At 35.9% G+C, this 144,179-nt stretch overlaps 1 protein-coding gene across 1 annotated transcript; it reads right to left on the bottom strand.

Moving 5' to 3' along the window:
• Window positions 1–274: 274 nt before the first annotated feature.
• On the bottom strand, window positions 275–114,836 carry LOC149780354 (uncharacterized). Its single transcript, XM_089937248.1, has 18 exons — window positions 114,621–114,836; window positions 109,163–109,313; window positions 93,051–93,845; window positions 73,078–73,133; window positions 63,382–63,430; window positions 62,711–62,974; window positions 45,752–46,315; window positions 33,197–33,375; window positions 32,434–32,685; window positions 31,728–31,849; window positions 26,016–26,176; window positions 25,421–25,524; window positions 23,460–24,017; window positions 22,672–22,687; window positions 20,170–20,742; window positions 15,573–15,653; window positions 14,124–14,337; window positions 275–4,085 (listed from the first exon to the last, which is right to left on the bottom strand). The coding sequence occupies exons 2-17, from the start codon at window positions 109,230–109,232 to the stop codon at window positions 14,147–14,149; spliced, it is 4,035 nt and encodes a 1,344-aa protein (XP_089793374.1). The 5' UTR covers window positions 109,233–109,313; window positions 114,621–114,836; the 3' UTR covers window positions 275–4,085; window positions 14,124–14,146.
• Window positions 114,837–144,179: the final 29,343 nt, after the last annotated feature.

Here is a 144,179-nt window from a genome sequence, read left to right on the forward strand (position 1 = left end):
AAGTTTTTAAATATTACCTCTTAACCAAATTCTAATATACATAAAAATTACATATATCAAACGATATTGGTTTTATATCAATGTATTTGATTGAATTTAGGTCTTTATATATATATATATATATATATATATATATATATAAACATATATATATATATATAAACACACACACACACACAGATATATATATATATATATATATATATATATATATATATATATATATATATATATATATATATATATATATATATATATTTATATATCACCAATTCCACAATATGTCTACTGTATAATTTCTTTTATTCATTCTTTCGGACTAATGTAGAACTAAACTGTGTAAATCGTGGCTTCATTCCTTGAGTAACCCAGGTCATCTTTATTGGATGAAGTGATGTCATCAATTTTCAACCTGAATTTGGATTTCAAGACTCGCGTACTGTGACTTTTAACAAAAAACTTGCCAAAGTTTGCAATTGAAAATGACAAAATCTATCAAAATACAGTTGTTGGTACCTCAACAAATAGTGACAGGAAAATGGATAGCAGCCAAACATTATCAATACTGTAGTGTATGAAGCTGATATATCGTCATGTAAGTCACTGATAGTATATCGTAAATGAAATTCCCTAATACACTAGTATTTTAAATAATTTTGTCCACTCCAGTAATATATCTGCAAAAAGTGTTTGCGCACTTGTCAATCTATCACACACAGATAATACATATTTAACAATAGAATCGTATGATCATACAAAAATGATCAATAGTTTTACATCCATAAATTGATATTTGCAGAAAGGCACTTCAACAGCCCTACAGTCTTGTCTGATTTATTAGTGAGTATAATATGGGTGGCGGGACGTTTCAAAAGAGAGGAAACTCTAGGTCTAAACTATTTGTAAAATTTGTAAAGTTAAACAGGGCCAATAACATCATTCTTTTAATAAAATATGTCACCTCTCTGTATATGCAAAAATCTTCTAAACATCATTGATTTTGTTTTAGACAGATTTCATTTCGTTATATATCTATAGATGACGATTTGAAGGGCTCGATTTGATATGAGATGATGTAATTGTGTCAACAATATTACGAATATAATCAGCATATGTCAGAGCACATATATGTTGCCTACTTCTCGTAAATCATTCGTTTTCAAAAAGTGAAATGATTCTTTTCACACAGAGTATGAAATGAGTCTGCCTAAGTCCACTTCCTTGGTGAACACCGAAGATCAGTCGAAGCTGTCTCTACCGATTCTTAATCGGCACACGTAATTCCAAATACATAGGGTGAACATGTATAACACAGAAAGTGTTTCGTTCTAAAGCATTGCCTTCACAAATCATCGACATCTCACCTGTGTCCACGAGGTTCGATTCGCAGGCTCAGTCATTGTGCGTATGTTTGAAAGCTTGCCAGTAGCTTCGCATGTGTCTGAGGTTCATACTATGATTTTCCAGGTCCTTCCTCCACTATATATACTGGAAACCAAGTATATCCTATCATGTACTGAGAAATAGGTGTTAAGTCAAAAAAACAACAGCAGTTTTCTAAAACAGTTTAGGAAATCAAAATCAGATTCTGACCTTCAAGAGGAAGAAGAAAACAAAAACGTAAGAAGAGGTTTTTTCTTCTTCAGGAATAGATTATTACTACCCTATGGAACAATAATAAGTAATATATATTGTAGGATCTCAAGATTTTGTCTGTTATTTGTCCAGAACAATGACTTGCCTATTTTGAGTAATGACTGAAAGTAGTATGTTTAAAATGGAACAGAGGTTGATAAAGGGAAATTTCTAGAAAGTGATACTAATTGTCTCTGAGTACAATCATCAAGGTATTGATAACCCATTTCTTTAGAAGTGACTCAAAAAATCAATTATAAGGTATCACAACCTGATTACATTATCCAACCTGATTTGCTTGCAATGTTTGGTTCAGAGTTCACTATGCTAGTTGACAGAATAGTGTGATTAATAATTCATATTCTAAAAATGTTCTTTTCCTTTTTATCATCATCCTTGATAAGAAAACATACCTCACTGTGAAAACTAGCATCCAGTACATTGTACACTACCACCCACACAATATACATCACTGTATTCTAGCATCCATCACTATGTTAACGATCACTCACAAAACATACATCACCGTGTATGCCATCAACCGGTAGCGTCAAAACAACCACTATACAATTATTAAACTAATCATTAAATTATGTATTGCGCAAAGCATTCTTATTTACTACGAAGTCTTTTTCATGTTTAACTTTTATATACAAGTAGTTATAACATTTTGTGACTTCATTAAAAAATAATCCAGATTTATCATAAACATCAACATTTACGTAGTATATGCAGGTTAAATGAACGTATGAAAATTGATTATAGGAAACTGTACCAGATCAAAGCTACTATTTAAATCACACAATACGTGTCTTCACAAAGTGTCTAAAATACATAGAAGTCCTCATTCAAATGACAATCATATCATTAATTTTGTCATCAAAACGTGCCTAAAATACATACAAGTCCTCATTCAAGTGACAATCATATGATTAATTTTGAAGACTATTCAGATTGAAGTAAATATGATTTATACCGCGAAAGGTTTCTTTAAGATCAAAATGATAAACATTATCAATAATGTAACCTCGGCTACGTCTCTTCTCAGCATCAACGTCCAATCGAGAGAAACAATTTTCTTCAACGCCCGTTTTGCTTGTTACAGCCATTTTATAAGCATTACCATTTCCAGGCTTGTTTTAATACAATTATAGGATATCCATTATGTACTGATATATAAGACAGACACACCCTATTTTAGAACGATGTTGCAATGTTTAAAACAATCCAGCGAAGTAACGCTGATCACTTGCATTTGTCATTCATTCTTTCAATTTCAGTCTCTTTTAGCACGAGAATGTCATTCAATGACTCTAATGGAAAAAACTACATACACAATGTTTGCCAGCGTATTTAACGTATATATTATATTTGATGTGTGGATGAATTTGGTGTTCCATATCCAACTGATAAGCAGAATAGGACTAAAGTCTATAAAATATGATAATTGTTGAGAACTGCTTGGTCTTGCACAGCACTGTCATGATTGATCAAGGATGTGTTTACTCCTTACAAGAGAAAAAAGAGGTCAGTGCACTGTACATTATATAACTGCCTGTGTGTTTCTCTGTCTGCCTATCCACATACCTACCAACCCATCTAAGTTTAATAGTCAGTCAATGAGACCAGACCATATAAATACATGTATAATGCACTTAATTTATAAACAAATTCTACAATACACACACCTGCTTACATTTGTATAAATATAAGCAAAACAAACAATACCAGATGAGGAGTGTATCGTTTACAATTTGCACATGAGTGAGTTAAAGCCATAATAAATTTAAAGAAGAATCAAACTGAGATTACAAGGTATAAATATGCCTGAGGTAATATATTTTGCTTGGTTTGGTATTGTACTACTCAGCAGCACAAAGATGTTTAGTGTTGAGGCATTTTTCCAAGAACACACCACACCTGCCCACAAATGGCTTTCGTACAAAGGTTTTTAAGTTAGCTTGACTCTACATTAACGATATGTTGGATCACAAATGAATGCGGTGACATCGATTGTACTTAGCACAAACGACAATTTGTATAAGAGCCTTCTAGACAGATTCGGCTGTACAATACTTCTAGGGAAATTTGGCTGTACAATAGTTATAGGCAGATTTGACTGTACAATACTTCATGCAGATTTGGCAGTACAATACATCCAGGCAGATTTGGCTGTACAATACTTCTAGGCAGATTTGTCTGTACAATACTAGGCAGATTTGGCTGTACAATACTTCTAGGCAGATTTGTCTGTACAATACTAGGCAGATCTGGCTGTACAATACTTCTAGGCAGATTTGGCTGTACAATACTTCTAGGCAGATTTGGCTGTAACTTCTAGGCAGATTTGGCTGTACAATACTTCTAGGCAGATTTGACTGTACAATAGTTCTAGGCAGATTTGGCTGTACAATTCTTCTAGGCAGACTTGGCTGTACAATAACGAGGGGCTGCATCACAAAGAAATAGAGTCAGGTTAATTGTAGTTGGTACACATGGTCATTTCTACAATGGTCTTGAAAACAGGCTTGATTTTACATTCGAGAATGGATAAGTGAATAATCCATACACATTCACCTGGATCATTGCATATGGAGGTTGATTACTAAGTCTTATGTTAGGAGGACATCCTATCGCCATAGGGAAGTGCATATTTCATACAAAGGTATCTGGAACTCTAACCATACTCCCACTACAGTGGAGAATTTTATAAGAGACCAGAACGCGGGAAACATTCGGTCCAGTTCTACACATTTTGCGGTCCATGACCATGTAGTTAGTCCTTAGAAAAGTATGCATTTCAGTTAATATGAGTGATTAATGAGAGCTTATGCTCATGTGTCCTGCAACCTAAATCATTTAATCTGTTTGACCCCCAGCCAAAATGGTTTGGACGCCCATGATATAAGTCATAAAAATTTCACTGACAATTCTCACCCATCTCCGTTACATATGCATGTGTATTGCCAATACTTAATTTCATAGGACTCCCTAACACATTGAATATAGTATATTTCATACAAACTTTACCAGCACTCCTTGCTATCTCTATTATACATGCAGGTGTATCCACGGGTATAATTCTTAGACAAATTTCCTAGAAATTAAACAAATCTACATTATTGGTGCAAACTGGTTGCCTAGTCTTACACTTATTGTCTTGTGCACAATTCATACACCCACAATTTATTGGAAATTCCACCAATCTCCATTACATGTATAAGCAGTATGAGTTCCCTGCCTTAGGTTGTGAAATACATCATCAACAATAGCAGAAACCGGTCTCGGTAACCAAGTAATCGAACCTAATTATTTTACAACGCAAACAGTTGTCTGGACCAGGCTTGTAATTCCCTACAAGGCATACATACCACGGACTATGTGACATATCAAGGCCTTTGAAATATTGCTTTTGCAGACGTGCAATATATACTGGACGTTTCACTTGTTTCCAAGGGAAAAAAATACCAAATGTGTGCCTACAGAAGACATTTAAGGAGATATTTACAAAATTTAAAACACAGTCAAGATAAGATTGTTTTAGACGAATGTATTCTTTTTCTCTGGAACGTTCTCCTTTTTCATACATACTGTTTTAATATTGATCATTCACAAACTTTGGTGAAAGGAAGGTCAACAAGATCGGCAATGCTTGTACAAAACAGATTTCCTTTTACAGTCAGTGACCTTGACCTTTAGCCCTTAGACCTCAATCTCTACTGACATATTTCTTGCATCAAGAAAACCATACATGGAACGTTTTGTAATGTAAGGCACTGCATAACATAGGTTATCATGCAGAAAAGGATTTGTAATGGAAATACATGCTGACAGCCTGGGTCATAATATACTTCGCCAGTAAGACATGGAATTTAGGAATATATATATATATATATATATATATATATATATATATATATATATATATATATATATATATATATATATATATATATATACTTGATGACATCAAGGGCTTCATGGGCAGATATAAGTCCAACAGTTCTGCCAGTAGCAGCCAGAATCAAGATAATATCGACCGTATTGATGAAGCTAGCAGAAGCAGGAAAGCGAGCATGGATAATATGCCATACTTTTCATGGCAATCAGGGCACTGCCGAAAGATCGATGTTGATACCTCCTTTGCTTTACCAGCATTGTTTAAGGGCCTGGCCTGTACGCCATGAATGAGCCGACTTGAAGTGTAGCGCCTAGTGACCGGCTTGATGCTCATATGAAATTATTTCTGGCAGTCTTTGGTCCGGTCATCAGACGCGTGATGTATTCCAGGTGTGGGTTCAAAGTTTGTGTTCTCCAATGGGCATTGATGACCGTCATCATTCGACTGACTTCTTTGAGCAGTCGTGTATTCTAGAAGAGTATGAAAGCAATGGCTCAGTAGTTGGTCCTTCACCTAGTGGCATGGTCCTCGAAGTATAGGTCCTCAGAAAACTCCATTATCTGATTGAGGTACTCCAGTCTGAAGAGGTATGTCAGGTAGATGTGATGTGGATCAATTAATCTACAGTCTAACATCTTGCAGTTGTGCTGGGTACCACGTACCAGAATAAATGGATGGCAAGTATGTGTCCCCGATAGACAGCCTCCCCATTACTTTTAAGGTATATTCCCAGTGCTGGTTTAGGGACTGCTCGTGGCACAGATCTTCTGTGGATCACCTTGATAATTATCAACAACCCTTTAAAAAGGTGGTCGAGGGTATGTTTCATATCATGCCCAAACACAACATTCATGTCAACATCTTAATAAAATAAAACACTCATTTGTTCTTGTTGTTAGTGGGTGTAGCATTTGTTTGTGCAAAACAACCATTCTTCCATTGTACTGCTGCCTGATCATTCGTACGAGTTCTGTTTGAGTCCAATCTAAGCGCTGATGGTGAACCATAAACCTTTGATAGCACGCTGTATTGCTCTGCTGCTGTGGTCATGAAATGTCAGCTTGAAGATAAGATGTTCTAAAAGGACACAGTGATAATATGGCATGTGATTATTTAGCAGTTTGAAATAGAGAGCCACTAAGAAAACTCGTTCGCAAATGTGAAATGGCTCAGGCTTGTTTGCATATCCAGGTAGGATGTGCTTGCGTAAATTGCAAGAAGAGTTAAGACATTTTCTACCATTAGCAATTTGTCGGTCTGGTTTCATTTCCTGATTTTGTGAGCATACTTAAAGTTTTTAAAATATGGCGGCAGGGTTTTATGACATGAACTATTTAGGTCAAGGAGACATAAAACTACCAGATGAAAGTAAAATCATCGCATTTATCGATTATTATCAAAAGATAGATACATTGGAAAATTTTCGACAAAATTCATAGAGAAGATTGGATAGAAACCTAATATAATTAGGAAAACGAAATTCTGAATACGTGCATTTTAAGGCGTCAGGGTATAAATAAAGGCATGTATATGCCGAGTTTAATTTGAAAATGATATAGTGAGACTCTGGAGGTATGAGGTCTCTCTTGAATATAAGAGGGGATGAGTTTTTAGGCTGTATTTGCTCTCCACACTTAAACGTAGTGAACATAAAGGCATATTTGCAAAACTAGGCATAGACTAAGAACCACAGTGGATCTGCATTATTAGGGAACACAGAGTTCACAGCACAATATGAGGTTCCATTATGAGCTACTTACAACATTGGGATAGTAGATTAAAGCGTTAAAGGAAGTAGCGATACAGAAACACGGCAGCCTCCCAATGTGGAAAAATCTTTAAATCTTCTGAGAATAGTGGTCACATCTTAACTCGTATCGACTTATCATTTCATGTGTAAAACTGATTGTTTCTGTTAATGTCATTTCATAGATTGGAACTAATCTGATTTTTTTCTCCACTTCCTTTCACAAGAATTGAGTTGGTGGATATATCAAAACCATTGTCAAAATGCATTCTACTTGTGATGAGAAATATTGGGGCATGATATCTAATTGAGAATCTTTCTAACCCTCTGAATAAACATGAAATTAGTCATGTGTAGCAGTTCCTCCATACACATGTATGGTCGTTAACACAGAAGCCACAGACTGTGGTAGAACACCAGTTGGTAATGTTAGCTAATTTGGCTAAACCTGCATGGGGTTACTTACCACACGTTCTTTGCATCTTTAGATCTATAATAGCGAAGTATAGATGTTTGGTTATGCTGTTAAATCCTGCACTCAACGAAGCATTATCGTTCACAAGCATTTTTTGTTTAATCAACTCTGTCAGTATTATTTTATAAAGACTGAGGTCTCACCAATCTGGCACAATTGCAAACAAGTACAGATTTTAGTACAAGTGGTTGCAGTGCAAAATATACGCTCGTGTCCTGGTACACATGTATGGCTTTGAGAGATTTCGTTTATTGCGGGATGGTAATATGTTTAAAGTGCAAATGATAATACAAAATATGTAACACTCTAACTAGCCAGCCGTTTAACATTCCTAACTGGTATTACAACATTGATAATTTCAAACAAAATAGAGGTTTCCATTTCTGGTTAACTTTTGGTTAAAATGAGGTGACCAACCAGGCTAACATCACGTAAACAGACCCAGATTATTAGTCCTGTCGCAATCTGCTCGCCTTTATTTTTGGATTTCAAGACTTAAGTTTTGTAAACATACCTACACAAGGTATTCAACACCCAAATATGTATTAACGTTGAGTACCTTTATTCCACTTAAAGCAGCAAACTTGAAGTGTGCATATTGTTGATAAAAAGAAATACCACTGCTACAATTTATATATGTGAGCGGTGAATCGTCTGGGTAGTTGGGTACTATTTCCTGTCGAATGCCACTCCGACGAGGACTGTTTGACGCTGGTATATAACAACAATCAACATGCATCTAAGACGAAATACATTCTCTCGATGTCATGACTATGCTACAACATACCAGTATTACCCACAAAATCTCTTTCGCAAGGTCAATGTTTGAATAAGAACTACTATATTTAGCTTAAAGGCAAAGGAAGCACATTGCATGATGGTGCGACGAGGCATGGGCAGGGAATACTGATCCTTTGTACAGACTGTCAATCCTGAAACAGATATTAAATGAAGCGCTGGTACAGTGCACAGAAAATGAGCTCGGCATGGACGATGATTGCACTCATTTGTTCATATTTGGTCTTTGCATATACTGGCTCAGACTGGGGCGGAGTGTGGATGAAAAACAGATGGTAATCAGGCGTTGCCAATATACATAGAACATACAAAGACGGCCCACAATAACCTAGTGTTGATTATAATTTCTTTTCAAGACCATAAGCGAAACAATTACCTCGCAGGTGCTAATGTAGCAACTATAAAGCAGTATTTAAACGTTTACCTCTGCGATAAGCTTTTATTTCGGTGGTATGTGAGACCGTCTATTAAGTGTCTTGCCAGCAAGAAAAAAACAGAATTATATTCGAAAATCACGTATCCTATAAGATCACATTATTGAGCCAGATAACCTGCGAACAGAGAGTCTTTGTGATTCTTAGGGAGTGTGATGGTGGGGTGTTGAAGTCTGTTATTTTCAGATCAAGTGATATCAATCGAAAGTTGGATTCTTTTGCATCATTGCCGCCTTGATAGTAACTCACGACAGCAGGTTTGATTGATTTGTCAAGAAGGAAGCTAACGTCATGTCCAAACCATTTAAATTTTTCTTACATGCCGCTTATTGAGGAATTAAAATGTCATTGTACACAAACGATTTGCTTGACAAAGAATTGTAAAGGGTGAATAGTTGTTGTTGTAGTTCTAGGGTTTAACGCTATTTTTCAGCACAAGATAGGCTATACATGGCGGCCAGTATAACTGGTGGACGAAGAACCCTGGAAAACCCAGGGAGGAACCACCGACCCACGAGAAGCTACTGGCAGGCTTTCCCACGTTCCCACGCAAGCCCAGCCTTGGAATAGTGGCACACTCTGTACAAAATATACAATCGTGCAGTAAACACTGTGAATGGTTTTGCCCTATTCAATACATTGTGTCAACGAACAACCGTTCCCAGTGAGATGCTACCCGGCACTCGACCCATATATATTTGGTTAAATTTTTGTTGAGGAGTTGCTACAGGTTTAAATATCAGCGTGACACGAATGATCAAGTCACACGGGTAGGAATCTCGTACGGCTTTCACTGTCCCCGTAGAATATCAAATGATGTCAAAGAGTCCTACCTCTATACTACTCTAGTCTGCTGTGATTGTGGAAAGGACAATCCAGCAGAGATTGATGACATTTCTCAGACAGGCAGGCAAAACTCTCTGGTGGCGATCAACATATACACGCTGTCAAGCCTGCTAGAATAATGAATACTGCACTATCGCGGTTCTGCTGTTTAGTGATTGTTTTCCACATCGTTAATATTATACTGGTGAAAGAAGAAGATATAGCCGAGTTGTGAATATTTTTGTATTAAATGCTAGGAGTTGCTTTTATAGAAAATATTCAGTGAGGGTCAGGGATTTGATTGCCAAAGCATTATGGACGAGTTTATTCATGTCGTTAGCAGTGACCTAATCCTGTCAAACTATTGGAAGATCAGAGTTATAGCAGAAAACTGAAATTGGGGTATGGTTTGAATTACTTCACACAGGTTTATAAAAGAGGCGCAAAAAGTGTTGTAGGAAGTTTATGAAAAAATCTAAAGCACATTGATGTAGGGGTGATCTAAAATATAGAATGAAACAAACTTGGGCAGATGTTGAGAGGACTCCTTTGCGCTTGTTGAGGCGGATCCCTTAATCCAAACTGTTTTACCCACCACCGCAATTAAATAAACTCTCGCATGTATGTCTATAGGAAACTTCATAGAATTGGAACGCAGAGGCTTCGTGGTACTGGGACGCAACAAACCATGTGGTAGATCATGAAGAAAAAACCCATGTGGCAGATCATGCCATTACGAGTACTGCATGACACACACAAATATTACGTGAAGACTTGGTGGCAAGATCTTGCCTAAAATAGGAGTCAAATCACGTAACAAACGTTGCTAACCATGTGGATCTGTTTTGGAGTACAATATATTTTGCAGGCAATTGGCATTGGGTACATCGTATATATGTACCAAGTCGTATTAGAAAAGCGGACACACTAGAATTAGTGGGACACTTTTGAGCACATTTCACGATCTTTAACTTCCAACATCACCGGTTGTCACTACCACTGCTACTACGGCAGCAGCCAAAAAGACAACGGTGATACAACTAAGACATTTTGAGAGCGAGCACAATATTCGAATACCCAGAAGCGCAGGAAAAGTCGACATTCTTGCGATAATAGGCTCGTACACAATAACAAAAAGTGTCCGAATTCCTATTGATGATGCGTAGTTGCGAGTTAGAAAAATACGTTGCAATTAGCACGTTCACATACACACCAGGTAAAGACGCTCGCAAACTGCTGACAAATCTGGTTCCCGTAAGTGTAGCGGTGTTACAAACTTTGGTTACGATGTGCCCCAAGCAGACATTGTCCTTAGCGCCCACATAGTTAAACTTGTTAGTCGCGACAAAGATGGATTCATAACTACAACTCCAAGGATTCACATTGGTGCGTGCGGGATCCTGAACAGCAAAGAGAACAGCGCCATTAGTGATGCAAATATTGACGGAGGCACTGAAAATATTCTCGAAACGCTGCAGACATACACAAGCAGGATCGGGAAAGACTCTAGAAATATGTGATCAGGTCGAGTACTATCTCTTGATGTATCACCCGTTTCGTGGACCCAGTTACATAACAATACCAAAATGGGTCCCGCCAAGGTCAGTGATAATTTTTGTTTTGAGTGGGCAATATTGTCGGCGCTATTCGTAGTCAGTGATCACCATAACAGTCCTTGGAAATTCCGGCAACACATGTGCAAACTCGACTTTGGTGATATCGAGTATCCCGTAGCCAAACCCATACCAAAGAAATTTGAAACACTCAACCCAGGTATCGCTGTTAATGTGTTCACATTCGACAAAGACTTTTTTCCGCTGAAACTATCCACTATGAATTGACTGGTCGATCAATCGTTCCTCATTTGCCTGGTCAATATTCATAATGACATGCCTGACCTTCAATCATCATCTTTTACAAATAAACCAAAATGCCGACTACTGTTCAACATAATTGTGAAATGTGTATTTGTATTTGGTACGATTTTATCTACTGTGTAGTAAATAACATAGTGTTCTGCGTAATACTGCATATAAAAAATTCTAATTGTTCATACTTAATTCTCCCTTTTATAGTTTGTACTGTATTGGAGTTCAATATTTGATATGATGACTTATAGACACAATGACTACATTGTTGACAAAATTCAATCACTAGTCATCATTAATATGTAGTTGATGCATTGACCTAGTGACAAGATATTTAGTTTAAAAAAGGATTTTAACCGTCAAAAATCAAAATGTAGTATTCTGATATTATTTTTGCAGCTTGTTATGCCAAATTTTGCCAACATCTGATCATTGGGTTTTCAGAAGACTAATTTGCAATTACTAATTGACACACATTCATGATATATATATATATATATATATATATATATATATATATATATATATATATATATATATATATATATATATATATATATATACACACACACACACACAATACTCTGACAATGAACAGTGCAAAACTAGAATCTAACTAGCCTAGCTAGCCTGAGGCGTTTGACTATTAATAAGTCTTTTTCAAAGGAAAATACAAAACAGAGACAAGGCAAAACAATAAAACAGAAAATTATCTGTGTTTGCAAAACGTTACATAGCTGTTCCTAATATGAATTAAACCTTCACATTTATCTTAAATGTATCTTAATCAATCCCTGACACACTTATCCCTTGCCGGATCAAGTGCAAACGAGATGACTGTTATTTGGTATATGGTTTGTATATATATATATATATATATATATATATATATATATATATATATATATATTGTAATGCAAAATTAATTCGTACTCTACGGAGATTCGAACCCTGGTCCTAGGGTAAACGGCACCGACGATCGCCTTGCCTGCCCATATTCCCTCACGATTAAGTACACACAACCAAAACAATGATGTTACTCAATTGGTGTTGTATGCACTCGCGTGTAGCAGACACCCTCGCATGACGACCTATAGTATGACAATGCAAACTCGTTTGTTTGCACACACACACACACACCCCACCGATTTAAATAATGTAAAACTTGAATGTGATAAAAAAGTGCAAGGAACTTAACTTAGTCAATTCATTCATTGATTTATAGGTTCTTACCTGACTGTGAGTAGAGTGGCCATAAAACCGAGATCTTCTGCGCGTTTCATGCTTAACGGAAGTTTTCAATATAATGGACGGACATCTTCAGAGCCAATTCCAGTTCTTGGACAAGTCCATTTTCAGCAAATGGGTGTGTCACGACTACAGATGTACATAGATAAGTCGTCTGCTTTGAGATATTTACAATGTCGAATCAAGCAAAGGAAAATAATGACAACAACAAATTTGTTTTTCACGTGGATTTAACAAGCGGTTTAATTTCTATGTTGATGTGTGCAAAGGGATATAATTACAACCTCTCAAGGTAATGGTTGCCGAACAAGATGAACTACGTCTTCATGTTGTCTGATGGAAATAAACTTGCCTATAGTGTACGCAATATGGCCCCGTGCTAATAAGGAAAGTCCGTCAAGCACGAAAGGTTGCAAGAGATGCCAGCATTATGCCATTCTGATCACAGTCAGGTTAGAAATTTTAAGTCAATGATTCAATTGGCTTAGTTCTGGGCACTTTTTATCACATTAAACATTTTCGGTATTGAAATTGGTAGAGGGGTACAAACAAACAGAGATGTAGAGTCAGACTATAGTAATTAAGTATCATGTATCTACACAGTCATTATGCATTACTATGAAATAAATCATGGTATATAGAAGTAAGTATAGAGAATTATATATATACTCCAGACAGAACGGTAAGTGCTATCCCTGGATTCCTATAGAATAATCCTTGATAAGAGAAGGCAGAAATAATATTTTGATACAAATAATACAAATTCTCCAACCAGTACGAATATATATATATATATATATATATATATATATATATATATATATATATATATAATGCCTATTACCCGCCGTTCTGACACTCCCCCTACACTTCCTACGGTGATCCAAATGAGATAACGCAAAATCCATTACATTTATAAATTATATATAGTCCTCATACAAATACATGTACTACATCTGGTTTGGAAATTTGTTTAAAAGTTCACAAAAATTGTACATTTTACCTTTTACAACCTACCAGATATCCTAAGTGACGTGCCCCAAAAATATATCCCTCTCAAAAGTGTCACAGTGGGCAAAGTTTATGAATTTTAACCCAGATGATCATGTGTTGTGATCATGGACATATCTTGAATATCTCAATATCCCCCTGGGGTTATCATTTAGAAACATTTGATATGCACTTTACTTACAATCTAACCCATGGAACTTCATTTCAATATGTAGAAAATTCCACTTCATTGTACTTGTTAGCCAGATAATTGTTGTCTATATTCTTTAGCGCCTGAATTATGTTGCTTTTATTTATGCTGCCACTTTGATTCAAACGGTGCAGAAGCTTGTATATCTTCTCCTGCACGTTCCCTTGGTAGTCGATATCAACCCGGACCAACTCATATTCTGGAACTGGAAGTAAACAGAATGAATAATTTTCTTGCACAGCAGGTTTAAGTACATGTACTGTGCTATCTGATGTGACAGTAAATTATCTCGAAGGTAATTCGAAGCAGAAAAACTGTTTTCCTGATGAGTTTCTAAGGTTACATTACAAAACATTTGGACGTTTAATTTGCCTACATACAATTGATGTTATTATATCTTGTAGTATGATGAGGCACATGCTGCAATGCAAACACGGCAAAAAAATTATAATAACAACTCTGTCATATATTTTGTTAAATACACAGTCATGCCAAATAATATAGTAACCTAACAATTTGGTCATTGACTGTTATGTGGTTATAGATAGACGTGCTACAGCGTATGTGCCAAATGACTTGACCATTGATTGTTATATGGTTATACGGCAATATATAAGTATCAGTTTTTAATGAAAACAAGACAAATAACTAAAGAAGCTCACCATGACTTGCTTATCCCTTCAAGCAATTTCGCAACTTCATAATGGATGTTCTTCATGTAAATGTATTCTACTTTGCAAGTATTCTATACTTAAAACAAGGCAATCTACTACGTCAGAGGGGTAATGGAACTAAACAAGGCAATGTACTACATCAGAGGGCTAATAGAACTAAACAAGGCAGTCTACTACATCAGAGGGGTAATAAAACCAAACAAGGCAATGTACTACGTCAGAGGATAATAGAACTAAACATGGTAATGTACTACGTCAGAGGGGAAATATAACTAAATAGGGCAATGGACTACGTCAGAGGGGTAATTGAACTAAACAAGGCATTGTACTACGTCAGAGGAGTACTAGAACTAAACAAGGCAATGTACTACGCCAGAATGGTAATAGAACTAAACAAGGCAATGTACTACGTCAGATGGGAAAAATAACTAAACAAGGGAATGTACTACGTCAGAGGGGTAATAGAACTAAACAAGGCAATGTACTGCGTCAGAGGGTAATAGAACTAAACAAGGCAATTTAGTACGTCAGAGGGGTAACATAATTAAACAAGGCAATATACTACGTCAGAAGGGTAATGGAACGTAACAGGGCAATCTACTACGTCAGAGGGGGAATAGAACTAAACAAGGCAATGTACTACGTCAGGGGGTAATAGAAATAAACAAAGCAATGTAGACATTGAACAGCATATCGGACTAGACAAAAATGGTGCTATGCTGACCATTCAAACCACTCAGTACATTTACATGATACAGATACAGACCTGATAATTCTCGGAAGAAGAATTTCCAATCGGGAAAGATTAGATCTTTGGACAGTTGTATCAATACTGAGACATCAATGCCTGAAATGGGAATAATTTTGTACTTAAAAAAATATGGTTACTTCATTACGTCAAAACATCTTGACAATGTATTTCTTTGGAAATCAAAACAACAGCGACTTCCAAAACTCACCTTTAGTTCCCACGTTTGTATTTTAAATTGTTAATGGCCCTCGCGATATCCAGATGCTACTCACTTAAACCATCAGAGAAAGAAATTAGAGCCAAAAGCACATTTGGCCATTTAGATATGATATGATATGATATGATACGATATATATATATATATATATATATATATATATATATATATATATATTCCCGATTTCATTACAATAAAAAAAACTTGGTTGGCAATATATGGAAAAGCTATCTTATTTGAAATGTGTGTATATCTGACCTTTGACCAGTCCCCCTGTTCCAGAGAGTAGGAGCAATTTACGACACGGGGCTTGAAGATGGGTGGCTTGAGGACAATTTACCTGCTAATGTCAATGAACGTCTACCCAGCACAACAAGAGGAGAGCATGTAACATAAAGGCTGATGGAGAAGAAAACCAATTGCGTGCATTAAAATATCCAATAATGAAGAAACATGGCAAAGGACAGACAGATAGACAATGATACAATACAAAACATTTTATGATAATATCTAAAGTCTGAGGAAAACAAACTAGAAGTATGTGATATTATGCTTCATGAAATTTATAGATTTATATTGTTTGGTAATAATCTTATTTGATGGCTTACCTGCCTCATTTACATAAAACTAAAAGGCCTTCACAATGAGAATCTTTCAAACATGTGGTCAAATTCTGGTCAATGTTGGTTAGAAGGTCTTACATGTTTGCTGTTTGTGACAGGAATCCCCTCACTCAAACTGGTTACAAAAATATTAATCGCCACCATATTTTAATCATTTAGGTACTTCGCATTTTTCAAACAGATCACCACGGATATATGTCAAACGTTGTTGTTTTCATTGACATTGGATGATTAAAATGCAAATCCGTTTAAAATGTGAAACATAAGATACAATTTCTGCAAGAAAGAGGTTGAATTCAACTTGTGTTATCATTGGAGTTTCAAAAGAAGCGAGCGAGAGTGTTACCGGGCTAGTCATTTTTGCAGATCATTTTAGTACTGAATTAAGTGTTAAGGAGTGTTCATACTGGGTGCAAACGCTGTCACACAAACACTTAAAAAGGAAGACCTGTAGAAGTGGCATGGTAACGATGTAAAATATCTCGTTTCAATATGTGCAAAATAAAACATCTGGAAAAATATTGGGATGCGGAAAGTCTAAAAGGAAAAAGTGGGAAATATTTGGGATGATGCTAAAGTATAATATTGACCTTGACGAAACATCGTGGAATGCACGCCTCAGGATGGGAAATTGCACAGTTCATTAGATATGTTTTGTGATTCAACATCACAAGACTTTTCAAAATGCTGCAAAACATGGCAGTTGGAAAATCTCTAGATGTGTGCTATGACAGTACATTTTTTGTGTCGCAACATGGATATAACTGTGTTTCCTATAATGATCACCGATTATGAATAAAGGCTAACACATCACATACGCAACCGGATCTCTATGCAGCCATTACTTTATATTCATTATTAGTGCCCAAGTAAAAAGGCGAGGAATGAAGTTATGAAATTTAGGCACAGCTAAGTTAAATGATAGTTAAAATAACATTAAACGCCAAGATTAGTAAAATTTTAGGGAGAAAAAGTGGCACTAAAATAATTATCTTAGTCATCTCTTTTCTAGACATAAAGTATGAATTTAAATATGAACTACTGCACGAATAATGTCAACTGCGTTTCTTTAATTCACATGGATCGACCGTCCTTTCAGTGATGTCAATTGTGGAAAACATCAGTAATTAGTGAAATAATGAGTGCATAATTCCATCTTAGCTGAAACGTTAGATACTTGGATTATTTAAATTGTCTAGCTTGAGGTAATGGCTTGTCAAGATAGCCATACGGTTTCATAGACAAGAGACCTCAGCTTGTAATAATTTACCAATCGTAATTAAGGTAGATGACCCTTTTATATAAACACTTCACATAAAAACACGTTCTTCCTCACCTCCTGAAACATAAATATACAAGCTTCTATAATTGCCACAAATTCACTCATTACGCGACACGAACTTCATCTTACCTTCTTACTCATCTCCCTTTCCCGCTCTCTCTCTTTATATACACAGACATGATGTCATAATGTAACAGTCATCAAGCCAAAGTCGTATGGATTATGACGAATTAACCTTGAGGGTCTGGGTCTATTGATCAACGCAGATGTCTAAAACATGACCCCTTTCCCAAGATTTCACTTATTTTCTGATTTCCACCACTCAGATATATTCAACTGTCAATGGTGTTTAATATATTTTCCACTTTCTTCCCCCTAACTTGTTGTATCAGTGAAACTTGATATGGTAACTGTTTTCTGTATGACTAATAGTGTCCTATATCGTCAACATTTTATCTCTATAAAGTCACTGTAGCGATGCTTACTAACTCACTCTTCTTCTATGTCTTTTTGTTTTTATGTCCCTTTTAAAATTCATATTCATTTAATGTGTTATTTGTATTTAATCGATATTGTGTGCTTGACATGTGTCACTGGTTGATGGTAGATATTTGACCTACCCACCTATTGTCATGTTTTTATTTTAAAATTTGTTTTCAAGCCATAGCCTTGATTAGGGCCTTAGAATGCTCTAGAAGCGAACTTTGTGGCAAGATTTGATATTAATTTCCATTTGAAATGATACATTTCGTTGGCATTTTGATGTAACATAGGTGAGAGAACAGTCTGTATAGAAGGACTAGGTAAACAATTATTCGTTCCGATCTTAAGTGAATATCTGTGAAATACTAGTTTGTGTTCAGGTATAATTTTAGAGTAAGTATTTACTGAAATTATTCATAGGAATTGCAAAGTGCTCTTGAACAGTTTGAAACAAAACGTCAGAATTAGTGTGAACTCCTTCAAAGACATTATGGATCATACCAGTGTGATACTTCAAGAATATTCGTCCAACAGCACATTCACGACTATTGGCACTTCAACACATTCAATATTACTGGCATTCACTCAGAAGATTCAATATGCTTGGATTTATGATAGGAGATATATAATTATTTGCAATTTAATTTACAGTACTTTATGTTCCCCTTAAATGTTCACTTTATATACTAGAGAAATTAAAGGTGCGTTGAATTTTACATTTAGAACGTACATTTAATCAATGTTCTCATTACTGACAGTCTAAGCTACAATAGTTCAGAGATGTTCGCAATTAATATTAAAACCTTAATGCACTTAGTTATACAATAAAGTGACACGTCTTTGATGGGAGGACACTTCTGAAAATTTTTTCGAATAAAATATCTGTCCATGGAATTAGAGAATCATACATTATATTTTCAAAAGAATTTCTCATTAATTACCTGTCTCATTATACCTTTACTTATCTCTGTCTAGTTGCCTTCAAAATATACAATGTTTATAATGACAAACATGTGTTTTTCATTAGCAAACAAATGTGATTTCTGTCTCAAAATGTTTCAATGTTTCTAATCAAGAATAACTTTTCACATCTAAACAATATTCCATGGAAAGAAAAAACATTTATACAAGCCACAATGTAAAAATTCATTTATTGTATTGTCATTACAGGAACAAGTATATGATTCAATCTTCGGTCTAAAAAATAATATTCGGATGGAATGAATTATTAATTACTTACTAAGGGTTTGTTCAAAACCTTTCTAGCAAATATGTTTTACTCAGTATATTAATCACGTAATGACGTCTTTAGAAAACCTTTTATTGTTCTGAAGAGCCTCATCATCCATCAGATGAATACCGGAAGAATTTTGTTTCTAATATGTTACACGTTTGATAACAGGTGAACACATTAATTATTTGAGATCATTAACACTGTAGAAAGACAAGGAAAACATATTGTTTTTAAAGAAGATCGAGTATCACAAAGTTGCAGGTATGAGCTTCTAATTTCTCTTCCAATGCACACAACTATGTACTAATTCTTACTTGTTGATTGAAGCAATTCAATGCTATACACTGACCTCTGTTAAAGTAAAATTAAATTGACATAAATATCGTAATGTTTTGGAATGGCAGAATATAACAACAGTCTAATATACTATGCAAACAAAGTCTCTCATGGGACTAACACTCGAATGGAAATACGAATGTCCTCGAATCTCTTTTAAATCCAGCTTGTTTTATACCTGAAATAAATCACATATACAATACAAAGCTACATACATATATACATACATACATACATACATACACACATACATACATATACACACACACACATACATACATACATACATACATACATGCATGCATGCATGCATGCACACAAGCACGCACGCACGCATACATACATAAATAGATACATACATACATAAATACACACATATGTATATACACACACACACACACATACATACATACATACATACATACATACATACATACCTGTTCCTGTCTCAATGGCTTCTATCTCTGTAAGGATTGCCCTTTTCTGTGAAAGTATTGTAAACAAATCAGACTGCTGAATATCTTGGATCTCCTTCTGAACTTTGTTATCGAGTATAGGATCTTTACAAAGTTGGCTAAGGTGTTTCAGTGTGGTTTCAATCTTTATCCACTTTCTTTTGAACTCCTGTTCGTTCATCTTAAGGGAGACACATTGAGCTAGTTCAGTTTGCTCGTTGTGCAAGTCTGTTATAATTTGCATCTCTTGCAAAGGGTATATGTATTTTAGAAGAACTGATGCAATAGTAATGTCATAGTCATGTATATCTGACTCTCCACTTTGTGGGAATATGACATCCACTTGAGCTTGAGTTAAGACTTTCTTCTTTTGAAGATCTAGGATAATAGGCTTTTTCATCGTAATGTACTGATCAAGCGTGCAGTGTGAATTATTTGTGTAGTAAATTAACACCTTTCTCAGAACTTCCGATCCAACGCGTAACACCAGTAAAGAAAGGCGTATGAACATCTCTGTTTCATAAGCTGAATGTTGAGGTAACACAGTATCGGGGACTGAAATATTATAAAAGTGGTTTAGATATGATATCTTTATTATCTTATAATGGACAACATGAAACTGATTTCCGTTTGATTCACTCAAGGATATTAATGCTCATTGTAAGGAAAGCCATGTCTGATGAGTTATAATTATATTCAGCGCATATATATATATATATATATATATATATATATATATATATATATATATATATATATATATATATATATAATGTAAGAATAGTATGTACGCTATATCAATGATATGCCACGAGATGTGTAAAGTTTTCATTAAAACGAAACGAGGCTTGCCACGTTTCCATTTAGTAAACATTTATACAAAGATTGGTATATCATTGATACAGCGTACATACTATACATATATTGTATTTATACCACATGCAAATATATATATTTGCCATTTGAACGGAATTAGATTGACGAGAGGAAGCTGTCTATTGACTGGAAGAATGAACTCATATCGCTGCCTAGTGTGTCCGCTACAAAATTTAGTGATGTCCTTTTGTGCCTATTTACAATTATCTATTGATAAGTTGATAGTTTTAATTATTTAGTTTCTGTTTTGTATTCACACGGATCAAATCAATAGAGATTACACTTATGATTTTTACATGAAAGATTGATTTAATTAAAAAAGTAGAGCATTAAGGCTGCAAACACATATATTGAACGCTTATCAACGCATCAACGTACAGGCGCATGGATATTAGCGTGGACTATAATCTGAGCAAATGGACGAACCATCAACTGGTAATTAAAATATTTATATATTTATAGTTGATCTAAGTCATTATTCTGCTTTAATTAACATCACTACCGACTAAAAATGTGTTTCTCTCTGTCTGTCTGTCTGTCTGTCTCTCTTTTCCTCTGGTCGGTTTCACTTAACATTTACCATCATTATTGATACTGTGGTCAACAGAGATAGATACATGGGGGCGGCCTTTGGATATTTTCATATTTAATTAATTATAGTCGAGTTTTAGAACGTTATAGTTCGTTTAAGAAACAACAACAACATCAACAAAGGCTTAAATACCTTGCATATATGTGCCCTGTAACCAAGACATTTACCTTACTGTGTCGTTCGGCAAAAGCAACTTTGCATTATCGATTATATAAACACTTCAGATAGATCCCAAGGGAAGTATAAACATATCGTTATAACCAAAGATATTGTAGGTTATTTGATGCAATGTCAGTTTCAAGCTTTTATTTTAACACAGGCCAATTTCTTTTTCGCTTTCGCTTCATAGTTCTGCGAAAAGTTTCCCTTGTGCATGAGAGGGGAGGTTGAAACAGAAAACGAAAGCATCGCGAATAAATTGTGTACCATGTTAAATTAATTTATAAAACAGGGATTATTATTACTTTTATCCTTATTTTAATATTTTACTAATGATCAATACATGGAAATTCATCATTGATCTATAGGAATCGACACCGCAATAACACACAGTTACAAGAATGGTTATGTACGCGTGTTATTACGCCATGGACAGATCACAAATTGTTTTATAGCAACACTTTAAAAGCCATGTCATCTTTAATATACATATATATATATATATATATATATATATATATATATATATATATATATATATATATATATATATATATATATATATAGTGAGAGACGGGGGGGGGAGAGATATGTTTTATATTTTTCTGTAAAAATATAAAGATTTGGAAGCATACATTATTAGCTTTCAAATGGCCAAAATATATCGGAACATGATGATCTAGTTCAGGATGGCAAAGAACAAGTGACAAACATAACAATTTAGATGAATATTTCATTTAACAGTAAAATATGTCGAAAGAATATAAGTTTTAAAGCTATGCTCATTTCAGAAAAAAAATAATATATATGAAACATCAATTATATGGTTCATTAGAATATGAAATATAAATACTCACTATGTGACTTATCCACCTGATTAAAGAGAACAAATATATGAATTAAAGGCATCAGCATGAATTGGTATATATTAGAATGATACAAAATACCATACAATCAAAGTAATTTGAGTTCAAAAATGCATATTAAAGATATAAGGAACACGGGAACCAATTACTAATATTATATCATTGCCGTGAGGGAAAGATGCAACTAGTCCGCATGGAAACATCACACAAATATTAAGCCGGGAAGCTATATATAATAAAAAAGGGTTAATCAGAGTGAATATAGTGTGATGGATAATACATTAATACATACAACTCGTTCATTAATAATAAATTAATAAAACGAAACAGTTCAGTAATAATATATTTAAACATATAGATCCTTCAACACTCTCAACATTTTAAGTACCTTGGAAATGGGGACGAAATGTATAAACTTGTTCCATCATTATAAATGAATGTAAATCGTTTGATAAATTACATTTAGAATAGATTTGTTTCTTATTGCAGTAGATTCTTAACTTTAATGCAGTAATGACTTATACTTTGTTGAAATGTCTGAAATAATAGAAATGTGAAATGATAAATGATGATAACAAATTATATACAAAACATCCCTGTACTATCTAACCCTTACGTGAAATTATGCTATAAACTATTTTGTTTTTAGTGGGTTGATGTTTTTAAAAATTATTTTTGAATTTGACTATATTTCATATGGAAGAAGTTTATTTTGGCTTGGAATTTTCATTACATAAAGCACTGTAGAATTTTGAACATCGGCAAGGAAGCTCATTTACCTCCCAAAATCCTAAAAGTTCGCTTGACTCCACACAGTGAGCTTCTTTGTGCGTGCTACATCTTAATTCATCCTTAGTCCGTAGAGTACTGACACAATGTAGGCCTTCATTAGTCAATGGCGATGATTCATTGCATTTGATACATATGTCGAGTTCAGAACCTGGGCACAAACAGTCTGAAATTTCAGACAGTTCAGTGTACAGCTCTTTTCTTATACACGTACAGATCGATATGTCAGGGATCCGTCCTTTTCTGGTGAATCGGATCACAGTAGCATGAATAACGAAGGCATTTAATGACAGTAACAATTGATGCTGTTCGTCAATATCAAATACACAAAGTCCTCGAAAGAGAAGATATCTATCTCCGTTCTTGGCTGGTTCCCATTTAGACAAGCATGTAGCAAGAAGGCGGTGGAACACTCCAATATGTATAAAATTCGTCTTGGACCGGAAGCATAGTGTAGACGTCTTGGTTGTATCTTTATTCTGCTGTAGGTTCTTTATGTCATCAGGCGCATTAAGGCTGACCATACATGGTACCCAGTAGTACACCTCCTGAGTTAATAAATACATATTTGAATCTATTGATAAACCGTCTCAAGTCGTATGAACGGACAGTCGTATTTCATATCAAATTATCGTAACTTGGAAAACATTTACTTAAAACAATACATCTTCTTAGAAAGTAAGAATTTTAGAATTAGTGTCCAAATCAACTCGAATCAGGAAGAATGGTAGGACAGTGATAGGATGCTTACTTTGAGTATCATTCGTCTCGAGTTGAATGTAATGATCCGGTATGTGCAAGCGTTGGTAATCATCCATCTTAGCTCAATGATTACATTTGACTGTCTGGTTTCCTCCACCATAAAATGGCAAATTACAATAATACCGAAGCTACCAAGGGTGCACTAGTACAATTTAGAAACATTCGGAACATGTTAATAACGAAACAGCATATGTATAACTAGATCTCATTAAAGTTGAAAACAACAAATCTTGGTTTCATTGCTGGCAAGGGGGCCTATATAAATCATCCTTCAAGCCAGTACAAGTTTTAAGAAAGGCCTAAAATTAAAAAATGCCATATTGTGGAAAAATAAGTTTAAATTTGCTTGGTCAAACTATTATGTGTTTATATTTACTTCTTTCGATTTAATAATATGTACACAGCACTCTAGTGGATCGATAATATGAACCGAAGTAAAAGTAAAACGAGATCAAATCGTCATACATAAGTATGGATTATAGTGTTCTGTGTTTTGATGATGATAGTGGTAGTTGTGATGATGGTGATGATCTGTCTGATTAAGATTATAGCAGATGCTGAATACCAACAACACTATTATCTTCATCATTATTAGCATGAAAAACAATATGAGTAAAGGAATTAATTGCGTTGGCTGCTTAAACGTTTTGTTGTCGATTTCCTTTGAGCGGCGTAGGCTACGTAACATAGCAATGTATATTTTTGTTACAGACGAAATATGATCCCGTTATTTATGCATTCATCTGTACTGAGCAAGGAATAGTATTGTGAAGTATCAGATAATTTGATAAGCATCAACACATAGCCTTCAAACTCTGAAAGAATCTGATGCATAATCTTTAGAAGCTTATTGATACAGGAAATGAGTGCAAGATTAGAAGTTACATTCAAATGTATTGCTAAGCAATTCTTTAAAACGAGACTTAAGGTTTGAAATATAATGATAAGCGTGGAAAGAAATGTTTATTTGCTTTGGTTACAATATAGAACTAGCAACCAATAACTTCTAGTAGGCGTTGGTAAAGTATACCAGGACAACACAGGAAATGAACCGTGTGAGATCGGAATGACATAAGTGATGCATTTTACTAATTTGAACATTTCGCTGCTTACTTTTAGATCGAAATCTATAAGTCATAGTATGTTATATGTGAATTTTGTGCGTGATATGGAAAATGTATTCACTTACTTCTTTCATCTGCAGTGGCTTTGCAATTATGCTCAACATAATCATTATGTCCAAAAGATGTTCTTTATGCGTATTCATTTCACTGTCTGGCGACCAAAGCTTTTCTGAAATAATATTAGTTCCACACGAGCTAATCAGATGCATGACAAAACAAAACACAGCACAAAGTTCTAGTTCTAGTGAGTCTGAAGTCTATCTTGCGTCAGACATTGACTCCAAAGCTAAATGCAATTTAGGCAAAGTAAACTTAAGCAGCTGGTGTTAAACATGAAATTTAGTCAATCACCTAATGGCACCTCTTCAACATCCATCTCTCTGTCAAAAGGATCAGAGATTTTGTATATATATATGACACATATACACAAATATTTCACAATCACATTTGGCCTTCGGATAGCTACGTCATAAATACTGCTTCAAAACATTGTTGCTGTATTTGACTTCATTTACTTGTATCCATCACGAAAAACTAAATGCTAGTACTGAATATCTTTGTAATATATATATGTCTTTCTCGTTACTTAAATTATTATTTGGAATGCACGAGTCTGGAAAAAGCTGCATGACACAATATGTATTGGCTACTATATCATACCTATTAGTGTACTTGTGAGCCGTCCAGTGTTCTTAAAATCAGTCCATTGGGGCAAGAGTTCTGGATGTCTCTGTATGACCTGATCAGATGTTATCCATATTTTCACACCGTGGATGAGCCACTCAGCATCAAGCACTACTTTCCGTCTTAGCCTTTTAGTGCTGAAGGATAATTAACAGTAACATAAACTACATTTAGCTAAGGTGGTCATGGCAATTGTAGAACATTTCCGAAGTTCAAATGTATAAAGTTTCCATTGAGTTCCAGTGGTATTCTAAATAAACCCCGATATTGAAAGTGTTAGCGTTTCAGTAATCGTGAAAATGCTAATGTGCTAATGACTTGGAGTATGAGAATATGTTGCCAGTATTATGATGTGTTTGATGTATCACAATCATCTATTCTAAAATGGTCTTTTCTGAACTCCCTATAATTTGAAACTGAAGTGTTAGTTTAAGAATTTTATTGATCACTTTGCAATTCCAGTTAATAATCATCTGAATAAATAGATCCAACACGAATTAAAAATGAACACACAATAAGAATGATTCGTCTTCAAATATTAACACAAGAATGAATATCTCTTGGGTAAACGAGATTATATACCCCTCTACTTGATCTATGTGACATTTACCATTTATGAAAGGGGTCCCGAGTGGCCGAGTGGTTTAACGCGATCTCCGTTACGGACCACTGCCATCTCACCTCTGTCTGCGTGGGTTCGAGTCTCGGATTCGGCTAATGTGGGTATGTGAGAAAGCTTACCAGTAGCTTCTCGTGGGTCGGTGATTCTTTTTCGGGGTTTTCCCCGGTTCTTCCTCCACCATTGATACTGGCTGCCATGTATAGCCTATCTTGTGCAGAAAAATGGCGTTAAACCCTATAACAGCAACAACAAAAACAACCATTTATGAGAATAGTCTGTTAGTTTAACAGAAATGTACATTCTCGAAGAATCCAAGTTAGAAATCAGGAAAGCATCTTTAACACAAATCGAAAAACACGTCTACTGCGAACGTTCAATATACAATCAAAGAGTACTATTAGCTCTGTATAATGATGTTTACACAGTCAAAGAGTACTATTAGCTCTGTATAATGATGTTAACACACTCAATGTCCATGATCAGGTACACCCTCAACTTGACGTTGGGCACGGTTAAGTACAAAATACAGATATACATAATATAACATCCGTAGTAAAAGCCACCAAAAAGTACAAATTAAATAAACCTCCCTTGATAAAGAAAAGAAAGCTTAGTATAAAAAAAGATTTCGTTAATCTATTAGTACGCCATTTGTGATTTGTGCGATTTGTATTTTTAAAGTAGCTTTAAAAATTGTCAAGTCAAATCGCTTCTATGTCTACAGTGTAACGGGTTATATTAATGTTTAACACGTCGCAGACATATAGCATGGTGTCCCACCCAGTCACATTATCTTAAAACTAGGCCGACCAGCCATAACACCAATCTCTTAATGCTAAATACCTAGCGAGGTAGATGTTAGAACCATTTTTGTAAGTCTCTGGTATGGTATGGCCAGGTTTTAAACCCGCGACCTCAATATCCGAGGCGAACTCACAAACCTCTAGGCCACCAGTGCGGTTTAAAAGCTATTAGTCAAATTTACATGTGATTAAATGCACGTAAGGTAAAGTCCTATGAATGACAAAGCATATACATGGGCAATATAATACTTCTATACTTGTGAAAATGCATTAGCAAATAGATTATATTTCAGCTTCATGTTCCTGATGGCAAGTTCATATTACTAGAACATCAAACTCAACCATAAAAAAGCAAAGCAAAACCAAATAATAGGATTACTTTCTTTCATCTTGCTAATGAATGTAAGGGGCTTTTGATCATTGAATGCAATAATAAGACAAGGAGCTGGAATAATATACAATTCATAATGTTGCAATGCTAATATCAGAGACTTGATTGTGGAATACTTTCCATAGTGCTTATTGAATTGTAAAGGTCATTACTCCTCCAACCACACAACACTTGCAATTTATTAAGTAAAATTTGGAGCTGAAAGAAAATGATTACTCTTAAATATGTAAATTAGCTTATCAAAAATCTCTTGATATTTATCTGAGCGATGACACTTGGATTTCGTACAAAAACAAAAAATGTCAATGGTTCTGCAATTATGGACAAGATGGAACAAAATTATCAATAATGTAGAGCCATATCCAAACATCGCATAAGCCAAAGGGATTTCAATGATGGCCTTGCTCTTGATTTATATAGGTTCAAATTGTCCCTTTACCACCATTTGTCATAGAAATGTAACACAGGCACGGAAAAACTCAAATTCAATTGAATTAGTTGTCAAATTTTCATCACAGAACCCATCACAAAATATCCTCATTGTTTCCAAATGACATATTCAGTTATGGTGCCATTGATGTAAGCGTCACAATTGTCGAGACCAGATGTAATCATATTCCATAAACGTTGGAAAGTACAATGCAAGCCTTTCATCTCAAATATCATCACTTTTTAATGATACAATCCATTTGGAGTTACGAATGCCGACATTTCCTTTTCGCATTTCCATCAGAGTAATTTGGCAGAATCCTTTCAAAACATCAAACATTGTAAGTGCAGTCATCGCTTCTTGCCAAGGAAAATGAAACAGTTTTAATGACACTGTTTACATTTATATTGCATGATCATATATTAGTCGAATTTCTGCACAAGTATGCATGGTTATGTCACTTTTACGTAGATCTACAAAGTCATTCTCCAGCGAGCACTGAATGTCTTGCATCAGACTTTCCTGTCTGAGAGAAATCGTCCTGTAAGTATGCTGTTTCACACGTGTGTAATCTTCAATTTCAACGTCATGGTAGATTTTATTTTTTCGTCTTCGAACATGCGGACACAAATGTTCATATTGATATTAAAGCTAATTTAGTTCACACTATGCTTGGGGATGTGAATGTTTCGGGTTTAAATTATTCAATATTTATTAATTACGAAACTGGTAAGACAAGACGTCACTACAGTTCAATTGCATTTCATTGCTAAAATTCTCCCTGTCTGTTATGGATCACTACCGTCTCACCTCTGTCTGCGTGGGTTCGAGTCACGGATTCAGCCCACGTGGGTATGTGAGAAAGCATGCCAGTAGCTTCTGGTGGGTCGGTGGTTCTTTCCGGGGTTTTCCTGGGTTCTTCCTCTACCATTAATACTGGCCGCCATGGTAAATAAACATTTTTATCCCAGTATTTTTCGGTATCACAACAATATGACCGAATTATATAGTTCGTGAAATCGTTATAAGGCTGGTTTTGTATGGTTTTGTTTACAAAATTTTCTCAAAGTAATTGCCTTTGGAAATTGTATGGGCGCAAACATTATGATCAACATGTATTGTCGCCTGACTTCATCTTAGGAAAGGTACCGAATCAAGTATGCCACTATTCGGCTAAACGGTTATTCAGATGCACCAATATGTTAAGCAACTAAGCATTTGATGCCTACACGACTTAATAAAGAAGAGTTTGATAACATATGAATGATTCGTCAACAGCGAATGCCTCATTTTTTAAACAAATAACAAAAAGGAACTTGTGCTAACAGCCCTCTGAAACAAACAAACTCCAGGACCTTGTTCCTGTTCGACTGTCAGTGATCATATGTTTACCTGATTAGATTACAGATAATGCTTAGTAGAAAGAATATCACCATCTAGGTTATTGTAAAGTTATGCATGAATACCCTCGATGGGTAAAGACATAACTACTCCGATTGTCTCGGGTCCCGAGAATACGTCTGATGACAAATTTACACAATGGAGAGGAACATTAATAAAGCTGGACTCTACTCCCTAAAAATACGAACACTTTCAGTATAGAATGACTTCTCAGAAAGAGAACAAATACATGATAATAAACGACTGAGATGATTATGTATCTCTTAGAATCTAAAAGAAGTGACATAGAACATTTCGACATTAATGGTTCATAATTCACCAAAATAAAATCAGATTGAAGTTTGTTTACTCGAATAAATGTACTGCTTTCAATGCATGATCGTGACCTCTTAGAAAAAGGATCATTTTGAATAGCTCTCTTTTCATTATGTTGCTTATTTTGCAGTCTGATGTAATACAAAATAACGTGCCATTCATTCTAGCAATATGTGCAACCAGGAGGAGTATCAGATTTACCAGAAAATTGTTTCCTTGAGCGTAAATGGGATGAGATTGTGCTACCTAAACACTAGATATTTCTTTGTTCTTGGACCATTAAAACCACATTCAATTCGGTGAGCGATTCCTTCTTTGGAGCTGGAGCAATTCATTCTTTCTCAAAAACCCTTACCATTCCTGGGTAGGATTCAAAATCAATTTGTTAACATAACATTGTGTCAGATTGTTGGTTTCAATACAGAGTTTTTAAGCATGTGTAACAATACCTGGGACTTAGAAAATTCCTAAGCTAAGCACATTTAAATTTCAAAAAACAAGTTGAAGCTTTCTGAAATATCTTAGAGGATTTCGAGTCCTAGGACGAGTTCCTAATTTCTAGTACGGCTCTATGGTCTTCAACAAAGTAATGGAAAAGAGCGAAAACCAACATGTTTAGTAAAGTTCAATAACATTCTTGAAATGGTTTATTTCTCTAGAACATAGAGTGAAAATTTAATATTTTGGTGCCAAACCAGTATTTGTAAATATTTGAGCGAATTTCTTAATTTCTTATTAAAACAACGTGATGAAAAATGATGTTTCATGTATATCTTCTTTCCACATGGCAATATTCTATTTAGGAGGATATCACAATGCATATGCTAATGGAGGCAGTTCCATATGTAGCATATTACGGTGCGAGCTTACTGGAAGTAATAGGGCTGGTACCAAGTGATAAACAATCAACCCTAGTTAAAGGCTTTTGAACGCTGAACAAGTAGATAAACCTGCGATGACATATATAACTTGTTATAACATATATATGATAAGTATACGTTTACTTGGGTTATTATATATCATATTTAAGAAAGTTTAGTAGCTATATCAAGCATTAGATTTCCATAAGTTTTGGACTTCACTATTATGTTCTCACAACATTTTTCATAGTATTATCTGAATAAGTTTGAACCACATTATTATATTTAATGGACTAATGACTTCTTTGGTGGATTAATTACTGCTGTGCTGGGTTATATTAAATTGAGCACTGATTGCTTGGGTTTATTATATTTAATGGAATATTGACTTCTTTGGTGTATTACTGACTGCTGTGCTGGATTATGTGAAATGAAATAGTGACTGATATGTTTGATTATAATAGATGCAATAGTGACTACTGTATCGTGTGATACTAAATTAAGTAGTGTCTACTGTGTTGGAATATTGTAAGTGGAATAGTGCTCACTGAATTGGGTTGTGCTAAAAGTAATGGTGACTAGTGTTTTGAGTTCTTTAAAACTGAGTAAAATTGACATTTTTCTTCCATTACCTCTTGGATAAAAAAATGAGGATTACATGTCCGTAGTCAATTTTTGATTACTAAAGCAAGCTTAACATGCGTGCATAATGAAGCTAATATTTAAATTGCCCAAATTATGTTTTAATTAAGCTTTTTGTTTTTGCATTGTACAGTATTAATTGTTCAAATTTATCACTAATTGTTTAAACACGGTGTTCAGAAAATGTAATTGTTGCGGTTAGTTAGAATAATAACACTACTGACTTGAAGAATACGATGTTTCCCATATCATGTTCAAACTTGAGAAATAGATCAAGCTCATCTCTTCGTTCAACTTTGACTTGAAGGGTTTCGTTGACTACTTCCACATCAGCATAATTCATAACCTGCATATAAAAACAGTAATAAACATCAGCCAAAATGTTGGACTTACTTGAATACATGTCAACACATCATAATAGTTTTGGAGTGCGATGCAGTTGCTGGTAGTGTATTAACATTATGAACAGAAGTCAACGTTTTTGTTTGTTTATCTTACTGAATATGCAGATGTCACTACCATAGGTTTCCTCAGAAAAATCTTCTCTTTACTTCCTTTGATATATTACGTGCTAAATAATTCAAATTGTTTAACATTTGGATAATTTACTCTCATAAATGTCTTAATTTTCTTCTTAAAGATTAATGACCTATTTTCTTAATATGCTTCCTCTGAAGCTTGCTCTAGCCTTTTATTCAAATAGTAATCTATATTTTAAACACTAAGAACTATTTGATACATTTATTGTTTCTTGAAATATGTTAAAATATACGTAGTATAACATCAGTTATTGGTTCAGTACGCACATTGAAAATAAACAAATGTTGGAAATATATGTCCATATATATATATATATATATATATATATATATATATATATATATATATATATATATATATATATATATATATATATATTAAAGTTAATACCTGGATTCCTTTGTTTTTACAATCTATTAGTGCCCTCTCGAGTCTTATCCATCTAGCGGGAATTACCTCTCCCCAGTACACCTGCTTCTGCGCTATCTCAAATATTTTAGACTTCAAGTCATTTATATTGGGATCAGATCCTAAATTGCTGATGGCGAAGTCTTCGTCAACAAGATGAAAAAGTAGTGGACTATTCTGCAGGGTAATCCGGATGGCTTGAAAATATGCCTTCTTTCTTTTGTCTAGTAAATCCTGCAAAATGGACAGATTAAGTTGCCCATAGTATACATCTTGCTAAGAAAGAGTAATACAATTTGCAAGGATGAAATTATTTAACCCATTCTATAGGTAAAATGACACTAAAATTACTAGTGCATTTCAATATTTTGTCAGTTTTTATTACTGTTTGCTTTACTTGACCTAAACATCTCGATACGTTCTGTATAGAGTATTGTATTAATGTATATCTCTATATTCTCTGCATAGTTTATTGCATTGATGTTGACGTTACTTGACCAAAACATCACTATATGCTCCACATGCTATATTGTTTTGGAAAACCGCTTGCTGACGTATATAGCATTAAGATCATTGTATGTGTAGTATAGTGGTCATCGAATTCTTGGTACAGTTGTTCAGCCAAAGAATATTATTCATACACATGTGTCTATTTAAAATAACTTGTTGTTTGAACATAAACGATTAATCGATATGAAGACTGAAAATAAGTGAGTTATAATGCTTATGTAACGAATTCTTATACCTTAGGAATTTTATCAGCGTGCGTTCCTACAAGAATTACAAATGGACGATTGCTTGTACCCCCGTGAACACTTTTGCTTCCGTCTCCTTTTCCGGTTTTCTTTCCTTCCCTTCTCATCCTTTTATACTCAGGTATGAGAACATGAGAGTGAATTGAATTTAGCCAATACGTGACGTATTCTGCAAAAGAAACAAGCGAATTGGCAATAAATCTTACAGATAATAACGATTGCTGTTTTTTTTTTTTTTGTTGTTGTTGGGTTTAACGCCATTTTTCAGCACAATATAGGCTACACATGGTGGCCAGTATTAATGGTGGAGGAAGAACCGGGGAAAGCCCCGGAAATAACCACCGACCCACGAGAAGCTACTGGCAAGCTTTCTCACATACCCACATTTGCCGAACCCGAGACTCGAACCCACGTAGACAGAGGTGAGATGGCAGTGATCGGTGAGTACCCCGATAATAATAATAATAATACCACCAAGTACAACAACAACAACAACAAAAACAATAACAATTAAGTAGTATGGGAAAGGGGGGTCGAACGTTCCGTTACCAATCAGGGTCAGCGCTTCTATACCGGATGACTTTATCTATATTACTCATCACAGTGCAGCGGAAGTGCATTATCATAGATATGAAATCAATGGACCGAGTGCGGTTTTAGCGAGCACCCGTAACGGCCTAGAGATAGAAAAGCGCCGCAATGTCCCTCGCTGGAAGCTACACTTGTCTTACATACCTTGTTCGGTTCAACTGAGACTGTTTTGCGTTGCAGCGATATTTCTAGATAAAAGCACACGCGTTGATGCTATTGTAAAAAATATTTTGGCTAGAACCGCCCTCGACTCCAATTGTTATCGATATAGCTTCGATCACAGTTCAAATCTTTGTACCTTGGATACTTGCTGTAGTCGAAATTACAGTTACAATAAAGTCAGATGTAGTCGTGGCTGTGAATCCGATCAGAGCATCCACAACAACATTTGAGGAGCCTTTATATTTCGCCATTACAAGGGACTTCAGGTCTTGTTACAGTTGTTCTCTTAGATTATATTTTCAATCTTTCTGAGAACCATGACATCCTTGAGAGTTTCGTCCTAGGTCTTCTGTTAATGTTATCACCACGTAGTAAAACCGTTTGACATGCAGGCCTTGCCCAGGTCGGGTTCAAAGTGCACACGCATTTCCAACTAAGCCTATTTCTTTACTGGTACAACTGGGAAATATTTATGCTGCCCTGCGATCGTTTGCACGCTTTTATACTTGGTCAGAATAAACGTTGGTGAAAGTTATCAGGGTAGTTTTGTGGGTGGATGTCACTCCATCGTTGTAGAAAGAAACCCTGGAATGTTTCCCATCCGACGTTGTAATCCGCGTCAAGGTGTTTTCATGTACTAAACATTGTTGCTCCATGCAAACCGAACTCCTTGTTTTACAAACGAATATATATATATTAGAATGTTAGTTTTGTCTTCTTCGAAGGTTAGTGCTTTATATAGTCTTCCATTAAATTTACAATTCGTATTGGTGAAATGAATGCAATCGCACCTAGGCAGCCATTGCATTCACTTATTGTTTCATTTGAACATTGTGTACGTCAACGTAGTATTTGATAACGGTATTCGATATGCTATAGTCATGTTTCTAAGCGGTTTGGGATAGTTTTTTGCGATGAAACATCGTGGCATCAGACCAGCATATCTATGATATTCGCATAATACGCTTGACATTTTCAAGTTCGCTCTTGAAAAACCAGAACAACCGTTGGGTCGTTGCAAATGACAACCCGGCTGATCAACAGAGCTTTAGTCGCTTCACTTTCCAAGCGAAGCTGGCCAAACCCACATCGGCGCTGTGTTGAATCACTGCGCTGGCGTGACTGTAAATGTCAACATACATTGTAGATGTTTCTAAGTAACTTTGTCATCTATAACTCAAAATGGACAAGCCCTTCGTTGGTATGTGAAATGTGATACACGCATATTCTCAACGGCGATATATCCACATATCGAGATGAATTTGCAATAGCAGCGTTAAATAAAACAGCGCGATACGAACTTTTTGCCATATTGTAAATAATTAAGAACGCCACTTTGCCGTTGTAGCCAGTATGAATCAAAGTACAAAAGCTATTGTGCAGTTCTAGTATGTATGCCACCCATTTGGTTCAAGATTTTTTTGACGATGCAAGTTTCGTCCATCCCGAAGACTGCTCGGAAGCGCTTGTTATATTTTGAGTAGTATATGGAGGCGATATAACCTTCATCGATTTCTATGTTCTAGTTGGTCCTTCGGAGTATAGCATCAATATTTAAGGCCTCATGTAGACTTCTACGATGAAAGAGGTGGCTTGCACTTAGGGGAAAATGGGAATTTGACATAGGAATGTCACCTGTAGGTCAATAGGAATTGAACATGAGTGACGTCATGAAGTTTGTAGGGTCAAAACTATTTATATGGTGAAATGTATTTATAGGGACAAAGGGTTTTGTTGCATGTATGGGATCGAATAAACAACAAACGATAGTGAAAACAACAAACTTTGAAAAAGTTAACAAATAATTTATTTCCCTGGAAAAGACCACTGTAAAAATGAAACAATAAGAACTTACGGACATAATAATCAAATCCAAAATTAATCAAAGAATACTCCACAAATACATTTTTAAAAGTCCTAGTAATGAAATGTTCTGATTAATTCAGTTTAAGTCTATATGAAAACCCAAGATGGAAAGCGATGACGTATGCTGTATCCTGCACAGTGCTGTTGTTTACAGTACCTTGTAGAAACACAATAAATATTACTCCGGTAATGGAAATCCGAATAAAAATTTTAAGAAATGCTTTTGTTCAAGAAGTATGCATGAGCACTCAAATACATCAAGAGAAACGAATTAATCTTTTAGAATCCAAATAAGCTGAAGAAAAATTAGCATATAACTCGAAACCCGACTACAACAGAAGAACACCACATGAAATCAAGCATTACAAGTCCAAACGGACTAAATTGTCTATAGACATCGGTATAAAAAATGAATACTGCGCTAAACAGATGCCCGGATGAGGGTCTAGTGATCACATTCAAGAAAGCCTTGGAGGAATCTATATGTATAATGGCACGTAAAGCAGTACAGCCTCGATTCCCCAATTAACATTCACACATTAAAAATAAATAAAAAAGCCGTTGTTTACTTGACCCTCAATCAAGGCCCGGAACTAAGTCAAATAAAGAAAAAGTGTTTCCAATAGTAGGTATTGATGAAAAGATTCAGGTCAAACTGAATTTCTTGGGAATTAAAAAAATTCTTAGTAAACAAAATTACGTGGGAAAAAAATTCCTAGCAAACAAAATTACATTACATTGACATGTAATGAAATAAAAAAAAATGATTTTGAAACTTGCAAAAAGTTGACTTAAGTCAAATATAAATTAAATCAAATATACACAACAGTTGATAAGAAAAACGTAGACATACATAAACGAACAAATGCACATCCAAACACACATACAGGAAGACAGAGAGGTTCCAAAGAACGAATCACAGACACAATAGAGACTCTAAAAAGAAAAGTCTATTGTATGGGTACAAAATATTTACTCAAATATATACATGGTCCTTATGGCCTGTGCTTTGGTCAAAGAACTATCCATTTAATACATAAAATGTTTGTCATGAAACTAACCTATTAAGATGTTATTTATTTCTTGGTTGTTCTAGAAAACTAATTTTGAAAATTAAAGTTCACGCCTTTAAAGAAACATACATCCTATATGCATTTCATAAAAAGTGACATTTTTCATACTACAATTAATGTCCATATTTTAGATAAAGCTAAAAGAAGAAACAAACTATCAAATAGGACAAAGTTTGTTCTAATGTTTTTATCAGTCACTCATGTTATTTAAATCTGGTTAGCTACTACTTATGCCGAAGCGTAGATGTTTCCCATCTGGTGCTGACATTCATCTGTAGATATGTTGTTCGGTATAATTATCGATAAACAGGTCAATAGTGCTTGTTGTCTTCTTCCCATGGAGGTACAACGTATTCCATATGAATGGTCATTTATCCATCGATGATGTCAACTTTTTCTCTCATCGTCTGTACGTCATCAATAGCCCTCAATAGTTTGGAAGAAGTTAATTATGCAGGTGCACTAAACCCCAGACATACAGGAGAGTTCCAAATGTCCTGGATACATAGATTGGCTCAAAAGACCTAGATCTTTGCCTTGCCACTGACGTTTGAGTTCCTGTAACAGTGAATCAAATAAGTCTATAATGAAACCTGTTGCTTCCTCAACTGAAACATCAGAAGCAAAGTCTTTAAATTTCAACGTGTAGGTTTATGTTGTCTACAGTTTGCTCCAAGTCGCTGTCTAGGTCAGTTGAATGCTAAAATACTCCTTTAGTTCTACTGAATCATTTTCCTTGGACGCAGTTTACTGTGACGGTATGGAGGTGAAAGAGGTCAATGATGTTTGTTCCTTCTCTTTTTGCATCGGCATAGAGTGATTCATCTTTATCACCGTTTGTCTTCGCAACGCATTTCTTGTAAGTTGTCCCTTTTTATACCGGTTGATATCAGCGTGTCCATAAGGTGAAGTCTTGTAGTCTGAACGTCCCACTGGTTGCACATAGTTTCCATGACGTTAGTAAATAAACAACTAGGATTTGGTATCACACTGATGATATGATCGTGAGACACATCATCACTCTCGAGTTTTCTCTCGCTTGATTCTTGTTTGTTGAAAGGATACATCTTTCTCGCTTGGCTTTTGTAGTCACAATGAAGTATCGGTCTTGGAAGTTTTCCCCTTTATATGCTGGCCAATATCGGCGTGTCCTTACGATAAGACGAAGTGGTTGAGAAGCTGTACTCGCTTCTGGCACACAATTTGATACAGTTTTTCCAAGGACCGACTGACGATTTTGTGGGTAAACGTACAGTCTTGTGCGGTTCGTAATTGTTCACTCCAAATCCATATCCTCATCAGATTGCAACGCTTCTTTCAGCACGCCAAAGTTCAACACTCGACTGGTGCAATGATTTAAAGTCAATCCTTTGACTCGGTGTGCTCCTCTCCTTGTTTGTTCCGGTCTTCATAGCCGTAATTTTTGGGACCGCCATTATCAAAACTTAGAATCTTGTCGTCAGTGTGAATGTTATTCCAGGTTTGTTAACGGTCTTCGACGATTTTAAGGTAACGATGCTGATCAGGACGTAGAATATAGATGCAGCTGTCGATGTGTAAATACAGCACACGATCTTCTAATTGGTGTAACGCTTTGTAAAATTTAGGCTAGCATGGGATGTCACGTATGCCGCAATGATGACATTATCAAAGTTTTTTCTTCGTAATTTACTAAGATTAAGTCCTCACGAAGGACGTCCACGTGTTTCGTGTATTTATTTTTGTCGTGAATCATCTGGAAGCAGCGGGAAGAATCGGACAGATACTCCGTCTTGGATAGACACGGTCGTTGTGACATTGTGCCCTGCAAGTAATTCAACATCACTTTGGCAAACGATCGCCTTCCTTCGTTTTTCTCGATGTGGTCTAAAGCGATGCCTGCCAGCTCCAAGGATTTATCTGTGAATTTATTTTGGTCTTCAGGAGTGTGGGACCATGAAGGATAGCCTCTGGTGTGTTGTTTCAATTTCGAAACGGCTTCCACTCAGTCCACAAAAATGCCTTACTGAGCCTCGTCGCCCTTGTGGTGTTTTTCTGTCTTGGGGAGTGGTAACTTTTGTACACTTCTAACGACTGGTATCCCAAGTGCAGAGCTTTAAACAATTCCACACTGAGCCACGTTTCCGTAAAAGCACGTTCTTCCTGCGTGTGCTGAAAAGGCCGTTATGGATTGCACGTTTCAGCACAAGTACGACACAAGGGGAAACAACATTTTTTGGCAATGTTGAGGTAAAGCAGGATGGTACAAGTCCATTAGAAGTAAGACTTTGCATTCAGTTCAATCTTCGTATTGTCGAATGTTGTCCACATCAATGTATTCCGCCAGCAATTGCAAGTGCCTTTAGAAAAAGTGAAAATATTTGCACACGTGAGGATACAGCGAACACCCGTCCAAGTATTTGATTTCTTTTACTCTCTCCTCGTCGGATTGGTACAGCAAACATGTGGCATTCGTCTGTCCTCCGTACAAACTGTTGCGAGGGTTCAGTTGCTTGGTATCCTTGCTGTTCTAACTTCAAGGGCGGTTGACAAGTGGTCTCGTACAAATCTTCCATGGTACTTTGTATATAATCATTTTTGGTGTCACATTGAGGCTAACAGGTGAGACATCCGTGAAAATATTCAACCAGGTTTTCGTACACGATCTTGGGATTTTCTAAGTCGCAACCATCCGCCGAATGCATTCCGATGGTTTTTCTGGTCTTCTCCGTTTCGGGCATGTTGGATCCATTTTTCTTCCTTGTCGGACAAGTAATGTAGTCAGCGTAGGGCTTTGATCGAGTATTCACATTTGATAGAGTTCGTCGTTTCAGGACAGATGGCAGCCATGCTCTTTTCGGGCATGAATCGTTTGCGGTACACTAAAGAAGACGCTCTGGCAACAATGCAGGCTTTTTTAAATGTTTGATCTCTCCGTGCTCTATGAATAATTTTCGAAATTTTCTACAGGAACGTCGTAAAATGTCCACGTCAGAACGACAATACTTAACATATCTTCTTAAAAGCAGAAAGGGTCTGAGGAGTGGGAGTGGTAACAAGCGTATAAAGCTTCTCGTTGATCGGTGCACATGTTGTCGGGTCGTAGTAGTGAGCATCAGGCAAATGGGGAAAAACGGCGTGTTGATTGGCATCGGTATTGAAAAATTGCAGAAAATAGCCTTTGGCCACTTCTGTCATTCCAAATGTTTTAGGCATTCAACTCAATGCCATTGCCAAGTAACACATCGAAGTCATAATTCGTACTTGTCCAGCTTGCATGTATATGAGTTTGGCTACGTTCAAGGTGACTTTAGCACGTTCGGTGCCTTGTTCCGTATAGTATTTTAGGAGAAAGTGTCCATCGTATCCCGAGAAATTGTGTGCCATCACCGTGGCATAGAGATAACAATCTCCGTAACGTTAGATGTCCTCTTGACTCCTCGTCTCGTCAATAGGGTTTAAGCTCCATTGGTCGAAATTGGTCAGAGTGTTTGGTCCCACACAAAAATATTTCACGTCCTCCGCGAATCTTCATACATTGAGAGCAATGAATAAAGATGGGTTCTTTGATGCAACACAGACATTTGGAATGTGAATGGCAGTCTCTTGCATGCATTTGAAATAAAAAAAGATGACATTCCCTTTCTTCTTGTGGCCATCTTCGTCCTGTTGGGGTTGGAACTTTTAAATGTAGCATTCGTGTTCTAAGTCCACGACTTGGTGACATACGTGTGCCTTGACATTGTTGGTACGTATGCCTTGTCCACAAGTTGTTCACAATCTCGGCAGTTGAAATACACTGTTCTTTTGTGAACATGGCGTCTTTAGATGTTCTTAGTACCATGCAGGGCCGACAAGCAGGGCAATGGACTCGTTCTTGTCCTTTGTCAAGACAGGGTTTAGAGGCAAAACATTCCTCATATTTCGATCCATAATGCTGGTGTTGCTCTCGATTGTTTTAGCCATATTCAGATTTCTCATAGTAATAACTGTATCCCAAGAATGTGGTGATACTGGTGATGACATCGAAACGATGGACGTGAATACATTTTCCATCTTTAAAATGGCCGCGAGGTCACACAATTGTGCTTGGATTAATTCGACAAAGCCGTGTGATTCTCTGTTTGTCTATTTCAAGATTCATTGTAAAATGGTCGACAAACACATGTCAATGAGAACAACTGCGAATTCTCATCATACTCGGGTTTAGCACAGGTTGGTAATTATCGTCACATTCAGATTTGATGTCGATTGTATACTTGGGTTGTTCGCTCAAATAGTCGAGGTTTTTTTGTTGTCGCGTTTCATATAAAATGTTATAGGCTCGATGAGCATGAGTAACTGCAATACATGCAGTCGCTACTTATTCCGCCCTGACAAGTTCGAATGGCACGTGCGAATCGCAATAGCGCTTTTACATTAGAATCCTTATTGCTGCAGTTGTTTGACAGGTCTCTATTCGGATGACGTTTATTATGAACGCTGTCTCTTAGTTGCTAAAGATCTTTGATATTATTCCAAATAAGATCCTAATTCAGGTCAATGGTCATTTAATTGCAAACACAAGCAGCTATGTAGAATTTAACAAATAACTTAATACTTAAAGTTATAAATGAAAACGTGAGGACCGTACAGTATTATGAAGTGAAACCAAAATGAACCTGATAAGGTTTTATGAAAGACCGAACACAATTGAAAGTTTAAAATAAATTTCTAAATAGGAAATATTCTCGTCCGCCCGAAATGACTATGTCCAAAACCAAACTCAATAATTCTCAACAGTTTTTAATAGTTTTAAATTAAAGAAAGGTCCCCTATTCGTAATAAACAGTGCAAACAAATGTATCTGCTCCGGAATACTATCTAGCAAAAAAACACGTTTGCAGACGTATGAAATAAGCACCAATAAGAATGACACCAACATAAGAATGACTGATTATTCAGTTCTCTCCTTAAATCCACCCTTGATTACATATATATTACACAACATACCCCACGTGACAGATAATACTCAATTGATATTGACATTGCCGATTCATATGACCTAGCCCAACCAATGAGAGAAAAATCAATTCTTCTAGCACCATCCAAACTCGATCAGCCAGTAAGAAATTAACCGAAAAAAGTCATTAAAATATTGTTAATAATTGTCAACACATACATAAACATCGATGTATCAATTCTGTTATGAATATTTAGTCTAATTTAATTATTTGTTTGTTAGTTTTATTTTTGTATTCCATTTTACATGCTATTTTAATGTAACATTATTTAGAGGAATAGAGTTCAATTCTGACTTACCTTTTAATTTTTGACGTAAACAACTTTATGCAGAAATTGTATCTAATGCCGATCTAGTTTCTGACCTTGATTGGTAAATCCGCGACAGATGTAGTAAACAAGATTTTTTGTCTTTCTCAGAGTAAGTTTCATAAAGTGGCATCAAGGGCAAACTGGAAGTACGTGACAAATAACATGTGTGTTTTGTTACAAACGTTTCGTTTTCCCAGAAGGATTAACTCTTGACCTACAACCAAAAATCTGTTTTGCGTTTTAGTTAGACTTATTACTGATGCTTTGAGAATGTGTTTTATGTTGTGTCCAGTTTGGGCTAATTATTTAATTTTTTCACATTATTTTAAAGAAAAGTGATTATTTTCCCTTTAAACACTAGTGCTCTAAATTATTTCTTGGACAAAGACATTTATCGAAACTTGTACAGAATTTAAAAACTGGAAAAATATTTTATGTGATTCATCAAGAGACTGTTGACACTGCAGCACTTAACAGGTTACAAAAGACGTCATCGTTTTCTATTTTGGATTTCATCGGGATTCGAACTAAGTTTCATTTAGTATTTTTTAAAACAGGGCATTTATTTTTATTCTTAAACTAATTTTGGAATTGATTCGTAAAACCTTTAGCGATTTCCTCATATTTTACGGTTTTTCTAGCAAAATAATGTTTTGGGTTAAATTTTGCAAATATTGATGTCTCGCTTTTTCCGTTACGTTTTGTAAGAACCTAAACAGGTAACAATCCTATGAAATGCTACTATGTTGATATTGCTAAGACAGATCATATTCACAAGAGCACAATATAATTAAAGAAAATGCAAAATTAGTACAATTTACAACCATGAATAAAAATTACAAAACTTAGATAAAATCATATACCCGTTTTAATATAAAATATACATGCAAAATAATATGATTCTTGCAGTATTCTTCACAATTCCCTTCAAAAGCTTTGAAAAATTTGGATCAATATCTACCTTAAATGATATAGTGGATTTTTTTTAGCTGTTCAGGCCTGACCTCTGTGTTGCTGGCACATATCTGACCAAAGGCTTGTTAGGATAGTAATCTAAATCTTATAGAATCGATTCAATTGAATCCCGTAGCACTTGGCAATATCAGTGACGCTAGTATTTTTTTCATATTGCTTTCCATATGTCATTGATTTCCTGCTCGGATAAATCATGTCCCTGTACAGGCATAACATGATGGGGGCGTGAAAACATCGATAAACTGTCCACAATTAATACCCTGAAATCGCGAGTTATCCAAACTTATTACGATAAAAATGAAAGTTGCATTATTATTCTTAATCCGATATTATTGACGTTAATGAAAACGACTATCAATAAATCAATTGTAATCATTACTTATCATTATCATGTATGCATTGTGATCATATTTGTTTTCCCAAACGTACGCAATTTTCTCGTTGTGGCAAGCAAGTGCGACACGACACTTATCTTGTAGTGAGTAAAGTTGTACTTATTTCGCTGCTACATGTTGATAGCTAAAATATAAATGACATTTTTGCAGCTATCAAAGTAGTTACGAAACGCGTTCACGAGCTTAAAGGCGATGTGCGTGTTTTCTTCCAAATCGTTCCATCGAGCACAATACAGAGTCGCTATTACCGATCGAATTTTTTCTTTGATTTGTGTTTTGTAACCTTGTTTGATTTGTCCATTTCGGAACATCCATTCATGGTTTCCAATGTTGAATATTTATATGAACCGTAAAGGATTGAATTCATAAGCATAAATTAATTGTTACAACCGTCATAGTCGCACACAGATCTTCTGAGGTGTGGAATACTTCGTCAAAATCACTCAATGTTTCCGGATATATGTTTGAAAAAATATATATCATTTTAAGAAACCGATATGATGCACTCAAGCTTAACAACTTTTCGGTCTTGAGCTCTGATGACAGCAATATACCGTTACGTGGTTAATTGTAGCCCCACTTCGTCTACGTTAGTGACTGCTTCGAAGAAACTGCACGTGCCAAACGATGGAACTTTCGGTATTATATAATACTATCTGCTTGGCCTGGGTGTTAATGCGTCTGCCTCTGATCCGGGAGGTTGCAGGTTCAAAGATTCATACCAAAGAACTGTGGAAATTGTACTAACAGCTGCCTCGCTGGGCGCTCAGTATTAAGAGGGTTGTGTTAAGACTGATGGACCTGGTGTCAGGATAATGTGAATAGGTGAGAGATGATGCTACATGTCTGCGGCTCAATGCCCTGTGCTTGACATCACTACAAACTGCCACACTGCATACATCTTAGTGATATGAGTAATTTTTCTTTTAAAGCTACATTTCAAGTCCAATTCTCTCTCTCTCTCTCTCTCTCTCTCTCTCTCTCTCTCTCTCTCTCTCTCACACACACACACACACACACACACCGGACTAACTGTCAGTGAGTGCATCGTCCATGTTAAATATAGCAATTCACACGGAGCATACGACATCAGATTTGACTTCCATTTTCTTTTGCAGCTCAACCTATGCTAGATGTTTCTTAAACAAATAAGAGTAAAAAATTTTTAGCGAGCATTGTTCGAAGTGGGAATATCCCGATCATGAGAATGACGTGCTATCCATTTAGGACACGAACGTATCTTACACTGTGGAGACAAAAGCTTATTCTTGAACTGGCTAGAATTGTCGTCTTGCCGGTTATTTTGGAAAAGCAACAATTGTTTTCTAGTGCAATAGATCTTTGAGTCTATGGTTCTTTGAGACAGATGACTCTCAAAAATAATTATGGTGATAATTTACCTGCCTATATGTCTACTCATATTCGCGGCTCAATATGACAATTCTGTATCTCAACAGTAATACGTGTCGTTTTCATAACAGCAGTAGCTATGTGTGGCTGCTGGTGACTTTTATCCCATCAAATGTCGATTCAATTTTGAGAATCAGGCCCTCGGAACCAAATAAATTATTGGATTACTCCTTTCTGAGGAGCAGCAACCAAATCTTTTCAGCTGTAGGCAGACTTACAATTGATAGTAGCTTCAAGCAAGTGGAGCCCATTGGGGTTATCTGGCTATAAGCCCACCGCAGGCGTGACTTCGGATCTTGTGTATTTTGTCGCGTGCCAGTATTTATTACGGCATATGTGCGTTGGCCGCTGGGGTAAAGTCTTATGGGATAGAGAACATTAACTCTAATAGGTAACACATATTAACTAACCCATATCAAAATACAGCTGGTGACCATTGCAATACTGCTACCACTGACACTATTACTGCTGCAACAACTACTACAACTATTATTATTATTATTATTATTATTATCATTATTATTATCATTATTATCATTATTATTATTATTATTATCATTATTATCATTATTTTGTCAATACTACTCACACAATTATAATGCATTTTGGATGCTTCATTTGCAGAAAAGAGAATTTGTGAGGATTGTTTAACCAAGGAAAGTAGTTTTATAGTATATATATATATATATATATATATATATATATATATATATATATATATATATCAATCAAATAATATTTAAAAGACTATAAGTTCAATTAATCCTTGACCAGGTCTTACCCTGTATAGTAGAAGTGTTTGTCCCACTAACTTCAATGCTGCATTCCCCATCCTTGGCTACATCTGTCAGTGGCAGGCTCATGTCAGTCACAAGCAGGTATAACGTTCTCCACGACATAAAGGCTTGATGAGTTGTATAGAAAAGGGATTCGCCAGCAAAATCTAATAGTGTAACATCAGATGACCTACTTTTGCGGATTGGTAAGGATTGTGCTCGCTCAACAAAATTCTTAATTTCTTCGGGATAAGTTATTCCAACCGCCTCATCCGGTCCATTTCCACTTTGCGCAGGGTTGCCTAAATGAGAGCTTGGTGCGTCACCTTCTGTAATATGGGGAGCAGCATCGTTTGAATTCAGATTAACTGTACCTTCATCAAGAATGCTTCCTGTATCTCCATCCAAGGGTGATGGTACTGCGGAAGCACCTTGAAGGGAAAGTCTTTGTTTTTTTCTGGGTGACATATCATTTTGAGGGTCAGACTCATTTACATCTTGATTGTTTTGGGGATTTGTATATTTCCGAATTATACTGGCTATTCGTTGATCATTCAAGAAACGTTCATCTGAAAAAAGAAACATATTTTAAGCAAATAAAAATGCGGCCCCCCCCAAAAAAAAAAATAATAAGAAAGAACCACTATACCCTAAATGGAATATCCATTTTTTACATGCCTCTATCTAACTTACTGTTTTGCTCAGAATCGATTTTTCTTATTTCAGTCGGAGTACTTTAGACCTTTAATGTTTTGAGAAAAGGCCTTATCATTAGTGCAAGCTAGCGACGAGTACTGGTTAGAAACATTTAAACAAACCTTCGAAGCAGGGAGCATCCCAAGTCTACCACTGTGGGGATCCCGATTTGTTTCCTTTTTTACATCATCATTGCTTTTCCATTACACCGCAAAACTATAAAAGCTATATTTCGATCCCAAATGTCAATTTGACGCAATGTAAACCCATAAAACCGAGAAGAAAATAAAACTTTAAAACAAGACTGTATTTCAGCTGCAAAATTCTTGATCCATACTAGACCAGATTATTTACGGATGAACAAACAGAACAAAATTTTAATTGATGAATGTAAATCGCAGGCCAACCATAGGTGACGTATGAGACTACTATGACTGCGAGTATTGTATAAGGTGACATCAGAAACCTATAAATATTAAATAACTGATGCTTACAACCAGAGCAAAACTATTAGAAAACATGATATAATATAATAAATATGCTGTAAAAACGGAGTAAAGTAGAAGAAATATTATGTTGTCATGAAGTAAGACAAATTGATATTATTATTGGCAAATTAAGTTTCTAATTTTTCAAAACATGGTTTGCGGTATATAAACGGTTTATAAACTTACGTCTATCGTTTTGATTTTTGAGACAAAGGAATAAATAATGATATTCATTCCCAGTGTAATATTGATCACAAACATTACATTTTTTTTCTCAAAGTAGTGCAGTTTTTCAATAACCGTTTTTAAAGGAATCTCTGATTTTAAGCCCTAAACAACATCATTGGTAAATATTGATTCCTACGTAACAATAATAAGTAGTTTCGTATCCAAATCTTACGTCCAAGAATGTTTGAATTTCCGTTAGAGAATAGAGATACCAAAGATTGCCAATCATGTGTATAACAATCTTTTAAATTTTATCTAATCATGAATTTCCTTCTTGTCGTATTATTAATACATTCATAATATGGTGGGTCTTGTCGTCCAACAGTTGTATAGTTCGTTTCTATTCTAGTTATCCATTGTGATACTTTAATTTCCAGCGCTGCAGAATATTCTGTTGAAATAAATATCTAAAAAGTGTTATTTACAAACAGCAAGTAATATATATAAATTCGTACTACGTATATTGCCGAATGGGGGAGAAGTCCAGTCAACAGGTAGAGTAGTCAAGCGAAGCAAGTCTGCTATCACACTCCATAATGTTTCTGAACAGCCTGGGAGTGGTTGTCACAGAGATAAAACAGCATAAATACGAAAAATAAATAATATATCTAAATTCGTACATGTATATGTAGTCCACAGGTATAAATAGTCAAGCGAAGTAGGTCTATTATCAGAATTTTCCTAAATAGCCTCTGGCGAATAGGTGGTTTGCACAGAGATTATATCAGATATTATATTTATGAACAGACAGATACACAAATATATGAAATTATACTTGCACAATCATTTATACCGTGTAATATATTTAACAAGTATTCTAGTATTTTAAAATTTATTTTTAATGTAACAGGTACAGATACAATAATCTGTTTCTGGCTGAACTGTAAATCTCAGTGAGTAGCGTAGGTATTGTCGCATAAGTATTTTTAACGCAGTCACGTGATCGTAGCAATGTCTAAGGTGTGAGTATAATTTAAATCAGGTAATTCGCCGTTGCTAAACAAATTACGTTACTTTACTGCAATATAGTTAATCTTATATATCTGCTGTGCTAGCGATCCGTAATCAAAAATTTCCTGTAATAATAATAATTTGTAATTCTGCACATACTATGTAATCCTTATACAGTATAATTAGTTCGTCTACGACATAATACAATTAAGAAGAATCTTCCAGTCCGTGTTTCTGTCAAGCAGCAATTACAACAACGCCAGGAAGATCATGTGGAATTTACACAGGGTACAGAACGGTTATTTAAACCAAATGTAGAACCAACCAAAGCAATTGTTACAACGACTGAGACAACACAAAAAATTCTTGAGACATTATCTGCTGATATTGTCAGCCGTCTTCAACTTCCCCACCAGTTCAACTAAATCCACCACCAGTTCAGCCACCACCCGAAGTTCGACCACCACAAATAAAAGCTAAGACAAAGATAATATATAAATTTAACGATGGAGCTATCAGGGATCCAGACCAAGTATTTGACATTGCTGCATTTGGAAATGACCGTAAAGAACGATATTTAAAATCTAAATCTGAATATATTTACACTTTAAAAGCCGCTGATTGGGTCAAAGATATGCATCGCATCGGATATAATATTCAGAAAGTCAAAACTGGCGACACAGATTTTGAACTGTTAAAACATAAACAGTATATAATTATGCAGGAAGAAAAGAATTGATAAATGAACCAGTGAAAAAATGGACGCGTCGATTTGAAAAAGTAGAAGACGAAAGACAAACAAATGGTTTTTGAACAACGAAGAAAGAGGGAAACGCCGCATCAGAGGCACTCAAGCAGCACTCTCTTGAACCAGATCCATATGATGAACCACCTGAAGGGGCACCGAAAGTGGCCTTTCGATTCGCAATAGAAACGCGGTGGTAATACGACAGCTGAATCGCCGGTGATTCAGGATAAACTTTGTCCCAATGACATCCTCGCTGATGTTGATCCAGTAGAAATTCTTATTGGTGGAAGACGAGCCAGCAACAATTCCCATGAAATCATCAATGAAGCAAATGATATTTGTCATAGTTCCTTTACCAGTGGCGTAATGGAATATGGCGTCTATCGGGCTCTGATTGATGAAATTGCCGACGATTACTACAGTGAGTGATCAATTAGATCGGCGATAACAAAATAACATGATTATATACAATGCCCTTCGCAGACATGAAAGCGTCAGGATGATAAATTCACTATTACCTGTTTAAAAAATGATCTACGGAGATGAACTCAGCGATGCTGTTCAAGTTGTTTTTTAGAAGGATGGCCCCAAAAGCTGTTCCGATTGTAAAACAATTAGATATGAAAACCATCGAAGTTGCTTGTTCTGTTAGCAATCTTGCAGACTCGCACGATTAGCATCACGACACATATTTGTGAATTTCAGCGTGCCGCCAGGTATAACGCTGAGACAGCAAACCATTGGTGTTTGATAGATTGGCGGTGTACATGATTTCGCTGAGGATAAATGGACATCAAGAACCACCTGATGACATAATACAATGTTGCTTGGAGGTATTGGTGGACGAATGAGAGTCATTGATGCGCCAGTAGAAAATATGTAATGCTAATTAGATCATTCATGATGTCATAATGTCATAGCATCTCGTCAATGATACCATGACACCTGGTCAGATAAAAAACATTCAGTCCACTTCGAAAAAGAATTCCGGGGTAAAAATAGTTCTGAAATCACCGGCGTTGCAGGGTCCAAATAAATTATTGTTGACTGAATGTCAATTTAAACACTACAATGACGCCAAGAAATCAACTGGTGTCAGTCTTGATCTTTATGCGAATGCGATCAGTGATACAACAAAGACCGATGGTATATTTCTGTTTCTAGCGGAGGTATCAGCGCTAATTGCCTCAGCGGCTCCGGCTGTAGCAAAAGCAGCTGCACTTGGTACAGATGTAACAGCTGCTGCTATGAAGTTGAGAAAAGCAACATGACAGGGTATAAACACCACAACAAAAAAGGGTCGCTGTCTAAAGTTACCAGGAACGCGGTACGGTCAAGGTCTAAGGCTGCAAGGCTAAACCGACCCTTGTCCAATTTCGATTTACTTAGTGCTGCTCGGCAATTTAAACATTAAAAGCGTTGGTTTCACGAGTGATGAATTATCGGAAAAAAACAAATCGTGTTGAAACCGGTATCTTTGATGTAGATTAAAGTTCTCGCTGTGGTAAACTTTGGGTTGATCCACGTGGAGTTGTTTATTTGATTTGTATGCATTGGCACAACCAAGATAATTTTTATGGTATAGTGGCTTATCCGGTGACAGACCAATCTGGTATTCAACATTACCAACACAGACAGCAACGGATCCACCAATATGCACTTTTGGACCAAATATGCAGTCCAGAAGTGCATGTGGTACTTAACGCCGTATCAAGGTCATCAACATCGCCAAACAATGACATACATAGTTTTTTAAAAAAATAATGGTTTATAATGATATATATTTACGAAAGATCTGCTAGCGGGAAGTCCCAGGGTGACATTGATTTATCCAAATATGCAACACGGGATGAACTTACTGACCTTTTGCATCTAGCCGCTATTGACATAAACAAGTTTGTTGTTTTTCAGGATCTCCAAAGACGAGTAAAATCCCGTTGACAGATACTTTTATGCGAGTTCCAGGCGCGACCGGAGATAGCTTAGTCGTGTTTGAAATAAAGGAAATGAGGAATTCAACTCGAACAATCATGGGAGAGATTACTGGCCGTATTAGAAGAATTGGGGACAAAATATATGGCGATCTCAACATCAACAGAAATACAATTATCAATGTGAGAGAACCAAATTCAAGCTATGACGTGGAAGCAAAAATATACGTGGACAACAATAACACCACGATCAGAACTGAGTACGTAAGTACGTTGCTAAAACCGGCTATGTAATGACTGGCGACCTCAACACGAGCGGAAATATCATTGCTTCTTGGAGAGAACCAGTATCAAACGATGACGCTGCAGCGAAACAATACATGAACAACAGCAACATCCCGATGATGACTTCGTTAATAACAATAAATAATGGAATGACTACGTTCAGATCTGAATGCGCTAATCATGTAACAAATTGTTGTAGAATAATTAATTTAACCCTAAATAATTCGTTCGGAAATTCAAAGGTTATTAACACCATGCTCTCTGAAATTCACACACAACCTGTTGATCTTGTCAACGGTAAAACAACAATCGAAATTACTAAGAATGAGCTCACCAAAATAAATTTAAGAATCAATTCGATAAACACTGAAACCGAAAAAAGCGTAAAGATTGCCGGTTGTGTAATTCACACAACACTGCTCATCAATGTGATATTCACATTAGCGTCTAAAAATTCAGTATGGACTCCAGAAAATGGAATTAATTGGCATACCGCTGATGTCACCGGTGTGTACATTTTCTCCAGACTCACCGACGACAAATATAATTTTATTGCGACATATATATTGCGTCATTCCGCCGAAGAACTTTCCGGAGCCATTTTAATTGTGTTAAATAAAGGTGTCAAGGAAGATTTCATACTGGATCCAGTAAACAAAACATTAACCTCAACGACGTATTAAGGGCATTCATGGCGAAGACATCTTAATTGGTAACTCAGTATAACAAATAATGCATCTCACACAGTCCTTTCGGTATAATGAAGCTATACATGGAAGGCATCGCTGGAAGAAATCGTTGACGAACACATTATACAACAAAACAAAAATATTTCGCAGACGAATAATCGTCATCAACAATATTGTATACTGGGTTTTCTCGCTAGTCGCTGAAGCAATGACAACAATCGGTAACTACGTCTGCCAGTACAAACATGCCCAAACACGCGGAAATAACGTATGCTGCGACATATGCATGTACAAATATAAAGTCGATACTGCCAGCGGGGTGAAACGACGAAAATAATTCATTGGTATTTTCACATAAAACCGCAACTGATGCAGCTGTTGTGTAAGCACCAATATGGGAGGTCATTACCATCCCAATAGGATCATATATAATCGAATAAATCATTGATGAACATCAGTGCATTGATGTACATCAGCGCAGAATCAAATCAATAACAGGAAAATAATCAGAAACAGCTATCAAGGTACAAAAGCCAACGTTGAGTGCAGCCATAGAAATATCGACGCCAGATTACGCTGTTGACCTATAGAAGTCGTCGATCAGAGCCGTACTGGGATGGCCGTAGACATCACCACCTGTTGTTAAACTACCACCTCCAGCGTGATCCGATTTTAATATACCCGAAGACCGTCCTTATAAATTGTTATTTAAAGGGTATGAAAATCTAATGAAGAATTTCCAACGTCTTGATAATAAAGATATTCTAGATAAAAATAGCCAGATAGATCACGACGCTTGAAGAGAGAGAGAACAACGAGAACTAAGAGAGACGTTTGAGAAGTATATGCTCGAATATCATAATGCATTTATTGGACCAATTATCGATGTTTTAATGAGACATCTTGCAGATCCGAGTATCGATGCTTCACGTTTAACATTACAAATGTATACGGTGGCCAGACGTGAAAAGGATCCAGATACTCTCCGACATGATAACGATCCAACCGGTGGTGGTCTTCATGTATCGCCGGGTATTGTCAAAACATGTCGAAGATATATGTAAATCTAGTGTGTGACGCAGTCGCCAGTAGCTATCCCGCGTCTGGGCATGCTTTACAAGGGCAAGCCCAGAAGGGATATGTTCTTTACAGCTATCACCGGATGTCCCGCCGGGTCATGTGATTGTGTTGGTTCATGTTAAGCCTGTTTATTTACGAACTCACGAATAGGTTTTCGTCTAACCAATCAAGACGGTAATTTTGTTGACACACGTGAAGAATTAAATGTTAGATTGTATATGCGTGACAGACTAAATTAACGCAACACTGGTGGAAAAAAAATACAAAAAAATTAAACACCCAAAACCAATTTTGGTCTTTGTTTTTTGTTAGTTTGTTTATTTACGCTATTCTTCTCATTCTGTGGGAATCTTAATAAACTCCACCACAAGTCGCTCTTGTTGTCTCGCACTTGCACTTACAGCCACTTGAGTTTCATATTGTCGAGAAAAATCTGTTCGTATTTCTTCAATGGCACTTGCCAATGAAACAAATTAGGCTTTATCATGTCGCTCGTGTAAATCCGCCGACGATAATTACATTTCGCGCTGCAGTAATTTGATAGGTGTTTACTCTGATGCTTGCTGAAAGTCAATCACGTCCATATTGTAATGATATAACATTATTTATAATCATTAGTTTATATTGAGATTGATGCATCACAATACCTAGTACATAATTTCTGAGAGCAACCAAGTTGAGAAATAACATACCGGCACTTACAAGTATATACTCTCTTCACGTCGCTGTTGTATCATCTCTAAATCGTCGTTGAATTTTTAAGTTCGAGTTGAATCGCCAGACCATCTTGCTGCAATTGGTCGATAGAAGAGATAATATCGCTAGCAGTTCCTTGGTTTTTCTTTAATAAAAAAATGTATCAAGACCGATTGGATTACATGTTGTTGGATCGAAAAACCTTATCATGATACATCCATGCTGGGTTTTCTGAGCATCTGAGAAGAAATCTTTGAACTTACCTATATTCGTATCATCCGGACACCACGTCGCATGAATATTTCGAAGCGTATGTGCATAGGCACCGTTAAAAATAACCAGACAAATTACAGTCATTTCTGATCACTTTGGGAATCTGAGTATACCGATGAGTGACGTAAATGACATCTGTGTTTTTATATCTGCCCTGTAAAACTATTCCTCCTGGATTAGCTTGTGTGTCAACGTGACATCATGGTAAACCACTAGATTATTGCTATCTCCGTTCAGATCCTCGATGGGCGGCGCTTCATCGATGTCTGTGATAAATTCAATTGCATCGTCCTCGGCCACTGCTGATTCATTATATTCCTTGAGAACATTATAACATCCTTAGTCATTCTACTGAATGTGTCCCATTAGGGCCAACACATTATAAGGTTGATCAACAAATGAGTTTAACCCGGTCCAGATGGACCAACTATAATAGCTCAAACAAACATTTGGTAACACTAGATGACGCCTGACCGGAGCTTGCTCACGTCTTGCTGAAACGTCAGTCAAGTTCATATTGTATATATATATATATATATATATATATATATATATATATATATATATATGATTTTATTGATAATCATTAGCTTATATAGTGTTTGAAGCAAAACAATACCTGGCATAACATTTCTGAGAGCAACCAATTTGAGAAATAACACACTGGCTCTTACAGGTATATGCGTAAAAAGCGGCACACAAAACATAATTTTGCGAGTATTCCTGTTGCAGAAGGTAGTGATATTGCAAAGGTACTCGGGAAAATACATGCAACACCATGGCCTAAGTATCATGCGGAAAATCATCTTCCAGGATATACGTGTTGTAGTCCTGGAACTCACCTTAATATTAGTCATGACGAAAACATCAACCAAAACATGCGTGCGATTGATCAATCGTGTCATGTTCATGATGTCAAGTGTAAAAATCAAGATCTACAACAACGACATATCGCGGATGTTAAGTTAATTCACACGCTGAATTCGATAAAGAATAAAAACATACGAGAATCACTCGCGAATCGGTTGAGAAGATCGGCGATTAAAGATAAAATAGTGTTAAAAGCGGATAATTAAGCACATACAATTACGTAATTGAGTCGATTTATTATACTCCAATCGGATACTGGAGATGTACAGCAGGAATTAAAAAACTCGCTGTTTCAGCAGGTGTCACTCTAGCTGTAGCCGCAGATTGGTTGTCACGACAGGCCATATTTAAAATCTATCTTCTACGTCCAAAACAGTTAAACATTGACGGTTTGATGTCAGCACACCCAACGAAGTCCATCAGGCAGATATCTTGTTTTTACCCCATGACTTATACAAACGACGCAAATACACATACGCGTTGACTGTCGTAGATGTTGCAAGCAGATACAAAGAGACTGAACTGTTATCATCTAAAACAGCAACTGAGATCGTCGCAGCGTTTGAAGGAATGTATAAGCAAGGACCATTGCGGTGGCCACAATTGATACAGTTGATTATGGCAAAGAATTTATCGGTGCAGTAACGATGCTGATGCATCAACAACACGTTAAGAACAGACATGGACACACCGCGATACATCGTTTTCAGGCAATGACTGAGCGGGTTAATCAAACAAGTACACAGCGACTCTTTGGACATCAATATACCCAAGCATTACTGCACGTTCAGGACAGATCTTGTGAATGGGTCTCGAGACTACCTCATGTGGTGGACGCATTAAAGAACGAGGTCACGAGCGGAATTAACATGATACCTGCTGATGCAAATGCAAAATAAAACACGTACCACGACGAAGTCTGCCGGATAACCTACAACAAGCTGTGTAGAGCAGTCAAGTAACAGTGAGGTGTTTATACTAAAATGGTGAACATGAGGGTCGAGCAGCAAGGGCGACGAATCCTGTTTAGATTGTAATAACACACAAAGGTTTCAGCGTCGTAACCTCTACGACGCAGCCACCAATCTATAAATTCGATTCAACAGTCCCTCAATGTGGATTTGTACTTGAACAATTACAGACAATTCCTGAAAACACACAGTTACCAACATATTAAATACGGCGTCGCAGATGCTAGCATTGGACCCCCCCCCCCCAGGCGCCAACAAATAACGTTGACAAGAGTCCCACGCGTTGAGGAACGATTATCCTCTAAGTATGTTACATTCTAGAGAGACATTTTCGAGTGTGTTGCCAAGACTACTATCGATTCTGTCAACGGTAAATTGTATTACGTCATTAGGGAAATATTGCCACACCATTAATGTGTTAGAGCAGTCGCAATGATTATTTTGTCGTGGTTTCAACGTCGTGACAAATTTCACATCCAGATCAAACTGGCGCAATGTTTGTTTGTCATCTCCCGTATAATTTATCAATTGTTGTACTGCGTTTATAGTTTTTTGGTGACGCTGTTGTTGTTTGATACGTTTTTTGCAGACAACCCTGTGTAACTGATATATTTTTGTTTTTCCAGACACAGCCTGATACACTAAATTTGACCATTTGATGCGTTAATCGACAATCCAGATATTGGTATCCGATATTGTTAATCCCTGAGACGAAAGAATCGTTATTGAATATCCCAGAGTCTAGCATGATTGATTTATCTACTGCGCTTGTTGTACAACCTCTACAGGAACCTCGACACTTTCATTAAGAACAGGTTTGTTGTTTAGTGTCCGTTCCAGGAATGTCAACGAGTATATTTTGTCGGCATACATTTGTTGGTCTATGCCATAATGAAACTAGTTGATCAGGAAATATTTCCATGTGAAGCACAACTTATTTACGCTGAAATGAATCACGGACGTTGCTCCTGGATACAACTATTAGATCATTAGATAACAGAAATCTGACATTGGAGTCTCTGAAATTACGGGACGCAGTGTTTCACACTGAATTTTGTCGGGTTGTAATCTGATTTCGGATTTCGGTTATTGTGGTTGTTCATCATGCGATCGATTGTCGCACAAAACTTCTTCATAGTGGCTAATATGGTTTAACCATTCGTGTAGTGATTCACATGTAAACGACGGTGGCTGTCCATAATCGTCACGCATGATAATTGCAGTAGATTGTGTTGATAACCAATCAAGAAACGTTTGTAAAGCATCTTTGGATACGGTACAAATCTCATCTCAGATAATTATTATATATTTCTCACCCATTCGTTTGGGAGTCCATGCATCACCTTGTTGTCTAAAAATAACAATGATACGTGCATGCGTTGGCATCACGTTGTCTCATCTTTCTGGCAAACCGGTGAGTTGGCATCAACACAATCATGTTAGTTTTTAATATTTCTATCGCACGTGTTGTTTTACCAGAACTATCTGGACCATTCAGAAAGACCGTACTCTCGTGATTCACTGACTGTGATGATAAAATCCGTAAAAATTATCGTTGCGATCATAAATATCTGGTGTTTTAATGTCAGCCGACTCTGAAAGTTTAAGTATTGGTTCGTGTTTTATTCGCCATGAACCCCAGGTGACACCACTGGTGTCTTCTGCGATAAATGTGTTCATAAGATCCATTTTATAACGACTAATATAAAACGAATCTGCTGCTACTCAATAAGCGTCATTGGGAAATATTTTGATCATCAATATGAGGTTTATTGATGAGTATGCCAACATAGATGACCTCAAATATGTAGACTGAGAAGAATGGCCCTCGTAGTAGATACCTATTGTACCTATGTTTTTTACATCTTGCATGATTGCAGTTATCAGTGACACCAAAACTCTTCGCGCCGCCGTGTCCTTGACAAACAAATATAATTATGCTAGATCCATGATTAATCTTGCGCAACGACGTGTCTTATCAGATGATGAACCCTGATTAATCTTACCGATAAATGTTCTACATATATCTTTGTCGTCCTGTGGCAACTAGAACGATATTTGTTGTTTGTACGAAACTATCGCAAAGGTTACAGTCAACGATGTGACGTCTTAGCATCGAGCATGCATCGTAACAGCACTATTGGACCCCAACCATGTTGATTTTGCGCATCCGTCGTTCAGATTGACAATTGCATACGGCTTGGTAAAGTGTCTAGCAAACCAAATTTGCATCACAGGATGAATAATCGCGGAAAGACTCGAATGATTCAATCTCAGCAAATCCAGTGCGATATGAATTACATTTTGTGTTCCGAAGACCGCTGTAGCCAAACGCAAAAAAGGATTGTGATACATCATCGAGAAATACATTTGAATTTGGACGCCATTTTTTTGTTGCTGGGCTATATGAGCCACAACGGACGACGCTGTAAAACCATTAACAAGTAAATCATCCTTGTCACCGTCATATTTTACTGCAGTCCGTTTCATCACACGTTGGAGCGATTCCTTCCGATACAGAACCCCAAATGGCAGAAGAAACTAATCAAATATTGATTCATCCAACTCAGAATCATCTCCGTCATATAGCCTGACTAATACAGAATCACGTTTACTTATGTTGTAGATTTCTTCGTAGTTGAATTTATATATTTTCCCAATTATCTATTGTTTTATTCTTGATTCTGATAATTTGTTACCACGTTTTGAGTCTACAAAATGTTCAATGATACATTATGCAGGGCATTTTCACGAGCCTGTTCTCACCGGAGCAATCGCAGCTAGGTCTGGTTCATTCAAACGATAAAGCGCATAAACAACTGCGGAAACTGGATATACATTGTTGTAGTATGGTTTATCAATTCCGGTGAAAATACATGCTTTAAAATTTGATCTATTATGGCAACATTATCTCGCTGTCATTCCTTAACATGATCTAGTGTCTCACGAATAATCCAAGTCTGATCATGTCCAGTATCATGTTCAGCAATAAATGTTATTCTAAAAATGTATTTGCTGTCATCAGCAAGATTATTAAGAATAGCAGATGCCCATTTAACATTATTGTGGAATCAACAAATATTCCATCGCCACCAATCTTAAATGTTGAAAATACACATGAGACGCACCATCGTTAATAAATTCATTCTTTGCTTGTTTGATAATATCATACAGTTGTAACTCATATCGTATTTGTTTCTGTCACCCGGTAATCTGTCAAAATCTGATTTGATGATGTGCTCTGGCTCAATTAGGGATAACCTTTCAAACTGTTCTTTTGTTGCTTCTAGTAATCTAACGTGTTTTTTGATGAGCCTCAACTCCGGTTTTGATTTTGGTGATGTGATTTCCTTACTGGTGAGATCTTGATATTTTGTCTGCAGTATATCTAGCTTCGTCCCATCGAACCATGCTATACAATTGCTTTACTTTAATATGTATTATACCTTATCCCTAACTGAATTTTCATCTTATTAGACTTTTGCCAATAGTATAATTTTAAATTAGACATATAATAGTTGTAAATGGCTGATGATGGGGTCAGCTATCCTATGTGGACAAAAATATCGCAATGGTTATTGTCCGCTTCATTTACAGAGTGTTCGACGTAGAAGTACCGGCCGAAAACCATATCTACATTTTGGGGAGTCGGCGTTAAGAGAAAAACACAATTATGTGTAGCTCGTGGTGTCAGAAAGTATCGTGCGTTGAAAATATATTTTGAAATAACAAATGCAGATGATGTAAACAACGCCGAGGATTGCAATGAAAGATACATAACAAAAACAAAATTATCAAGTTTGTCAAAAATCTCTTAAACAATTGGAACATTTTCAGCGCAGCTTTTGCTTGCGGAAAAATTATATTCACATGTGTACGTGTTCATTGTTCTTTAGCGTATTTTAACTACGTTCACGACATGTTTCCTATGCGTACTGTTTGGGTTTTAATAGTGTATATTTCTCGCTATATTATATTTTATATGGCCCTTTTGACATTTAGTTCCAAGCCATCGTTTGTTTTTTTTTAGTACAATTTTGATTAAAGTTATTTGTAGCAAAATATTTTGTATCACAATAGTGAAATAATGATGTGACCGATATATATGACTGTTAATGTTGATTAAGTATACATATATTCTACTCTATTATGTGCATCATGAATCTTCTTTATCCTCTCTGCAAGTATGTGGTTATATATGTTTTTCAGAAATTCAGACATTGTAATTTCTTGTTTTCTGGGCAAACATATCAATTTGATTTTAACTTTAAATATCGTAGCAGACTTAGCGTTGAGATAATGTTCCAAGGGCAGGAGTGTTTAAAGTTATAATTGTGATGCACGCCGACATAGATTAGGGCTGATAAAAGATTAATGCGAAGCATTTGTACTAGGCAAAGGAGGCAACTTTAAAAGTTAAGTATTAATAACTAAACGCAGTAATTTAATAAATATTGTTTTCCTCGCTTATTCAATTTCAGTTAAGGATTGGTTTCACAGTTAATTGATAGAGCTATTATTTTTATGTTTTTGTTTAAGTTAATAGCCTGGATTAATAAGAATGATGCGACCTTGATACCATGATGATGTAAAGCGTCATTACATTGTTTAGCATAGTCATTAAATAGATTTTAAATGGAATAAAGCATATATTAGGACAGACATTTTTAGTAAAAGTTATTAGATTGAAACTTTCTCGAAATTGTATTAAAAGTAATTTTTCATTAAATTATATTGAAAGTAACTTTATATTAAAACATATTGAGATTTAATCTATTTATTTCGGTGTTACAATTATATACTATTTAATAAAGATTGCGCCCTCATGAGCAAAAGCCAAAACTCTCCCTTGTATCATAAGTCAGCAAAAACTACACTCGGTAATTTGTGTAGATAGACGAATAAGACATAAAAAGTGTCGATCTGTGACCTTCATTCGTCGGAATCTCAAAGAGGCTTGTGTCGTTACAGGTAAGATTATCGTCTATGTGCAATTTTTTTATATAGTATAAGGATTGTTAGTGTTAAGATGTTAATCCAACATCAGTACGCTGCAACATTGGACTATGATAATATTTCTTTACTATTCTTTAATATGATGTCTTTGAAAGTTTAAGTGTTTGAAGAACTTATATTTACTTGTAATTATATTATTGATTATAGTATAAAAAACAACGTTCGCTACCAACTTCATGCTCATTAATAACTAATTTACTACTAAAATACTCTTGAAATAATAGAGTTAGTACGTTGACATTTTAGATTAAAGTCAGTAAAATATATTTATATTAAATGACTGCGGTATTAGTATGAAACATTGAATTTCAGATTCTTTAGTTATCGTTAATTTATTCATATTTAATTATATACATTAGATTCTAAAAGGCAGAAATTATACAAATGTATGATGTTGGTAAGTGACGGTATATTAACTTTATATAAATTTATATTGGAATGTAATTTTATATGTTGAGTATTTCAATAAAGTTGGTTCATTCGTCGGAATCTCAAAGAGGCTTTTGTCATTACAGCATCCCGTACCTCCCGCATAGCCATTTACCCCAAGAAGTAGTCATATCTACACCGTTATGAGTGACACCCTCTTTTAACAGAGCCCGGAACACACACACACACAATCACTCTCTCTCTCTCTCTCACCATGGGCACATTAATTTCTTAATTGTTGAGTAATTACTTCTCGTACCAAGAAATGAGAAGAAAGTTACGGTACAACTTTTTTTCATAACACATGTATTTAAGTATCCATGATCGTCATTTGTCTTGATACGCAGAGTCAAGGTGTGAGAATAACTACCTAAACAAAGTTGGACTGAACGATCCTTACTGGATAATATTGGTCTAATCAGTGTGAATGAATCTGTGCCTAAACCTATATTGATGCAGGGAAGATATTGTGCCAAAAGAACATAAGGAATTATACATAGTATTACATATAATAGATCATCATTCATAACTTTAAAGGGGCCTATGTTACAGATATGAATGTATCTCGCTCCATCAACGTTATTGAGACGATGTCTATAATAATGTACTATACAGCCTTATTCATTGAAGAGACCAAATTTGGTTTTCGTAACGATCGTTGTTTTTATAAATTGTCATTAAATGATAGAAGAACAACTTTTCAAAATAGTACACTTACATACGCATACACGTGTTCTCTTATAATTACATAATCTCTCTTTCTTTTTCAATAATCTCTCTCTCTCTCTCTTTCTCTCTCGCGTCTTGTGGTATCTTGTCGTCTAAGTTTACCTTTCTTGTTCGTATAATATAATACAATACAATACAATACGGACATTGTAATCACAAACAGAAGAATATCAAGCACGAAATATAAAATAACGTCACGTTATATGTCAAGTTAAACCTATTCATTACAATACCATCATAACACGTTATACTATGTTATGTTATGTTATGTTATGTCATGTTATGTTATATTATGTTATGTTATGTTATGTTATGTTATGTTATGTGATATTAAATTATATTATATTATATTATATTATATTATATTATATTATATTATATTATGTTATGTTATGTTATATTATATTATATTGAATTATAGTATAATATATTATATTACATTATGTTATATTATATGACATTTTATTACATTATATTATATTATATTATATTATATTATATTATATTATATTATATTATATTATATTATATAGTGTTATATCTATTCACAATACGACAATTATAATATACTGCATGACTCAGTGAAACCTGAAATGGTAATGATGTCATGTGGACTATTACGAAGGTAGACAAAGAGATTTAATCTGTTAATTTCAACATCAGTAATAGTGATTTTCCGACACATTGAGTCACTCTAGTGACACTAATTTATTACAGGCTTGATACAAATTTACAAATCGTTTGTTCAGCATTTATAATCATTTGTTTATTATGTATCTCATAATCCTGTATGGTATAGATTTGAAGACGTTTATTAAGAACACACATAGCTGCAGCATTACTTTCAAGTAAGATATAGTTCTCTATGAAAGCTAATTTACAACCTGTCTTTTTCTTTCTTTTCCATTTCCCAGTAGCATGATCTATTTGGCAGCACCTGGCATGCACCTCAATTCCTTCTGTTGAATCCGTCTCAGTTTCCTTGACTTGCTCTCCGAGCAAGCGTTGTGCAAGAGACGTTTTTCCTACGCCTTTATGCCCTACAATCATCACTCTAATATTGTAGAGTTGTTCCTTTCCAGTTGCAAGTACCTCTCTGTAAAGCTTTTGAAAACGTGTATCCATATGGAGGATTTCAGGAGGCAACTCTGACAGCAAGAAAATGAATCGAAATTAAATGGCTCTCATATGTTCAATATTATAATTTTGTTCTAAAGTAGTCAATTGTATTTCATAATATTGTACATATTTCCTATGAGTCAAAACTCGAAACTTTAGATGTATTTTGATATCAGTTTGAATAATTTAAATTAGTTTATGCCATATATATTCTCTGAATATGTAGACCAATTTCATTCCTATAGTTTATGCATTACTACTTCGACAAATGTCTTTTGCAGGGTACGTGCACCTTTATTGAAAACTGTCATGTATCCCATTACAAGGAAATATGCTTTGAGTAATATGGTAAATGGCATGATAATGAAATTCCTATTAACATAATGTTTTTGTCCATAACGATCGTACATTTTACAATAAATTGAACCATGCCTACCTTCTTCTTCAGTTTCTGAACCAGCTTCATTTGTCATCCCTTCAGGTCCCTAAAATCAAACATGGAAACCAAACATGAAACCCATGCAAAGATCCATTTTGTATCTTATATTGCAGTACAAGATATTTATCATCTATAATTACCTTACTTTTTACCTGTTCATTCTGAATTATTGTTTATTGTATAGCAAGAATATAAATATCGTTGTTAGAATTGGTTTATTTTTTTGATTGTCTCACACATATAAAATAATTAACACACAAAAAAGCATTCTCTGTAATTTCACCTGCGAATTAGCAAAAGATTCAAGATTGTTTGGGTGACCAATATCCACGTATAATAACCAACATACCATTTGAGTGACCAAAATCTACTCCTGTATTGACCGGCACGCACACCTACTAACGAAAAAGGCAAGCTAGTTATTCCCTCTCGTATTAGGTATTTACTACATTCGGTAGGAAATTTAGCAGCTGGACAAGACAATAACTGATATCATCACTAATGAATCCATCTTTGCCAAGTGTTTTGTATTTATTTACATCAACCATAAGTACTGAGTGATTCTAACCTCTCTTACAGTGTACAATTACAATGGAAGAAATGACTGGATAGATATATGTTTATACACCGACGCAAAAAAGGAAATTTCTTACAGTCTCATTGTCTCCCTCCGTCCATCTCTATCTCTCTCTCTCTTTCTCCCTCTCTCTCTCTCTCTCTCCGGTCTCGTTACTGGTAAGAAAATTATTACCAAGACATGAGAAAAATCACACCAAAGAGTTTTATACAAACACTGTAGCTTATACTATTTTGTTCTATTATGTGTGCAAATTAAAAGGAAATAAATGCAAATTAAAATATATCAAATGGCATTTCCTAACACAAATACTATATAGCATAATTAAAACAATATAGCATACACATATAACAGACATATCACGTTTAATTGATCCTTGGCCAAGGTCACTAGCATTTAGGGGCTATCATGTAGAAACCAGCAGCAAGACAGTGTCTCAAGCGGTAAGTAAATGTCATAAATATATTCCGGGAAGGAAAACAATGGGACCAGTCCCATAAACCTTGTGAGCATGACCTACCGTAAAATAATGAAAAGCTCTTCTTCTAAATTATGTTTGAAATTTCACAGAACAACAAACTCATTAACGTAGAAACACATAAACATTATTAAAGGTTTCGGTTGGTTGTAGGGGGACACTTCAAATGCTGATAGCTTAACATAGCTAAAGGTCAGAGAAGTGCCCACAAATAAATCAGTATACGTATATGCATTTGTAAAAGAATTCTATAAACAGTCTATTTGTGGTGGAACATGATCAGTGGATTATAGATCGGTATGACTACAAAACACAATGAAAATATAGAACGCAAAGAAAATAAAATACGCAATGGAAAAATTAACACAGTGGAAATAAAATAAGCAACGGAAATACTTTTTGTTTCTTTTAATTTGTTTATTATAAAAACAAACAAGGTTAAAATAATCAAATGCATACATATATGTTTGAAATGCACAAAACAATTAATTTACCAAACTGATACCAATAATTGTACTAAATGAGTGCATTTGAGAAAGTATGCATTCGTCGTATGAAATGGAAATGATCAATCATGAAATAATGTTCATTGTCAAATTATTTGATAGTATCGAACCAAAGTACACAGCGGAAATTATTTTATTTGTATGTGATTTATTTAATGAAAGAAGGTCAACAGAAGGATGTCATCATCACATGCCAATCCTAAGCGTTATCCTTAATATAGAACGTAATCATGAAGGAAAGTTCATAACTAACTTACTTAAATAAAATGCTACTTTCAACATTCAGTTTAACTTTACCTCGAGTTGTTTATTTGTGTTATTGCTGTTGATTGGCCAAGGAATTTTCTCACTATTTTATTATTTCAAAATTATATTATTCGTCCAAATTTAAAACAATACAACTCAAACATAAGTATCTGCACAGGATTTACACCTACCCTTTGATATATCGTTGTGTCCAATGTGCATAACAATTATACCTTAATACTTTATTGTCCGTTTGCTTAGGGCTTTTAATTTGAAATATTGCCCATGACATGACATGTTGCAAACGGTGAATTTTGACCAGCGGCAATAACTACTGGAAATGCTTCAAGTACAATCTCGATATACTTAATGGTTCGGACAGAAAGGCAGATAATGAAATTACAGAAAAAGGGTCCACCGTAGGCTCGAAAACATTAGAGAGTTAGGAGGTTGAAAAGGGAAAATAAGATACAAGTAAATTCCTTATATAAATAAAAGGGTACGAATGCTTAAGCAATCATACTACTGTACACAAATGTAGCGGTGCTTAAAAAACTCTACCAACAAACATACTAATGTACTATTACATTGGGTGGGAATTAATATTTTGTTTAGAAAGCCATTGACAGAAATATGCACAAATATGATACATAAAGATTGTCAATGGTTACGTAGTATATCTTCCCTAAAATAGCTGGGTGGCCCTCAAACAGGTATTGAGTTTGTAAAACGAGAATAGGTAACGAATACAACAGCGTAAAGAGCTACCTCTAATTTCTGCACATTTACTCCCCCCATCTCAATAGGCTCGAATAAATTGTTCTCTGTTGGGTTTCATCTTCTCCGGCATGTATAATCTCAATGAATATTAATAATCTGGCATTGATGAGCACTGTGTCCTCTACTTTAGCTTTTGTAGCTTGTTCTCCTCGATAACACTCCTATTTTTATCTGCCTCATACTGAATTATTTCAAAAATTATTTTTACCCTGTTTTCAAAGAGGTCATTCCGATCTCGAGTTGTTTTGAATAACTATGGTAGCATTGCTCATCTGCACCAAGAGGTGATATATTCTCTCGAACAAGGCTAAAAATGTATACAGTTTTCCTATCAGTTAGTGCTGACTGCTAATTATCCTAAATTTCTGACGACGAGGAATGGCAATACTCTATCTCAGTCGTGGATTATAATCATGTATGGTGACTCCGCCTTGTACGACGTGGTAGTGTCTGCACAACCGACTTTTCAATTGTTTGTCAAGTGGGACAAAAACCAACCGCCTGTCTGTTTTTGATGCATGCACGGCATGAACCGCTGTAGTGGTTAGGGAGTCCATATCGGATACTTGAGGTCGTGGGTTCTATCCCTGACCGACTCATAACAAAGACTTACAAAACTGGTACTAACAGCGGCCTTGATTGGCCTCAGCATTAAGAGGTTAGTGTTAGGGCTGGTCTGCCTGGTGTCAGGAAAATGTGACTGGGTGGGACATCGTGTTACATGTCTGCGGCATGGTGCCACAGTGCGAGACATCATTATAAACTGCCACATTGCAGACATCGTAGCGATATGACTGAAAAATGGTCAGCTCCACTGATCGCCGGACGTAACCACTAATCTAACGGAAGTCATTTCTGGCCTAAGAGGTGTTCTAAGTCGACTAAATTGTCTCAGCACTTCTTAGTCTCAACCCATTAACATTTGTACCACGTATGTTTTGTCGTGCCTATATCGCATGTTGGTTGCCAATCGGTTGCTACAACATCAGATGCTTCTGAGATGAAAGGAGTGTGAGTAGATTTCTACATTGTCATAACATGAGAAAATATTTCTTTCAAATCAGTTTTTGCTGGCATCATCAGCAATTTCAAGGTGAAAAAGAAGAAGAGTAGACGGTCACAAATCTAGATTCACGAGGGCATAAACGCGTTCTACCTGAAGCGAATGTCTTAATTTAAGGTGTCTTTCTATTTTTAGTTTTCTTATTTTATAGGATATGTTGAGGTAGAGTGTGAACACACTGTCCTTTTCTCCTTGTTTGATTGTCTTTCGGGTTTAGAGATTTCATTATTTGCTACGACACAAATTCCATCGTATAAACAAATAAAACGAATAAAAATACCATCTATAAATCATGGTTTTAATACAGTTTACTTTTACTTTGAGAATCGAATCTTGGTTTAGCCAATTGTATCAAAGCTATTCTGAGTTTTATTCCCAAAATTGTCGTGTTTAATGCGAATATGAATAATGCTTTGTAGTAATTACCGTGGTACCTACGTAAGACATAGTGACATTTCTGTAAGGGTGGATTCTAACAAAAAAACGATCCTGTGCATGAAATCTAACATAATATAAAGAAAATGTTTTACATCTTTGTGTAAATTCATAAGTGGCAACGTCGTGATGACTTCATATACATAAATTAGCCTAGGTGTTCGAAGCTGTTTAGCTAAGACGTGAAGTTGGGATGTTTCGCTTTGACTTTTAAACGAGGCTATATAATGAACAATACGATTAGCGATGCTATGTTCTTTACGTTCTCGAAATATATTTAGAACAATGTAAATAATACTGTAATTGGCATTACTCTGCTGTCGATATGCTGTAAACGTTTAGATTATTTCTTCTCTTCTCCTAACATGTCATAGAAGATGACAAGATTCGCTTGACTAGAGTCAAACACGATCCAATCATCTTAGCGATACGCTTCTAATGTTTTACTTGTCCAAATAATGTAATAGCTGATTTACAATCACTGTAACAACACAGGACACCATATTGACGGTCGAACACAAACGTACAGAGGTAGAAAAGTACTGATCAGTGCCTGTTACAGAAAGAGTGTCTCTTGTACAGAGATAGTTTTTGGATTCGTGTCTATATACGCATTGGTAATAAATTTGGGAACGAGAATCAAATGCAAAAAGACAAAGTCACTACCATTCACTCGACAAGCCGTTCAAAAGGGAGGTCAGCAGAAACGATGACATTAACAAACTTTCAGCAATAGCAAGTTCTGTGAATTATTCGTAACTCACCAAAAGCAAATCTTAATGCACAACTTAAAGGGAAAAGTGTACTGTTCAAATATTAGGGTACCTGGCTGGTAATTGAGCATATTTACACACCCAAAGGTATAATGAACACACATATATGTACTTGATTTTTTTCTCATTGAGATTCATCGGATATTTACAGCAAGCGTATTAAACTGGTTGATTCTGTCGCGTGAAATCAAAGGTTCGATGGCCACAGCATCGTAATCATGGGTGATGAATCAAAATGTTGGATCCTTGTCGATCAAAGTCGTGATCACATATTACAATCACTTGACTTTCCAAGCTCTGGTAGTGTTGGGGAATTATTTAAAAAAGTCCCTTCTATGAATGACTCTGACAAAGAAATTGTCATGTCTCTTTCAGAATTAATACTGAGGTGCTATGAAATCAATGTCCATTACATTTGAATATAGTATGTGGATTTTCTGAATACCGTCCATCTGCTTAATACTATTATCTCTTCATTTTACCGCTGTTTCTATGTGGCATGCACTTGTCGTGCGTTTCCTATTAGTAGTGTAATGAACGCGAAAATTTGGCTGAATATCGACATGTTGATAAAATGAGGTTGCATGATGGGTATTTTGTTTTGTGGCATAATCTTATTACACTAAAATAACTGTACATATTGGTAATGGTAGACTTTCATTTAAGGGATATTTACCAGAAGTAACAATCAGAATTTGCCAAAACAATATAGTAAACTTTGCACATCAGATCTACAAAATTTCAAAATATCTTTTGAATGTCAGAAGGATCTAAATACTGTATTTGTTGTTGTTGTTGTGGGGTTTAACGCCATTTTTCAGCACGCGATAGGCTATACATGGCGGCCAGTATTAATGGTGGAGGAAGAACCCGGGAAAACGCCGGAAAGAACCACCGACCCACGAGAAGCTACTGGCAAGCTTTCTCACATACCCACAATACTGTATTTAATACCATTCTCATTTATATGCAAACACTGTTGGCAGTTCGTGGTGACTTTTGAAAAGTTTCGTTCTTATTCAGAAAAATATATCAAAGACATTGTCCGTAGTATCCCGTTAAATTGTGAGCAGTTATTGCAGTGAAATTATAACATTTGTCGTAACGTTCCATCCCCTCTTCTCTCAAGATGTCGTCCATCAGATCTAAAACCCACTTAACAAAATCCAGAAGGAACCACACAATAATTCCGGCAGTGAAACTATAACGCTTCTTAAATACAGTCATTGCAAGCAGAATGAACCACACACAATTGGCAATATAAATTCAAGTCTCATAAGAGAACATTAAAATTCAAAATGTATATAATTTACACGAAGATCCTCGATCTATTTCTGTTCTGTTCATTTAATAACTTGTTGTTGTTGTTCTAGGGCTTAACGCCATTTTTCAGCACAAGATAGGCTATACATGGCGGCCAGTATAACTGGTGGAGAAAGAACCCTGGAAAACCCAGGGAAGAACCACCGACCCACGAGAAGCTACTGGCAGGCTTTCCCACATGCCCACGCTAGCTGAGCCTTGGAGTCGAACTCACGCAGACAGAGGTGAGATGGCAGTGATCCGGAACGGTGAACGCTTTAGACCACTCGGCCACTCGGGGCCCCCCATTTAATAACTAATCAGATTCATTTGTATACATTCGAATATAACATGTATGATCAAACTGATTAGCTTCACCACATAATCTACATCTTTTCTTTCCGGCACAAACGAGAGACATTTAGGAACAGCTACTAATAGGTTGTCCACAAGTGCAATGCCTCGGTCAATACTTTGGAGTAACCTTTCCGTTAGTGGGATTGTTTTATGCGATGTCTCTCACCGATGTATGTTTGTTTGCAGGTAGAGCATTGAATTTTACTTGTCCTTTACCAATACATGGTGAGAACGTTGAATCCTCCTTGTCCTTTACCAATACAAGGTGGGAACGTTGAATCCTCCTTGTCCTTTACCAATACAAGGTGGGAACGTTGACTCCTCCTTATCCTTTACCAATACAAGGTGGGAACGTTAAATCCTCCTTGTCCTTTACCAATACAAGGTGGGAACGTTGAATCCTCCTTGTCCTTTACCAATACAAGGTGGGACGTTGAATCCGTTCTTGTCTGTTACCAGTGCAAGGTCGGAATACTTCAACTGCTTTTACGTATATTGCCGCTATATATATTGCTTCCGATTATTTAAATCTTAGGCACATTTGTCACAAAATAATAAACGTATCCGAAAAATGCCGTGATACTAGTAATATCAAAATAGTTTTTGATACGTTAAATATAAATGTATTTTCGGTCTGAACAATTTGGGAATCAAAATACGAGATTTCCACGAACTTGAGGGTACACATTCAACGTTTAATGAAAGGCCAGGTCATCGGTCCAATTGTGTAATAATTTCAAATACTCGTGTCATTCCCTTGCATATATTTGCTATGAACGAGTCTGAGCTACCAAGACGGTGGCGGCAAAGCTCATCTGACAGTGATCGCAGTTAACCTGAGACAGGAAAGTTGATCCACCAATACAATTTGCGATTTCTTCAAATAGATGAGTCATATGAATAGTGGCTTTCCCATCCATCATGTCATTCGATTGTTGGACGTGTTAAATATCGCAATAATTTTGTATGAGGTTAATTCTATAGATATGCTCAATTAGATCCGAACAGATTTCGGACAATAATGAGTGATAAATAAACTCAAGCTATCGTGATCTTAAGCTTGGCACTGTATATCAACTCCACTGTCTGATGTTGAAGGCTAATATATATTCTTGGCATTTGGATTAAAGACAAAAGCACAGCCCCAAGCAATATCTGTAAATGTTCACACAATGCCAATGTTTATACATATTTACTGGATTTTTTCAGTTAAAAAAGAAATTGACCATAACCTGGAAACGAATGCACATGGTTGGATGAGTTGGATGTCGGTTGAAGTATACTTTTAATAAGTTAGAATCTAAAAAGGAATGTTGGCACCTGAAGGGTAGTGAGTATCTGGAGTTTTTGAAGAAACAAGTAATTAATTCACTCCAGTATAGACGGGGAAACATATTCACCTATATATATTTACCATTTCAAAATATACTAGAGTATTTGATTTAATAAACGTGTTTATATCTAAGGATTGGACTTATTCACACTTCGCATCATAAATATAGTATAGCAAATAATTACACCTCTTCAGATTTTGACTAATACCGGGCAATGCAATATCTGGTATGAGTATAGTGAACACGTTGAAGCTTTTCAAAGAATCGGTACAATTATGACTTTAAAAAAACAGAGCTTACAGATCAGAGTCTCTCATCATAGGGACTGTACCAGTTGCTGCACAACACCGTATCATTATTCATTTCGCAGCCAGGAGCTCGCATTGAACTAGAAGTCCTACGGGTGTGTAGTATAAATAATGCTATAATAATAAACAGATGGGCACCTCTTCTCATTTTATGTAACCTATTTGAAAACTGGCACTCGTATTGCAAGCTAAACGTCACTTCGCTTAACTGTAACACAAATTCATAATATGACTAACATTCGTGTTTCTCGGCTACTAACAAAAAATAAATCAGGACTAAAAGAAGCGTCGTATACTATATGTTGTATTATTTACGGGAAACCCGTTCATTACCGGGTTCAAAAACATTCTATCCTCAAATACATATCACTTATTTTTGGATTACTTATCCAACATATAATACCACAACTATTTCATTTCAGCCTCTATAAAACAGACACTTCTAGCCCGCCAACATTTATTCTGATTGACAATTAGGCACTCATAAAGTTAGCACACCATCATTTGATTGATGCTTAGGGAGGCACAGAATTATTATATCATATTTGCAGGTATTACAATTCAATTTCTAGTAGTGCGTTGTTAATACTTTATCGCGAAAAACTCTGTTCAGAACAACATGAGAGTCACAGTATGCAGTTACAATGACGTTGTTGTTATAGGGTTTTACACCATTTTACAGCACAAGATTGGCTATACATGACACACGAGAAGCTACCGGTAAGCTTTCTGACATATCCACATTGGCCGAGCCCGAGACTGGAACCCACGCAGACAGAGGTGAGATGGCAGTGATCCATGACGGAGAGCACATTAGACCACTCGGCCACTCGGGGCCCCTCTTACAATGACGTAGAAACTGGACGATATCATACGCTCATACGATAGTCATATGTAAAATGTATTGGTTCAGTACCGTAGTTAAAATTTCAGCAGATTCTCAACTTATCGTCATTGGACCCCGAGTGGCCGATTGGTCTAAAGCGCTCTTTGTTATGGATCACTGCCATCTCACCTCTGTCTGTGTGGGTTCGAGTCTCGGATTCAGCCAATGGTGGTATGTGAGAAAGCTTACCAGTAGCTTCTCGTGGGTCGGTGGTTCTTTCCGGGGTTTTCCCGGGTTCTTCCTCTACCATTAATACTGGCCGCCATGAATAGCCTATTGTGTGCTGAAAAATGGCGTTAAACCCTACAACAACAACAACAACTTATTGTCATACATCATGGTTAATAACAAACATTAACCAAGAAAGGAATTGTTTTCCATATGATTCGCAAAATCACACACTATGTATATATTGGTACAGTCAAATGTGTTCCTCGATCCGCAGCAACTGGAAATGCAGTAAAATATATTTTAATGTAGGAAACATGAAGAAAAATTACGAATAAAATGTTTGATTAAATGTATAATATCAATACATACTAAATATCGAACACCGTGTACCAAGACATGCATCGTACCGAAAGCGCGCGGTTAATATAAAGGGTTATAATTTGCATATGGTGCATAAATTTGATGTCGGGTACTTACCAATCCCTGTGTTATCTGTGCATGTGTCTCCTCAATGACAGGTCGTTGATCTCCTGCTAAAAGATAAAGCAATTCCAACTTCAGAAATACAGCAAAGACAATGAATTAAAAATGGAGTTTTACTTAAAATCTCGACAAATTAAAAACCGCACACAGACACGTGATGACTTTCAACTTACGAATCATTAATTTTAGGACTCTGTTCATACTACTCCTTTTCTAATGTTGCCAATGTCTAACATTCCTTTTTGTATTCTACGTTATCGATCTCTTATCGATGCCGCACAGGACAAATACGTGTAAACCAGTGAAGTAATGGAGACAAAATAAACTGAATTTGTGTGAAATCTTAATCTTGAACGTACAGAGAGTAAACTACAAGAACCTGCGTCGTTATATTGTTATATGAATAATTTCCCATAGGATTTGTGCTAGAAGTTAACTTTAAACTTGAATTTGCACTATCTATTGGAGCGAACATCTTTATAAAGGCACGTGTACATTCCCATGTGATTATTACAGTGTAGCACTATACTAATGATACAGGGTTCCAATAGCTTGCGAGAGATTAGACGAGATTAATGTAAATATATTTGACTAGGTGGTACACACATATTAAATTTAGTTATTATATCTTCTGTTCCCTTGTGTTCTTGTGTTCTTAAACATAGGTTAAAGTAGGTCAGCTAAACTATGTATTATATTTTCAAACCCATATAACTATTGCATCATTCAATCATGTTCGTTCATTTTGGCATACAAAATCATCTTCGTTTATCATAAACACAAAATATTAAATCGTGTGTTCTGCTGCAGTTCGGTATTTTTCAGTTTAAATGAAAAGACATATACCACACAGAGGCAGAGCTTGGCAGCATGATGGCAGTAAGAATGACTGAAAAAGTGAAGAACAAGAAAGTATCCCAAATATTCTAAATCTCCATTTTCAGCGACAATTAACTTAGACACCGCTTTCAGCTGTGTAAAATCTCTTCTCCGATGGTAGATGCACCATTACTCCCGTTATTTATAAAATTTCATAAGTGTACGTCTATCGCTTTGTAAAAGTGAATACAATCAGTTTTCGTCATGATTTACTTTGGTCGTTATATGTATCTTGACATCACTGATGTTTTGATGGTTTCACTGACAAACTCGCTCACCTCTTGTGAATATTATATTCACGTGTTAATTATGCATTCTGTGGGATGAAAACTATTTCTCTTAAAATAGTAAAACGAATAAAATCGACGTCAGATATGCCAGTGATGAAATAGCGATATGAACCTCAAGCCACGTAGTACAGCTTATTAAACATATGTTAATACATCAGCATTGTTCAATGAAATAAATATGTTTACTGTTTTTAATCGAATCTCTAATAAGGACTCTTCAAGAGCTATTCTTAAGCATTTTTGGCCCAGTCTCTAAGGTTCGAGCAGTGATCTAGACGTCTTAATTTCCTTATATCGGCAAGGACTTGTAGCTGGTGCTATTGATTACTCCATCTCCCACCCCACTTTCAGCTCCCGTGAATTTCGTCGACAAATAAGAAAAACGTTAATTAATATGTGTGCCTAATGCTGTTTGAAGAATAAATACACTAAAATAACACGCAGATATTTTGTATATGGAGCAACTCAAGAGTGTCAACTAAACTCGCCGATTAAAGAAGACACAAAAAGCATATACATGGTATGATTTAGTTACTAGCATGTGTGATTGTATTAAATACTTGCATTCGTTTGTAAGGCTCTTAGTCACCCTGCGATTGACAGGACAGCAGTTGTTTTATATCTGAATTTACGCAATTTCCAAATTCCACTAAATATTTTCTCGATTTTTATGTTTGTCAATGTTTACTGGACTTCTCTAAAAAAATGTCTTGACAAGGTATTCGTACCCCAATCACGGTTTCCCTACCTACTTTAATAATATTGTACCTAGTAAAGTAGACGCTTCAGTATCAGCTTGACAATATCAGCACAATTTCATTCTCGGTATCATCTATAGTGCAAGCCTAACCATCCCACCTTAGTGTTTACATTATACAGCAATTAATTAAAACATATCACGTTCATCATTATTAAGGTACTGATAATTTAATTTTAGGAAATGGGGTTATGATTTTCTTTTCGAATCGAAATATTTCACCTTGTTTTATCTCAAGAAAATTGATACTTGTCAAGTTATATCATATCTATACTATTGTTTCATCTTGCCTTAGATAAAAACTATTTTTTCCGACAATTTGACATACCTATATTTGAAGAAAAGTGTTTGCCAAAATCTTGTTCTGCCTCCCTAGTGTAATAGAGGTATACCGCGGAAAGCATCGCAGCAAGTTAAAAAATACCGCGGTATATAAGGTACATAAGATGTTCGTGGTACACAGATCTGCAAATTAGGATCAGTGCATTTGTGAATCAGTCATATACATGTGGTGTTTGCCAGAAAAATCACATTGTTTCGTACAGTACCACACGTATGTGTCCAGGCATAAAGTGGTCTAGAGATTTTTGCTCTTCCTGTTGAGATCATATATATGATAGATGATACAATATTTACTATATCGGCGAAGCGTTAAGCATGGTTTCAGCAATCACGCTTTCTTTATCTTATCCTAACACTATTAGATATGGTACGCATGTACAGTTCACTTTAGTATCAACACGAGCAAGTGGTGTAGGCGTGGTGCCCTAATAAGTTTGTCTACAGTTATGATATTTTAGAATTTGTTTGCGCATAGCATTAAATAACAGTCATTCGCTGTATTTAATTTCCTCGTGGATACATAGTCACCGCCAGATAATTTGTAGAATCTCCATGGTAAATTCATGCAATTAGTGTTAATAATAATGATAATAATAATAATAATAATAATAATGATAAAATAATGAGGACTTTGTATAGCGCCTAAACTTTAGAAGCTCTAAGCGCTTTACAACATTAGACAAAACCTATAACATAAAAAAAACATATATATATATGGTTACAAAAACCGAACATCATGAAATTAAAAAACATAAACAACATGATGAAAATATTTAAGACAGGGAACATTATTAGGTCTTTAACTTTGTTCTTGCAGTCGAAATTAGTGAGTTTTAAGAGCATTCTTGAATGGGATCACTGTGTCTTTGTGTCTTAGTTCAGTGGGCAATTTATTCCAGGTTGCTGGGCCCTGGTATGCAAAATAACGTTGTCCATATGACTTCTTTTGCGTAGTGGGAAAAATGAGTATACGATTGTCAGAAGAGGAGCGTAAGTATCTTGATGGTATGTACACATGGGTGAGGTCGGATAGGTATGTTGGACTGGAGTCCATCAGTCAAACGTAGCACAAAGAACAAATTTTGTGTTTGATTCTGGATCTAATGGATAGCCAATGTAGGGTACAGATCAGCAGGGAGGTGTGCTATGACAGTGGTACTCTAAGTGTGATCCTAGCAGCTGTGGTTTGAACATTTAGAAGTTTCTAAAGTAGATATTGAGATTAACCAGACATAACTGAGTTAATATAATCCAGTCTTGAAATTACTAATGAAGATTCAAGCGTTTTAGTGGCAACAACTAAAATATATTTTCGAATGGAGCTGATGCGTCTCAGCTAAAGATATGCAGCCTTGCATATGTTCATAACATGTTGATGCAAAGTGAGAGAACTGTCAGAGTGATAATTAGATTTCGTACTGACTGTGTGAATTTAATGTTGATGTTGCTGATATTTATTGTTTGAGGTAAAGGATGTGAATAAGAAAGTATTTGTGTTGTGATCAGATTGGCCTCAGTTTTATCATCATTCATCTGCAGCTTGTTACATGTCATCCATAATTTCACAACAGAAATGCACCTCTTTACCCCTTGGATGGTAGCATCAACTTTTGTTGGGTGGCTAGATTTGTATATCTGGATATCGTCAGCGTACAATTGTTGAGACAATGGATGATGATCTTGAGAGCGGCTGCTTGTATAGAATGAAGAGAACAGGTCTAATAACAGACCCCTGAGGAACACCACAACATATATTAACTGAGCTGGAGTGTATTCCATTTGCAGACACAATTTGAACCACAGTAAGGCTGTATCATGAATGCCAAATACATGCTGGAGACGGTGCGGTAATATATCATGGTTTATTGTGTCTATTGTCTCAAATGCTGCAGACCAATCAAGGAGGGTGAGGAGTTATATTTCCGCTATCCAAAGCAGTGAGAATGTAATTAACTACTTTTAGAAGAGTAGTTTCAACACTGTGGCACGGACGATATGCAGATTGTACGTGGCTAAAAGGACCGTTCGAATTCCGATTTTTCTAAGATATTTTATATGAATGAGAGATTAGAAACTGGGCGGTAGTTCTTGAAATCGTTATGGTCGAGTGTTGGTTTTTTCAGCAGAGGCTTTACAATAGCAGTTTTGAAATATGATGTGAATTCCCGGGATGGGAGAGAAGTATTAATAACATCAATTAGTGAAGGCAATACTGGATTTAAGCACTTAAGCAGCAGTGATGTTGGAATTGGATCAAGTTCATATGACTTTGGTGCACTCTTCATCTCGATTGTACGTACTAAATCCATAAAGACAGGTTCAAATGATGCTAATGGTTGCCTCTGAAAATCTGTATCTCATCTATGTGTGAAGACGAGTCAAATTAAATTATGTTGACAGCCTTATCTCTAATGGGTTGTAGTTTGTCACGGAAGAAATCACAAACAGGTCCGGAAGGTCGACGAGAGTGAAGGTAGCTGGAAGTGGTGTACATTTGTTCCTTGACATTAGATTGTTAGTAATCTCGTAGAGCTCTTTGGAGCTGAAACTTTCCGTGATATTTGTACTGTAGTGGACTGATTTCACTGCATGGACTATGTTTGTGACGTTCTGCTTAGCGGCTTCATAGATTTGCTTATGAATAGTGAGTCTTGGGGAAAGCCAAAGTCTCTCAGCTTTACGGCGGCCTCTTTTAGCAGTGCGAAACTGGTCCCTAACACTGCTATGCCATGGAGAACATCTTTGAACTGATACTTTGCACTTGGTGGCTGGAGCATGTTTGTCGAGCAATGAACGCAGGCAGTTATCAAGTTGTTCTGCTGTAGGAGGTAGGGAAGTTGTGCATGGTTATGTTGACCCAGCCTACAAAGATGTGTAATCTATTGTAAACCGGATTACAAGTCACGATCGACATTGTACCAATAGAAACATAGTAGGTCTAAGAAACACTTTTAACAAATTATTGACTCTGTCATGGTCAGGAAATGAGAATGTATTACCTTTTGCAAGGACGTACCAAAGTAGCTGTCCTGGATGACCCTTGTTAGGTATCAAATCCATTCGATTATTAGTCCAATGCTCTACAACTGATATAAATTTAAGTGCATTCGAGGACTTTATAGAGATCACATACATTAAATTATCATGATAATTATGTTATTACGTGATAAGCATGTTTTATATTCCACACTGTGCTACAAAAGTTAATGATTCAACTACAAATGCACATATTTAAAAACACTTTGTTTATATAGAATATCATTAGCTAATATTAATAGATTTAACCCTTTCATTACAGGCTGAAATAATTACCTGATGAAACACATATGCGATGACGCAGGACATTGCACCATTGTGAGTACATGGGACAGGTAATTTATATTCGTTTCCAGCATATACTAGCTGTTACAAATATTTTAAAATATATCACGATGAAGGACTTAATCACAGAAGCATATACTGATAATCATATATATATATATACATACATACATACATATATATATATATATATATATATATATATATATATATATATATATATATATATATATATATATATATATATATCTTTCAGTTATTCTAAAGATTCGTAGTGATTTTTAATAATGCAGATTTTTGTTCTAGTGAAGACAGAGACAAGTATTTGCTTTTAAAACATCTGTGCTTCAACTCGAAAATTGTGGCCATTGTCAACGTTAAGTATTCATACATGTAAGGCTTCTTATCTATCAAGCGAGCGAAACAAACATCTGCTTCTACGTGAGTCTATCTTTGACAATACCATGCTTCCTTACTTCCATGGACTAAAAGTCAACCCTCGTCGACAAATGAATGTTTCCCAAAAGCGACAACATTACAAATAATGTATTCTAATTAACTGATGGCCACTCATCACAACCATCTAATAATATAACACTTATCTGATTTTTTTTCAAACTGTTATGATTCACCAGAAAGACTATACCTGTCGAATATAAATACCACACGTCGTATAATACAAAACCCAATCAACAAATGACTCTTAAGTAAAAATATTTAATCATGTCTACTTAAAATACCCAATAATTGCCTATCTTATGACATTATGGCTTATCCATTGCATGGAACTAGTCCATACCATCAGAAAGACTCGTCAGTTTTGTACATTATAACATCAACACCTATAAACTGGCTAATTACATGTTTTCAGAAATACGCCCCCACCACTGACTCAACGTAATCAGCAAAGAATACATAAGTTCTAGCCAAGCAATAACTGATGCATTGCACAACATGGCACGGATATGGCATAGCTATGTTTGGTCAATGAATTTGATACCAGCTTGAATCTGAAAGAACCTCAGTTTTTTTACTAACGTCATTATAATGGTTGTTAGTACGTTCAAATATAAATACTCCGCCAAACCAGCAGAAGAGTATGTGCCATTGAGACCTAAAATATACTTCATTATAGTCGGAAAGAGAGCATATAATGATTATCACGCGTAATTATGAAGAATGGTCTCAAATGGACGGCAAATATCATATGGTGTGAAAAACATCCCATTGGTGGTTACCAATGCAGTACATTTTATTTGTTCCCGCTCGATACCTTCTCATGGATACTCACTGATGGAATCACCACCCTTTAACTTGACAATTATGACATATCACTAGTTGATAAGATGGTAACACAAAACTTGGTGACAGGTCTCTATTCGCAGGAACTACTTGCAATTCCTCTCGTACAAATTTTCGGTAATGAGTTTTTGAATCCCCTTGTGTTGGTACCCTGGAGAGGATCCCAAACGGTAACTGGCTGGTTGTCAAGAAGTATCAATCAGTCCCGAAATCGTAAGCAAATTGACGAAACTTAATGGGTCAGTTGAACAACGTTGCCCACCTTCTAGCACTCCTGATGTATACAGATACCGAACAAACCCGTCTCCGAGTAGGTGCAACGTTTTCGTCCGTGAAACCCTTTTTTGAGCAATTAAACGGTCTTTTTCGAATATGATTTAACGGGTTTAATCTAATCGTACATGTGACTTCACTGTGTAGTGTTGCTGTTAATAACTGAAGACGAGCTATCCATTAGTAATATCAGGTACCTGAGAAGCTAGCACTCTGAAACCACATCAACAATTCCTACGCGTAATGATGACCGAATAACTGGTATGCAAAAATGCGATTAAATCGTTCCACAACGGTTTGGATAAGACAAATATAGATATAGCCAACACGAAATCGCAATCAATCTTTGGTAGGCAACGCACAAACACATCGGGAAATTCTTTATCAGGATCGACTTTTAACAGTCCTGGCCATGTGAATGTTTTAAAATTCGTTCGAGTGTATCAGCGACACTCTGAAAATGTGTTCGCTGTTGAAGGCTCTGCTATTTGTATTTGTCAGCAACATCGACACTGCTAAAAGCGTACTTGTATGTGTCCAATTGGCCTTGTCGCTCAAGGACACGATGGTGTGGAAGAAACAACAAATCGGCCGGACGAACCTCATTTGGTATTTGGATATTAAACAAACTGCATGGAATGTTTTGGGCACTGGTAGGTAAATTTGCCACAACGCGTGTTTCACAAACCATGTTCCAGCAAACCCTTGAATGATCTTCGCCACGCCCGCTAAAGTTTCAACAGCGTCGTTTCCTCTACAATATCAGTTTGGACTGTATAATATCTTTAATGATGTCCTGGAATTTGTATCCATTATTTGTATTAATATTATTCACTTTTAGTGAGTGGCACCAAGTGTTACCTTCGTTTCATACCTCCTTTGACTAACCAACTTGCGATTATTTTTCATCACATGTGCCGCAATCACATTTAAGTCATGGATATGATCCACGTCAGCGCGTTGATGTGCACGGATATCAGTTGATGCCTTAAACGCAGTGTCATGTCGCTAATACGCAGCATCAACACAATTCACAGGTGCTTCACCAGGCTTTGGTTGGTTGTTAAAATCGAGTAGTACATGTAGCCTTCTAGAAGGCATATAGTAATAGTATCCAGAAAAATATATTTCAGCAGGATATATACTGCACAGAGTTCCTGCTACCATTGTTAATGCAGCCGCTATGTCATAGCCGATTTTGTTAAACCGGACCCTACTTGTGACAAACGTTCGCTTTTGGTCCACTGATGGAATTGGAAGGTCTAATAAATGTCAACTGTATTGCTCCTTAAAGAGATCACTGCTCGTAAGTTACGTGATTGAACTCGGGTTGGATTTTCAGAACGTGTGTTTGGGTGAAATCGCACACAATATGAAAACATGATTGTATTGTACGTTGAATTATTCAATATTATTGCTCAACATGAAATTCTCCAATGCTTTCAGAGATTGTTCTTTTATTGTCTTCACACCTAAACTGTCGACACGTGGCTAATGAACAGAAAGGTTTCTAGTTCATAACTGAGTATGTCCTCTAATCATTGGCCTCGTAGGATCAGCAGAAATGCCGCCGTTGTTGTTGAACATGATATTACAATGGCTGAACTGGAATTGGTTGTACGTTATTGCGCCATTGACTGGTGACCAGCCGTGTTGTGATGTTTGAAAACATTTTAAAAAAGCGTTGAGTAACAAGAGTGACAATTCAATACAACCGTTCATTTCGTTTTCCGCCAGAGATGAAAAATCTACTATTAACTATTTGAATGCAACCAAACACAATCTTGTCAGTGTTCCAGTGATATGTGGACTCATTTTGCAGAAACGAATAGGCAGACTGTGAAGAAATTGAAGCAAAAAGAACATTTACGGAAAGGAGATGCATACCCCAAGCAATGATTCAATTACTATCAGAATGGCCAATACATCACGTGGTAGAAGAGAGCTCGCTCGCAAATATTTAGACCAGTCACTTTAACACCTGAATATCATGAACAACAGGAAGATGCACAGGAACAATGTAAATATCAGAAACATCCGCACATGCACAACCTTAACGCGTATCACCACATTCTAAAAGACAAAATTGAACTACAACGAGAAAGAGAACAAAAACAAATGTGAAAAATTGATTAGGCCACCTTAAGCCCAAATTGTGCTCACATAAAAATATGATGAATGGGCAAACGGTGACAGCGACAACAAAACAAAAGACCTGTTGAACATACACCAGAACAAAAATCTAAACAAGGTGAACTCCTTAGTGGAATGTGTGACCCTAAATACCTCGCTGATTGATTGGAAACCTATTTGGGATCGGTTATTGTGGGCAACAATGCTCCGAAATAATCGAGGAGGCCATATCGATTTGTCATCGACTGGTCGCCAATGACACAGTACACATAAATACATGTCGCGAGCTGATGTAAGAACTTGCTGATGATTTCAATGATGAATACGACGAAAGAAGCTTATTTACCGGTGCTGAGTTCTGAAGCGATTGACATGCTGCCTGTGCTACACGAAATATATGCTTCAATATACAACGGGTCGATTACCATCTCATCAACAAACCATAATCAAGTTACGAGAACAAATTATTTAGATTATCAGCAGACATTGTTGCCGCCTGGAATACTATTGAAATTCCTGCCGGCGAGTACGACTTGAAATGGGTCAATTAAGAAATTCGACGAATAATCACACTTGTGACTGGCAAAGACTCTAACATTTCTATACATTTCGATGAGCCCAAACTCAGTGCTCTCACTGAAATATAATTTCAAACGTATGTGGTTGGCATTGCACTGTCGTCAGTAAGATCAGTTTTAGGTTGGCCTGACAACATTTCAGATGATAAACGATTTTTACATGTGGAATATTATGATGCGTCTGAAAGAGTAAGCCTTAACTCAACAACGCATATAAATGTAACTTGTGACGCTGTCAGTGGTAATTATGAAATCAGAACTGAAAAGACAAGCGTAGGAATTGTATGTTATATAATGATAATCGGTTGACATTTTTTCGTTTTACCCTTGTGGACCAACACGGGCACCCCGTTGACCTTCCCTGTGAAGCACTGACAATACAGCTTTATACTGGATATAAACTTTACATTTAATATAATAATAACATTCGTGCGTGGGTATGTGAGACACGTGCGCGTTATTAACTCGAGACAACCTGTTACACTGCCTATTGCGGAACTGGCACTGGTGATGTTTATCGTGGATTCTTCACAAGTGCAGCAAAGGTGCTTGGGGCTCAGGCACCACGTGTTGCATCATTAGCTAAACAAGACTAAATGCGAGTCGTTGATAGTATCAAAGATTTTAGTCTCGATGGATGAAAAAACTGTGATTGGAGGAGGCTAAATCGATTCGATCTCTACTAGAACTATCACTAACTCGAGCACTATATTTATATTATCATTAATAGCGACAATACCGGCTACGGTTGGTAAAATTAGTAATCAATCCACTCATCAACGATAATATTGAAGTGGTATAATATTGAACTTCCTGCCGGCGCGTACGACTTGTTATTGGGTCAATTAAGAAATTCATTGATTGAAATCAGGCGATGGAAAGTTGATTATGGTTTATTGACGCAACAGCCATCACACAAAAGGTATTTGACTTGTTACGTGTTTAGGGTCGAATAAACAGTATGCTGTAGTCAGCACTGTGCTTATCTACAGTTCCTTGTATAAATACAAAAATGACACTCCGGTGTTGGAAATCGAACTTAAATTTGTAAGCAATGTCTTTCCAAATGTGTGTGAGCACTCCTCAAAATATTTCCAGAGAATAAAGAACTAATCCTTTTGAAACCAACTGTTCTGAAGAAAATTATAACTTAAAATCTGGTACAACAAACTAACTTGACATTATTGTAAAAAGCCCAAAAACTGAGAAATATCTCTCAAAACAAAAATTATAATGTATCATAAGACGCAGTTTCGAAATTCCCCCAACATGCGAATTCGCGGGGTGAGGGTTCACATGATCATGTTTATATCACGTACACATGATATGCCTTGATTAGACCAATGATTCTATTCCCAGAATAAAAATTTTAAAAAGTGTTTACTTCTTAACCCACATAGTCCCATCCTGACCTTGACAACAACCAATCATTTTAAAATGAAATAGAACTTTGTTTACTAATTTTGAATCCAGGTCAGAATTTAGATCAACACCTGTTGTTTATAAACTAACAGTCAATGTCAAACAATTTCATGGTAAAGTATGATCTCTAGTAAAAATATTTACATTATAAGTAAAAAAATTGAAACCAACAAATTAATTAAATTAAAAATAAACATCATTAAATAAGATCTACTTTACACCTTCCTCCATAAAAAAAATATTTATATGATAATGCATTCATTTTCTCATAGATTAATACATGCGTTCTAAGAAAAACATAACTAATACTCTTATGAATTACAAAAAGTGTATATGAAATAATACATTTCTATACACGGGAAAGTGCATCTGTCATAAAATTATCTTTTCCCTTGATGTACCTGATGTCAAGATTATGTTCCTGTAACAACAAACTCCATCATAGAAGTCTTTGATTTTTATTTTTCATCATGCCGATGAAAGTAATGGGATTGTGGTCACTAAATACAACACTCGAGGAAGGAGCTGAACTAAGGTGAACCTCAAAATGTTGTAATGCCAATATCAAAGCCAAACATTCTTTATCGATTGTTGAATAATTCCTTTGGTGCTTATTTAATTTCTTGATTCTGATGCTTTTTTTCAATTTGTAGCAATTAGAAATAACGTGTCCTTTTCTCCTGCAATAAGTACACGTAGGAAGAGACAAGGATCTTGAATCAAGCCTCTCCGAAGTTTGATTTTTAGAAGTTGTGCCATTTTTAGTTTTAGAAGGGCTTGTATTAGGCTGAAATACGTTTCTGCCAAAAACTGTCGAGTAGAAGTCGTATTTACAGAAGAAACTTTATGGGCCAAAGCATAACTGTCAGCGGCACGAGCAGCATTTTCCAAGGTTTCGATCTTATGCTTGTCATGATAGACTCTAATGTCACTATGAACACAGTTCTTTAACTCTTCAACCAAGATGAGTTGTCTAAGATGTTCGTACTCTTAACTAACCTTTCTAGAAGAGCACCACCTATCAAATGGTCGTACTTTTTGCCGTGAAAATTCGACATAGGTCTGGTCAGTTTCTTTTTTATAGTTTCTAAATTTTGCCGATAAGCTTCAGTGACTAACTTGTAACCCATCAATATATGTCCTTAACTAGATCATAGTCTGCGCTCTGCTTTAGTGACAGTGAAATGTAAATATCACGAGCTCTACCAGTGAGTACACATTGTGATAACAGAGTCTAGTACCCTCTTGGCCAATTAAAACTCTCGGCAAATTCTTTCAGAACCAAAAAAAAATTATCTGTCTACTTCTTTTTCCAAAAAGAGAGGTATTAACTTGATATTTTTTAAAACATCAAAAGCACGGGAGTGTTTTCCTTTTGCCAGCTTTAATTCTTTTACTTTAATTTGAAATTCCATTTGTCTTACTTCCATCTCTTTCTGAAAGTGTAAATGCATTTGTTCTTTCTTTTCCTCAAATTGCAACTGCATTTGTTTTTTCTTGTAACTCCGTTTGTCTTTCTCTCTCCTCATTCTCTTTTTGCAACTAAATTCGTCTTATTTCAGTCTGTCTTTCCATTTGTATATTTTCTATCTGAAACGGAACCTGTCTTATCTCTAATTCCAACTGTTCAACTGTATTTCCTTTTCAAAATCTCCAACCACTTCTGGGTAAATTTAAAAGAAAAGTTTCTACTTTCGATGATATTTTAGTAAAGTCTTGTCGATCTTACCAAAGATTTCAAAAACTAAAGGAATTCAGATTTCAAAAAACACAGTTTTGTGAAATATTTTAACCAAAATTCAAATATCCAAGGACGAGCGTCCAATTTCTATTCACGTACTAGGTTCCAATAAACAGTAGCACAAAAAGAGTGAAAACAACATGCCTTTTAAAATTTAACAAATAATTTATGTTCCTGGAAAATTCTGTAAAAAATGAAAAAAGGAAAACTTACTGTTTCAAGAATCAAATCCAAAAATAATCTAAGAATAATCCACTAATTAAATTGCAAACGTCCTAGCAATAAACGCTCTAATATTTTCAAGTTCGAATCCCAATGGAAAATCCAAGATGGATGACGTTGACGTAATGTTGTAGTCAGTACTGTGCTTATATACAGTTCTTTGTACAAATACAAATAATGGCACTCCAGTGTTGGAAATCCAAATTAAATTTTAAGCAATGTCTTTCCAAAATTTATGTGTGAGCACTCCTCAAAAATATTTCCAGAGAATAAAGAATTAATCGTTTTGAACTCCAACTGTTCTGAAGAAAATTATCACTTAAAATCTGGCTACAACAAACTAACTTGACATCAGTGTAAAAAGCCCAAAAACTGAGAAATCTCTCTCAAAACAAAGATTATATTGTATCATAAGACGCAGTTTCGAAATTCCCCCAACATGCGAAATCCGAGGGGGTCACATGATCATGTTTATAGCACGTACACAGAATATGGCCTGGATTAGACCAATGATTTTTTCCCAGAATAAAAATAAAAAATGTGTTTACTTCTTCACCCACCTAGCCCCATCATGACCTTGACAACAACCAATCATTTTAAAATAAAATAGAACTTTGTTTACTAATTTTGAATCCAAGACAGATCAACACCTGTTGTTTATAAACTAACAGTCAAGGTCAAACAATTTTCTGGTAAAGTATCATCTCTAGTGAAACAATTTACATTATACTAGAATAAAAAATTTAAAATTGACAAACAATTAAATTAAAAATAAACATGATTAAATCAGATATACGTTGCATACGAAACTGATAATTTATAAATAATGCATCGTTTAGCCTGAGCGCGCATGTGTTGGTGGGTCGGAGCAAACTGAGATCATCAGTATTACTAATACCCAGCCGGATTCCGTAATGAAATAAAAATAGCATTACAAGCTCAGGATACAGCTGTTTTTCCTTCCACATGAGGAATTCTTGGAAGTTGAGGAAGAACCAGGATTTTGGCTACAATGGGAACAATTACAATGCAAATATCCAACATGAATGCCAACAATGAAATCATGGCGCTGTTTAACAGTACCCATTATTCCGTCGATGGAAAGGAAATCAGCTCTCCGCAACATCGACGTAGCCATTACATTTTTTGGACTCATCAGATACTGCAATAGTTAAGCGAGAACAGCTGGCCCTTCGACGATGCTGGTCAAAGATACAAATACTAACACAGATAATAGACCGTGTACTTTTGTATTAGATGCGCAACCGCCTGCTGTAATCTACGCCAGTGCTAATTTCATTCTTGGATTTACACAACATTTACCACAGACTCAATGAAGGTTTCGTGTGTTTGTTCCTTTAGTGGCATATTTGAGTTTTGTAGATACGTCTGCAAGGTTAGTTTTTGGAGACTTTGGCGTACATGTGGTGCTGCTGGGAAAGCCGTGTTGTCAATAATGACTTTGCTGATGACTGCGCCAACCCTTCACTGGCTACAGAATCACGTTTGTTGTCGTTTATGCAGTATTGAACCTCTTCAACGCTAATGTTTATCGCACATATCACAGATTCACACGCACAACGTGATATAATTCGGGGACATTTTACGAGGCAAATAAGTAACCAACATGGTCATATTCCATCAAAAAACAATAAACCGTGCTTGTGGCGTTGCAACATATGATGCGAGATGCTGGTAAAAAGCAGAATAAAATGACACTTCACAAACCAGGTGTGACTGATGTTTCCCTGTGGTTAAACAGTTATCAGGAACCGTCTGAATAAATTCGGATTGACTATGCAGAAAATTTGTTGTCATATATTGACCGGTATCAAACGTTGGCACAGGTCTGCCAACCTTTTAACATTATATTCGTACGTTGTACCCGATCTATTATTTTTTATTAGAACATTTGGAGTTGTTTAGCTCATCCGTTGTCGACGTGTATTTTCGTGATGCTGTAATATTTTCCGACATGACTCTGTTGCTGAAAATGCTGGTGGTGGAAAAAAAGTCATCGATTCATCTGTGGAAAAGTCTAAGAATTTTCACGTGTTACTTCTTTATATAACGTCCTATAATGACGCGAATGTTGGTCTTAATGCAAATTATCTTTAAAAAGACTCAAGTAAAATAGATTGTTTCACCGATAATATATCAATGTAGTCAGTCCAAACAAAACTCACTCAGTGTAAAGCGGACAAACAAAACAATACATCAGTGACCTTAAAATTATTCACGTCAGAGGTTACACAAACGCAAAACCGCGGTGGAAATTGTCCATTCCTTGCAGCGATTCAGATTACCAGGAATAATTCCACGTATACCATCGGGCAGAGATCATTGATTGTCGATCGCAAAAGACAACCCCGTTGACCACTCTTTATTTACATGCAATGGTGAAATGAATACAATATTTTGTTGGTGTCCTTTTGCGATATGAACTTGCAATGATGATGATGAAATCGGTATCATCATCTTGGATGGGTCATGCAGTCATTGGGTAGCATACCTGGTGACACCGAAAGACATTTGTATTTTGATTTATATGGAGTTACACCACCAGTTTTGTTAATAATATTGAGCATGTTTTATTTGCATCTTTTTGTTTGAATTTTTGTACTCATTATATACTGTGGGGTATGAAAAATGTATATTGTAGGTGACTTTCTCCAAAATCAAGTTCATTCATTATCTGACCAGAATCATTGAATTTTGATTGTTTAAACAACTAATATATATTTAATATTTTCTCTGTGAGCATGGGTTTAATATTTGGATCATTATCAATAAAAATAAACATATTTGTCTTGGAGTGAGTCAATAAAATTGTGTTTACCATGCTCTTTAAATAATTTTAGTAACATACCTTCTAATTAAAACTAAGATCTTTCTAGATGTGAACTGTTGGCCCTCATCCGGGTTATTTTTGTGTCTGTTTTAGTACATATTGTTTTTTTTTACTGGAAACATTAGTTATTTGTGCGATAACAGCAGAATGAAGTTATATTATTGTTGTGCAGTATCCTGATTTGAGTGAAATTGTTTATTAAAACTATTCTTCTCTGGAAACACAAAGTGCTCTAAAATAATATTCTTGGACCGAGAAACTTGGATTTATAGTCAGATTCAAACAAAGATATATTGTTGGATTGTATTGATAAGGTCCAACAAAAGACTGTTTGTACATCTCCACGACACAGGTCATCAGAGGCACATCAACACTTCCAGCGTTTGGTTGATCTTAAATACAGCTAAAGTATATTCAGAACTATAATCGTTAGGACTTGAGTTAGAAATTCTATAATCATTTGGGATTTAATATTCGCAATCCCACGATTTATTTTTATAGTTTCACTTTATATTCGAGGGTAATAAATTATTTGTGGCTTTCGATCTTTTATGTTACTTTGTTTAAAACTTACAATCTAAACAATTTTGTAACAAGCACAATAAATTGCCATTGTTTTTCGACTGTTATAGTGTACAATATTGTATCATTATATGCCCATATGCGGTCATCTTATTTTGAAAGTATTTGTTTTAATCGACTATAATGGTCAATGCACGGTTGTATGGTTTCATATGCCGTCAAGTTATTATGAAAGCGTTGTGTACCCTTGAGCGTTCACCAACCCCACAATCACTTATTGATTTCAAACTAAAGTATGTTTGACAGTATACAAATGTTTATTAACATTTACTGACGTCTCTTTTTCGGACGACAAGGTACTTACGCATATCTGAGTAGATTCGCGACCGAAACGGATTTGTCTGATTTTCTAGTCCTGTTGTGGTTGGCGTTAATGCAAGTGAGTCAATGATATGTTTTGAAGATCAAATTGGAAACCTTAAAACGTATAATGAGTTTCAATACACTATTGCCAAGCTCAAAAACGCTATCACAATCAACTTGGTCAATGTCACTGAAAACCAGCTAATCAGTGACACTGGAGTGTCAGTTGCGTGTATAAAAAATATAGTGATGTAGCTTAGATTACGATAAAACAACACATGCATACAAAGAGTTGCCAGCGCTACCAAGCACAATAATTTCATGTACGGTATGCAAGGAATATCTTCTAATCGGTTATAAACCTATTGAAGATAAAATCTTAGGACATTTCACATCCGATGCAACTTGCTTTGATAGACCTAAACCTCACATTTTAATTTTGCGCGAGTCTGGATCATACTCGCTTATCATACCTGGATCATACTCGCTTATGCGAGTCTGGATCATACTCGCTTATGCGAGTCTGGATCATACTCGCTTATCATACCTGGATCATACTCGCTTATGCGAGTCTGGATCATACTCGCTTATGCGAGTCTGGATCATACTCGCTTATCATACCTGGATCATACTCGCTTATCATACCTGGATCATACTCGCTTATCATACCTGGATCATACTCGCTTATGCGAGTCTGGATCATACTCGCTTATCATACCTGGATCATACTCGCTTATCATACCTGGATCATACTCGCTTATCATACCTGGATCATACTCGCTTATCATACCTGAAACTAAAGGTGCTTCGGGTCGAACGAAAATGTTGAATAAATCATAAGCGACGTCTTGGTTTTAGTTTTGAACCATTGATATCAACAATTAATAGACTGAGCGGTATTGCTATATACATTTTCAGTTATCAGCATTGTTAGTGGCTTGCGATGAAATTCAGTTTGAAGAACACTGCATTTATCCCATGTGTCCTTAACAGTCTTTCATTAATATATAATGATGGGATTCTGACCGCGGCAACGTGGTCGTGAAATATACGTACGATGTGTTGGGTCAACTTATAGCCGATACTAACATCGATAATAATTTGATTCCATTTCTCAATGAATATATGCTTCAAAGTGATATTATGAAACCCTCGTATGAACTAGCATATACTATTGTTACGGGTTAAGGAGAAATTGGTCGTTGAAATTACTCTAATTTACTACTACTATCATGATGTCTGGTTGGAATCATCGCGCACCCACCTCAAGAAGCTCAAGCGTTAGTGAAATCAACAGGTGGAAAGGCACCCCGGCTTTTATCTAAAATGGCGAGGTTGTATTCACCTGTGTCTACACCCAGGTTATGCTCACCAGTGAATATGTTACGCAACACTGAATCATCTCAAAACAAATTTCTGAAATGTTATTCATCAGGGACGCAATTGCTCGGGTGACAGTTACAAGACAAAGACAATCGGAAGAGGTTCAAGGTGCATGCTAAATCGGTATGTTTGTAAATCAAAATGGCGCTGAACCCCCAGAACACACAATCGTGGGTCGCAAATTTAATTATTCGCAAGAGGATTTCCATACTTATATATTTATAGGACAATTGTGACTGTAGAAATTATTAATTGGCAGGAAGTGCGTGTGCGTATTGCAAATGGACGTGAAGAACCCTAAGTTGAAAAAAATTATCGGTACCGAGCAACAGCAGCGAGATGAAATTATATAGTGAACCGTGTTGGTTGTGAGGTATAACACATGTGTTTGGTGGTAAATACTAAATGTGGTCTTCACGCGGCACCAACTATTGGTCTCGGTGTGGCTGTAATCACAGGACCGAAAACAGCATAGGTGCACCATTCGGAATTGCACTTGCATAAATCATTATCAACACGATACGTTAATTCTCTTCGGTGGTAATGGGAGATAAAATAATTAGCATGGTAGAATTCTAAACTGTGCTGGCTGAGATGGAAAGTCAAAAACAATCATCCTCTGGTTGCACATTGAATGTCGTTTGTTTGTCAAGTCAGGGTGGATATAGTCTGTGTTGACTGGTCAGGGTCCAAAGGAACAAATTAGGCAAAACTCCCAATCTGATACTAATTTCGTGGTATTTTGTGTATATGATAAGTTCTCGTTTTCTTGTTTAGGTATATGTAACAAGTCCATATCAAATTTTAATTACTTGTGATACATACTCACGCGATTGTCCAACCAAACAAACTCGAGCGAATAATGATGTTGTGTAAGCTTACGATACAGCAATCACAGAATAAATCAAAATGAAAATATGCTAAATTTATGACTTATTTATTACTGTTGAACTACCCGTAACTCTCCCAACGATTGATTCGCCCTGTTCCTATTTGCTTTATTATTTCAGTGAAGGGGATCACGAATGTTGTGAAAAGTAACGTCTAGGTCTAAAATACCCAGAAAACTTTAATTTATATCAGCAGATCATAAATCTTATGTATTCCTTATAATAATTGAAAAACACAAATATCCCAGATAGAACGACGATCTCAGTCATTCACAATCCACATGCCTGAAAGTAAAACTACTCGCTCTGACTGCGACGCGTGTCAGAATCAATGTATTCTACCATGCAACTGTAATGGCTTCTTGACCAAGCTATTTTAGTACAGTTCATAACGATTGTCGGTTTCTGTCTGCAAGTGTTATAATGAAACCTTAGATGCAGATTAGATTACTTAACGATAAGGAAATGTTCACAGGTAGATAATCTTTGTTAATACTAAATTTTAAAGCGACATATAATATTTGACTTTCACTTTAATATAATACATGGGGCTAAAATGACAGTGGTGTCATCATACTTGAGATCTGCTTTTCAAATGTGTATTAAAATTCTTGAGAATTGTTAATCGAGGAGGTATGGAATTTTGTTTGTCCCGGTATGGAAACTTTCATATCCATACATTGGGATTTAACAATTACCTTTTTCGTCAGAATATACAGGTTTGTATCGAGTGATGCCTTTACTCCTCCAGCTGGTGAGGTATAGATGTTCCTGATGGCGGTCCCAGCATACGGCCCAAATAAGAGATGGTATACCCTCCCGGTATATGCTGACTATTTCACATCTAGCTGTAAGATGATGTATGCAATGAGGGGCGTAGTTGCTTACAAATATAAATCCACGTGTATCCACTGTTAAACCACTAGGATCATTCAGTTGATTATGTTTGTATATAAATTTACGCGTATCCGAATTCTGAATGTCATATGCATATACACCAGCATCGCTTGAATCAAAATCATCAGCAGGACTCGATATATAGATCATATTATCTTTTGCGGCCAAGTAACTATCAAGATTTCCTTTGCAGATATGGTGCAATGAGACAACGTGTCCATCAACTGGAGACACTATACACCAGCATATTGTGTCCTCTTTTACACCTAACACAACAAACTTATCCATGAATGTCGCTACTCCATGACAGCCATTAAGTGCTGGTTTTATAGGTAATGTCCTTACCTTTGTTACGACACCTGTATCACCTGTACACTGTACTGACAATATTTCTATCTTACTGTTGTCAAGAATGACGCCGATTTCCGTGTCATTAATAAGACAGATACCAAAGGGCCGTGCCTCCATTCTGTCTGTTAAAACCAGCAACTTTCCATCCAGGCGTCTGTGAATCCGGACATTACACCCCTTCCAGTCTGTGACCATTATCATGTCTCGAGATACCACAATACCGCAATACTCGGTGGGAAGCTCAGCTGTGGAATAAAGATATATAAACGTCAATACATACATGCATGCATACATACATACATACATACACACATACATACACTCATATTAAAATACAAACAAAAACTTAAATACATCCACATATAATGCTTTTTATTATCTTTATGACCTTAAGCAATAATGTACTGTGATAACATTTACTCCCATCACACTCATCTTAGTCATCATCATTGTCTTAAATTTATTTTCTAATTTGTATTATTATTTTTATTAAAATTATTAATATTATTATTATTATTAGAGGAATGTATATTGATGTCACATTGATCTAATAAGGACACTATTCAAGTCCTGTAAAGTATGTTATATATCTGAAGATATCAAATAAACTTTACATTGCGTTACTAGTTTTACTGTGGTCATTATATCTGTGCTGCATGTTGTCAATACTAAGTAATGATAACGTATTAACCAGTTCTGTTTCGTAACCAGTTTTGTTCCTGTATTAGTTTCAAGGAATTAAGTAGGTTCGGTTGTACGTGTGTGATAATCTAGAACTGTGATGAAACCATTTCAGTTAGATACAGATGACTTGGGTCAGTGATAATCCTATCAGTAAAGATTATGCAGACATGTTTAGAGTTTGCATTGTGCAGATGGTGGAAGGGGTGTTTTCACAACACTTTCAAATACGTCCTGAGTATGATGTCTCATGTGTCGAAGAAGTTTGATTTGTTATGAATGAGGCAACTGTTGAAACATATCAAACACCCTGAGTATGTACCAAGCAACCAATAATGTAGACTTGAGCCATATAAATGAATAAAATGTCCATTCATGTACACAATTACTAAGCATAAAAATACAATTTTATATATCTAACTAACAGTGACTCTGTAGTACATCCTACTCCTGGGGCTTAATTCATGGGTAATAACTTGGAAACTAGTGAGTTCCCCATATTACAACCATGTATACATTTGCTGATCAGTAAGATACAAGTTTAGTCATCCCTGATTCCTCTTGGCCATACGTTAGAAACTGTCGAGATAGATTCCCACCCATAAATATCGTAACAGTTAGTAAGAATGCCAAGGCAAATTAGGAAATGCGACTCGCTTGGACTTCGGCTGCTATTCAGTCGACGATGACGTAGCACCCGTATCGTAACTTGGAAGCTGTTTAAATTACTTCGCTGCAACCGGTGATATATTGAAAGTCTTTCTGCCATGTAGGCATTTTCGAAAGTGCCGTCCATGAAGGATAAATAGCAAAGCGGTATTGGGCGCAGGAAGAAAAGGTAGCTAATTGCGAATATTATATTATCTTCTACAACTAATTATTACTGCTGTTTTCAGTATAACTTGTGTTCGTTTGAGTGGGGCTTTCTCTTTTAAAAACACTTTGGCCACCTTTACACGTTACCACCATATATATGGGCATAATTGCCCTGTGAGGTTGCACCATTATATACAACTACTGCATATGCTTATTGAGCATGACGTGAAAAATGTATGCAAACTTTAGAAGCATCGAGGTCCATTCTTACGCCTAGAAACTCTTCCCCTGCATCATTGCTCGAAACCTATTGAGGCAACGACCATAAAGTCATGTATATCTGACATATGTTGGGTACAAAATACCCTAACACTCATTTGTCTCTGGGAAAATCATTACCAAGTCGGATGTGGACATACTCAAATTAGACAAGAGAATTAGCAGGTAATGTTTGGCAAACATCGTATATTGAATTGTGCAATTAAACAAGACGCTCAATTTAAATTAGGTTTTATACAAAACAAAACGACACTAGATCTTTATACAACATAACTGCATGTAGAAGAAGTAACAATGTGGGTTTTATTTTACGTTGTTGGATATTTCAAAAATGTCACACAGTCAATAGTAGCGAAATGCGTCTTAACCTCTTAAACAATTGGTATATCAGTGATAGTGTTAAACAATTTTTAATTTTTATATTGTAACATCAAATCTGCAGATGATGTTATCTTGTGTTTTGATAGTATTTGACTAAAATATTATGCTTGGACTATGGTACCATATTCTAACGAATTCTGGATAATGCCATTTTGAACCATCGGTATTGTTAGCTGATTAGCAAATTTGAGGTTCCTTTTTGAGGAATATTTTCGATTGAATTTATAATAATATAATTTCCCCTTTAATTTACATTTAATTAACTTTGATAATTAAATTGACTAAAGTGCATGAAACCTGTTGGTTCTGCTTTATTTTCTTATTTAGTTTTAAACCATAACAATATTGTATGCTACATTTTCATGGTTTATAATAACACCATAGCTACAAACTCTGGCAGGAAGATTAAAGAATTAACATACGTAGACTTTAAGAACGATTCTAATGACTATACGCTATACGAAAGTTCACAATATTATTTTATTATTCTATTGAAAAATGTGAAATTTCTGCGATAAACATTCAATGAAACTGTACATATATGTTTGTCCTTGCGACGCAGGAACACAAACATGATGATGGTGCATGGCAGCACATGGCAGGTATCGTAGTAGATCGATGAAGCCAAGATAAAGGGCGTGAGTCTTGTTCTTAAAACTGTGTATGTTTTGTTTTTCAATCTGTCAAAAGAATAGAAGCGGTCCAGTCAACAAAGTGTTATACAAATCCCTATAGCCTTTGCATTAATGGTTTCGATTAACCTGGAATCAAACAAGCCTGACTGTAGTGATATATTACGAAACGAGTTTAATTTCTGAGAAATAAGCGCCTCTATCTGTGGCACACAAGCCCATCTATTGTAGTAATTTCTGGGACAATGTTATAGACAAGACACCAAACTAAGAAAACGTAGAAAAGATTATAAATGTAACGTTATGTTTTACTATTTGCCTTTAATGGCAAATCAGACTGCTCTGTAATATGAAAAGCATCGTCAGCTTTGAAGTATTGAGGAAAAACTGAGAACCGACGTTGAACTAACTTGCTCAAATTATTCATGACTTTTTCAACATTTATTTCCGTTAATACGTACTAACATCATTATCAGCAAATAGTTCATCAACAACTGGACCAGTGGTAATACTGCAATCACTGTCATCGATTGATTATCTTCGTCGCTGTTGTTAAGGTTATTTAAAAACTCTTTACGAACGACACAAACGCCAAATTATTAGCTTTCCACAGACGTATAAGTTAAATACGGGACTAAAACTGTGATATCGTGAACAAGTGTCAATATTTATACATTACCGTTTCATGCTGTAGGACTTTCTATTTAGCATAACAAACTTTAATACAATAAGGTAGTCGACTCTACATACATATCATAAATACATACGTTCATTTGTTAATTTACCAGATTTTCTTCCGCGTGAATTTTTTAACAAGCTTGAAATCCAGAACTCGATCTATATACTCTATATACGCGTGAATGAAATAAGTGGAGTTTTATGTCCGTAGAAAGGAAATGTTTTCATAATTTTAATGGCAGTGCATAGTAAAGATTCCACGAGACTAACATCGTACATGTTATTACGATAGTGAACTTTTAGAATGAAACGTGTCTATCTCATTTAAGGTGCAAATTGACTGTCATTTTTCATCTTAATAATGTGTATCTTGGTAGATTATGCACAATAACAAGGATTTTCCATAAATAAATCTGTTAGGATGAATCGTATTTATTATTGTAATAAAGACTTATTGGGATTTAGTTCAATCGTGATGCACTGAAGCTCATTTTTGGGTGAATTACGCAGTTTTTAAGATATCACCTTTTTCTTAAGAACTTAAAACTTCTCGTGGCAACTCAGAATCAATGTTTATGGGCACTTCTTCATGAAAAATAAATTCTTTACATACACGTTTCAGGTGAAAAGGGCATTTGTTCTTCAAATGTTATTATCAAAATGTTTAAGTTACATTTACATAAACATGGGAAATGTTTTGTGAAGACTGAGGATTTTTTCTGTCTTAAGTTACAATCTTTGATACCTAGTAATTTTTCAGAAACAATGTCAAATTATCTGCATAGATGAAGTGAAGAAAATGTCAGAAAGGAGAAAGGTTTGCCAAACTTCTTCTAGCACAGTTATCCTAACAAGAAATCGGAAACTAAACAGTGACCGACACATATTTTTTATATACTAAACGCATATATTTAGTCATATGAAAAAACGTTTTTAAATATATGGTAGATTGGATCCAGGGGAAGTAACTGAACCGTCATATATTCCATTAGACGAAGTACGCCTATGAATCTCAGTTTAAGTCACCTGAATTGTGTGGGCGGGGACTTTCTAACAAAACCACATACGATGTTCGGTGTTTACGTACTTCACTGCAACTCTTTGGTAAGTGGAAGGTACAGCTTAAAAGTGCTCATTGAGATTTCGAAGAAGCTAATGCCAACGATTATATGCACACCAATTACAACTATCTTCTCACCGGTTGACTTTCCGGACCTGTTTTGTAAATTTTTGCGTGACAGTGTTCAGTCCATTAGAGATAAGTTTCGTAATATAATTACAGTTGATTCATTGTCACCATACAGTTGTGGTACAGAATATACACGGCAACCGCTAATAGCATTTGAACCAGTCTCTACGGATTTAGTACATATAATTATAATGAAGACCTCCCCACGATCGAATGACAGATCCATTTCCGACATCGTTGCTGCTTGAGGGCTTAGATTCAGTATTGCCTTCAATAACAAATGTTATCAATACTTAAATATCATCCCATCATTGCTAAAATGCCTTTGTAATGCCTCTGCTAAAATGACCGACATTTGACACACACGATATGAAGAACAAGCGCCCTGTTTCTAACCTAGCATTCGTTTACATAGTCTTATAACAATTTGTTTATCCCAACTTGTATCTCATCCAATTAGTTGCATGCATGCCAACAACAATTGCCCGATATCCATACGAAACCAAGGTGACACTCTCAACAGTACGATATCATTACACCAACATGTAATGAACATATGCGAAAACTGCATTTCCATAATTAGATGAGTATTTATTCGCCAATGGTGAACGACAGTTTAATATAGCATCGTTATTGGTACGTGGCTTGTTTACCCATCTACCTGCAAAAGTGTCTATTTTTATATATAGTGCATTTGTTCTGCATACAATTGGTTAATATAACCCACAAATTAAAATTGACAAATCTGCCAATAATTTGCAAAACACACACACACACACACACACACACGTTATACTGAATTAGACATGAAGCTGATTCTGAGTAAAAAAGACAAGTTTATATGCATGTTGCCATACCTTTAAAACTTCTGAGTGAGCTCGTAATTTTGAAACTAAAATTAAATTAAATGGATTCAGTTCGAGTCTCGGGTTCGGCAAATTTGGGTACGCAAGAAAGCTTGGCAGTAGCTTCTCGTGGGTCGGTGGTTCTTTCAGGGTTTTTCAAGGTTCTTCCTCCACCGTTTTATACTAGTCGCCATGTATAGTCTATCTTGTGCTGAAAAATAGCCTTACACTCTATAACAACAACAACAACCAAATGAATCTACCTCAGCAAAAGTTGACCCATAATTATAACCACAACTGCCAAACGCAAATACGAACTTTCAGAAACGTTCGAAAGATAGCTTGCACCCACAAGGTGCAGTTTAAAGGGTACAAGTCCAAGTCGTAGCACGATATAGTAGACGGTTTAATCCGAGTTTTTGAATTACTTGTTAGAGACACTGAAATGATAATGCATATCGAAAGAAGACGACGCTTGTGACTTTCCATTAAACAATTCTCATTGATGTCTTCCATCGGGATTGATATCAGCAACCTAGCAAAATTGATACCCTTCCCCTCCTAAATGGAGTGGACGCAGAATGTAGTATTGGTGGACGACATTCGCAGCCCCAAACATAGCATCATCCAGATTAACGACTTCCACGACCATATGCATTTAACCGAAGCGATAGGTATGGGTCGAATGAATGCCGACAAGAACGAAAACGCAGAATGTTCAAGATCCTAGGAAAGTATTGCGGAATTGGACATAGCCTTAGAAAAGAAGCAGAACTCTTGTTGCAACCGGCAAGCATATCGAAATATACCACGTGTGACATTCCTGAAATAAAAAAGCATCACAATGTCTCCTCGCTATCAGTTGAGTGTGTATCGACAAGCAGTTTGGATACGTCAGTTCATGCTAGGAACCGATTTCGCAGACTGAAAATACAGTCATCAATTTGACAATTGCTTCTAGATGTATCAGTTCTTTGAAGAAAACGTCTAACGTCGCCAACGCGTGTTTATTAGTGTACTATAACAAATCTAATAGCCATTCATGCGTCTTCAAACTTCCCAGTTTGTTCATCAGTATATATTTCGCAATAGCTCTGAGCTGGTTGGTTACTTTACTTATGCACAAGGAACGTCAAATTGACGCAACATGCCAGAAAAAGGGGAGGAACAGAAATTTGGAGGTCATTACGTAGATGGATGGGATTTAGAAGAATCCACGATCATCTAAGAGCTTCATGTATGTCCTACCTGATACCCTCAACGACATATGAAACAGTCACCCCAAAGTGTAGACCATGGAAGAATTGTAGAACAAATCTATCAACGATAATGACGGACATTAGGACAAGGAAAACGAGTGTTAGAAATGAGGGTCCTCGAGTACAATCGACGCTTCAAAACCCGAGTTTATGTGCACTGCTGAAATAAACGACTTGGTGTACCTCTTAATCTACGGGTCAATTTTTTATAGAGGTCGAATGAGTGCTACACGGCTACTCTATGACCTGGACAAATCTCAAGGAGAGGAAATCAAGTACATACATGTATGTTCATTGTATCCTCGTGTGTGAAAAGATTGTCGGTTTCCAATAGGATGCCTCGAAATGCAAACAGAATACAACAACGTAGATCATATTCGTCAATATCATTGTTTGCTCCAATGTAAAGTCTTACCTACCTCCAAATTGTAATTGTAATTACCACACTATTGCCATGAAATGGTGTTACTTTGTGTCGTACATGTGCAGATATTAAGATAAACCATGAATTCACACCGAGGAAGAATGCGCTTTGACAGAAATGTGGGTAAGCGTGTAATTATTTGATATTTTATATATGAAATACTACTCGTTAAAGTCTACGAAATTGACCATGTTCTATACATAGGACTTTACCAAAGAGGACGATGACTCTCAGATAGGAGCTTTCTCGAGCTAAGTCAGCAAATTTCTCAAACTTAACAAAGGGCCTGTCAACTATCCCTTATGGTGAAAGACTCTAGAAAACCCAACTGCATTCAACAAGCAGTACCGTTCCATCGTAGGCATCACCTTAGACCACGTGGAAAAAAAAACAACAAAGGAAGACGCCCGGTTGCAACAATCATCCTCATATATTTGAAACGTCCTGTTACTTTTTAGATCCATACTGCTACTTTGAACTGTTGGTTGACATAGGAACACGAACGAAACTCACTGAGATCTTACGTAAATATTTGATCCTGGTCAATTACGAAGAAGAGTCAGAGTTTGCACTTCCATGTAAGTTGGCTATGCTATTATTGCAGCCAACGCGACGGCACATGCTCACTTAAAATTGGACAAAGACTTATCATTTTTAGGACATCGTGTTCTGTACATTGACACTGACAGTTGCATATACCTTTATCGTCGTGATGGCCTTAAGCAAACAAAAGAACGGAACCGTTTATGTCCATGAACGGACGAGTACCCAGAAGGCATGATTCTGAGCTTTGCTGGTGGCAGTATAAATCTAACTGCTACCAATACCACGACCGACAAAATAAATGCATGCCAACTGCACAGTCAAAACATTGACACTGAATTATCGAGCAATTCAAGTGGTGAACTTTGGTATTTTGAAAGATTCTCAATAATCCGGAGAGGATCGATACTTTTGCGTGACCACCATCGATCAGCACAAAATAATAGTTGTAAACCCACCAAATCGTCAATCGCTCAATATAAACGATCTACCTGACTGCTTGCCCGGGTCGAGTGCGACTTATAGATAGCAACACTATACCTTTCGGACACGCCGATCTCCATTTTCAAAGGGAACAATTCACATTTGCCGACGCTTCATTACGACTACAAACACAGAGCAAGAAAGATAACTTGAGGGACTGAAGTTTAGTGATAAACATGAGTGTACCCTACAATGTTATCGACGTCATAACCTGAGACATTAGCGAAGCAGCATTTCCGATCCATTCCAAGATTGTCATCAGTGAAATCGATTTCGGGCATGTACCGTCCAGCGCATGCGAACGTGATGTAATTCATTACCATTCTTGTCTATTTTCTAGTCGAAAAGATACAACACAGCCACTCGTTTTTACTGCCCAAAATGGTACTGTGTATGTATTATTCATGCATGTGCAAGCTGATTGAGATACCACCACCGCTTCCATGCAAGGCAACCGTTAAAAGAAGAATACACGTCTTCTTGGACTCTGCCGGGTAATGACTTTCAAAGTCGAGTCCAAGCATTTCATGGGAAATAGCTTAAATGTTTGAATGGACATATTCGTAAGCAATTAGCTAGAGCAAAATGTTTCTACTTCGGAGAAAGGATAAAGTTACGTGTTTCATCTGTAGTGTGTAACTTCTCGAGTGGGGATATAAAGATTCGGCTTTCCTGGAACTTGTAATTCTGTCACTACCTCTTTTGGTTCGACCAAACTTTTATCACCAACATGTAAAATGTAAAAGAGAGAAGTTGCTGTTTACCTTTGGAACTGAGATTACACATTTACAGAGAGTTTGTCAACACACAAAAAAGACCAACTGATACATGTACACATCATTTGTTTCCCCATTGGTGTCTGAGTGCTATTAGAGCGTTCATTCGATTTTAAAGTTTCCAACAGACATACATTGATCAACCTCCCTCATATCCGAAGACTTTGGATGCCAAGAATATATACTTACAAGTTAAAGTGGTACAAGCAATTCCAGAATAGACACCACACTTGGACAACTTCTTCACGGCATGTGGTGCAGGAGGTAGCGGTTAATCTGATTTTACTAAAATTTAGCACTTATTACCGTTTGGCAAATAAGCAATTTCATCGAAGAGAACGACATTCCTGTAAATGAATAATTACCTTCAGAATCTGCCTGATGTGGGCATAACAACACATTTCTTTGTCACGACCTTTATTTCATAGAACGACCTTTATCAGCAGTGATGCAACACATTTCGTAGAAGGAAGTCATTGACAGTATTTAGACTTTGGAGGCTTATCAAAACCCTTTCCAATATTTGTTTCCAATGTGTTTGGGACGACAGGTCGTGTTTGCGTTAGTTACTATGTTTCATGGATATACTTTACAATCATATTCTTTCTGAACTATTTTGGAACAATACGTGCCAAGACATAATCGTCGCTATTCTAACTTGAAACGTGCAAGAGACTCATTATATTAAACGCTTTGCGATTTGTAATCAATGCTTCACATCCCCTGTGTGAAAGAAACATTTGTGGTACTCTATCGAAATGTAATGCTTACCAAGACGTGTGTGAAATTTGCGACGTACATGAACAATGGAAATATGTGAGTGACTGAAAACGTTTTGACTTCAAAGCAAGAGATGGCTAACTAAAACGTGAATGTTTAAAGTTTTCTGGATTTATTCAAACAAGAACTGTTATCATTTCGTCTGTTGAAAATACCTCAGTGTAGAGTGGTGACTGTCATGAAGTTGATACGACTGACTGAAAATCAGTGAAGATGAATTTTAAAATAACAAACGACTTTGGCGAGTTATTCAACTCAGTGTTGTTTGCTCTTGAAAGACAAAGATACTCTAACGAAAACAGAGCACACAACCACTGTCATTTAAATACAGCCAAAAAGGATTGTCGGTACTGTGGAAGTCAAATTCCCTGATGCGAGAAGATATCGTAAAAAACAGCCCTTAAGGAAATCATCAATACCGTGTATGAATGTTCTTTGAATGTCTTGAAAGGAACGGTACCGTTGTCATTACTAACGAAACAACGCTTAAGAGAACATTTAAACATTATTCGCCAAATAGTCCAAAACTGTATATCAGTCAAAAGGAAAAGATTCTGTCTCGACGCGGAAGAAATGTACCCATGTCGATATGACCTTTACTGAAAGGTACGAGAATATCACAAGTTTGGACAAAAATAAGATGCCCTCGACACCTTCCTCTACAGAAGAAAACGAAATCAAACAAGGAAGACTTAGATAAAATAAACATAAAAAGTGACCCATTCGCAGCCACCTTTGTGTTTACTCCAGTGACTCATTGGTCATGTAATGTAATTCAGCTTCTAACCCAAACGGCAGCATTGTTGAACAATAAATGAATTACATGTCGTGTGATCTACGATCAGGATACACATGAAAAAATAAAGATTAGTATAATTCCAGTTATAATATAATAACTGAACTGAACAATAGAAAAAATGTTAAATAATATGACTGAACGTAGTTTGTGTTGATCTTATTATTTCATTACTCATTACATTATCATCAGAAGAGGTAATGCTTGCGGGAATGTGTACGTGTTTGCAATAGTAGTGTTATATGTTAATAATTTTTTTATTCGATTAGTGTGAACTATTATCTTTTTCTTCATTTGTTGACTGCTTGTTGCCCGTCTTATGTATCCCCCCCCCGCGTATCTCTATCTGACTAAGGACTGAGTGTAGTACAGTTCCTGTCACCTTCTAACGCAAGAATGACTGACCTGGTGGCCTTGTTGGTTTAAACGTCCGCCTCGGATGCGTCAGGTTTCAGGTTCGAACCCTAGCCTAGTCAGAGCAAGACTTATAGGAATGATAATAGTAGCGGCCTCGGCTGGAGATCAGCATTAAGAGATTAGTGTTAGGACTTGTCTGATTGGAGTCTGTATAATATGGTGTCTGTATAATATGGTGCCTGTATAATATGACTAGGTGGAATATGATGTCATGTGCCTGACCCAGTACTTGTCCTCACTAAAAATGTCAACACAAATATCATAACGATATGACTCTACTTGTCCTCACTAAAAATGTCAACACAAATATCATAACGATATTACTCTACTTGTCCTCACTAAAAATGTCAACACAAATATCATAACAATATGACTCTACTTGTCCTCACTAAAAATGTCAACACAAATATCATAACGATATGACTCTACTTGTCCTCACTAAAAATGTCAACACAGACATCATAACGATATGACTCAAATTGTTCACGCTACCTTCAAAATCCAAAAACACGAACGCGCACAGTTTATACATTGCTCCATTAAATACGGTTGTGTGTGCTAAAGATGCGCTTCCTCATCGAAAACGTAAATACATTTAATTCTACGTCATCAATATGGACACAGTCGTCCACCATGAACCCGTTATGTAGCAATTGACTTTCCCAACGATCAAGTGTGGACTATTTTTTTCTTTTCATGGATTACCAGCTTTAGAAGAAAATATCATTGACTTTAAAATACGAAATTGCCTTTGGAGCTGATTCAATAATATTAGACTACAAGGGACAGATTCCATGTTGTGTTGACAATATTGTGTGTTTTGCTTCATCGACGCTGTCTTGTGTATCCCTAAGAACATTTAATATCATTGTTTGACAGTGAGAATCCCATAAATGATCTTAAAGTAACGAAAAAACTATTATGTAAACATTATGGCTATATTTTGTCTTTAGCTAGGACAGGTAGTGAGCTACGATCGCAATATGACATACATTACTGGAAGCTGAGTTAGACTTCACAAGTTGTTTACCTTGTAAATGTATTCATGTTTAAAATTCTTACATTGAAGCTTTGTTTTTGTTTTTGAGGAACTTCAACTTGTGATCAAAGATATTGATTTGTTTTAAAAGTGGTTGGTGTTGTTTTTATTGAAACATTATGAATATTTTCTTTCCCATTTCTCTCTATTACTCTGGGTCAATGTTTGCTTCACATCATTTCACAAGCGTCTGAGAGCTCCGATGCCGCTAGACTGAACTTGGCATTGTATTCGATAACGTTTTCAGTAATAATGGAACTGCCAAGGAATAATTCTGGCGTTCATATTCTAATTTTTTTCGAATTAATGTCATGCATAAAATGGGAAGAGTGCCCTGATCCGCCCTGAATTAGCTCAATTGAGAATCCTTTTAGATTCATGAAAAGGTTAGTGTCCTGTCCGCAACTTATCACTAAAACAGCTGTATATTCGATCTATGTGATGTACTCATCAAATATCAAACCTAGGACATCTTTTAAAATAAAGGTCTGTCTCTACTAAAATATTTGTTTGTGTGGATTATAGTGAATATGCTTGTATTTGTGCGTTTGAAATTCAAATGAAAAGATAAATTATTATTAGGACCGCTCAAGTTTTGTTTCTGATTCTTCGGTCTCTATGCCGTATATATATATATATTGTTTAAGGGATGTTTACATTCACGTACGTGCATGAGGCAAAAGATCGACGTACGTATAAGTCGTACAATTGGTCCTCATCCAAAATAAATATGGATTATCCTGAGTCGAGTAAAGTGGGCACTGTGAATGAAGTACTATATGTAATGGTGACGTAGAGCAGATTATACAAGAATTGGATGGTCAAAGGTAAACCCTGTCATGTTCGCGGGGAAGTGCACTTCAGAAAGCTAAGGGTCTCACGACGGAAGTCGTAGCAGAAGAAGCTCCGAAGATAATGGCTATATGGGCTAAGGGGAGAAAGGGAAAGTAGAAAGGAAGATAAACGACTTCCATCGTCTGAATGCACATCGGAACAAGGTCTTTGTGAAAATCAAGAAAATGTGTCATCCCAACTGGATCCCTAATGAAGAAAAAAAAATGAAACCGAAAGTGAAATTCATAAACTTGGTGGTAGAGTTGGTGGAAGATATGGATATCAGAGAGGATATACTAGAATAAATAAAACAACCTTTATTTTTCAGGGCCATTCGTATCTCAGTAAAAGAGTTATACATTGTTCAGGGCCATTCGTATCTCAATAAAAGAGTTATGCTATTCCAGTACTGTCATATGTGCTTTGTTTGTGTTTTGTGATTGTGCTTGTTTGTAAGATTACCATTATCTTTGTTGTCCCTATAAACTCTTTTGACTCTATGAATCTTTCGTTCTAATAAATATTATGTCCTGTTACATTTTTGTCCCTAGAAACACTTAAACCCTCTAAATATTTCGTCCCTATAATTAATTTGTCCGTATAATCCCTTTAGAGCACATAATTTGTTGTTTCTTTAACCATTCAGCCCTTGAAGCGGCCTGGCATTCTAGCTGAATGGACCCATTTAACATATTTCTCATTGTCCCCCAAGTGTCAATTGGTTTTCCTCAAGTGGTACGACATGTTAACTCCAGGGACCGGTTTAAAAACATAGGATTTTCCATTGTCTAGCAAGAGTCATATTTGTCCCTATTGTGGTAGAAATAACTTCAAACACTGTATCACTTCTTATAAAATAAAACCTATTATTAAGTTACAATGTTCAAAGTAAAACTATATTGTAAATTTGACAATTAATATCTAGGGAACCGACACATATTTTGGAAAAATAAAACAAACCATATTGCTCTTCAATCCATACATATAATAAAACAACAGATACATAAATATAAATGAATACATTATATATCTGCTTACCAATCTAAAACTAGAAGTTGAGAACAATTGCCTATCGAAATCAAGAATATTTGATAACCGTGAAATAAGTCTCGCTATCACACACATTCATTCTGAATTTATGTAGAGAAACACACCGCAGCCTCTTTTCATTCCTAAATCAAAAACATGAAATGTGTTTGTTTCACCTTCTATATATCCATATATTATTCCGTATTTAATGACGGTACAATCCATCTCGTTACATTGCAAAGAGTATAGATGTATATTTGAATTAATTGACCATATATACATGTATAATAAGGAGATTTGTAAATGACCTTGAGCATTAATTTAACTTGTGATATCGATACCATATATAGTGTTATAATTATATTTTACTTCACATGCATAGAGACGCTCACAATGTGCACTGTGATGACTTGGATTGCATTGAAATACACAGTTTTCGTTTCCATTTTAAACTTCAGTTGAAGTTGAAGATTTCAGATGTTTTGCTATGCTTTATTGAAATCTGACAACATTTTAATGTACAGAAGGTGGCCACTAATTACATATATTATCGTAATATATTTCATTATTCTAAGTTAGCTTTAGATTTGTCTCTCTCATAAAGTGAAAGTATAAATTGATGTCTTTATTTAGCATATTTAGCATTTGATTTTTTTCAATGATGCTTTGTATCGTTATATTTGTCATTGTATAATTTTGATTTTTTTAGGTGACCATAGTTCTTTTACATACTGACTGTACATTGTTTCAATTACAATTTTATGAGTTACCATTGCCTTGGTGATAGGGGGCGGACTAAAGTCACCGTATCAAACAGTATTATGATAATTATTGCTAATATTATTAATATTGGCGGGATAAGGACAATTTATATATAAAGCAGTGATATAATCACTACGTGAATAACGAAATTACAAATGTTCCACGAAGAGTGCACATAAAAATCTGTAGTGTAGAATGCAATAATATTTTATTCTATATTTTCTTCTTCTCCATATTCTTCAGCACACACATATCAGTGGCTCTTTTAAAACCTTGTATTTTTCAAATATTTGATTGGTTAATACGAGAAGTCATATATGTATTATGATTTCCTTACTCTCTTCTTTGTTTTTTTACACCTGCATGTGTAGGTAGGAAATATATGTTTCACTGCTGTGCAGTTTTACTTAATCAAAACATAATGTGTGACATTTATTTCACCTTCTCATATTAGGTATTTATGAAAAACACTGCATTTTAATTACTTTGCTTGCGCGTTTAGTTTACATTATATTCTTGTACGATGTATCAGGTTGAGAGATGAAGAAGCTTGCTGTATGTAGTTGATATACGTCTATCCAAAACGTTTTTTTTAAACCATTGAGAAAGTCACAAGTTGTTGTGTTACTTTTGTATGTAAGCAACATACAAGTTTTACATTTTCTGCTATTTAAGCTTTTGAAAAATAAAAAGGAGAACTAAAGAATTTAAATAGAATCTGAAAGCTATTTATATATACATATTTGACAGTCTTCATACGTATGTCATGTCTTAAGTACAAAAATATATTGAAAGATTCCCTCTACATTCAGGTCTTTTAAAAACATTTAAGATGATTCAAACTTTGCCTCTACTGCGTTAAGTATGGTCAAGCACAATATTAGAAAACCAAACTACAATAAAATTATCCATCACATACCGTTTTCAAGTTCCAAGGTCCCATCATAAACCAGGTTGCAGACAACATCATTATGTGCCACTGTGACCATAGTGTTGTTTTTACAGACTGTGGTTCCTGACTATTGATACAAGTGAGTCGGCAAAGTATCAGTGCCTAGTCGAAGACTTTACTGCAAAAGAGAGAGAGACGGGGGTGGTAATTCTAACATTCTAACGTTATGTGTATAATTGATTATGATTTATTATCAATTGTAAATTTATCCTTTTGTTTCTAAAATAAATTGTCGACTAGGTCGCAACGCCGCAAAGAACATCTAACAGGATATCAAACTAAGTGGGAAGGAGTGATGAGTTAACAATGTCAATGTATTAACACTGTAATTATATTACGTAACTCATCAAATTAAGTAACTTCTTCTGATAAGGAAAATTAAGTTAGTTTTTTTTTAAAATTAAAATATACACCGCCAGGTTTGCGGTGTTTGTAAACACGGTGGATGTGGAAGTTAGTTCTAAGTCTATATAATGTTGATGGGTAGATAAGTGGTGGACACAACATATATGGTTAGGTAGGTGAGTTATGGATATAAATAATATTTTTTGGGAGATTAGAGGTGGGTGTAAATATATATGGTGTAGATAATGGTGTATGTAAGTGAACCAGACGATTGTTGCTAAAGAGTCTTCAACGAACCTAATTGGCCTCACAATCATAAGACGCGATCATAATATGACATGTTTCCTCATAGCCGATGACGTTGAAAATTCGAAACATTTTCTGTATTAAGCAAGCGGTTCCATTTTCGTTTGATCTCACTGATTCAAAGTGTACAATTTCGCCGAAATAAAACACCTATATATGACTTTAGTTTTATTTACAATCCCACTAAGAGCACACGCAAACGTACACGTTCGCATTCCAAAACTTGCATACAAGAACTTAATATAAAATTATATACACATTCACTAGCCTAGGTATAAAAGCATAATACTCTACTTTCATTTACTGATACATCATTAACAAGACAGATTTGTGGGTTCAATGAATAATGAAATGGGTAAATTACTACCTTGTCATTTAGTGCACCATCATTCTAATATGTGTAAAGATTATTTTCAAAACTTTGTGCATGCATATAATATGAATGCATATCTGAGTCGTATTAAAATAAAGAAACGTTGTTTTATATCTCATATTGCAGACGCATACTTAAGGCATGTGTACTAAATCATTACATTGTTGCTTTCCAAGTTAACAAGACTACTGTCAACGATGTTTAATATTTGTTTTAAAATTGTTATGTATATCTGTATAGCTGTCTTGCTACATAAATCCATTCCAAAAATTTCTGAAGTATTTAGCAGCATGTCCTTAGTAGATGATCTTACCTGATATATATATATATATATATATATATATATATATATATATATATATATATATATATATATATATATATAAGTATAGAAAGTACTGCTATGCCTTGGCGACAAATTCCCAATGAAAATTGGTGCATCATTGATGTCTCATTCATCCTTTTATATGTTGTCAGTTATTATAGCATTACCATCGCCACATATATTAAATATACTAATAAGCTGGCAATAATTGAAAATGTTGTTTCATCTGTATTGCTATTATAAAGGTTTTGCTACTCCTAAGTTCGTACTGTTGGTACGACTCTATGGCCATAATTTAAGTAACAGCAAAATAAAAACAACAAGTTCTGTAAACCTTAACAAACAATTTAATTATATAGGTTATAAAACATATATGAGAGCATCTTAGACTAGAAGCAAGTGAATCTTAAGAGCGTAATCATTATAAAATCCTATGAAAATGCTAAAAAAATGAAAAGTTCCTCATACAATTCAAAACCGGGAATGTGTTTATCGACCGAGAATAGTGACGTTGTCAACATGCTGTGGTAAAAGAAATCCTTCGAATAATTCATAACAGTTCCATAATGATATTATTTTCCAAATAATGGGCACTTTATATTTCCACATATTAAACCACACAAGTATTTTTTTCCTCTCGAATGATATCCAAGTAGAAGATAAAACACCACCGAAGACTTACAACTGAAACACAAGAAATGTGAATGCCTTCAAAATCTGAATGCAAATGATTGCTCAGTTCTCTATTTACATTCACTGTCTATTGCTACTATATTTCGCAATAGACTCCACATGACTGAATATTGTACTCATTTTACGTCAAACTTGCCAATTGATGTGATCTAACCAAATGAATGGGAAGTTGCTGAATCCTTCTATTGAAGTCAAACCCATATCAACAAATGAGAAAAGAAGCCAAATCTGCCTTTTAATTCTTATCATTAAAATTATAATTAATAACTGAATACACATTCATCAGTGGTTATTACTAGATCGTATGCAATAGTCTCCACAGATTCATGTCACGTGGGCAAAACCAACTTACACATACATGAGCGAGAATGCAAATGTTTATGTTTGCATGATATCATCTTGTGAGACGGTAACAATCCACGTAACATTATAGCAATTCGCTCAGCGACAGTTAGTGTCGTCCCTTACGAGTCTGGTCTTAATTTAAATAATGGAAAGAAGAAAAGCCAAACTGTTTGCAGAATTTTAACGCATAGTCAGTTATTTATCCATCATTGGACATTTAACAGTAACTTAGAGAATTCTGAATTAGGTCCAAAATAATGCTAAACGCTATTATACCAGTCAAAACAAGTTGACGTAACGAATAAATTGCAGGTCCTGAATGTGCTGATTTACCAATTCGCATGAATATGCCGAAGTGCCCATCGCATCTTTATATCAAACTTGTATTGTCAACATCACCTTTGAATAAATCCAAAATGACCTTAATATAGTACCTAGTTCAGTCATATGAACACTTTGCTGTTCCTGTAAACAATACAAATAAACAAGATATTCCATTGAAACTAAATGTAAGCATAGCATTAAAATCTAGAGCACTCTTAAAATAAACCAATACTAACAACATTTCAATTCTATCCATATACATATCTCTGCGAATCATTTACGGCACGGTGTCATAATTCATCTCAATTTGAAACGTGAAACATCACTCAAAACTGCAAACAGGTTCATTACATAGAACTTGATATCAAATAGGCAATATATCATTATCTTACAATTGAATCCATACTCATATAAGAAATAGTTATTTAGTATCTTGTTCATAAGTGCTTAATAAAGTCTAAAATCGTGGACAAACACTAAACACTAAAACACACACACACAGAGAAACATATGTATATATATGTTAAGACACAATTAAAATCACAAGACGGGGACAAACTTCTGGAATTCGGGAATAATTAAAATTACACATGCGTGTAAAGATGGTTTCTTATAATTTTTCAGTACGCACATCCCTTTAGGTTTAGTCACCTATTTCGATTTATTTCGTGGGAAATTGCAATCATAGGTATTACAACTGACACATTATATGCTTTGAGCATCAACATGACATGTTTCAAACAATTAACAAGATACTGTCTTTATACTACAGAAAAGTGGCAGGCTATAAACCTTTGTGATATATGTTATTCATTATATCCCCCATTTCAACATCTAATTTCCAAAATGATAACAGAAACAAGTGTTTGAATGTAAATAAACCCTAAAATAAAATGCTCCACTACAGCTTTTGAAACACATAAAACAGACTAATTTAAAAGAACGTGTACTTGAGGCTTATTCTATTATTTGCAGATTTTTCCCCAAACAACAGGTAGCCGGCTAGTGTAAATACAAGTATTGCGTTGCGCTGGTATCAAAGGATATATGCAATCTCATATTTTGGTGAGGATGGTTATGTTTATGCACAACTTGATAATAGCATATCGTCACGTAGACTGTGCCTACAAATAAAAACATAAAATATATCTAATGATCCAAATAAGGTCCGTGATTGTGAAAGGATTTTGAGGTGTCTAATACAAATTATAACATTGAAACCTATCAATTTACAAGTAACAATGAAACTAACAATTACGGTTTGTATATAGGATTACGTTCGTGTCAGCGTCCATAGACCAGATGTCAAAACTTAGATGGATGAGAAGTTCGCATTAACTCGGAAACAATTTAAATATAAATTGTAAATATATCAGGAAAGACATTTACCTGTTTGAGCAGGTGAATAGCTTTGAAATATTTCAAATTATAATCGCTTATCACAATAGGTACCAGATATAATTGCATATCACAATAGGTACCAGATATAATTGCATATCACAATAGGTGCCAGATATAATTGCATATCACAATAGGTACCAGATATAATTGCATATCACAGTGGGTGCTTGCAGATACGAACTTATAATCTCAGCCCTGAGGCTTTGCTCTATCCTTACACCTTACAGAAACATCAGGCCAGCCAACGGTAAATTTATAATTAAAATGTAAACATTAGAATTCATGATGTTGTTTCGGCATCTATATACAGCCAAAACCCCTTATGTTCGCTTTGTCCACCAACTCCAAAACCACCCAGAAAACCCCCATATTAAACATGTGTCATATCTGTTACTACATCAGGTTCAAATGACCGTTTTCTCTAGAAATAAATACGGATCTGTTTATAATGCACTGTACCTATCGACCTTTAGACAATTCAGTTGTTGCACAGTGCTGGCATATGAGGCCTGTACCGCATACTTGAAACCGCGAATAAAAGTAGCGCTGCCACTGATATGCAGTGTCTTAGGTAACTGCAGATCTGTAACTATTTCTATGCTAGACGAGGTTTATACAAGAGCTGAACGGTTAAGTATATATTTAGTGGTATATGCCCAGCCACATCCGTCCTGGTGACAGATTTAGACAAGACATATTTATACTGATCGCCATTGCAAAATAAATATCCCATCATCATTTGAGAAACTAAATACTAGTAATTACACTTTTCATCTGGAATATTAATGTAACATTTGTATTATATAAGAATGTGAATATATTATTGTACACCGATACTCATACCCACGCCCTATCTTTTTTGACTTAACTGTTGATATTTAAATTCGTGTGAGTTGGAATTTAACAAACATTACTGATCTTTTAACATACGTAAACCTCTTCCCGGTAGAGACGACAGGCATAAATAACTCAGTTTATAATAGTATTTGATATTACAACCCCATTGTATCATAGTACGGCAACATTTTATTACACTCATTGACAAATAATTGTATACATTTTAATTTGATAAATGACGAGCACTGGTTAAATCGAAAATAGATAAATACTTAACATGCTTTTAAGCATGAGGGCCCGTTAAAATAGTTACGTATAACATGGATGACTTACCATAGCGGTGTTCTAGACGATAAAGTTGAATGGCTCTTTTAATATTGTTCATACTAACAATACCTGTTTCAAACATGTTATAAAAATGTTCGTAGTTCAATTATTAGGCCGGCATTCTAGTATTAGGTTATATTACGACCTACCGTAAAGATATTACTTTCCAATACGGAAGTCTGCACCAGGTTTTTTCATGTTCACGTTGAGCACAAGTGGAGTCCCCAGTTTCTTTAAAAAGCAACTGAGTAATCAGTCTACACGTTAAGACCCATCTTGTGAAATCTCGGTGTAGACATTCGCCATGTTATGTCCAAAGATCTGTATTGCATGATGGTCCCTATGTAACAGTGTGACGCCTCTAATTCAAATGGCGCATTGTGCTTGTACACGAGTCTAGACAAGCCTTCTCTAAACCGTGTCTATTGGCCGCAATGACCTAGGATTTTTCTGTGTTATACTTCCCTCTTGTACGAGATAGCTGTCTGTTGTGTTAACCCTTGCAGTTGCAATGGTCTTGTTTCATATCAGGAGGTAAATTATTATTTGTTGAATTAACTGCAACCGTGTAACTATGAATAAAATGTATGTGTTGTTCACATCGTTGACCTTTTTCATTTAGCGGGTTAGGGTTATTTTGAGGCAACATATTTTGCCCTTACATTGACTATATTATTTGCCGTTGATTATGGACCAGAAACTGAATATTTCTTGAATATATAGAAAAGCAGAAAATATTGTTTTTTTAAACAATCCATCCACCCACTTGTTCCTAAATTAAATGGCTGATTTCGTAAACAGATTTGCTCGTTTGACTATTTTCGAGATGCATAAGCACATACATCTTTTTCAGACACATACATGAAAACAATGCAAACACAGAAGCACACACACACAAAAACAAACACGCCACGCATACCATTTTATTTGCATACAGAATATACGCAGTCACAATTGACAATGGCTCGACGGTCTTCCGCAGTATTAATAGTACTTAGTCGTATTTGTAAAAGTAAGAGAAAGAGTAGTAGTACTAGTAGTAGTAGCAGTAGTAGGAGTATACATTAGTAAGTAGGCGAGTGGGTAACAGTAGTAGTAGTAGTATCAGTCTGATAGTGTAGCAGTAGTAAAGAGAGTAGTAAATTAGTAATAGTATCAGTAGTAATAATAAGTAGTAAGAAGGGAATGGGGTCGTAGTAGTTATTGTTGTTGTTGTTGTAGGGTTTAACGCCATTTTTCATCACAAGATAGGCTATTCATGGCGGCCAGTATAATTGGTGGAGGGAATTTGGTCGTAGTAGTAATAGTAATAGTAGTAGTAGTACCCAGAGGAAAATGGGAAGGAGTAGCAGTAACAGTGTAGTAGTAAGAGGGGAGTATGTAGTTGTAGTCGCAGTAATAATAATAGTGGTAAGAATGATGAGGTAGTAGCATTTGAAGTAGTAGTAGTTGACTTAGTAGTACTAGCAGTAAGAGAAGAAGTCTGAGCATCTGTTTTTTAATACTTAATTAACATGTTTTGATGTATGCTGTGTAGAGCTTTTCATATATTATAAACATGGGATCAATTTATCAGCAAAAAAGAAAACTGATTACCCTTAAACGGGGCTCACCGGCATATTCATCAAATAAGGGTATACAAATATGTGAGAATTACGCTATAGTGAGATAAATGATTACTTTAAATAATACATTTAAATGTGCATTATGAAAGTCTTCCCCTTTGTGGATGTTAGGATATTTGGAACTATGAATTACTGATATTCATGACTTGTTTGCCTCATTATGCATACCTATAAGGACTATATATGATACATAATTTTGATAAATGTCATCTTGACAATTGGAACAAAATGTGTAAAGTCCCCATATTGTTATATAGGTCGATCAGAGCACATAATTAGTAAGTTTGAACTTCCTTGTTCTTGCAAAGATCAAGCAGATAGCAACGAGTGTTTGCTTATGACACTTGTAACGGATCTCAGGGAACAAGATATAATCGAGTTATTTACCACCTAGGTCTCAATATTTCAACTGTGCACTAATGTGAGTACAGCTACATGTACAGGTTGTGCAATAAATTAAGTCTGATATACAAGGCCACATCATAGCCGTTGTGATAAGAGTTGCAAAATTGTATACGCATATTAATATATAAGAATTGATGCAGTAATCATGTATCACCGAGATTAAAGGCACAATATTGAATAGCATCTGTACAATTTTATCATGCAACTAATGAAATGTGTCAACTTACGAGCTGAAATCACTAATATAAATCTAGAGCTTCTGAAGGTACAGTTACATAATTGGTAAATAAACGGCAGAAAATAATCTTTTTTGTAAGGGCCCGCTTTAATTTAATCTTTTTAAAGTCACGAACTCTTATAATAACATCAGGTGACCACAAAGCGGACACTACATCGTCGTCTAGTGGGTGGGTTATTAGCCATGTGGTTGTACTTTAGATATCTGTTAGAAACAAAAATAGCGGACGCACGAGACAGTCAAACATGTAAAAGTGGTAGCCCGCGCTTGTCGCTTTCCGAGAAGAAATATCGACAAACTGTAATAGATAGAGTAATTAGGTATCAGAAACTAAAAATGGTTGTAGTTGGACACGTAGGCTAATGTGTATACAGAAAGTGTTCAGCAAATGTCAGTATCTTTTTCCTGCGATTGAACGCACACTATTGTATTATCGCTATCTTTGCACATGGAATTAATATGCATTTTACGATTCCCAAAATAAATATGATTGGCTGATAGAAATTTCACTCGCTATTTGCATTGTGTGTTTAATATATGTTGGGGTCTTATTTATTTATTTTTCATATTTTTATTATTCATTTATTTATTTATTTATTTATTTATTTATTTATTTGTAACAGCATGCTCACAAATGATATTTGCATATATGTTCATTATCTTCGTGAGACAGTTATGGAACTAAGATACATATACAATCGTTATCAATGTGTATACCCTCCTTCTTCCACACTTACACACACTTACACACACACACACATATACACACGCGCGCGCGCATTCGGCTAATGTTACTACCACATTACTTGCACAAAAGCTTAATAGCCTCTTCATGTAAAGATGTAGAACAAATAATGCATGTTTATTGTTGAGCTTTTTTTAGGGTTTTCTATATCGAAATGTAGAACTGATCCAGTAACATTTTGATCTCATGCTTGCAATATGCTGGATGCTACGATTATATGGTACATCTATCTTTCATTTACAGATAAATTTATTATAAAACAATGTATTGACTACAACTACAAAAGGATCTCTAGTCATGGTAGAAACGGATGTTATAGTGCTACAGAATATATGGCTGGTAGGTTGTTATGTGATATATTAACGTTTAGAGCAGCCATCAAATTAGTTGTATTTATGTGAAAATGTGGTAGATCTAGTATTAGTATTCTTGCTAAAACGAAGTATTTCAGTTCTAAACGTTTAACACAAAGCACAAAGAAACAGACTTAAAATATAAATTATTATGCGAATGAATATTAATTTACATAATTTCAGTTACCGAGTTACAAAGAATGTAGCAAAAGATTAAACCATGCATAGAGAACCAATGACCAGTGCATCTTTATTTGTCACATCAACACCCGGTCGTTTGGTTTTGCAACATACAGAGAGAATGAAGATACCTTCAGTATTTGACGTATCTGCTATTTAGTCAGTTAAAACTTTCATATTTATTGTAGGTTTTACTTTATTTTGTGGTGGTGGTTGCTACAGATGTCACTCTAATGAAAACAATAATGTAACAAATGCAATTATGTTAAGGATATTTTTTAAACTGTGTAAGCAGGTTGAGCCCCCACTTCATAATTTTCTTTGTTTTGGGGAGAAGAAACAAAATACCCTGAATATCACTTTCTCCGATTTGTGGTGGGGTTCCTCAACTATGCTACCTGATGCATGAAAAAAGGCTATATTGCTGCTGTGATTAATTTGGTTAGACGCAATTGATTTATTATACTGTGCTGGCTAACCCAATAATCACAACTGTTTTTCCCCACCATCCATTTCCCTCACTACTGGAAAATCAGTATTTAGAGGACCAGTGATTGTATATTTTGGAATTGTGTTTACATACCAAATAAGCTTTCTCTATGAAGTTTCCAATTTATAGCTATGTCCCACTGTCAGTTCTTGCTAACATCCTTTTTCCATTAATCGACTTAGCTCATGATGATTGCACATAGGACATATTTAATATATATATATATATATATATATATATATATATATATATATATATATATATATATATATATATTACTGCTTGGCAATTGATATGACAGAGATTACGTATTAACATATGCAGATGGTGATGACAGTCATCCAGAGAATAAACCCAGTTTTAAATATAACAGCTGTCCTGTAAGTAACTGATACGTAAGTTATACAAGTATTTCCTTCAGTAAAAGTTCTAGAGTTAATTCAAAATAATTAACGTTATTGTATTGTAGCCATCCTATTCAAATTTTTTGAATGGTGATATCATACACCACTAAGATTTAATAGTCACTCGTACATAGTTAATTCAGACAAGGACACACAATTCATTTCAAAATTAATACTGGTTCTAGTTTGAAAGTAAAAATAATATTTGGGTTTGCATCATCAAAGCATATTCTTTTCAACATTTCTGAAAACATGACTATAACTTGCTATAAGTAGAAAATACAGTTCAGTAACAAAAACAAACAAGATGCATCATAACCTTTAGTACTGCCATTTGTAAAGGGTATCATTTTAGTGAGAGTACAATAGAAAAGCAGAAATGAAAAACGATCACTGTAGTTTTCCTGTCTTATCAACTGATTAATAAATGTCCAAGCATATTACATCACATTCATGCATCCAAAGACACATGGCTAATATAAAAGTAGATATAAAATATGAAGGTGGAATGTTGAAGTTTGTGTTTTTAACAAAGACAATTACATTTGTCAATCGGCATTTTCCAGACCAGATGAGGTTAATGATGGAGTTGAGGAGAAGGCTTATGAAGAAGTAGTATTTAGTGTGGAGCTAGATAGAGTGGAGTTGGAATGATCCGACTCAGAGCTAGAAGTTTAAGATACTGGACCTGGTGTTGATAAAATCAGACATGTGCTGGAATGTCAGTGATTGTCAGAAACAACTGTATGTTTAACATTTTTACACATATGAACGTTGTTTTGACACATATTTAAAACTGTAGAACACCAAAAGGTCTCCAGAAAGTCGCCATAGAGGAAGAGTTTATTCCAACAGCTTTGTATTTAAAAAGGGTATGTATATTATAGACTATATTTTGACTGATTCATTTAAAAATAAATATTCTCCAAGCTGTGAAGGTTTTTTTTAAAACAGGAAAGAAACAAAGACATTCATCCATAGAGCTAGAATCTAGGTTATTTTTATTAATGAAAACTAACATTCGCTGACAAAAATGAAATTGCACTATTAACACTGACGAACGAATAAAGTAAGCCATAAAATTAATCAAACTAGTTCCAGACAAATTTGATATCTTATCCTTGCAAGGATGTATTCACGCGTGCTTAATAATGCACAACAGGCACCATTATAAAAAGAAATCAAACCTCACAATTATAGTTAGAGCTTTGTAATAATGAAAGTGAACTTTGAGGGAAAAATGTATTCATACTTAAAAGTATATCCGAATGTTAGATGAATTGAGTTCTGGTATATTCGTAATCACGCGAATAGGTCATATACACTCTTCAACAAGCTGACACTATTTATTGTGCTCGAATTTCCACTGTATTTAACAATGAAGCTCAAAGTAAGTACTTTTGTTCATTGCATGTTATAATTTAGATATGTACGATCAGAGTTGTCATGCATGCATGTTGTTCACAACGAGTTCTGAATAGGAGAATGTTCAGTGGGGATTTCCTGGCACCCACCACAATCTTGATGTTACGAAAAAACTACGGGAAATTAGCACTATGGGCTCAAATGATGAATAGGAAGGTTCTCTCAGCCTCGGCATTTCATGACATCCAAGGTACCTATTTGACCCCGACCATATACACTTTCTCGGAGGAGCATAAACATCCAATACTGGCCTCCTTTCGGACCAAGCATTGGCAGTATTAGGTAAAATGAAATAGATTATGATTTTAAAATGTAGATACAATTCTTACATATCATGCTGTCCATAGGAGCCCTGGAGTATACCTCTTTCATGTGATTCTGCATTATAATGAAATATACATAAAAGATTACGCGAGGGATGTTCCATTTAAACATATATGGAGGATAACATCAACAATATCGACGATTCAACCACTGGAAGAAATGATATTTCAGAGAAAATACCCAGCCCTAGAATAGGCATGTTTTCAGATCGCGATGACAGAACTGACACAGGAATAAAAGTCAAGACGGTGGTGACATAGGCTCATGTAGACACTATATGAGTTATGAGGGAGTTATTATGTTTTGCTTGCAAATATCACCATTCTTTTTAGTTTTTACAAGTCCACATTATAGCACAAGTTCTAAATCCATACACGTAATCAACACCTGATTATATTTACTTGTGAATTGTTTTTTCCTAATACTCATTTATTTGTATTCGCAACAAATCGCAACATTAGTACCGGATTTTACAGTTATTGCCTCCCTAGGCACTGCATGTTCTTATTGTGTTCATTGTTTTAAGTTCAGAAATATCCTAACCTGCCATCAAACACGCAAATGATATTTGGCATGTTGCAAACAACATTGGAAAGAAAATAATGAGAGTAAGAATCCTGTATAATCCACCTATTATTGAGTAGTAGTATATATTTACACAGACCAAATACAATCAGGAGACAACCTACGAAAGAGCATTTGTTACTTGAACATGGTTTTTCAGGAGTCCTTATACCATTGTGATCCTATCTGACAACTAATGCAGGATACTGGTGAAATGAGCAAAAGAGTAATTTTATAGAGTTATATATATATGTATATAAATGTTGTGGTGTTTGTTAGGTTTTTCTCGAAGATTATGTTATGCATACATTTAATTTGGACGTCACCTTGCCAAGTCAAGTTCTTTTATTTCGTAAACAACATAATACGTAGTTGATATTATCCTATGATTGTTTTTTAAGTATTCAAATCATTATTAATGTAAAATTGTTAATCTTAATCCGAATCTAGGACGTTGATATTTCCCCATGTATGTGATGTTTCCCGTGTTCATTATTTTTGTACCCGATTTTATTTTATTGACAATTTAGATTTTTCTAGAAATGATTGTTTGACCTTCATCCTAATTCTGTTTTGTGTCCTAGTTGTTTACTTAAGAAATTATTCAATGTTTCATTTAACATCCGAGGTGGAGTCAGTCTTAATGTTGTGTTCAGTATTTGACCTGAGTAGAATTATTTATTGAAAAAATAGTATTCTTTGGAAATAAAAAATATTCATCTATAATATTCTTGGACTTGAATATTACCTTAGAATTATAGTAATTTCTGTAAGGACATACTGGATTATATTAATGCTATTCATCAAACAACTGTTGGCACATCTTCATACAACAGGCTACTAAAGGCACATCAACACATTCAGAGTTGAAGATATTTTGAACACCACTGGAATTTAATTATAACCGTATTCATTAGGACTGTTGATAGAACGTATTGGACTATGTGGGATTTAATTCACAATGCCGATACTTCTTTCTAATTTTTTGCTTTGTATTCTAGGCAATTAAGTGATTTGTTAAATGTTACAAGACTTGTTGGTTTTCACTCTTCCTGTTCAAACAAAACGTTTAGAAATGGAAAACCGTTTCTGTTTTGATGACTGCTCTTTGAACACGTTTAACTTAATTTTTTCTGTCTTTTTTGCAGTTTGCCAAACAAAAGCAACATTTGGCTTTATTATGGTCCAAAGATGTCATGAACCATTTTATGGTTTTCGTGCAAGACTGCTATCAGCTATAAACAATTTTTGGCGAGATTTTGTCCATGTATTTTGAACAGATATGTGTAAACGGTTTATACTGTATGATATGTTTTATGGAATCAAAGTTACGGTGCATAATCCTTATCTTCTGATTTCTTTTAATTTATATTGTATCCACCTAATCGTGTAGGTTTGTAGTCTATTAAAAGTAATTTGTATTAATTATCATAGTAATGTGGAATATTGAAGGAATATTGTTCCGAAAAAAACTACATTTCGTGCTACGTCAACTATTAGTCAAATCTACGATGTAGTTTTCCCTTGATGATATGAATTAATATATCTTATAAGCTGTTAATTTAGGGTCACTATGACAAAACAGAAAAGCTTTAATAACTTTAAAAATTGATTGTGGCTTTCGTTCAGAGTATCAGGATGAATGTCTAACACCACTTCACCAACAGACATGAGTGAATCATTTCATATGGCAAAGGCATCAATATATGTTTATATGAACCTTTGTCGGAGAATGAAGAGCGGACAATACCTAGGCTTTATCCCAGAAATGATGCCAAAGTGCTGAAAACATTGGCACAGGTGCTCTTGGATCACAGGTTCCTAAATAGAGTGCTTCAGTCTCAGGTATACCATTTCAAAAATTGCAACAATTGTATGGCATTTAAATGAAAAATGTTAAGACCGATTTATTATTCGCAACTTAAAAATAGTTTACAGTATATATTTAACATTTGACGATCAATTATCATTCATAATATGTGTGTTGTAAATATCCTTCTCAAGAGTTTGGTAAGTTCGGGTATAATAAATGCACATCAGGAATAAACATTCTCCTGACACTCTGTATAACAAACACTGCAGCTAAGATTTGAAGTATGCATGATTTACTAACAGTAATTATTATTTAGTAATTGCATTTATCTACTAGCAGATTACAAATGACACATCACAAGATAGTGGCAGAAGCACTGCTGAGCTTGCAGGTTCTCATCACAACATCCTGATGTACTGTGCAAAGAGAATTTAATACACTCGTCGTGTATATAGGAGCAGGAATGAGCAAGGTGCTTTGGATCACAATATCCATAGTGGCAGATGTGTAATGAGAAACAAAGAACGGGCGACATTGTAAGGTTGTTTCACTACAAAACATTAAAAATACATATATATATTTATTGTAAATAATGATTCCTGCTTGGACGACAAGGCAACGGACTATTATTCACATATTCAAATCGTGAAATCTTTGTATTATGTACAAGTCGTTTTGCAACAATCAGCACTCATCTTTTATATTTGTGGTAAAGAATCTTACTATTTGCATGCATACATATCTTATAGTTTGTATGGTTGTCATTCTAGTAGATACGTCTTTAGATTTTAGAAATGCAAGTCTAATCATTAGATCCAAACCCTTGACAACTCCTCGTTTGGAATTTATCATGAGGCTCTAATATTGAGTAAAATGTAATATGTGTTAGCAAGGGGATGCTCGTCATACAAGCTAAGAAAAGGAAATATTATTATCGATGTTAATGCAGAAGGCGGCAGATGGTCCGTTCTACCTTTGCAAGGAAAATAAAACATTTCCCCATATCAGAAAGCGTATACAGACAGCCATCATTTGTCGACTTGATGGCAAGTATGGTATGAGGAGTAGAAGAGAACTTAATGGAGCTTATTCCATGAGAATATTTAGACACCTGGTCCCTCAAGAACCACCATCAACTCAGGTTTTGGTGAAGGATAAGATCTCTCGATTTTAGCTATTTAAAATATGAAATAGTGTCTGATATATCGAGGTGTCTGCCAAGGGAGGTTATACTTTATATACTGTCTAGTGAACATCGGATGTTAGAAATAATGTATAATTATGTTTCGGCAATTGCTGAAAACTTTTGATATTGATTATTTATGACCTTCTTGCCCACATTGTTTATAGGCAGAAATATACTGGTGTTTAAAACAATCTGAATTAAAGCATTATCGTCTGATGCCATATTATGTGCAGGTACAACCAAACAAAGAATGAAGTCAACTATATTCATTTATATACATATGTGTGCTCACAAGAAAATGTAAAAACCATATGCAAGCCTATGGGGGATGAAGCCAGTGTATTGTACAAAAACATCGAAATATTTGTCATATATCCGCCATTAACAACAAGAAGGAATGACACGTCTTGTCCGGACCCAAGCCTTCCATGCTGTCATAGTATTAATTGACTATAGGATGCATGGTTGTAGGCGCACACCAAGTCAATTTCATCATCGAGGACACGATCATCCCGTCTGTACATCTGTAGATCCTGGGCTAGGCAAGTTCAGCCTCTTTAAGGATTAGAACTTTGAAAATCCTGAAAAAGTATTCTAATTTGTAATATACTATTTATAAAATGATAAAGAGTTTATTTTAAACAATAATAGGAACGTGAACATATTACATATGTATTCCTATATTATCAGCAAATTCCACTGTACAGTAACAAGGATCAAAACTGGGCGAGGTCTTTCATTTTACATGAGCACTAAGAGTTCCATCGCAACTAGACTTGATATTAAGTGCAGATTATGTCAAGATGGATAGCTCAAAGTTTTTGTTGACAATTTATAAAAGTCAGATACTACTGCAATCGCTTCAAACAGTTTATAGCAGATGAAGATAATATTTACATATTAATCTTATCATTTGTATCATCACCAGCCTAGATATGTTCAGCATAGTGAGGTACCCACATTGGAACCAAGTAATGCAAAAAAAAAAAGAAACATACTCGATGAAGGTAAATTGTTAAAAAAAAGTCCTTATTATTTGCAAATACATATGCCTATTTTTGGAAGGCTTTCACTTTTAAAATTCATTCAAAGTGGTTGCAAAGAAATAATCTTAGTATATGTCCCATTTGATCAGCAGTCTTACCAAATGTATTGAAGCTTCTTATGTTAAATACATTATTAAGCATATTAAGAATAATACATCAAGCGACAGTAGGATTTCTAGACATAAGTTGATATATCCATTACCGGCAAAAGCTATATGCAGGGTTATCTCTTACAGCGCACTTTTTCCAGGTCAGTGGGCATCTCCCTACATTTTTGACACACACTATTTTGGTACTCCTGTGTCGAGGTTGAGTGATAACCACCACAATGCCTTCAACCAGGCTCAAACACATTAAAGACAAGGCTGGGTGGAACTGCTACATCCATAGTTTCCCCAGCCGGTCTTGCTTGACATTTTGTATAATCTCCTGGAATTTGTTTGCAAGATTGTGTGTGTTGGCATCCGTTGGTCTCGAGAGACGATGACTTCCATCGTCTCTCGAGACCAACGGATGCCAACACACACTTTTGCGCACTTCGCGCACATGAGAAATGTCACCGTTGGAGGATGTATAGGTCTGCTGTGGCTATGTAGTCCAACAAGGTAGTGGCATTCCTTGCTGCACTTGCTGCACGTGAAGGTTAAATCTGGTGTTAGTTGGAACTAATTCTTCTTCCTCTGCGATCGTTTTGAATCAGCTAGCAAGCGTAGCTTGTCCTCGCTGACTTTCAGACCAGTGATCAGAACAAGTCGCTAGCTTGACATGTTTAGAGCGAGCTCTTCCCAGGTTTTGACATCGATCTCAAGGGATTTCATGTCGCGCCTGCAAACATCCTTGAAGCGGAGAATAGTCCGTCCGATCGACCTTTTGCCGGAGACGAGTTTCGAATAAAGAATGTCTTTGGTGATCCGTCCGTCATCCATCCGACGTACATTGTCCAGGCATCTGATTCGACGTTGGCAGATGAGTGTGACCATGCTGAAAATCCTGGCATGTTCAAGCACCTCGTTGTTTGTAATTCGAACGTTCCAGGTGATCCCGAGTATGTGTCGAAGGCATCGCATGTGAAAGGTGCTCAGTCTTTTCTCTTGTTAGGCGTACAGAGTCCAGGTTTCATTGGCGTACAGGAGAGTGCTTAGAACACAGGCACGGTACACGCTGATCTTAGTGTTCAGGGTCAGCATGATGTTGTTCCATACTCTGCAACACCTTGGAGATATATTGTGTATGCCTTTCCGATCGGCTTGTTGAGGGCAGCATCGAGCGAGAGGTTGTTGGTGATGGTAGAGTCGAGGTACATGAACTGACTGACCACCTCAAGTTCGTAGTTGTTGATGATGATGCTTGAGTGTGTCCGCGTCCTGAACCATCACGTTTGTTTTCGTTAGGATGATGGTCAACCCAAATTCATCGCATGCTTTACCAAAGCAGTCCATCAGTCGCTGTAGCTCAGCTTCGGTGTAGGTGGCTAGAGCAGGAGCATCTGCGATGAGCATGTCACTTATAGTTACTTCACGCACTTTGCTCTTTTTTTCAATCGTGCCAGGTTGAAGAGTCTGTCGTCTGATGGTGTGTGCAGGTAGATCCCTTCTGTGGACGTGCTAAAGGTGTGCTTGAGCAGGACTGGCAAGAAGATGCCGAAGAGCGAAGGGGCAAAGACGCAGGCCAGTTTCACTGACTGTGGATGTCAAATGGGTCAGACGTTGAGCCATCTTATTGCGCTGTGCCATTCATGTCATCATGAAAGGACTAAATCATGCTTAACAGCTTTGGATGGCATCCAATTTTCGCCAGGATTGTGAAGAGTCCGTCTCTTCTGACCAGATCGAACGCATTGGTGAGGTCTATAAAGGCCAGAAGAGGGGTCTGTGTTGTTTTCTGCATTTCTCCTGCAGTCGCCTGACGAAGAAAATCATGTCGAGTGTGGACCTCTGCGCTGAACCAGCACTGAGAATCTGGATACACTCTGTCATGAAGCGTCTGCAGCCTTTTCTGTATGACGCGTGCGAAAACTTTACCCACGATGCTGAGAAGGCATATGCCCCCTGTAGTTGTTGCCGTCGCTTCTGTCGCCTTTGTTCTTGTACAAGGTTACGATGTTGGCGTCTCTAATGTCCTGAGGCACTGCACCCTCATAACAACACTGGTTGAAGAGGTTGTGCAGGTGTGTGAGCAGCTCCCTACAGCCGCACTTAAGGACTCATGCTTCGATGCCATCCTTCCTTGGGGATTTACCTAGGGACGGTTTCTCAAAGGCCTTCTTTAGTTCGGCTACCGTAGGTTTCTCGTCCAGTTCGGCCATGAGAGTGAGGTTTTCAAGGGCGTCATTGGTCCCGTGGTTTTCTCTGGAGCACCCAACACTCCATCTGCTCGCCCTTGTTGTGGATGGTATCACCTGCGACAGACTTCAGTGGTGCAGTCACTTTCTTCGTGGGACTCATTGCTTTCTTTATGACATAGTACATGCCTGTGATGTTTCCGATATCTGCTGATGACTGGATGCTCTGACAGAGTTGAAGCCAGTATTAATTGGTACATTGCCGTGCTAATCTTTACACGTTGCTTCTGGTAGACATGTGTGCCTGTAGTATCTTCTGGTAGGAGGATCGCTTGTATTCCAGTGAGCACTGCGACGCTCTTCTATGGCTGGGATCATTTTGCAGGAGCCAGCCTCAAATCAGTCATTGTTCTTTGATTGCTTCTTACCAAAGATCCGTGTGGCTGTGATCTGCACAGTCACTCTGATGTGATCCCATCTTTCTTTGTCACTGTCCTAGGGATGTTCTGATTCAAACGTCTTGGAAAGAGCATAGGTGAATATTTCGTCCTTGTCTGGATATGATTTTTGCTCACATCAATGCGTCGTGTACCCTCGTGCCAAGAGCGGTGGATCTTCTGACCGTCTTGTAATGGTCAAGTTTAGCTGGTACCAGTGTTTAGACCGTGGATGCCTCCAAGACACTATATGCTGTTATTTGTCTGAAAGAAGGAATTGGTTATGCACATCGCTATGACTTATGAAAGTGCGCTGACAAGCAAGACAATGCTCTCGTTCTTGTCCTTCGTCCAGACAGGGTTGAGAGACCCAACATCCTGAGCATTTCGATCCACAATGCTTGTGTTGCTTTTGGTTGTTGTAGCCGTAGTCACAGGTCCCACAGTAATAACTATCCTAGGACTAGGAATATACTGGTAATGTCATCGAAATGTTCATCGCAATAATGATAGACGTGAATGTATTATCCGGCTATGAAATCTTTGCCTCGAAACTACAAAAGTGTGCGCACTTCTTGAGGGTACACCTTCAATCATCAACACCGCTGGTAATAAATATAAATGATAGGAAATAACAGTAAATTAAATAAATATAAATAAAGTCGTACTAGAAATGCATCCTTGAGCAGAAATAAAAAATATGGCAATGGAACGCGCGAGGCCTAAGGGCCCACGCCGACCAGCTAAATAACAAGTTTAGTGAATTAATAAGAACCCCAGATGTGATATGCATTCAGGAAACCCACGTGAATGACACCACACGTATACCAATAATTGGGTTGGATACGACTCAAATATGCCTGAAACACCAATCTCCTACCGCACGCGGAGGTGGTTATCAATTTTTGTTAGAGATGGAATTACGTCAGACCTACATAGCCTAACAGACGTTAGACCGCCCAATAATCTATAAATCCAGGCAGTTACAATACACGCCCAAAATAACCAGGTAATAATCATTAACATTTATGAAACAAAGGAACAACGCAGTTTAGACTGAGATGAAACAACTAAGCTGATTAAGGGCTGTGGTCAATGGATCAATGCTCACAACGAACTATGGGGGAGTCAAAAGACGTACCTTAAAGGCAAACTCGTAGAACAATAGGCACACAAATGTATCTTAGTATTCCTCACGGATCCCACACATGGATAGGGGACACAACAGGCCACACATCAGCAATATATATACATCTAAGCACTCAAAGATTATCAGGCATTTCATATTGGTAAGTCATGAAAGTCACTTTAAGGGGAACGACCACTGTCCTTTAAGCATAGAATTATAAATTAGAATTTCTCATATTAGTGGAAATGCGAACAACCCAACCGGATCAGGTTTAAACAGTTAGGTGAATCAATCGACGCAGCAAATATATACCACCATGACATTGATACCTTCAATAACAACGTAATAGAAACTATTAACTCAATTGCACAAACAACAATTCCTAAAACTAAAGTGTTAGCACCAAAACCCACGGTGCCTAGGTGATATAATGAGTGTAAGATGGCGGTCAAGGAAATAAAACATTTTCAAAAGTACTTAAAACCATAGGGACTGTATACACCACAAGGAAAAGGACAAAGCATCCAAGCAAACAATTATGACAGCTAAAGAAAACTTGTTGAGAGAGTTCTGCTCAAAACTAGATATTAACGCAAAATCGAATTAAGTGTGGCTAAGAAAGAACAAAAATGAGAGGCAAAAGTAAACCAATAGCCCCCAATGTACCTAGACAAAACAAAATTAGACCAAAACTATTTGTAAACTATTTCGCCAGCATGAGCAGCAATACCAACTTATATGGTAAGATTAAAGATCATGCAAAAACAATCTGAAGAAAACAACTCTGACAACATAAATGAAGCTGGGAACAACGACGGCCCACTAAACATTCCATTTACAGAAGCCGACTGGACCAAGGCCCTCGTCGGCAAAGAACCAATACATTCCCCTGGAGAAGACACATTGGGGTATGACATTTACAAGAATCTACCCCCAAAACCTGTCACAATTATACTTACCCTCGTTAATAAACTGTGGGAAACGGGTATTATAAAAGATGGAACAAAATCAGTAGTGATTGCGATTTCTAGAAGAGAAAAACTTCAAAATGATGTAAAATCATACAGTCCTATATCACGAACAGACAATAAATGTTGTTCTTGTTTTTGTTGTTGTTGTAGGGTTTAACGCCATTTTCAGCACACGATAGACTATACATGTCGGCTCGTATTGATGGTGGAGGAAGAACCTAGAAAAACTCCGGAAAGAACCTCCTACCCACGGTTAGCTACTGGCAAGTTTTCTCACATACCCAGATTGGCCGCATCGTTGACTCGAACCCACGCAGACAGAGGTGAGATAGCAATGATCCGTAACGGAGAGCGCGTTAGACCACTGGGATACTCGGGGCCCCGACAATATATGTAAAATAATGGAAACGATGGTCAATAACAGACTGAAATACCATTTAGAAAGCAAAGATCTACTGGCCAATACACAGCTATTTTCGCAACAAACGAAGCATTATTGATCAAATAATCAGATTAGATACCCATGTTAAACTAGCCTCTAGAGAAAAATAAAAAAAATCATGATACGTTTCAGCCTTATTTTAGATATGGAAAAAGCCTATATCTCATGTGGACTAAAGGACTGATATATAACCTAAGCAGTGCGAAGCTAGTCCATAACACTGCTATAGCATGGAGAACACTTTTTAATTGATACTCTGCATTTTGTAGCTGGGGCATGTTTGTCAAGAAATGAACGCAGACAGTTTTCGAGTTGTTCTGCGGTAGGAGGTAAGAAAGTTGTTAGCTTAGCTTGGATGTCGTGCTTTAGTTGGGTTATATTTATCATACGGAGGTTTCTTTTAGTAGCAGAAAAAGGTGGAGGGTTAGGGACTGATACGTCAAGATGGCATATAATGCAGAGATGATCTGATGCAAGGTCATGGGATACCAGGGAGGACCGTACAATTTTATCATCAGGTCTATGAATAATCTAGTTTAAAATGTGACCATGTTTATAGGTGGGTTGGTTAACCGACTGATTGAGGTTGAAAACATGAATGGAATCTATGAGTTTTTATGTATTTGAGTTTCCGGGACAGCCAAAGTGAAATTGAAATCTCCAAGAATAATCAGGTTGCCACCTATCAAATTTCCATAGTCCAGTATATTCGGAAACTACTCCAAAGAGAGAGAGTCAGCCAGCTTGATTTTTCTACTAGGAGGAGGGCGGTATAAGCAGGAACAAAGGACTGACCTTTGCTCCAGTGTGAGCGTGGTTTGAACTTGTTCAAACGATGTGTGGTCGAAATTGAATGTTGTGATGTAGTTAAGACGTTTTATCATGGAGTTCTTTGAGATGACAGCAATTATACTTCCGCAACAATCACGGGGGAACGACTTGATGTAGTAACCAGTGGGTGTTAGATCCGCACACTTGGGCTCATCGCCTGATGTTTTTAGTCATGTGTCTGTCAGGAAAAATATGTCAACATTCGGGTCGTTGATAAAATTAACTATTTATGTGCGTTGTTCAGGTGGTCCTACTGACTGGGCATTGAATAATGCAATGCGCAGATATATTTATTGTCTAGTTCACACAAAGGTTGACGAATTAATAGAGATTTGAATTAGGTTATCTAAATTAACGGTCGAATTACTTTATAAATGGTTCTGCTGAAATAAGAGAGAAAACTTGGATTGGTATTCCTGTCCTACGCCGGCCAGCTTTGAAACAACGTATCTTTTTTCGCATCTGTTTACATTTAGGTAATGACGAATGTAGTCCCAGTTCGTTTAGTCTAGAGCACAATGTAGTGTGGAGAACAAATGAGTAATCATTTAAAGAAATTCACGAGGGTCCATCATAGTATAAATTGGGGTGACTGGCGAGTATCACGTGATGGCGGTTTGTTCAAAAACAGTGGAGCAAAACAGCTGAGAAAAGTCTAATTGTTCTCGTTTCCAAAACAGATATACTGCAACCATGCGAATGACCTTGGCAATTGATGTTATATCAACCAACAACATGAAAACAAGGAAGATACCAAATACAACTATGGAAACTAAGCCTGTAAATATTTTATGGATCAGGTGAAAATGTCAAGGGGCGTAATCCATTTATAGGAGAGACATTCGACCTTACTTTGTCGGTAGATTTGTGTACCTTGACTTCACTTTTGTTGTACATACAATGGATCGCCAGGTTACAACGTATTTTTTATTTCTTCCGTTAGTAAAGCATGAATTATTTTAAAGGCTCGGTTATTCATTTTACTTTTTTCCTTAAAAACAGATTTTGACACCGCTTAAGTTCAGGATTGGAGTTGGGGTCTTATCGTCCATTAGTCTTGTTTGTCTGTTATCAATGTCGAATAGCAATTTTCCTGTCCTGTATGATTTTCATTTTGTTTACTTCATCATGTAATTCAAGAGTTTTAGTTTGTTTGTTGAGGGTTATTGCATTAATATTACAAACTGAATCTTAACAGTGGCATATGGCCAGGTTCATATTTTACACCAGAACTACTGCTACAAATGATGATGACCACTCCGGTGGCCTAGTGGTTAGAGCGTCCACCTCGGGTGCGGGAAGTTGTGGGTTCGAACCCCGGCCGAGTCATGCCAAATACTGACAACAATAGTACTAACAGCTGTCTCGCTAGGCACTCAGCATTACGAGGTTATTGTTATGGTTGGGTGGCCTGGTGTCAGGATAATGTGGCTTGGTGGAACATCGTGATATATGTCTGGGACCTGATGATACAGTGATTTACATCATGCAGATATCATAGCGGTATGACTTAAAAATTATTAAAGTTACGTTAAAAATCTAAATGACACACACACATACTAATAATTAATAATATTAACGTGTTGAATGAAACAGTTCGCCGACGTAAAATGTCTGGCTACATCAAAGAAATAAGCTGCATAACTATAATGGATGGCGCCTAATGAATAATTTCAAAATCCCAATTTTAGACCTTGAGACACTTGTTCCCCATTATTTCGATTTCATTTTTTTATAAGACATATTGCAAAAACACATTTGTTTAAAAGAATGTAACTTCGTCATTTGAATGGACATTGTTTCAAAACAGCAGACAAATAAAAAATAGAAAACAGCAGATGAATTTTTCTTATATCAATGATTTAAAATTCCTGTTCCATACTCGTTCTACATTACCTTCATTTTATGTCGTATTCATTTCAATAGGAATATTTATTGTAGCAACTAAGCTTGTAAATCTAAAACAGGAGCCTGCATGAAGACGCATTTTTCAGCAATGATTTCTTATTAACTTATTTTATACTTCACCAAAACTTATTGTTAAGAAAACTTTATATTGAACTCCAAGCACATCAACATTTTTACAGCGAATTAAATTTATTTTATTTTAAAGTATAACTTATTTATCCAACCTATATTCACCTGAATGCTCTAAATGTTAGCATAATTTTGAAGGAATCCAGGTGTAAGATTAAACTGCTGCAAAATAATAATATAATATAATCTTTTGCAATTCTGCAGAGGGGCCACGGGTGTCTGAGTTGTCTAAAGTACTTGTCTTCACTGATCACTGCCGTCGCACTTCTGTCTGGGTAGGTTAGAGTCTTGGGCTCAGCAAATGTGGGTATGTGAGAAAGCTTACCAGTAGCTCTCGATGGTTAACGGTTCTTACCTGAGTTTTTCCAGAGGTCTCCCTCCACCAGTTATACTGGCCGTGGTGTACAGCCTCGTCATGCACTGAAGAATGGCATTAACACAGCGACAATTCTGCAGAATTTCCTTCCCACAAAAGAATTTGACATTAACGACATAACTATTTAAAACTAAATGAAAGCGAACATGCAGCTTGTCGAAAGTTAGGCCCCCACTCCATAACCTACACATTTTCACACAATCAGGTGAATCTGAAACTTGTTGTTGTCCCCAAAGGGGTAGATTATATTAATTAATTAGCCAAATGAATTTTAGTCAGTAGTTAATACAATTTATTTACATAGTATTTTTGCATCAATATTTTCTATGAATGTGTAAGCAATGGTAATGTAAACACGACTGTCAGATGTGTGTTGAAAGCATTTCACACATGAATTGTTCATGAATGTCCGTTGCTATAAATATCCAATTGCTACTTTGACAATAGAAAAGTTATGATATGATATGTGATTCTGTTAACTATTATTTCCTCTCTAGTTTCTGAAAACATCCAGGCAGATCAACAATTTGCCCTGTAATAATACTTTCAATAAGTTATGTAGTAACAAATGCATTGTGTAATCATTTTATGTAGACATTGAAAAAAGAAATTTGAAATACTTTAATTCTTCATCATTGGACAAATTTGATAATTTACAGTAAAATTCAGTGTCTGTCCACTTTCACCATTCTGTAAGTACAGTTTTAGTTCTCTTAACCACCAAATCCCGTTACAGTGCGTACGATATTGTCTGTACATGACACACATGCTATTCTGGCATTCGAAAACTATCATTTCACCAGAGTTATTTACAATTCAGCAGGATGCTTGCTGATAATGTCCACATAATGTTAAATGAAAAGGTTAAGTTATGCAATATGCAACAAAATAATATAATTCTTTAAATGAGTAGAAAAGTACTTGATAAATTGTTTATCTTGAATGACAAAAATATTATGACCATTAGAATGAAATCATGCAATGTGGAACATCTCTCATCACTCTTGAGGTGATTTCCAATTGAAATCTAGTCGGCCTTACGTAACTATTCTCAAGTGTCAGTCCATTTTAAGTTGTATACTTTTTTATTTAATTATCCTTAATACTGTCATTTGCAGTCCTTATGCAAAATCTTTTTCAACCGACCTATGTTGATCTCATGTAACATTTATGGAACATAAATGACAGTTACGTGATTCTCATGACTTGTTACTTTAAGAGGAAAACAACCACATACTTTGTCATGTACCAAAACGTTAATAAACTCATGCGAAATAAACCTGCAATGCAAACATATATATATATATATATATATATATATATATATATATATATATATATATATATATATATATATATATATATATATATATATATATATATATATATACACCATGGATGCAGCTTGGGTGTGTGGATGCTATAATGTTTGCTTAAAATATGAAATTAAATCAACCCATAAATCATTAAATATTCATAATAACTCGTTTAATTCTTTTATTTTATCGTGTATTTTCAAGTTTCTGTGAAGGTGATATTTTGTGAACTGATAAATCAACAAAACACACATACTTAAAAGTACAAATTATCATCAAAATCTATCAACATAGTTTCATACAACATAAATTAAAGCAATGACTGATACTAAATTACTGACCCAACATATTATATAATTACTATATTATACAGATGTAAACATGTATGTTTCAGATTACAGGAGAATTTTCATTGGATGCACTCTTTGTCAAGAAAATCAACAAAATAAGCTAATTATCAAATAAAAAATAGTTTGTCCTTATTACACGAGTTACATTTTGAAGCAGTGATGTGTATTTTGTAGTTTTTGTGAAATGCAACAGAACACTACATTTTAAAAGGAAATATTAAGAAAATACTTCACGAAAATATTAGTAAAACCATATTGTAACATTTGAACTTGTTACTTGATTGATTATGCATTCGTGTGTACCCATTTAATATGCAATTAAACCATGCATGCGTTGTATTCAATATGCAGTTGTAAAAGATTTATGTTGAATATTATCCAGATAGCAAAAGAAATCATCAACTGAAAATCTAATTTGTCCGTCCTGTGATGTGAGTTCCAAGTATAGGATGGCAATGATCTGACAATATTTTGAAACGAAAACCGACTGATCTCTCCAACTGTTATTTTATAGAAGATTGAATACTAAACCTTTGATCCGTAACAAATTTGATGTGAAAATTGGTGTATTTGCTCGATCATTTTCCTTACTTAAAAATGTAGCTAATACCTTAAAGAAACGTACATATTGTCTCAGCTCCACATTTGCTGACACATTATTTGTAGATTGTTTACTTTTAACAGCTTTAAAACTATATGAATGGTACTTAAATTTATTTCCATTAAGTGCTCTTGTAATTAAACTGGATTGTCCAAGAATCAGCACACTTGATTACACAATTATAAAAGAACATTCATCACACTAATAATAGCAATTATCAGCTGTTTGCTCTCCACCAAACCGTATGAGTGGGGATATATTCGGGTTGTAGACTTCTGTCAGGTATTGCAATGACAATATGGGCTGACAATTATGACAAATCAAACACCTAAATGTGTCAACCAAACATTTTATGCTTTATCATGATGTACAAGAATGCTCAATGATAAGGATTATTGTTAAAGTTAGATGTTGGCAAGTTTGGTACCGTGGTAAGAAAGGTATATCTGTCTGATGTCAAGTTTGCAATGGCACATGCCTGGTGCTAATGTCAAAAAAGGTAGTATATCCGGTAGCGAGCTCAGCAAGGGCGATATGTCCGGTGCTGTGGTCTCAATGGTACAGTGCTTTCCTTACCAGCCAGGAGCCAGGTGATATATATTTATATATATTTAAAAACAAACAGATTTAGTGTGCCAAAATAACCTACAAAACCATTTAAAAGTACCAACTAATTCCAATAGATTTTGCAAGCAGAGTGATAAGTCAACAATGGCAAAATAATTGCAATCAATTTTGTTTACAGCTAAATATGAATAGATAGAGGATGGGGTATTTGGAATGATTTAATAATGTGTGTGTGTGTAAATTGTTTAATGTAGTTTTAACAATGTTTCAGTTAAATCACTACGATCTCTGCAGTGTGGACGTTTACAGTGATGTCTAGCAATGGGGTATCATGCCGTAGACATGTAGCACCATCTAGCATCATGTCCCACCCAGTCGCATAATCCTAACACCAGGCCAACCAGTCCTAAACCTAACCTCTTAATGATGAGCGCCAAGTGACAAATATTAACAAATATTACTTTCTACATACACGGACAGGATGAATCCATAATATAATAAGTCAATCTTATCTTTGACAGCGTGCAAGAATTCCTTACCAAACATAATAGTAATTTTCAAAACACACACAAAAATCACACCACTCTAGTCATGTAACTGCCAACTGCATTTGAACTTTATAGTAATAGTTGAGGTTTGTTTATAATGTCAAGACCTCCTTTTCAAGGTACCTCAGATATATCAAAGTGCCTGCAAAGAGACATTTACTCTTCATCAGACCATAAGGGGGGGGGGGTGTTCTGTTCGGGTTGTATACTTCTGTCAGGCATTGCAATGACACTATGTGCTCACAATTATGACACTTAGATAGAGGTTTACACTGTAATCCATTCTCTGGAAGAAAAGACATTAAAAACAATTCAAAACCACATCATACTAATTTAAAAGAGTTTGTTTCTTCATATAAAATGCTGTACTTCGACACTGTTGTGTCATTTTAGACAATAAATATTTTTCTTGATTTCTTCAACTGGTTTTGAATTTGTTTAAAAATCAAATGAGTTTTTCTGTATTTTTACATAGAACTCACTGTATATTCCAAAACAAATCATATTTTAGGAAAATACCGAGCGTTGTAAAGTTTATTGGAGGAACTATTTGCAAGAAAAGCATATAGCAATGAATACATCTCATCAACATCTAAGCGTAAGGCTAGATTCTCGCCATTTGCAGATGAAAGGGTTACATCAGACAGATACTGGGGGACATTTTGAACATGGTAAATTTATATTGCATGTGTTACACAAGCAGAGGTATAGTCATTATCATGTCCCTCTACCTCACCTATCTGCAAGTACATTCATGTATACCAACATCTGGCATCAACTTTATTGTAGTTTATTGTAAAAAGCTACACAGCCAATGACGACATATGCAAAATACTGAATTTTATACTTGTTTATTTAAAACGCAAGTTCATTGTATCTACAATAATTTCCAGATTTCAAACTTCTTGCAATGCTTGCAAAATATGCATTGAATATTTAAGTTTACTTCAACTTTCTACATGAAAAGTAATTGGACACCTGTTTGCATGTAAAATGATACTATATGATATGATGTTAATTATATCAATAAAGTACCAAGCTTTACGTTTCCTGCATTTTACATGTCTCTAGTATTTAATGCCATTATCATATGCTTTCTGATACAGTGCCATCTGGGGTGTCTGGACTGCAGTCTGGTGTTTATTTATATTTCCCACCTCTGTCTCACTCAGGGTCAGAGCTTCAAACTTTACTGTTTGAGAACATGTCATTACAATACTACTGGGTAATTCTGGAAAGCGTTAATGTCCGTTAGATTTAATATATATTCATTCAACATTCTTTGCTGGCAGCTAAACGTACTGCCCTTCACAAATTTTCCAAAATGTGTTTAACCTTTTTGGAGAGTCAGAACCACTGATCACTAATGGAAATATTAAGATAAATCCTTTTTCCACAAGTTCACTCACTTTGAAATGGTCATCTTCTAGAACACTTTGTAGACATACAGAACAACCATTAAACGTCCACATGCACCTTTCTGTCACATTGTCTATGAATATGTTGACATGGATATATTTTCTGCTAAACCTATAAGATATAACAAATGCATGGCATATGTATGCATAAGAACTCCTTCTGTTTTCTTGGCCAATATTAATCGCACAGTCATTTAAATCAAAACAGTATTCACTGGAATAAAATAGTCTATCCACATTTTCAGTTGACAAATGAAAAAGATATTTCATTTCTAGGGAAAATCTCAACCCCTTTCCACCTGAACTTTGGCGATTTCTCATGGTACCCATTTTTTAACTGTTTTATTCTGATTGTCTGATTTTACCACAGTAATCATTCATCACAGCTGTACATTTAAAATATACCTAATAAAAAGGAGAAATCATGTTTAGAGCATTTACTTTCTCATGCATAACTATTTTGTTTTATGTGAAGTAGAGAAGAAAAACAGTCAGGTTTCGGTGTAAATCAAATTAAATTTAAGCAAATCGACAATCCTTTACTATAGTACTTTGTGCATCTGTTCCTTCCCTGAACTGCATGAGAAACACGTGAAGAAATTCTTGACAAATGCAAAGAAATATCGGGCAAACAGCTAATCTGTCTTCTTTTGTCTTGATCTGCCTAGTTTGTATTAGTTTTTGTGATGGATTTGTACATGGGAAAAGTAAGTCTCAATCACCAAACCAAAATGAACGGACCACCTATGGCTTGTACCACTACTTAAATATATATACACACACATGCATGAAACCAACCTTCCGCATCTTCAAATAGTTGTGTTGATTTTCATACAGTGAGGACGGGTAGACTTGTGTTAGTCCCCATCAATGAATGCTAGGAATGATCACCATTAGCTAAGCCATCAACTTAATGGAAATGCACAATTTGTCTTTTCACGTTGAATGTTGGTTTAACATTTTATTTTTAAATATTTGAACCATTTTCATGCACACACATAATAAGGAGATGTGGGACCAGTTAGTTAATACTGGACAATCTGAGTGTCCAGTACAGTCCAGCTCTTGCCAACGAGTAAGCCTCCCCACATGAAGAGCCACGCGTGATGAAGGCTTACCATTATCCTAATCATGTATATAATAAACAGCAGTGCGATTAGACTAGATACTTGCCTCAAGTTTTAATAACCTCAAGAGACTGGTCTAAAAATCTACAAAACCTTTGATGCAGTCAAACTCAACTATTAAGAGACCAAAGACCTTCTCAGTAAGGCACTTTATGTCTTATGCCATTTGGACCAGTTCTGGTAGAAATATGCTATTGTCATACTGGAAAACCTGCATTTAAAGGTTCAAAAGAGAGACTAAAGACTGATGCAGCAATGGTACAACTTGCATTTAACTAAATACTTCAGCTGAACTTAAATTAGCTCCTGTATTTTCACAAACTGCAGTTCAATTCCTATGGAGCCCAGAATCTAAACATAATCTTTAATCCGTATTGCGGCAATCATTTGTCTGTCATTTGACATACTTGGGTCAATATATGTACACTAAACGTAATTGTTGGCGTTTCTGCTTATTCCCCATGAATCTTATTATTCCCTTTAATTCTTCTGCACTATCAATCCTTTTTAGGAGGTTTATTTTTCCTTTCATTATGAAATGTCACTTGATGGAGGCAAGTTTTAAAATAATAAGCTACAGCTCATCCTGGCATTTGGCGTCACAAGCTATACACAGTCTAAAGTGTCTGAAGTACTCTGGACTACTTCCACTAAATCTAACATGAAACATAGATATGAATCAAACAAGGACAAGCCAGTATTTGGATTTGACTGCAAACACTTTGCATTTTAAGGGTAATTTCCTTAATAATTACAGCAAAATCGAAATGACTGACAGGTCTGTTTCATATGTAGGTAACATTTGTTTGCATACATCATGTTTTTTTTAACACCAAATCCAGTATAGCTCTTTCTTTTATCAAGTGCATGTAATGCCAGTTTGGCATCTGTAGAACAAAATGTATGCAAACAAATGGCATGCACATAAAGTACATTGTGATCCGAAACTGAACTTTATATACACTGAAGATGTACAGTGTGTTGTTCGGCGCCATGCATACTGGTGCCTACCGCCAATATGACACTAGGATCGACATCAGACCCCTGATTTACGACACGCTGTTTAATTTGAGAAGACTACAGGCAAAGATGAAGTCACAGAAAGTGACTGTTATTAACCTCATATTTGTTTCCGACTGTTTCTTGAATGCAAAAACTGAGTCTGACAAGCAGCGGATTATGGAAAATGTCTCTTCAGCTTGCGACAATTTTTGGTATCACAATTAATACAAATAACAAAGATTTGTTGCACCAACCTGCACTAGATAAGACTTATGTACTGCCGACCACCACAACAGATGGTCGAACTATCAAGTCAGTGGACAATTTCACCTATCTCTGCATCACTCTGTCTCGTATAACCTACACTGATGATAAAACCAACGCCATAATCACTTAAGCAAACGAGTCATTTAGCAAACAGAGTGCTTAAAATGCTGGCTTGCTAACCTAAACGGCATATAGGCGTCTACGAAGAAGCTGAAACATTTTCACATAATTCACCTGAGAAAACTGATGGTGATATTACCGGAGAGTGAAATATATGTCAAAGTGCGAACGTGTTTACGGATTAGTCTAATACTTTTCACAATGCATTTACATTATAAATTCATACCTCCATGTGCAATATCGAGAAGGATATAAGCAAAACTCAAATCTTAACCCATGTGTAGATTCCATTTGGATAAATGGACAAATGTCGTCAACGAATTAATCGGAACCGCTTTGTAAAAGAGCTAAATTATCATATGTGTCCTCTCGCTTGGTAAAAATAATGTCCCTCACTCCGCACATACTTCTATTCAAAGTCTGATACTGATCCGCCTGTTTGGATACAGAAGAACTTGTCAATACAAATATAACAATTTATGAACGCACATATAGACATTATGCCACATTTGTCTAACTACAATATCCAGTGTAGACCAATGCATGCGAAAGGCTCTGATTTCATTATTTAAATGTGCAGCGGTCGAGGTTAATGTCTCCAAAACAGGACGACACTTATTATGTTCGGGTTTCTTTTGAAATTCATATTTTTATCATCCGTTATGAGAGAAGGCTCAGTGCTAGAAAAAGTAAGAACTATACCATTAGATGTGTCATTTAAAGGCTTTATTGTTTTATACACTAAAGCTCCTATCACTTTTATCATCAATCGTAGGGTGCGGAAATGTTCAATACAACATGTATTGTTTTACATTTTCATCGTCAACGAATTAGTCGGAACCGATTTGTAATGGAGTTAAATTATCATACGTGTCCTGTCCATTGGTAGAATTAACGTTCCTCACTTTGCACATATTTATATTCAAAGTCTGATACTGACCCACCTATTTCGATACAGAAGAACTTGTAAATAAAAAGATCACAACTTATCAACGCACATATGGAACTTATGCCACATGAGTAGTGAATAGGGACGATTCAGCCTCAATGGGAATTAGCATTACAGACCCCCCTGGGACTGTTTAGCCTCAATGGAAATTTAACATTAACCACCCTGGGACTGTTTAGCCTCAAGGGAAATTTAACATGGACGAAAAATCGTGGGACTGTTTAGCCTCAAGGGGAATTGAACATGGGAATATGGAAATTTAACATGGACGAAAAATCGTGGGACTGTTTAGCCTCAAGGGGAATTGAACAATGGAAATTGAACATGATGGGACTGTATAGCGCCAAAGGAATTTAAACAGGGTGGGACTGTATAGCCTCAAGGGAAATTGAACATGGGATTTTTTTTTAAAAAAAAAATGAAAATAAAAAATGGGGTAGGCAATGGAAAGTCAATCTCTTTTCGAGACCTATGAGTGGCCCTGAAAAGGGCCTTTGGTTTCATCATCATCTTCTTCTTCTTTTATTTCCTCCACTTCTGTAGCCATCTTCTAACTTTTGTCATTATTCCTGTCTTCTTCTTTATTTCTGATTCAGGCATCCAGTCAGGATGACCTATCTCTCGGAATTTCTCCTGTATTCGTATCCAGTTATTGTTGAGTTTCTCAAAGCTTTCTTTTGTCTTTCTATTTTCTTCTTCTTTTCTTTCCTTAGTCCACTTTTCTTTGATGTTCTTTACCTCTTCCGTCATCACTTTCCTCATCACTTCTTCCGTTTTTGTCAGCTGGTCCAACCCCCATTTTACGTATCGCCACTCCGTCCAATTCAATATCTTTTCTAAGAAACACCTGACTTCGATGACATTTTCAAGTGCTTCCTTTAAACTTCCCACTCTTACATAAGGCGGGTCAATCAATCCTCTCAGTCTCTTTTCCTCTTCTTCCATCATTCCTGTTACAATCTCCTTTGCTTCCTTCAAATTATTAAAACAGTCAAGACATTTTTCTAATTTGAATTCTTTCTCTATCTTTTCCATGACGAACGTAACATCTACTATCCAATAATAAATGCCTATCAAATGATTCAGTAACGCTGTTGCTACCACCATTTTCTTTGTCTTTATTCCGTGGAATGGGTTCTAATGGCTAACACTGTTAGCTTTATAGTTAAAGCGCGGACATGATGGAAAACATCCCCCCTAAAACAAAATTGATTATACCTAGATTATCACTTAAAACGCGCGGACCTGAAGGAAAACATCCCCTACTTTTCTCATTTCATATGATCTACTATCCACATACGTGAAGCATCAATAAACAAACCCCTAATCTACTATTTACACACGCAAAGCATTAAAATTAAACCCAAATCTACTATCCACACAAACCTACGTCAGCACTTACAAACACAAACACAAACACTATAAAAAAAGAGTCAGTGTTTATATTCACACTACTCTACATACACACATTGGCAAATCGATTCTTATTTCTTTTCTAAAGGTTTGGGTAGCCCTGGAAAGGGCTGTTTTTTTTTTTTGAACTCCAGTGACACCTGGTTAATGATGGCACCTTCCAGGCCTAGCACCACACACACATCTTCTTCCCCAGTCTCCTTTTACCTTTTTTCTTGGGAGTGCAGAGGCTGGATAAGTGGCTTCAGAATCCCAATTTTCTGTCTCTGGGATTCTGAAATTTCTTCTCTCCTTTTCCTCTTCTTTTTTTCTTCTTTCCTCCCCCTCTTTCATCCTGCCCTCTTCGACAATGGCCTCCGCGGCCAGTTCATTTAACCGGCGCCTGACATATTCCAGGTGCATCTGGAGTTCTAGAAGCTTTACAATTCTGGCATTCATTGTCTTGTTAACGAATGAACAGGGTAGCTAGACTACCCAGCTAGTTTCAATTTATACTTAAAGCGCGGACGTGAGGGAAAACATCCCCCTAAAACAAAATTGATCTTACCTAGATCATAACCTAACAAACGCGCCGACCTAAAAGAAACACTCACTCACGTTTTTATGCTACCCATCACTATTCTAAAAAATTTTCATTAATCACTTCAATATACTATTCACATACGCAAAGCAATCCAATCAAACCCCAAGTCTACTCTCCCCACACCTCAAACAGCCAAAAACATGAT

Source organism: Sinohyriopsis cumingii, chromosome 16 (genome assembly GCF_028554795.1).
Source record: "Sinohyriopsis cumingii isolate HCF-2022 chromosome 16, ASM2855479v2, whole genome shotgun sequence".
Classification (NCBI taxonomy): Eukaryota; Metazoa; Mollusca; class Bivalvia; order Unionida; family Unionidae; genus Sinohyriopsis; species Sinohyriopsis cumingii.

Excerpts from the sequence above, each read along its gene's own strand:
- LOC149780354 (XM_089937248.1), bottom strand. The coding sequence starts at position 109,232 with ATGGTCACAGTGGCACATAATGATGTTGTCTGCAACCTGGTTTATGAT. Across the intron at positions 26,177-31,727 it reads GGAAACATCGTATTCTTCAA|CACTAAAAGGCTAAGACGGA; the intron begins GTCAGTAGTGTT and ends ATTATCCTTCAG. Across the intron at positions 14,338-15,572 it reads CTTCTTCCGAGAATTATCAG|TTCCAGAATATGAGTTGGTC; the intron begins GTCTGTATCTGT and ends GTTTACTTCCAG.